The sequence below is a fragment of the Dermacentor variabilis genome, chromosome 8 (genome assembly GCF_050947875.1).
Source record: "Dermacentor variabilis isolate Ectoservices chromosome 8, ASM5094787v1, whole genome shotgun sequence".
NCBI classification, from domain to species: Eukaryota; Metazoa; Arthropoda; class Arachnida; order Ixodida; family Ixodidae; genus Dermacentor; species Dermacentor variabilis.
This window is the reverse complement of record NC_134575.1, coordinates 19,859,695-20,003,873: the sequence shown is the minus strand read 5'-3', so window position 1 is coordinate 20,003,873 and position 144,179 is coordinate 19,859,695. Positions and strand designations below refer to the sequence as shown.

The window sequence follows — 144,179 nt, the reverse complement described above, 5'->3', positions numbered from 1 at the left end:
TCACTGAAAGAAGAAAAAGTGCACTGAGAACAAACAAATTCATAAAAGTGAATTTAGAACCCGGACATACTTGTCTTTTTGACGGCCAGTGCACATGATTTACGTGAACCAAAACGAGAAACATTAGGCAATAGACGTGGACAGCGGCACATAAAGCAGTAATCTAATAATAATATTTGGGGTTTTACGTGCCAAAACCACTTTCTGATTATGAGGCACGCCGTAGTGGAGGACTGCGGAAATTTTTGACCACCTGGGGTTCTTTAACGTGCACCTAAATCTAAGCACACGGGTTTTTTCGCATTTCGCCCCCATCTAAATGCGGCCGCAGTGGCCGGGATTCGATCCCGCGACCTCGTGCTCAGCAGCCCAACACCATAGCCACTGAGCAACCACGGCGGGTAAAGCAGTAATCTACAATGTTTTATTAATCCATTCACAAAATATAACTGATGTGTTTTTCAATATTTCGGAATGTGTGCCAGAAGTTTATATTTCCGCCTGCCAAACTACTAATAAAATGTGATTGTTGATAGTATCACTCATGTTAGATACTACGAGTATACGATTTGTATCCATTTGATTGAGAATGGTGTCCAGCGGATTTTCAATTCCTGTAAGAAGCTGCGCACAATCATGCACGGAGACACTGGGGTGCTTTAAGTCATCAAAGCTGGAATCTTCATACATGCATTGTCTGTAAACTTCTCACTCTGAATACGAGGTTGTAGCTTTGCAAATTTCAATTTCTATGCATACCGGGCGCTATAACGTAAAGCTATGCCAAACTGCTTCGGTTGCATCCGTGCAATCAGCCCACCACAATTGGTCAAGCATTTTTCAGCCACATGTCTGTCGCGTGTACACAGTTATTTTGCATGAATAAATCGAACATTGTGAGAAAAATTCCTTCCGCTGAGATCCTAGACAACACGGCCCACCCATCCACATCATCAGAGGAAACAGGAACCGTACCATCTACATACCACGCTATACTGCAGCAGTGTCGGCTTCGACGCGAGCGACCTCGAGTAACAAGTCACTGTTTCAATAAAGGTTCATTAATTCATTTCTGGTTCTGGACTTTTCGCCATCAGTCCTCCGCTATCCGTAAAGAGCCTGCAGGCTGCGGCCACTTCTATTTTCTGTCATGCTACATCATGAAGCCGCGACAACTCACCACGTCAAAGTGACTTGTATGCCTTAAATGCAATGTTATGCCAGCAAGTCTTAACATTTTTCAGAATAGCGGGCGACAAGAAGTCCGCTTTCTGCATATTATATGCATGATTCCAATTACTGTACCCACTGTACGCCTCACGTTGCTGAGTTCTTGTAGCCTCTCCTTTGCGAGAGGCATGAGCCATTGCATTTCTTGCCTACTTAGGGGGAAGAAGGGTATAAGTCGTTGCTGCTGATGATATTTTGGCAAAATTAGACTGGACGACAAGATTATTTTTTCAGTGCCATGGGCAGTATGAGCCACTTAAGGCTTTCAGTTAAAAGAAATTGGAACACATTTACTCTATAGTGCCGTTATAAACGATATATATTTTTAGTACAATAGTAAGTTCGCATATATCTTGGAGAGTTGTAAACCTTTACAGTTTCATGGCTACAGCTTTTCAACGTTCAAGTATACACCTCTCACTCTTGAGCGTGCGCTTTGTTAGTGAGGAGTTCTTTGTTAGCTGTGTAGTTCCCGAGGATCTTCAGAAGTGCCATTCAGCCGTGGTCGAGTGACTCCCCCTGCAACAGACATGTGTTCAGTTGTAGCGAATTTTCTGCAGCCAACAGGAAACAATAAAAAACACGCTGTTCCAATACGACCAATAAAAAAATGCTGGTCGTATTGGTGATCTATAGTTCATTTGTGAATGTGGTGGCATAGACAGGTACCTAATGTCACGCCTATAATGTTATCATTTGCTCCACACACGTAGACACACACACAAACGAAAATCATTGCAAATAATAACGGTTTCATTAGGTTTTAATAAATCGCGCCGCAGATATCATTCAGTGAGCAACTACACAGCTGTCGAATGAAATTTAGTGCATCATGCACTGGCGAAAAAAGCCTTAAGGCACTGAAGAGCGATATTTTGAAATAGGGGTACGCGAACACTAGAAATAAACTGCAAAATCTGACGGAATTAAAAGCAAAATAACATATAGCATCAAAAGGATCAAAAAGATAAGGCAGGACCATCATGGCGATACTCAGTTCATGCAAAGCCATAGCTGAAAGAGAAATGATTCAGGTCTTATTTGAGCTCGCTGTTCGCAATCACCTTCATTTTTCAGTACGCTTGAAAACAAGTGCGAGAATACAAGTCACGTTATCTGTTTCAAGCATTTTATCCCCGTATGAAAGTTTTCTACCAAAGAATGTGCGATATTACAGGTTGCAGAACTACACATGGCCTATTTTGCTGCGTAATAACTTCTCCTTTCCTTTCAAAAGTGAAATATTTCGCGATGTACATGATATTTCATGAGAACAGAGAACTGCGAGCGGAGCTTTATTTCGATATTAGAGCGTTGCTTTTGACTACTTATAGACATCACTGAGATTCAAAATCATTGTGCAGGTGATGCTTCATTGCCGCCCAACATGCGAGTCATGTCAGAAATTGTTATGAAGGGACATAAACAGAAGCGTAATAGCTCATCGGGAAGTACTTTACGCCTCTAAAGACGTCTTTTCGAAGCTGGTGATTGTAGTGGTAAGAAAGCACGCAGGGCATTCACTAAAGGACGTGTGAACATGAAGTTTATGTTAATAACAGAAACGAACTGCTCCCATGAAGTGGGGCTTAATCACATTGAAATATTACGAGTTGTTTTTAAGTGTAATGTACACGCCATTTTCTGGAGACCTAATACAAGACATTAAACATGGTTTTTCTTTGGGATAAATAATTAGTTCTCGACTGATCCCTTCCGATTAATACAAAAACAACGAATTACAGATATAACACTTTCAAAGATGATTTACTGTCGCGAAGTATTCATTTGAAGTACCTGTACAAGTTATAAGTAAAGGCTTATTATACTAATTACTTGAGAGAAAAGTAATTTGAAGCCATACAGAGGTACCCATTCAACTTTCTGCCAAGCGTGATGATACAAAAAGCGCGCGTCTTTTGTAAATCTTTGCTTTCTCTTGGCAAATAATGCACTCAGCTCAGTTATCTCAACTGCTGCGTCGAAATCACAGAGAGGAACAAGACGAAATAAGTTCTGCTTCCACGTGTAAACATTGTGACTGAATGAGTCAAATTACTTTGATTCGTTGAACGAGAGGCATTAGGTTCCTATGCATTTGATACAATTAGAAAGAAATATGAGGGTATGATCACCTACTACAGCTCATAATATCGAAACGCAAAAATGTGGTAGGTTGCCATGCCAAAACTCCTTTGCGCTACTTGTCAACGTATAGCTCTTTTCATCTATTCTTAATTCGGAAAGCCACATAATATATTATCACTGCACAATGGCGCGGTCTATTTATTTATGTGTTTAAATATTTGCTCTTGGGGCCGGTAGAGGATTGCAGACAAGAGTGGGATTACATGATATGACTGCGGCACATTTTCCCAAAGTTGTCCATGTCGGTGGTAGCAGCGATGGAGCCAGTATGATAGTTTTCTTCTGGGCTGGCGGGTCACTGAATTAGTTAAGCGGCAAATCAGGATTGCAGCATCCAACTGATGGTGAACGGCTAACAAAATATGATACGAAAAATTACAAGTTGTTAGTTAAGATCCGGGTTACTCTGATAAATTTTATTTAAGGAAAGGCAGATGGGCATTCTTGTACCCCAAAGTGAGATCAGGTAAACTAGAGTTAATATCAACGATCAGGCCTCAGCATGAGTAGAATAATTAAACAAAATGAAATGGATGGCACGGTTTTGAGGCGACTCAAGGATGTTCGTTAGCGAAGCATGCCAGGAATCACGTATAGAAAATATATTTTTGAGTTTCGGCCCTATCACCGCTTTGTATAAATATTACCTAACGGGACAGTGACAGATTACAAAATGCGCAGTAGGAGCTCTACCACGAGATCAGCGCTGTTATATATCAACTCCATATGTAAATTACACGAAAGCCTCCTTGGGTTAGCGAATATCAAGGAATTTTTTTGATGCGAAACTTACTAGTGGCGTAGTATACAGAAGTATACTAGATTGAAAAGATAGAAGCATATTGTGGATAGAATTGAGCATGCTCTCAGGAACGGAGGAAGCTTAAAAACAGGGAAGGAACTAGGAATAGGCAAGAATCAGATGTGTATGTTAAGAGACAAAGCCGGCAATACCATTACCAATATGGATAAGAGAGTTCAAGTGGCTGAGGAGTTCTATAGAGATTTACACATTACCAGCAGCACCCACAACGACAATGGAAGAGAGAATAGTCTAGAGTAATTTGACATCCCACAAGTAACACCGGAAGAAGTAAAGAAACCCTTGGGAGCTATACAAAGGGAGAAGGCAGCTGGGGAGGATCAGATAATAGCAGATTTATTGAAGGGTGGTGGGCACATTGTTCTAGAAAAACTGGCCACCCTGTTTACGCAGTGCCTCATCACCTCGAGCATACTGTAATCTTGGAAGGGCACCAACATAATCCATAAGAAAGGGGACGCCAAAAACATGAAAAGTTATAGACCGTTCAGCTTACTGTCCGTTGCCTACAAAGTATTTACTAAGGTAATCGCAAATAGAATAAGGAACACCTTAGACTTCTGTCAACAAAAGGACCAAGCAGGATTTCGTAAACGCTACTCAACCATAGACCATATTCACACTATCAACGAGGTGATAGATACATGTGCGGAATATAACCAACCCTTATATATAGCACTCATTGATTACGAGAAAGCGTTTGATTCAGTCGAAACGTCAGCACTCATGGAGGTATTAAGGAATCAGGGTGTAGACGAGCCGTATGTAAAAATGCTGAAAGATATCTATAGCGGCTCCACAGCCACCGTAGTCCTTCACAAAGAAAGCAAAAATATCCCAATAAAGAAAGGTGTCAGGTAGAGAGATACGATCTCTCCAGTGCTATTCACATCTTGTTTACAGGAGGTATTCAGAGACCTGGATTAGAAGAATTAGGGATGAGAGTTAATGGAGAATATCTTAGTAACTTGCGATTGGCTGATGATATTGCCTTGCTTAGTAACTCAGCGGACCAGTTGCAATGCATACTCACTGACCTGGAGAGCCAAAGCAAAAGGGCGGGTATCAAAATTAATCTGCAGAAAACTAAAGTACTGCTTAACAGTCTCGGAAGAGAAAACAGTTTACGATAGGTAGCGAGGCACTGGAAGTGGTAAGGGAATATATCTACTTAGGGCAGATAGTGACCGCGGATCCGGATCATGAGTCTGAAATAATCAGAAGAATGAGAATGGGCTGGGGTGCGTTTCGCAGGCATTCTCAGATCTTGAACAGCAGGTTGCCATTATCCCTCAAGAGAAAAGTGTATAACTGTTGTGTCTTACTAGTACTCACGTACGGGGCAGAAACCTGGAGGCTCGCGAAGAGTTCTACTTAAATTGAAGATGACGCAACGAACTATGGAAAGAAGACTGATGGGTGTAACGTTAAGGGACAAGAAAAAGAGCCCATTGCGTGAGAAAACAAACGCGAGTTAATGACATTTTAGTTGAAATCAAGAAAAAGAAATGGGCATGAGCAGGACATGTAATGAGGAGGGAAAATAACCGATGGTCATTAAGGGTTACCCACTCAATTCCAAGAGAAGGGAAGTGTAGCAGGGGGCGACAGAAAGTTAGGTGGGCGGATGAGATTACGTTTGCAGGGACCACATGGCCACATTTAGCCCATGACAGGGGTAGTTAGGGAAGTATGGGAAAGGCCTTTGCCCTGCAGGGGGCGTAGCGAGAATGATGATGATGTTGGTGTAGATAATTCAGAAGGAGTACGTCTTGTTTAGGGGTTACTTTTGTGACGCGAGAAACGCAGCTCTTGCATTTAGTCACCTTGAGCTCATGAACCAATCAGAGCACCAAGAAAAATTGTTATTAGGATCATTTCAGTATTATTGATTGTGCGATGAAGAGCACAATTGTCAGCAAACAGTTTGGCATTAGATTGAATTTAATTATGGAGGTTGTTGACATAAATTAGAAACTGCAGAGGTCCCAGAAAAGAACTGTACGCCCCACTACAGGCTGTGGCAGCAACTCTGAAAGTATGGCCATTAGTTCTACTTCATGCGAAGTAGAACTAAACGCCTTAGCAAAATTTAGAAGAATGAAGTGCATCTTATTGTTGATTACCTACATGGCTTTCGTCGTGGTTACTCCTGTGACACACAGTTAGCTGGCTTTTTACATGACTTATATTAGCACCATAGATTAGTACTGAAGCTAATGACCCTTAACATACAGCTAACAGTTATTGGATGGATTAAGGATTTCCTCTCATCCAGAGCACAATACACGTCTGTTAACAACAGCAAATCCTCTTCTACCTAAGTAAAACCCGGTGCTCCGCAGGGCATCGTTCTTGGCCCTTTACTTACCTTAATCTACAATAATGACTTGTCTAACTGTGTGCCTTTCCACATCGGTCTTTCCACCGATGACTGCGTGATGTATCGGTGAATTGCATGTGACAATGACGAAGATATCATTCAAACCGATCTTAACGCTATTAACACATGCTGTTCAACATGGTTGATGATTCTTAATACAGGTAAAACGAAGTTATTATCATTTACTAGGCGCAATCACTATATTCCAACATCGTACGTAATAAATATTAACATAATTAAATTTACAACTTCATGTAAGTACTTTCGTGTTCACTTACAGTCTGATCTAACGTGGCATCATCACATCCACCTGACATTGGCATCAGCTAATCGCTCATTAGGCCTCCTCAAACGCAACCTTAAGCATGCTCCAGCTAAAGTACGCAGAGTAGCATACATCACATTAGTACGCCCCAAAATGGAGTACGCATCAGCTATCTGGAATCCTTGTCAAATATATATATATATATATATATATATATATATATATATATATATATATATATATATATATATATATGACCCAAGAAATCGAATCACTGCTAAACCACGCGGTCCGTTTCATTTTTTCTGATTATTCACCCTATACTAGTATATCAGCACTAAAAGCTCGCGCTCAGCTTGACGACTTAGCTTATCACCGCAGCGTTTCCCGCCTTCCACTGCTGCACAAATTTTATCATTATCGCACCAGCGACAGCCTTTTTTTCACGCACAGACCATATCTTCAAAATAAAACGCATAAGTTGTCGCTTAACGAACTATGCAAACTCCTTCGTACCCCAAACAATCGTTGCATGGAATAACCTGCCATCACACATTGCTACTCAAACCGATTTCACAAACTTTCAGCAGCTTTTACCCAACAGCTACGTGTAAATATTCATCATGTACTATTTTAACGTTTCTTGATATAACGTTTATTTTTAACGTTGAGTGTATATTTTGTTTTGATCATTTGTTTTACCATTTTGCGTGTATATTGCACAAGTGTATTCATGTCTTATTAATTGGTTAAGGAGACAACTGACCCTTATGGCGTCCTCAAATATCGCTCGTTCTTAAATGCTATTCTCGACCAAGGACATAATACTGGGTGGGACAGCAGATCACAACGATAGGCAGCATGCGTGCGTCTTTGTTTTATTATATTTGGGTCTCTTCCCAGATGTGCAGAGCAACATAGCTTCTTTTACTGAAGGGTTCAACTGATGAATGAAGGAATTTCAATTTTTAGCACTAAATGTTTAGCATTAAGGATAAGCTGCGCAAGGTTTATTAGCGGTAACTCTTTTTCGAGATTTACTGCCGACTTAAATAGCTCTCAAGGCGTCGGTGTCGTCGTTCATAGCTGTAGATGAAAATAACAATTAGCTCGTCGTCTCCGTTGCCTGTCTTCCCACTAACGCCTTCACCATCACGGTAATAACCGTGTAACCCTTGACGAAACATTTACGCTATGCTGAGTTTTGATTTCTCAATGTTCTTATTATGCTCTGGAAACCTAACTGTAGTAACATTTCCGATTTCCTGGTGTGTAGTTTCAGTAGTGGACACCTTTAGAAACACATAATAAATGTAGGTAGCTATACATTTGCATTTCCAATGAACTAACAATAATGTTTGTGTACGAATGTACACCCCATGTCAAAGTAAACGTTTGCAATTTCTTTAAGTTTTACGTGTGCTGTAAATGTGTTCGGACATCATGGGCTTAATATACAATCAAGTAACAATTATGTTTGTGTACGAATGTACACCCTATGTGAATGTAAACGTTTGCAATTTGTTCAAGTTTTACATGTGTTGCAAATGTGTTTGGGCATCATGGGTTTAACATACAATAATATTCTCCCAGAGTGAGGATAAAATATTTACTTACCACGTGCTCTACGCGCTCGTCGTAACGATTCAAATCCAGAATTATCAGAAGAATGTTGATTCGGCTGGGTTCGAACACTTCGCCGGGGATGTACGTTCCGATGCTGGTAGTGAGGGGGACCGTTGTAGTGAGACCATTGTGGAGTACATTTGGACATGACTTTTCCTGCAAAAGTTGTCTCTAGCATTTTACATATTAAAAAGGTACATGCGATCAATAGAACCCAATCTTTCGAACCAGTAACTTTTCTCATAGTTTGCAGACTAAGAAATCGCAGTGTTGTGGCAGCCTGATACACTTCTGTGCGAAATCCTGCCCAATGACACACGCAGAAATGTTTTGCTCTTTCTTTCCTGCAGGTGAAACACCTTATTCTCGCGCCGATGTTTTGTCATATATTCTATATTTATTGATTTTTCTTCATGGAACTATCACCGCTTCTTTTGTAAAAAAGAGATTCGGGAACGAGCAATCTTGTTGCAGAAGCAGGAGCCAGAAAAGAAAGAACCTCCGAGGTAAACATGCCAGTAGTGTAAAACAATCGTGCATTGTCACGTCTCGATGTTTATTCGCGGCACAAGATTGTATTCTGGATTATAGCATTGTCTGCCAGCAATGAAGGGTCATCGCTTTTACCCTCATAAAAAGCCAAGGGGCCAACGATGAATACTACCAAACCCAAAGATGTGTGGACCAATGGCTTTCCTGAGGGTTTCCTGCGGTCATGCCGGCGGATTATTACAGAAAACAATAAAAAACACTGCGTTGGTGTGCACGGTCTTAATACCCGCCCTGCTTGCTTAGTCACTTTCGCGTCGCACTGCTAAGTACGAGGTCGCACGTTCCAATCTCGTCTGCGCCGGAGGCATTTTAATGAGGGCGAAATCGAAACAATGCCCGCCTACCGTACATTGGCTGCACCTAAAAAAAAATTCCTACGCCGCGCTAGGAGCGCTTCCCGACAGAGCAGAGCCGGCCATGGCGAACACCTGCTGCGGCAGTAAGTGTCCAGGTGTTGGGTAAGGGGAGAAGGCGTCGACGCCACACCACGTCATATCCGCTCTCGCTCTCGGAAGCCTGTGTTATCCGCTCGTTCCTTGTCCGCGCGAGCTCTCGCCTGTGCTCTGTCTCGGCAATAGGTGTCAGTTCATGCATAAAAACAGAATAAATTCGAAAGGAAAAGCGTCGGCGTTAGTGAGTCTGCAACGTACGACCGCACGTCCGGAAGCCGAGTGTCTTACTCACTGGGTTCAACCTTGGCCAAGCGTCTCGAACCGATCGCTTGCCCGCAAGGAGTCCATAACTCGAAGTGCCGCTTAGCGGCATTCAATTCGACGTTAATGACTTCGCATTCACAACTCATAAGTGCTTAGGCTTGCTCGGATTCTTTGATACACCACTTTGCATCTTCAATTTCAAACTTAACAGCAAATTCCCAGGTACAGGTCAAGGAACCCCGACTCATTTCATCATGCCTTGTCCATCCTTTCATTATTCCTTAACTCCACAGAGCACAACATCGTATAATGTCTACAGTTGCTTCGGTTTTTACATTTAGTATTCCTTCGTGTTTAGCCATGTTAGAAATATGCTGATTCCTTGCCTTGTGAGAATCGGTTTAACGGAAGCATTTTTCGGGTTTGTGAGGAAGACTGCTTTTCTTTAGGACCATTAACAAGTACAAAGCACGCGCGCTTGTTGGAAACCTTTCACTGGGAAACGCCTCACTCATCCCAAGCTGGTAATGCTCGAATGTGCAGATCCACGCCTGACGACGAAGATGATGATACATTTACTACATAGAGGTGTGAAGAGGGTATTACGGCCATGGCATGGCAACAATGGAATGTCAATGCTTTACTGACGGCAACGAAGTGACCCTGCAGCATAACGACGACAATGGTGTGACAACGAGGAAATAACGAAGGTGGCCTAATGACAAAGACATTTAACAATGAAATGACAGCGTTGTATTTAAGGCTATCACATTACCTTGACTGCGTAATGTCGAAGACATGACGACGATGGAATGACGAAGATCGATTGATGCGAGAGGATATTTTAAATATTTCCCCTCCATAAAATGTGCAGTGGGTTTTGGAGAACGCCGTAGGGGGATGTTCTAGAATAAGTTCGACCACCTGTAGTTGTTTTCGCACCTCAAAATTACGCAACATGGTCATTCTTTTTTACATTTCACCCTAAACAAAGTGCGGACACACAGTCAGGAATTGAAATGGCGAGCTCATGCTCAGCAGAGGAACATCAAAGCTACACAGCCGCAAAAGCGGCTTTGGAAAATGACTGCCGACGCCGAAAATTCGCGACAGTGGAATGATGGCGACGGCATTGGAACAAAAAAATGACAACGTCGAAATGAAATCGACGAAAAGATGACAACGGAGTGATGATGGCAGCATAATGACGAATGCATCACGACCCTGGCTAGGCGACGACTGCACGATGAAGACGCAATGACGATGATGGAGTGATCACTCCAGCATGGTTGCGCAGTAATCATGACGATGGGAGTGAAGGACATAAAAATAATGATGGCGAAGGCCTGACGAGGAAAGCGGGTTTTAAAGGGACTGCAACCAATTTTAATGGTACGTGTTTTTGTTTTGATACAATAGAAAGCTTACCAGTCAGATTGTCTAATCGCTAAGGGGTAACACAGAAAACGCCGGGGAACGTTTTTTTATGGTAATTTTTCAATCTGCATTGCGGATCTAGTCGTTCACTGCAAGAATGCTGGAAGCAGTGATAGGTGAGTGCGATAGCGATTATATGCCGGCATTAGTGGAAGGCAGACAAGTGTGGTCATAAATGTGAAGAAGAAAAATGATGATCCGGCAGTTTTGTTGTGGTGGCGTCATGTGATGGCTCGAAGTATATAATGTTGTTTACCAAGCCGTTGTTCCTGCGATTTATCTTTTCCGAATGGTTACGGTAGTAACTGCTTTGGTATTTAACCAGTCAAAACGAAACCAATCGGGTCGAAAACGAAACGATGCTTACACACGTGATGCGCAGTTCAGCGTGTTGCCATAACCGTGCGGGTGCTTTTCATCGCCAAAGCACAGAACAAGGCTTAAGTGTCCGATACTGTAACAACTGCAATATTGAGCAATAATGATCTTGTACTTAATAACAGTAGACTTACGCACAGTAATTTCATAGTCTACATCCAAACTACCAAGATTTCACCGCCAGGCGTTGCCACTTACTGGTTTTGCGACTTTCTTTGCCGATTTAAAGTTACGCTTCCTACTTAAGTAGCGTACTGCGTGCTGAATTATATCGCCATAAATCATGGTCATTTCATTTCCATCAACGTCTCACAACACATTCTGGCCAGTTGTTGGTCTCTTTAAAGCATTAGCTTTTCCCATCTCTTTCTTCAGATTCGCGTCGTCAGCGCCGACTGCAGCGCGGACCTTGGCACCGCACCAGACGGTGATTCCACCAGAGAGGGGAGAGATTGCCTTGATGCAGTGAAGCTCCGTTCCCTGCTACACCAACAGATGCACCACTGGTGGCGGAATTCCCCTATTGCTCCCACAGTATCGCCGTGGTTTTGCCAGTAGGCGATCAGACATCGCTTTGTTTTTTCTTCGTGAGTCGATTTCTGCGAGGCCGTTTGCCCGCGCGTCCTGCTTATCAGGTGGCGTTTACGGGAGCACCGGTGGCCGTGGTTCGCTCGGCGCACTGCTGTGCACCAGTGTTACCTTAGATAGCGGGCGAGAGCTCGAGCTTCGGAGGGGAGCATAGTAGTCTAAACTACAACTCTATAAAACGTGCTTTGCACTGAATCGCCACGCACGAAGACCAACGAGAGATTCGGCGAGCTCGATGGCTGGAACGAAAACGCATAGCCCGCACCCACGCTAACTCTTAAACGTCTCCGTTGGAGGTTGAGCAGTCGTGCGATTTCCTATTGGAGCCCCGGTACAGCTGTTATGCTGCCAGCACTCGACGCCTAGCTTTGCACTACATCATGTGTTGGCTTGCACTATGAGCCACACCAGCCAATCGCGTAAGACGTCAACGAGCAGGGCGCTACCAAAAACTTCGCGTAAGAAACAAAAAAATCGTCGCTTTGATATTTCTTTTCTAAATATACGTAATTATTTACTCGTGCTCTTTATCAATTGCCTAGCTCACGTACTGGGAGGAACCTGAGGTGATCAAATTAATACCAAATTCCACCGCTACGGCGCCCCTCATAATAATGCCACCGCTCGGCAGGTAATGCTGCACTATTTAAATATTCTCTCTGGAGTAATCGCATGATCGCAGGACTGGACAATCACCTTAAAGTGAGTATTTATGCTGAACCGAAATCCTAAAGGCTTACTATTCCCTAATGTTAGTGAAATGCTGAATATTCTGATACCTATTCGCTTGTAAACGATCTGATCTGCGTTCTCTTTCATTTGCTTAAGGCGCAAACTACAAGGTGTACACTGAACCCGTCGCTGTGTTTTTATCAGCGACCATTCACCTCGAAAAGCAAAAAAAGAACACAGCGCCGCCACATGATTTCTCGCCGTCGGGCACCTCACTGCAAAGTTCGCGCCAGAAGGACTGCTCGTCCCACTCATCCTTAATGTAGCACACTCTACTGTAAAGAAACAATTCGGCTAGCATGGCAGCGCTCAGTCAGCGCTCATGTTGCTCAGTCACTTCTCCTCGCATAGTTCCGCCGGGTAGTTCTCCAAGAGCCAAGCCAGCGTAAACATTTCCGACTTGACCCGGTGCTCTGGCTATGTAGCCGTTTCGACACTGCGCATAAAACCACACATGCACGAAGGCGCGCCCACCTTACTTAGATGTAGAATAATAACATTTTGACAGTCTACAGTATAACGTTCTTTTTTTCTACTGAAATTGTCATGTGACGTAAAAAATACAAAAATTATTGTTATTTTCATGTACAGTTCCTAAATGTGAAATGCTGTATATGTTCTTTCACTTGAGACTGCGGCGGAGAGCAAACATTCGCTTCGAGCGAGAAGCCGAAGGAATTCGTCTATCTCGTTCATTTGTGAAAGGCAGCCGATTTTGTAGACTATAAATGCCCCTCTATAGCAGTCTAACAATGCATGCGATGCTTACGTTCTTCTTATTCTAATGACATTAGGCTGTCCATTGTGACAGGAGTATTAAGCAGACCCAACGCAGATGTGGGAATCTGTCTGAAATTAGGCATGTGGTAATGATGATGCCAATTTAATAAATCTAAAACTGGCTTTATCATCATTCAACGTGCTTTTTGTAAAGGTTTTTCGCAGCAATGTATTTATGCTTAATGTCAATTCACGGAAATCTCGAGCCATTTGGGAAGATTGAAGTAGAGGTATAGGTTCAAGTAGCCATGATTTATGTTTAAGGGAAGGGAGTTTATAAGGCGCCAGAAAAGACTAGAGCAATTCAAGCAAGAAATGTTATACTTGTCATGGTATTCTAAGTTCCGGCGTCTTTTTCAGGTAACTTGGGCAATTATTTATGGTACATTTCCTATATTTAAAACTTTTGCACTTGCCTTTCTGTGCGCGTAGATGAAGTGGAAAAGTGTGCTTACGGATTCGGCCACGGCTCTCGAAAAACACATCAGGGCCACAAAATCGAATATAGAACTTCTTTTTTTTTTCAGCGAAGCCAGGTCTTCTGTGAGTGACATCGGGGCGTTTCGAGTTCTCATACGAGAGAAGTCAGCGAGAGGGTACGTATGAAGCACAGGCATTGCGTTCTAACAGGTAAGTGGGATTTTAGCTAATAATATGTTCGAAGAGCGCAGTTCCACTGAAAAGCATTCGCTTCAAGTGCAGAATATTCCCAAAACTTTGTTTAGTGTAATGTGTGACTTGTTCTAATACCACAGTTTTATTCAGCGATTCCTTTAGGACTTTAACTCATACATTGCTGCAGCAGAAGAATGTCACAGATGAACGAACAATCTTCGAAGGAAACAACGTAGTCATCTTTGCCCTACAAGAGTGCACGCACAAACTCCACCGCTCAGAGTCGGTTAGGGTAGCAAAACCAAATCGCCGCTGCCAAGCGGGAATATGGCGTGGAAGTACGCTGGCTAGTGCGTTCCGTTCCTATGCACACAATGCCGCAGACCCTTAATCTCGAATCGCACTGAAGACGCTGGACAAAGCCTTGTTTGAAGCATGTGCGAGTGCCTATTGACCTTCCATTGTCTCCTATGTCAAAACCCCTACTGTTAGTTTAGTGAGTAGAACTAACGAAATCATTGAATATCATGTGGGTTTATGTTAACGAGTCTGCGTAGTTTAGAATTAAACAATGGGTCGCCCGTATCCATACACGTATTGGGCCAATTATTCTTTAGTTACGATGAACACGGATAAGATGGATGCGCTCCCTTGGACTATTCGCTAAATACGGCACGCTGAAAAGCGCAGTTCGCTGATCCTTGAAGTGGCTAAGGCGCGAGCAGCGCGGCAGTAGGTGTGGAGAAATTTTTATTTTCTTTTGTGTCTTTTTGTAATTATGGTCGCAAGCCACCACTTTAGATCAGCGCAACATTAGTCCGCGTACCTTGATGTACCGCTCTGCCCTTGCAATTGCCGCAAAGACGAGTACACAAAAAGGCCAACCCAAAGTTTGGAGCGGAGGTCACGAGTCTTAGAACACAGTGCATGCCGTCATTTTCAAGGGCCGTCTCCTGAGGCGTGCGCTAGATATAGAGGATGCATATTATGGCTCCAAAGAGGAAATCTTCGATTCATTGTGCACATTCGAATCTTCCGCTGGACCCTTTCCCTTTTTTTAAAATTCCGAAGAGATTCAACTGTTTGAAATTTCTTGCTTCCGAGAATTTTGTTCTGTGTAATGACTCATGATGTCCATGCTTTTACTTTAGCATTGAAGTATTATCAGCGTCAGCGGCGAAGCTAAGGAGACAATGGAACCATTTATCTTCGTAGTTCGAGAGAAGGATACAAGGGAATGATCTAATGCGCAAAAACACCCCGTGGCAGTATTTCGCCGAGCTATCTTTGAGAGTTCTTTAAACATTGTGGTGTACAACGAAGCAATTTATGCTTTTGGAAGACTGCTTTATAAAGCTTAACCATAATTTTTTACACAAGGCATGACCTTCTATTTGTAACCGGAACTATTGCTAGCCGTTGCGAGAAAGACGATATGGTATGTTAAGGCAGATTCGTTTTCACTTGCTTTAGATTTTGTTTCTTCAATGCAAATACAATGAAGCGGTTTGTATGAGGCGCACCCGCCACGAGAAGGTTGTTAATAAAGAGCACGACTGTTGTAAGAATTAGGCATAAATTTTTCCTCCTTCATTTGCTCGAGCTCTGTCTTTTTTCCAGCTCCTTAAGTACGTCCTTTCTTTAAGTATGTCTTTACTTTCATGAAGTGATACTTCTCTTCAGCTTGCAACAATACCTGTACATATTTGCTTATACGAAATAAACCACAATAATAATACTTCTTCACACTACAACTCATTCTCTAAAATCATGAGATTATCCATGAATCATGAGCCGGTATGTAACAGCCTTTAGGAGCCATCTTGTAGTCACCATAGCTGCGCAACTCTCTAGTTATCAGGCCAACAGCTATGGCTGGTTGGACAGACCAAAGAAGGGAGAGACAAAAGTATTATTTCTAACCAGAATCCTCACTGTCGGAGTTCAACTGGGCCATGGGTCCTTAAGTGGAGCTCATTTGTCGGGGCTCGTGGACGTGTTATCTGTGGGTCGCCAAAGTGGCAAGTGTGCCGAACTGGCCGAAAGGGTGCCGAAGATGTATACACGTCAAGAATGTTCTTGCTGCAGCGCTTTTTCAAGAATCTTTCTGGAATAACCCATTCTGTCAATATACTTGTCCGTGTGCGCTCTTCTACGAGCATTTAATTGCTGCTACTTCCCCTCCTTATTATGCCAGGATGATTGCAGCATGTCATATGAGGTACTCAGCTGCGCACCTCAAGTAAGCTTGTCGCGTCCCTGCACCTTGTAGAAGACAAGTCCACTTGTCGAAATGTTGGCTCCTGCTTTCACCTTCTTCCCGTTTTGCTCACCGTTTCCATCTCCCGCCTCCCCCCTGTTTTGGCAGTTACAGAACATGAGCATTTATGCAGTGCTGACTTAGCCACTTCAGGAAAGTTAAGCTTCACACACTTTCCACAGCATGCAATGGATCTGTACAACTCTTTTTTTTATTTCTCAAACATATGGCAAGAAAAGAAAACTCACTGAGAATTACAATACTCCCTACAGCTAATTTCAAGCGCCGTTGTTTAGGTATTTTGAATAGGCGATATAATGTGGCAAATAATTTGATTCTGAATGGCAGGGTGCTCTCGGAAGTGGCGCTTAGCCTTTCTGCTCGGGCAGCTCGTTTAGCAGCAGCGGCTGACGAAGTATTTCCGCCGGTTGGTGTCGCTCATTGTTCAGAAATCTCGCGTGGAGCGTGTTCTCCAGGAGTGGCGGCGGCGCAGGCGAAGTAAAGCATGCGCAGCGGGTCTGAAACCTACGCCAGCGCTTTGTTTCTGCGCCCATCGCATGCCTGGTCGCCGCCGGCACTCAGCTTTCTTCCTCTCCCTTTCGGCATACCCTCTTCCGGTTTCTTCCTCAAGGTTCTGCTGCACCCTCCTCTCAACTTTCCTCCTTGCACCTCTTCCCTCTCGCCGCTTTTTATAACCTGCTGTGTACCGCGTTCGCTGTCAACTTTCGCTGTGCTCGTTCGCTCGGTTACAAGTGAGGCCGACGCTCGCGGCAGAATATGCGCCTAGGAGCTGCGCTCTAAAACGCATTTTACTCACGCCAATTTATTCTTGAGGAGTATCTTCTTCGCTGCCATTTTATAAGACGGTAAAATTCCAATTGCTTAAACAGTTACCATTCCATCATGTAGGGATCCAGTAGGAAAACTGTGCATTGTATGGAGGGATGTGCGTTGTTATTTAGCTTAAACAATGATACAGCTCTCTTGCACTTCAGCTGGATTTCAAGAAAACCTGCAGCACTAAAATTAGTAAGGCCAAATGCAAAATAAATACCGGCATGTATTTCTCTATGATCACAGTTTGACCACTTTCAAACGCGCTTACAAGCGGAGCTTCCACGAATTGGCGGTGACTTAGATTTACATATTATTATTTAATTTTAAAACTTGTCTTGAAGTATATAAAGCAAAACAAGGGAGCGAGCAAGCTGGCATCTGCAACTAAGGTAGCAATTTGATGACGATGCCCTTTGCTCGATTCTATGCCATTCTGATCAACGAGCATTCATAGCAGGCTGATCCCGTTGATAACACAGGCGGCGCTTCTCCATCACCCCTGGCAAAGCACGAAATACGCTAAAAGACACGGAATCGAAAAATATATCGCTACGAAATCATGGCCCAGAAGTGGCAAAGCGTTTGCCTACATTTCGGTAAAGCGGGTGTACAAAAATAGAATGAAAGGGAGTAAGATAAACGAAAAAAGGAAGAAACGCCACATCCTAGCGCAAAATAACGATAAGAGATAGAGAAAAACAGTAGCAAGAAATTAAAATACTTGAAGGTTGCTATAAGTAAAAGAAATGAGTAAGCACACAAAATATTAAAAATAATATGAAGTATTGTCCCTAATTGCAGAAGATGAACAAGCACAAAGAAAACCAAAGAAAGCGAACCGCACATTGTTGAAGTCGATTTCTGCTAGAAAGGAAAAGAAGAAGATGGCTGTCACATGCCAAAATATACCGCACCAACTGCCAAGACAGAACCGGAATTACAAAGTCTATCAGGGCGGTGCCTAAAGGCATGTGCTGATAACGCGGTTGATACGGCACAGCGATCCACTAAAGCGGATTTTCTGATGCGTGCCCTCTCTAAAGGTATTTGGCTTGTAGGCAGCTTGCTGTAACCGTCTCAAAAGTAAACAGCAATTTCAGATTGCCGCGACCTCGATGCTTCCGCGATCACTTTTGCCGAGTAAATTATGTACGTGACATTGTCCGCTGGTCAGCAAAAAATTGAAAGCCCTCCTCACCCTGTACCCCAATCCAACACCTCTAGCTGAATAATCAAATACGGCTGCATGGCAGCGCATCTGATAAAGATTACCGCGCATTAAAGTACAATCACTATGCACGCTACCCTTAATCCTATAATAATTTCTTGCTTATGATGTCAGTTCGAATTCAGGTGGAGTAAGATAGTTAGTATAACATCGAATACAAACTGAAAATGCAGCAAATTAACCAGACTGCCGTACAAATTTTTTGCCGTGTCTTTCGAATAAACCGTGGGGTCTACCACTAAAGGGAACAGCGGATGATGCTCACCTGCGATTCTTTTTCTCTGTCAAGTGTTCGATCCTTTATTTGAGCAGCAGAAGACAGTTGGCCTCTTGTGCTGCAACTTTATGCATTTTCCTTTAATGCATTGTTCTATCTACAGCCTGCACTTGCATCTAGAACTATAGAAAAGTGAGAGCTGCCTACTGTGCATTGCATGGCGACGGTCGGACTGCCTGCCTTGCCTTTACTGGTACTATTTAGGAAGGCAGGTGGCTGGGAAAGCACTGGAGGTTTCCGACTGATAGAATACAGTAGCTAGGAATCCGAGCATGGCATGCCCGTGATCTTTCTGTACGCAAGAAAACGTAAGTATGCAGTAAAAGCAATTCTGTTGTTGTCCCTGAAGTAGTATCGCATTTTCTGTATCTCATATGAAGAACTGACATACTGACATATCGACACACACTAACACACACACACGGACAACATGCGCGAATGTGACACGATAAAATTATATTTATTCATAAAGATATAAGTCAGTAAAATTCCACATCCATTATGGGATGGCGATGCCCAATTTTCCCGACATGGGTTTTATTTCTTCACTTTCACAATCCCTAGAAAGTTGTTTTTTTTTCAATTTCGCCGAAGTCATTTGCCACAGAAGTGAGTGACTCTCTGGATGGTGTAAACAGTACGCTTTACTCCCCGAGTTCGGGCGCGTAAAGACTGTACTCTTTGAAGCAGTGGTACCCTAATACACAACGACGGGCCGAATTCCTGAAGTACCCGTGCCGACAAAAACATCCGGCTAAGCAGTCACGTGTGCAGCGTCGGGGCCATCCTCTAAAAAGGTATGAGCATCTCCACTCGGCGCATCTGCTGCTCTCGCACTCACTGTATGCCTCGTACTTCGAGCGGCAGCCTGCATGCGAGAAGGACCAGGTTGAGAGTTTCTAACCGCCCCATTTCTTCCGAATTGCACGATTGAACAACGCTTTCACGTCGTTGCGCAGGGTCAGAAGCTTAACGCAGTGTGATGGTTCAGAAAGATTAACAAACCCTGGGCTATTTAGGGAGAGTGCTGCAGCCTTTCGTTTACCTTTCCGAAGCAGCCGGATAATCCTGACGTGCGGAATAAAACTTCCCTCGTATATTTCATTCCATATTTCAGTTCTTTTACGCGTATGTTAGCAGTTCTTTTACGCGTATGTGTATATTTTTTCGGCAACATCAGTTAGGTATCCTTCACCACAAAGCTCGGAAGAAGGCATCTGGTGGCTTCGTAATTGTATGAAAAGCGTGACAGGCGACGCAATCTCAGGGATGGCGCAGGCGGTGCTAACTTGCAATTCCAAATTGTAGAGGCCTGGCTAAATGTTGAGTTCGTTGTTCAAACAGTGTTTTACCTCCACATGCACTTCTTCCCACCATGTGAAAAAAAAAACTGCCACAAATGCTAAACGATGCCCCCGAGGAATTGCGACCCCTTCACCCCTAGACATGCAGACAACAACCGTATAATGCGCGATAAGACGGGCACACGTCTCTTTGCCACTCTTAACAGCGAAGCTGTTAAGAGTGGAACTCGACAGCATTCAAAGATTGCTGACTGCTCCTCACGCTTCCCGGCCACTGGAGCGTATGTGTCCATAATGTTCACCTGGAAACGTTTGCCGTGAACGCTATGCATGAAGGCGAGCTTTGTGGTGGAACCACGGCCTCTTGCGTGGGCTACGATGCGGCGGAGGCGAGCACCAGCTGGAGTTAATACAAGGAACCGGGCGCGCTGCTCCGTGGCCTTCAAGAAACCGATCGCGCCGACGGGCGGAAAATGGCGGACGCCGCGGCCGGTGTGTGAACGCCGCGGCCGGTTTGTGGGTATGAAGGGGTGCCTTGGAGTTTTCGCGTAGCAGAATTATGTTTTCTCGTATAGTCAAATTACAGTATGAGAGCTATCGTATCTGTAGGTTGTATGCAAGTCCTAATTTATGGTTTTTCTACGCACTTTAGCTTGAAAAATTCAATTCTGTAAATTGCTTGCATCACATGGAAGGCCTGGGTGTGTCGAAAATCCAGTGGGACGCCCGATTTTCTGCGACGCGGGCTCCTTAATGTCATCGCGTTAAAATTGCTGACCACTACTAGAAGATGCCACTACGCTATAGTCAAGTGGGGTTGAGTTGTATTGTTTATTACGTAGATTGAGCTGGGTTTTTTTAACATTTCTAATTGTATCACTGATTTCGCATTTCCTTTGGCACTACCGTGACACTGCATGTTTTTCAATCTAGTTAGAGAAAAATGAGCTTTTTATGCTGTAAAATACCAATAATGAAAATCATGGTCGGACAGTTACCACTAGAGTTTGCAGTCATTAAAAAAATTTAACCATGTGACAGAACAGGCACTTTTATAGAGTATTCATCGGTGATGCAGCTTCATGAACCGAATGGCTTTTCGGAAGGCTGTTGTCAGCGCTTATACTGCTTCATACAGGACGTTCAAAGAGTAAACAGACGATCATTCGTAAAAGGAATACCTGTGCCGATGACATAACGGCATCGATGATTAAACCCAGGGTTTTAGAGCAAGACATGCGCCCGTTCTTATTTTTTTTGTATGCCAAGAAAATTACTGTGGATTTGTGCAGGCTGAATAGAACAAGCAAATGAAGATGACATCCTGAAATGTCCATGATTTGCAATACGGAAAATATTAGCCTGCTCGCGGCATTTCATGAATCTATATACACGTCTAAAAAATAACACAACCTGCATTCTCTTGCAATGCAGTAATAGTTGCTCGTGTTCGGAGGGGATATTTTTCTCGGTTTCAGTAAATGGTGCTTGAGAACCGGAGAAAATTATAATTATGCGGCACTCATCTCGTCTTAACCTCCTCAGAAAAGTGATCGTTTTGCTAAAAAAATGTTCATTACGTACGGTTTTTCGGAAGTTGATTTGTAAGCAAGGAGGGTTCATCAATACTGTTAGATGGGATGGCGTCAGTATCAGCTTCAAGTCCTTCTGCAAGCACTTGCTCTCTACTAAAAAAGAGTAACAGAAGAGTGAGCACAGCTGTTACTTCTCGCATCATGCGCCGATGTAAAAGAAATTCGCAGCTGTATACCGTTTTTGTTACACTGTTCATTGGATATACGAGCTATTCAGACCATGTGCACGGGCAAAAGCTATTTTTGTCGAATTTTTTTTGTTTCCTTTTTTTTCAAATTGGCAGAAGCTATTGTGCCTCAATACCTTCCTAGAATAGTGCCTCGGGATCCGTGGATGTTTTCGGTCTTCTACCATCTTTCTGAAATCGCAAAACCTCGCTGTCGCAACTGACCCTTGGTTTGCGCTTAGCGAGTGTCACCAACCATGGCGAAGTCCTGACAAAAATTGCGCTTTCATATTGGACATTGACAGCTGAAAAAGAAAACAGAAAAATGGCGTACGGCATTATGCTCAATATTGCCCGAACTGTATATATATATATATATATATATAGTACAGAACCGTTCGCAAAACAACGGATGTCCTAAAATGGAACTGGGTCCGTTTCAGCATACTAGCGCTGTTTTGTACTTAGCACCGCGTCTAATTCATGTTTTCACAATTAAAACCGCGTGCAGCACGAAGGACAATTACTAAGGCAGGCGACACGCACTGCGATGTCGCAGACAACAGTTACTACAGCGCCGTCCTTGTCATTCTCGCTTAGTCCTCGCCCTTGGCGCTGTACGTGGTTTTAGTTATGATTAACCGACTAGCACAAGCCTTCACCCATATTTACACAATATGGAACAAAAGGAACTAAATCTAGTTATCTCAATATTTTTATATATCTCTTGACTAGCGACTTTAACTGTCTGCCCAACAAACTTGTAGGTGGTAAGAAATGACCGGGCTTTTCGTTTGTAACTTGCAAATGAGCGCAACTGCACAACTATGTATTGTATATGGAACTCTGAAACGCCTCTATATTTTTCATCATTAGTCACGTGAATGTTCACAACTGCAATATCAAGAAAGATGCACAGGGCTTACTAGAGACAACATTTCCATGTTTAATTGCTTAACATCTGTAAGACTATATCTAGAAACTCATACGGGCATTAAAACGTTCTGTGTTTTTTCCTCCAGCTGACTACTCCAGCAGACCATAAATCTATAGCTCTTAAACATGCGCATGCCTTCAAAACATCAGTACTTTGGTTATATTTCATTTTGTGAGTATAGCCATTAGCATGGTGAAAAATTCACTCCATCCTGTTCCTCCACACGTGTAGGGTAGCAAACTGGAATGAGTCTGGTTAGCCTCCCTGCGTTTCCTTCCTCTCTCCTCTTTCTCTCCCTCTGTACACAACATTGAATAGTCTATAGATTTTTCGACTTTGACTCGGTCAATATATAAGAATGCGTCACAAAACAACCTCTCGACTGGCTCCAAATGCCGGCATTTCTTGTCTTTCAGTTGGTGAATACAACTTGTAGGCACCGGGATGTTGTGACATTCTCTACCACCATGGTCAGTATCCGTAATTAAAAGGCCTTGCGTCCTTCTAATTGTCTTAACATTTAGCATTTTTCACTTGTTCGATGGCTCCAATTACAAGCTAAGGAATTCCAATGCCTCGGTGTATTTATGTATGAATTTGCTTTTTTTTTGCACCAGCTTTAGCCATTTTCCAATATGGTAATTTTGTTATGACTGGTTTTTGGTTCGTGGTTCGAAGTCGCCTCTCATAGAGGTTCGCTTGCTTCGTCACTGCAGCGCCTCAAACTTTGTGGCAAGCCTACGCTAACGGGGCGTCGCACTAAGCTAGCCAAGCCGTCCCGCGCCGTCATCCATCTCTAACGCCGACAATGGCTTGTTGTAAACGAGGTGAGGTCACCAGGTTGCAGTGCAGCAACGAGCTTATTACCACATTTTCAGCTGGCACTACAGCACACAGCTCCGCGGTTATGCGAAAACACTACGTGTTGTTGGAGCACCGAGCACCCTCAAACACACAAAATGGCTGTTTAAGTAACACTCGTGCTCCCCAGATCCGTACGCTAGGAATATAGGTGACGTCATAATCGCCCCACTAGGTGGCTTGAATATGCCGCAACACACCGCCTCCGGCGAGAGGAGATCCCTAGAGAGCACGCGCACCGTCGCTGGTAAAATAATGAAAGGGGGAAGCGAGGGCACAGGTCATATTGTCACAGTGGTGATAGCGCGATAGGTGAATGACGCAAGCTCGCAAGAAGGAACATCGCTACCCGAACTTCCCAATCAGTTCTTGAGAGGTCCGTAGTATGGTGGGCCTGAAGCACAACACTTTGCTTCGATGGTTAGCAGACTCATGGACGTGGCAGGCACGTTCGGCTTGTCCTGACCGAGCACAAATAACTCTTCTCGCTGGAATTCATTAGAGTCCTGGGAAACGTCCCGTAATCTCGTCCTAATTAGGAACCTTGTTGACCTACATCTGAATGACACAGAGGCCTTGTTAGACGAGCGTCACAGTGATGTCGTGGGCGAGTCCCTCGAGAAGACGCTCCTGAGTGCTTCACAATGCTGACGTACCTTCCAGTTGAATTGCTGCAGTTCTCAGCACATGATTCCTCATGCTGACTCGGTAGAATGCTTTTTGTGTAATTATATCAATGACACGGGCATACGGTCATACCACCTCCTCCACGGCCCCGCCGAATCTCGGCTGGCCAATGCTATGAGCCGCGTGGCAGGGAGATATTGGTTGGTGATCACGAATATTAGTGGGCGTCCCGAAGCCAGCTGCAAGCTCGAGGCACTTACGACAGGAAAGATTGATCCCGGCTCCTTTGTGTCGGTAATTCTAACTTCGGCTTCCGCCCGAGGCAAGATTTCTTTTTGTCATTTGCCTTTACTTTATCATTTTCTACACTTCAGTTCAAAACAACACATAACGTTCCTTGTGTTTCCTTGGCTTCATAATATATTGCCTTCTTATGGACGATAAGCGGTAATTGGGCCCCTTGGTTCCTTTTTTATTTTTTATTTTACTTATTTGATAAATACTGCCTGCCTTCAGAGAAGGCCGGGGGCAGTTTATGGATAATAGCATAGCAAGGATCTCAAATCCAGCAAGATCTATGCCTCCAAATTGCATACGAGGCCTCATAAGTCAGCTGCCTGCTCATAAAGATGGCGTGCTAGGTGGAGCCAATGGTCTAAAGGGTGTTCCAGATCCGCCATGATGGCACTACCACACTACCAGGGTTACACGCATAAATACTAAAACTGTGTACGCTCAAACAGCCGCTGATGTAGCACAATCGCACGCGTAGTGTGAACGTTGTGGGTTCGGCTCCCACCGGCGGCAAGTTGTTTTATCTTCCAGTTTCGTTTCACTTATTTCATTTCATTTCATTTATTATCACCTTGAAGGCCCGAACGCATTACACAAGGAGTGACAATACAAACACGCGTGAGAATGGTTACCTACAAAACAACAACGAACGAAACATTGCTGATTTTGTCTGACTTTAAACAATCAAAGAAAAATTAGGAATTTTGAGGAGTAACACGGCAATACATTCGCGAGAAAAAAAAAACTAGGTGGAAGGGTTGACAAGCGTAAACTATTTCGAGTGGTTTATGATGGGTTCATGAACTACGTACACTGGGAAGAGAAGGTATTAAAAGTGATTTCTTAGGTATTCACAAAATTTTTTGTGCTCAGTACCGGTAATGAAGTTGTAAAGGAGGGCATTCCAGTAAACGATTGCATCAGGAAAGAAGGAAGTGGTCATGGCAGATTAGCGGCCGGGTAAACGTGTTATGGCAGAGCTGTGACTTATGCGAGAGGAAGTTCGCAACGGTGGTTTGAGAAGGTGGTGCCTTGAGCGGTTGGCTCGGTTTCGAACAGATTCCAATGATGCGGCTAGGTAATCTTGAGATGAATGCCAGACAGCGGAAGCAAATTCGAGTTGTAAACCGACAAATGTCACGTACGCCAGCTTCTTTGCTTCTGGGGATGCCTTTTTAAAATTTATTTGTAGATAACCGAGTGAGCGCACACCTTTGCGACGTATTGTTTCGATGTGTGTTATCCAAAAGAGTGATGACGTCAAAATAAGACCCAAGTACTTGTAAGATGAAGTAGTTCTGAGGTTGACAGAGCCAATGCGATAAGTGGATCGAAAGGGAGTGTACTTTTGGTTAAAAGACATCGATTTGCGTTTCGATAAGTTGGGAGGCATGTGCCATTCTTTCGCACCATGACGAGATGGCATCGAGGTCACGCTGCAGGCAAATAACATCGTCAGAGGAGTTTGTCAGAGGAGAGTGTCTGCGAAAAGTCGTAGCTTACAATGTATGCTAGTAGGCAAGTCGTTCACATAGATTAGGAATAATAAAGGGGACAGACAGGACCCTGAGGGACGCCTGAAGTCACGTCGGTAAGAGGTGAGCGGTGATTGTTTGTGGAAGTGTATTGGTGTGCGCGCGGATAGCAATTGTTCAATTCATCTCAGTAAGTTATTGTAGATTCCAAGTCCAGATAGTTTTTGCAGTAAGAGCTTGTGAGGCACGCTTTCAAAAGCTTTTGAATAATCTAAGAAAACGGCTTCGATCTGCAGGTTCCTGTTCATAATAAGCAGAATGTCGTGGGTGAATTCAACGAGTTGGGAATCACACGATAAGTGCTTTCGGAAACCATGTTGAAATGGGTAGAAAAAATTAATTGCTTACAGGGGTTTCATTAGGCTTAAGGCTATGATGTGTTCTAATAATTTCTAGGGGATGCTTGTAAGGGAGATTGGGCGGTAATTGGCAAGGTTCGAGCGGTCAACTGACTTAAATATGGGCAAGATATTAGCATTATTTCTAGTCTCCAGCTTCTAGGGATTGTTTGACTAATACGTAGAGTATTTGTGCTGATACATGAGAGGTGTTCTTCAGATGTTTACTACTTATACCATCACAGCCAGCGGAAGAAAATGGTTTAAGACTATTGATTACGTTAAATATGCCCTCCACGTAAATGTCTAGGTTTGTCATAGCTTGCACTGAAGCAGTAAGTGTGGGCAGATCAGATACCTGAATGGGCGCAATAAATACAGAAGAAAAGTAGTTATTTAGGGCGGTTGCGCGTTCATCATTAGGAATAGGTTCACCACCGAGGTAAACGAGTTCGATAGTGTTAGATCTGTCTTTCATGGAGGGCATGCGCCAAGATTTATTTGGATTTGATCGGAGAATGGAGACTAAATCGTGACTGTCAAATTTATCTTTGGCTTGACTGACCTCCTGAATATACAGTTTTACGCACGCGCGATATCTTTTCCACGCTGCAGTGTTATTGCTTTGATTTGCTTTCCTGTAGAGTCGTTTTTTATCTTTCAGAAGAGATTTTACACGTTTAGTGAACCAAGGGTTGTGATAATCTGAATTTGCGTTGATAGTGGGTATGTACATATCTTTTAGGTTTAACATTGTCTTTCTGTATACCTCCCAGCTGGGGTTGACTGAGCGTGACGAGAAAGCGGTCTGAAATTTCTGCCGAAATGACTCTAGTCTACTGGTTATAGCTTCATTGTTACCTCTCCGGTAGTCAGAGATTACTTTTTGGGTAGACGATTTCTTACTCAGTGGGAGACGAATAACAGCGTGCAGGATTCAATGATCGCGGAAGCCAGGTATCGTGGTAATGGCAGAAATCTTTTTCGGGTGACTTGTAAGAAGTAAGTAGAGTATGTTATCGCCTCTGGTGAGACATGCTATCACCTGCTGGAGGTTGAAATCTTCTGTTACTAAAAGAAATTGTTTCGCTTAGGTAGAGAAAATCCCTGTTGATACAGACACCATTGATGCAGACAGTTTCCCTTTAATGTATCGCTTTTTACACTTCAGTTACATTAGATTACAGTTACAATTATAAATTAATTCCCGTAGATATTCCTTGGTTTCTATATCTATTGGACATTAATGGTTGAGAAACTAAAATTATACACTCGGTTCCTCTTCTTCTCGTGAACCCAGAACCAGAGTCATTATAACTAGTGATAACGATGGGATAGACCTGATAGACCTTAGGACGTGGTCTATGAAGTCTAACAACAAAAAATTTCAGGTATCTGCAGATGTAACTCATGGACGGTGTGAAGAAGTCGCAGGTACGGTTTCGCCGGTGGCCGAAAGAGAAGGTAATGCCTGTGATCCTAGCATGCAACATGTTCGTAGGTAATCTCGGATCCACAGTCTATGGCGTAGTGGCTGGAGATGCTGTTAGGTGAGAGCGGATTGAACGCGACGTGTTGCTGTGCCAATAAGGTGCTGGATATGCAGCTCGGTGAGCAGCGGCAAATTTGGCACAGTCATCAAATCAGTGTCGCGAAGGCAGGTTTTGCGGACGAAATCCAAAGTGATAACCACTTGTCCGGCAAGAACGGCAGTGAAAAGTTCAACTGAATAGCAGCAAACTCTGCTGAAGCACTATCTAAAAGGGAAATAGCACTTGTTAACAACTCCCACATGTGATATGTCAGTTCCTCAAAGGAAGTCAGCGGCCTATCTTTCAAGCTTTCCACCACAAGTAGTAACAATGAGATGAATCATTTATTCGTAAATCCTTATACATGTCCGGGATATATAGCGATCGAGGTCAATGATATGAGGGATGCGATTGAATGAGGGAACGAATTAAAACAAGGATTCGAATTGCCTCCGTATTTCCAGCTCAGCTTGTCGCTGTTTTCAACTTTTTCAGCCCCCCATAGAGACCTTGAAAGCTTTCTTGAATTTTGAGGTAGTTATATTGTGTAGGTTTCCCAAACATTGTCCTGGTCCGTAAAAAATTAAATCGCGCGAGTTTACCGTCTCAAACGGGTGAATCGCTAACCTGACGCACAACGCTTCTGCTGGCATCATTGCACCACATAACTAATAGTTCTCTTAGTTCGAAGCTTGAGGACATGAAAAACAGTTTCACTCGCTGTTTGCGCACATGTAAATTTTATTGCAGTCTATTTCACCCGCCGGCTTACGTATCGTAGAGGTAGTCTCTTTTCTTGCATTGCCAATTAAGAACGCATTCGCCCTGCTTGTTTCGGTATAAACGGAAACGACAAACGCATTGGTATTTGCATTCGCTGGCGCACCCTTTTGACGGGACCCACAGGTCCTGGCATTTATTCTCGCCGCAAACTCCGGCTGTGCATCTCTTTAATTTCTCCAACTTTTTGCAACCTGAAAAGTAAGATACGGTTGCATCATTCGGGAAGAAACATTAACACTTAAATTTATTCTTCTTGAATCCCTACGTGACAATATAACATGTTATTATTTACAGTATACTTCAAAGCGCATGCAAAAAACACGTAACAAGCACGACGGTCAGCAGTGGAAAAAAAAATATATTTTCCTGATAAGCAGCACCTGTTCCAGTGTCGGAGTTCAAAGTTTGTCCTGAGAAGGACGTCCCAGGCAGCATTCGTTGCAATCTAGCTCAATATGCATTAGCTTGAAGAAGCTGATGTCATTGTCGTGCAGCCGCATTATGTCGTTTGCCAAAGGGTATCAACACTTTTTTGCAGACAAGAGAAATACCCCAACCCATTTTTGTTACACTCTATCTACCCAGACACGTACACTAGCAATCCCTGCCCTCAGTGCAGCGATTCAGCTAACTTAATTAGGACACACGCTCTGGCGATTCGCCTCGTTAGGAGGCACAGATCAAGCTGACCAGTCAAGGTGGACTACCTCATAGCGAAACCCCGATTACGGGGTCCAAATCTGGCCCGTCCGGAGAGCCCACGATGCGGCGGCCAGGCACGGCTTAACCGTCCCAAAGTGGCAGCGTCCCGCTGCGCGATAATCGCGTATCTCAGGACTCACAACAAAGTTTTTCTATTCATCCATCTATCAACACATTTTTAAATAGGGCATCTGCATGGCAAGTGTTACTCAGTGACGGTGTTCGAGTAACACAGATCATATATAAGGTAATTGAGGTCGCTGATAAAACTTTCACCGCCGCTTAAAATCAGGCGAAAATCAATAGTTTTTTTTTTTTCGGTTCTTCCTATCGCCCGCTGCCTTCGAATAAAAACTGAGTGCTGAAACTTCGTACCATGAACAGTTGCGAGCAGGTGGCTCTTTAAATGTAGACTGCGAAAACTGCAAAAAGAGATCATCAGAGAGTGAGGAGCGCGCGAGACGAAAGAACAAGCAGTGAGGAATGGGGAGCTATTGAAGTACATTGTAACTGGCTATTTCTCCTAGGTTGCTTTTTTTCTTGACTATTACGTGCCATTTCTCACATCTTAAAAGGTACCCAACGATCGCTAAGACGGTAATATAGTACAATAATTTTCTTCTGTAAACGTTAGCGCCGTTTTGTCCCCACCATAACTTTCACAAAACTAGATGGCGCAAATGATTTAGAACACCGCATTGCTACTTCTATATAGGCAGAAAGCCAAACATGCCGACCAAAATCGAATTGAACTGCAACTTTCTTTTTTTTTTTACATCATCAATCCCTACAAGCTCGCTAAGATTTTCCTCGTGCTTTCAATATCGGTTCCAACTGCCAAAGCAAGACAACGGAAGGCTTAAGGCATGCCAATGAACAAAGGTAGAATGCCGGCTTCCGCTACACAGCGTCTGCAACGACCTGTCATCACTAACCTCATCTCCTCGCCATGGAAGAAATTGCCGATGCTGCCCTCAGGCGGCGCCCTCGAGGGCGCGGCCAAGCTTGGTAACTCACAGTCTCGCAGATATGCAACAGTTCAGTCACACTCGTATGAAATGAATCACACTAACAAACACTTGCATGCAGCACACTCGTATGCAAACTGAATCAGCAACACGACCCGCTCGTAGGAACCCAGCTTCAGGAGTGATCACTTGCTGAGCACATCGACAGTTAAACCTGCTTCGAAGCCTTCGTACATAAAGTCGGCTGCAAATTATAAGATTCACCAGTTTCTACCTACGGATTCATGAAATAACAGATCAATGCTACGTGGTAAGCCAATCATTCCACTGCAAAATTTGTGCACATGTAGCTACAAAGCATCTTCCGGACTCAGTAAGCGCTTAGTTCTTTTTTTTTTTTGACAGCTGAACAGATGAAGTACTTCCGAAAATATGACCGTCTTTTAGTCGTCGTGTTGAATGCTTCGCTCCAGCTTCTTGTTAATAGTAACGTTAGATCTGTACACATAAAACAATCACAGAGAGCAGGGCGAGAAAGCTGGGTGACAACTGCCACCAGGAGGGGCACAACGCCTGTCGGCTCAAGAAAAGAAGTAACTTTGAGCTAAAAACATAAGCAGGGGCCTCCTAGCTGTATGATCTGCTATAAAAAAATCACGAATGTCTCATTTATGGAAACCCGTAATTTCGCCACTCTTGTGTCCACAGGAACTGACTCCTTCTCCCTACTACGAAGATAAGGTTCGTTCTCGGAAGATGTAGGCTTGTATTTCTGAATTAAATTTCCCGGTTTTATAGGTGACACGGCTATCGCGAATGATTCCTATACGGAACTTCGAAACCAGACATCCTCACTACGTGTTGGCAAATTACGAGGTTATGTTAAAATGTATTTACATACGTGGCTTGCGCTGCAAAGGCGGTTTTATCGCCGGCGAAGATCCACCACCCACTTCGACAGCATTTGCTGTGTACTGCTGTCTACTTCCAGGCTGCGCATGTGCGGTCAAAGGCTGCAGTGTAGAATACCCAGCGAGAAATACGATAATATTAAGAATCGCCTGTGTCGCCATCTTACAAATGCCTAGGCCGTACACTGTCTGCTCAAGCTTTTACAGAATGTTGATTTTATTCAAGTAGCAGGACAATTGAACAAGTGGCTGCGGATTTCTGTTTCGTGTGCACATGCGTGCATTTCGCCAGAGATGACATAGTTGTTCGTCCTATGCAGGGAAAATACAAAAGCAACTGTTTTTACCGCGAGTATTCTACACACAAAGTTAAAGAAAATTGTCCGAAGGTAATGTAAAATGCAGAGAGATAGTGTTTAATCTGAGGACATATATGGCAGAAATAAAAGCAGGACAGCATGCTTAAATCTATTTTCCTTCGGAGGTGTCTTGCAAAACCTCCAAAAGGTCATAGAAAGCATTGCAGATGCTTTTTATCTCGTATACTTCGCAAACACGGGACAGTGTGGGATACGGCTGAAGACAATATTGATAGCTGATAATGAAGAAGCCACCGATGTCTTATATCTTGGTTGGCAAAGGAAGGTGCTGTGGCAAAATAACACATGCACTGTTAAATCATTCCGCAGTCAACTCGGGAACGCTTATACTGAAACTGTCAAATTTCGAGATGTTCAACTAAGTGCACATGTTTTAAAAAAATCTAAGTGCTCTTCCACTGTGTGAAGAAGGATGACCGGTGAAGCTGTATATGTGGGCCTCTTAATGGCAAACTGCACCTCCGCCGCGGGTCGGCCCGGCATTGCCCTATGTTCGTGATGGGCGCACGTATGGGGAGTGGTTATTGCCTGCTTCACCTCCACCGCGGGTCAGCCCGGAATTGCATTATCTTCCGGGTCGGCCCAACGCCTGCTTCACCTCCGCCGCGATTCGGTCTGGCATTGCACTATCTCCGGGATCGGTCCATGTATGGGAAGTTTTTTGCTTACAACGACACGAAAATTTCCTTGGACGGTAAAGGTATACAGCTTCGCTGTTAAACTGACGACATTGACATTACCTACCACGATGTACCACAAGTACAACTGCTGCTATTACACGTGCTTTCATGTACTTCGCATAAAAATTATTTTGTGTGTTTTAGGCGCCTAAAAAGCTACTCACTAATTCTGGTACTATATTCAGGCCTAATGTTTAACCACTTGGCGCGAATGAATGCCACTGGGTACGCTGCGCTTTCTATTAAACCTCCTTACGCCATCTTGTGTCACTAGTGTATGCCACTGGGTATGTGGCGCTTTTCAGTGGACGTCTTTCACGCCAAATTAAGTCACGGGGTATGCATCACTCTTCAACGAAACTCTTTAGCGCTGACTTCAGTCAATGAGTATTTGCCGTTGGGTATAAGCCGCTCTTAATTTAAAAAAAATTTTGATACAGATTCTGCACAGCTAGGCGGTATGTAATCGGCGTCACATTGTTGCGTGAATGAAGGATTAGGACTGGAGATTATTTACAAATATATCTACACAGGATAACTGCAGCGCTGGCCAGTTCAGCCGACAGCTCGAGAGCCAGAGAGCGTTCGTAGTCTTCGTGAGGGCATCCGCGTGCATCGTCCACAAGAAACACGCAATATGCATGTATCAACATCAATTCCTACAATCGTCGCTGTAGGCTGGTAATTATAAAGTTTTCCACGCTATGCTTGCAATGGGGCTTTTCATTTTGCACTGTTTTGGTAAAATTACTGTTTTACACTCACTTCCAGTAAAAACAGGAAGAACACTGAACAGTTTTTTACGTTGTGTACTGCACGTTCAAGGTAACTTTATGGAAGGCCTAGTCATAAAAGCTTTATCCTTAATCTTCGGACACCGAATTTATTTACTTCTATGCAAGTGTTTGAAATGACCCCGCTTCCCCAAGTACGCCTGCCCCCGTCCGCGTCTGCGCCCGTCACCCCCCTATTTGTTATTCTGGTTTCGGTTCCCCCACCCTTTCCTTGTTTTTTCTGTTTTTTGTTGTATATTTTTTGAAACACCCTCACCAACACATTCCGAAGTCCCAGACGCCAGTATACCTTTTTCGGTTCATCAACCACACAGTGTATCGCCATTTCTGTATACCGCCGTAACGACACCTACGTTGAGCTACTGAGGCAAACGTCTCTTGAATGACCATGCCGCTGCCTCCCAATTATGCCATGCATTGCACCCCGGACTCATTGTCGCCATCTTAACTCTTTCAAAATTGCTCGATGCATTGCTGCTATGCTACTAAAGTCAATCAGTCAACTGATGTCTTTTGGGCCTTTTTTGTTACTCGCGCACTGACCGTGTGACCGGCTCTTCACGACACCCCTGAATGCTTCCTGACCTCTCGCTTCCCGAACACCCTCCTATGCCGCTCCTTTTCTTTCCTTGATCTTTCCTTTCTTTCTTTTCCGTGTCTCCCGCTTTTTCGCTTCTTTTCTTTGTTTTCTTATCTCCCCGCCTTCCCACTCTCCCGCTCTTGTCCCCTCGTCTTGGGGACCATGCTCAAGTACGTCAGGCGACATCGCTCATTCTCTTTGAAGTCTCTCCCTTTTGTTACGCTTGGCGTTTAGAACCCCGTGCAAAAAGGATTCTCGCCCACCAAGCCTCATCGAAACACAGTGTGATTTCCTAATCCGCCATGGTTGTCTCGAGTGTGTGCCTGTCTGGCAGAAGCCCTGCAGTGTTTACAGGCCCCTCTTGTGGGTGTGCGACTTCAGAGGGGCCTTTTCCTCGAACTGTCAAGCTCTGCAGGAGAGCTTCCGCGAACCAGCAGCACGCGAAAGAGAATGGATCAATCGCCCTTCCGCAACTAGACGCCCTTTCCTTGAACCAAAGTCGCCTAGAAGAAAGGAAAAAGCATCTACATTGCCAGAGCTGCGACTTGGTATATCCGGAGGCGGCACGCTCATTCCTTGCTGCAGGCTTGGTATCTACGGTGGCGGGACGCCCTCTCCGCGAACCAACGTAGCCTAGGAGAAAGGAAAAACGTCTACGTACTTGTGGCTTGGTATATACGGAGGTGGGACGGCCATGCACAAACCAGATTCTGTGCCTGTCGCGTGACGTCGGCGGAAGCAAGACCCCTCCCACAATTGTAGAGAGCCTATTTAAGGGGCTCCGAAATGTACTTTTCATCACTTCATTCTCTTATTGTCGTCTTTCACCAACCTTTTAACAAACCGTGCACGTTTCGCACTAGAAATCGTCTCGTCCTTTCCGGGTCGCCATGGTCTATCGGATGCCTGCAGCCCGCCGACAACGCTACGTTACCCAATAGTAACGTCAATCGAGCTTCGATAAACAGGCGCCGCTACAACTCGGCAGCAGTACGATACTCTACCCTGGAGTACGCAACACCTTACAACCAGCCGCCACCGACAACAACCGCACGTGATGTCACTGCACTAACCCGTTAAAACTAACATGTCCAGGATGACGACGCCGCCTTTGACGAAGGTAGGTCCTCCTATCGAAATGTTGGCGAGCATTTCTGAGGCACCTTATCCCTGTGTACAACCTTTATACCACAGTGTGCTATTCCCTCTGTCAGCCCCTTTTTTGATTATAGATCTACATTCCAGCTGACGATGACGGAACAGGATAAGTGCCTCTTGTCATCCTTTGCCCATGTAGCAGTCCTTGGAGATAGCCAGCACAGATACCAGAAGGAAGACTTTCCACCAAGCCCACACACGCCCTTCATATGATACCTTAGTGAGGCGCAGACATGATGTATTCTCCCGCTAGTTTGTGATACACCACTTGACACCACACGCTTCATTTTCAATGCAGGCACAAACAACCTCGGAACACAAAACGCCGCGGAAACGATCGAGTGCGTGGACGTCGTAATGCGAACTATTCAAGCCGCTCGCCCAAACGCACACATAACTGTAACAACTGTCGCTCCCCGCCTACAATACAAACACCTCCCACTAATCCACCAAGCTACCACACTCATGAAGCACAATTAGGATAATAACAAGCTCAGCTCATTATTGTTCAACATAGAACAAATTTAGAACATTGACTCAATGCAACACGCATAAATACACGGAGCACCGCACGAACACCTTGCTTGGGACGGTTTCCACTTAAACCGCAGGGGAATACAGCTAGTTTCTCAACACATCAAATCCTTTATTAAGGACAAATAGAGAAAAAACACTCTTGAAATCCACCTGAAATACCACCCCTACCGACTCTGCCGACCGCGCCACCCCGAACAACACAACTGCAACAGTCACCTCAAAAACACTCAGAACAGACATCGGTATGGTAAACAAGCTACTGCGCAAGTGCAACAGTCACCTCAAGGACACTCGGAACACAAGCAGTGGTATGTGAAACGAGCCACAAGATACACAATACTCCAAAAACGACATCAACGACAGTGCAAATAGACACAAGTGCAACAGACAACAGAAAATCCACTACCGTAGTTTTCACACAGACGCCTACACGCCTGCCTGCGCACGCACAAATTCAAACAGAAACCGAGCTCGAATTAAGCCAGGGATTCGGTAATAAACATGCCAAAGCGAAAGACACCCCACGCATATCTACCCGCAAAAAGGCAAACAAATGACAGCCATCGCAAATCATTACCTCTTCTCCGCCACGAAGCACCGAATTCTTACAGGCTAGAAAACTTGCCAAAAAACATGCGAGCCACACCTCCCATATGAAAAGCTACACAATCTGCACAGAGAAAAATATAATTCCTAAAGGTCTAACACTGAAGGCTGTACAAGCTCTAGGAACGCTCCCACCACACCATCGTGCAAACAGGCAAACAACATTGCACAATGACTCACTTTTACTTTTGAATATCCTCAAGGAACACTGCGAAGAACAAATCGAAAGTTTTAGCCACAAACTTCTGAACATTGCTCTAATACCAGATCAGAAGAAAGAAGATGGTGTGAACGTTGCGGCTTCGGCTCTAACCGGCGGGAAGTTGTTTTATCGTCCAGTTTCGGTTCCCTTTAATGTATCACTTTATGCACTTTAATTACAAATTGCAAACTACAAATTACTTTTCGTACGCTTTCCTTGGCATCTATATCTCTTGGATACTAATGATTGATAAAGAAAAATTATGCACTCGGTTCCCCTTGTTCTCGTGAACCCAGAACGAGAGTCATTAGAACTGATGGTAACGGTGAGGTAGACCTGATAGAACTTGGGACGTGGTCCATGAGGTCTATCAGCAAAAATTTTGGGTGTCCGCAGATGTTACTCATGGACGGTGCGGAGAAGTCGCAGGTACGGTTTCGCTGATGGCCGAAAGAGAGGGTAATGCCTGTGAAGCTAGCAGCATGTTCGCAGGTAATCTCAGATCCAGAGTCTATGGCCGGAGAGGCTGTTAGCTAAGAGCGGATTGAACGCGACGTGTTGCTGTGTCATTAAAACGCTATATTTGCCATTCGAACGCTGAATTTTCCGCTGCTAGTTGAGCAGCGGCAAATTCGGCACAGTCATGAAAAGAGTGTGTCGTGAAGGCAGCTTTTGCGGATGACGCCCGAAGGGATAGCCGCTCGTCCGGCAAGACCATCAGAGTAAAGTTCAACTAAATAGCAGGAAAACGTGTTGAAGCCCTATGTGAAAAATACGTGGCGCTTGTTAACAGCTCCCACGTATGAGAGTTGCGTTCCTCAAAAGAAGTCAACAGCATTTCTCTCATGCGTGCACAGCTTTCCACCAGAGGTAGTAACAATGAGAGGAATGATTTATTTGCAAATCATTATACATGTCCGGAAAATATAGCGATCGAGGTCAATGATATGATGAATGCCGGTCAGCAAGTGATGCTAACGAACTGAAAGAAGGATTTGAAGTGCCTCCATATTTTCAACACAGCTTGTCGCTGTTCTCAACCTTTTCAGCGGCCAATAGAGTCCTCGAAAGCGTTCTCGAATTTTGAGGCTATCATCTATGTGCATGTTTCCCAAACATTGTGTGGTTCCTTACAAAATGAAATTGCGCGAGTTTGTGGAAACATTACTTCTGAAACAGATAAGTCCCTAACATGACGCGCAACGCTTCTGATGGCATCGTTAAATGACATAACCAATAGTTCTCTTAATTCGAAGCTTGAGAGCGTGGAAAACACAGTGCCGCTGGCTTCAAAAAAATTTTATTCAATAAATTTTATTCAAATCTATTTATCCCGGCGGCTTGCGTACCGTAGAGGTAGTCGCTTTTCTTGCATTGCCAACGAGAAACGCATTTGCCTCGCTTGTCTCGGTATAAACCGGAACGACAGACGCACTGATATTCACAATCACTGACACACCCTCTTGACGTGACCCACAGGTCCCAGCACTTCTTCTCGCCGCAAACTCCGCTGATGCATCTCTTTGACTTCTCCCAGATTGGGCAACCTGAAAAGTTAAATACGGTTACATTATTCTGGAAGAAACATTGACCTGCAAATGTACTTTTCTTGTATTCCTGCATGAAAAAATAACCTGTCATTTTTTACAGCATACTTCATAGCGCACGCAAAAGGCGCGTAACAATTACGATGGTCTGCGGTCGAAAAAAAAATGTTTTCCTGATAAGCAGCACCTGTTCCAGTGCCGGAATTCAAAGTTCGTCCTGAGAAAGACGTGCGAGGCCGCATTGGTTGCAATCTAGCTCAATATGCATTAGCTTAGAGAAGCTGATGTCATTGTCGTGTAGCTTTATTATGTCGTTTTCGAAAGCGTGTCAACACAATTTTGCCGACGGGGATATACGCCAACCCATTTTTGTTACCCTCTACCTATCCAGACACGTATAATAGCAATGCCTGTCTTCAGTGCGGCGCTTCAGCTAACTTAATTAGAACACATGCTCTGGCGATGCCCCTCCTTACGAGGCACAGATCAAGCATCCACTCAAGATGGACTATCTCACTGCGAATACCCGACTATGGGGAAAAAAATCTGGCCGTCCAGGGAGCCCACGATGCGGTGCCAGGCTCGGCCATCCCGTCCCAAAGGTGCAGCGTCCCGCTGCGCGATAATCGCATATCTCAGGACTCTCAATATAGATTTTCTATCCATCCATCTATCAACACATTTTTCAATACGGCATCTGGCAAGTGTTATTCAGTGTCGGTGTTCAAGTAACACATATCATATCAGATATTGAAGTCGGTGACAAAACTTGCACCACCGCATTTAAAGCCGGCCACCAGCAATATTTTTTTCGACTCCTCCTAGCACCCGCTCGTGTCAGATAAAAACTGACTGCTGAAACTTCGTATGATGAACAGTTGCGAGCAGGTGGCTCTTTAAGTGTGGACTATGAAAATTGGAAAAAGAGACAATCGGAGAACGAGGAGCGTGCGGGACGAAACAAGGGAAACAAGCGGTGAAGAATTGGAGCGGTTGAAGTGCATTGTAACTGGCTGTTTCTCCCAGGCTGCTTTTTTTTACAATTACGCGCAATTTCACACATCCTAAAAGGTGCGCAAAGATCGCTAACACAGTAATATAGTAACCCAATTGTCTGTCGTAAACATTATCGCCACCCCCCCCCTATAACTTTCACAGGACTTGATAGCGCGAATGGTTTAGAGCACCGAACTGCTACTTTCATATAGGTAGAAAGCCAAACATCAAAAACACGAGCATAACAATGAGAGGGTTAAAACAAACGCCATATCGTTGTTTTTGTATCTGTGTTTGCCACTTGTACCGGTCTAAATGTAATTGAATGGAACCTTTTCTTTTACTTCATCAATCCCTACAAGCTCGCCAAGATTTTCCTAGTGTTAGAAATATCGATTCAAGCTGCCAAAGCAAGACAACGGACTGCTTAAGGCATGACAATGAACAGAGGTAAAATGCCGGCTTCCACTACACAGCGTCTGCCACGACCTGCCATCACTAACCTTATCTCCGTGCCATGGCATAAATTGCCGATGCTGCCCTCAGGCGGCACTCTCGAGTGCGCGGCCAAGCTTGGCAACTCACTGTCTCGCAGAGATGCAACAATTAAGCAGTCACACTCGTATGCAAACTGAATCAGCGACACGACCCGGTCGTAGGAATCCAGATTGAGGAGAGCTCACTTGCTGAGCACTTCGACAGGTAAACCCGCTTCGAAGGTGTCGTACATAAAGTCGGCTGGAAATTATAATTTGTACCAGTGTCTACCGACGTGTTCGTGAAATAACGTAGTTCATTACAATGCCGTAGGCCAATCAATCCACTGCCAAATTTCGGCACATGAAGCCGCTAATGATCTTCAGGACTCAGTACGCGCTTAGCTTTTTTTTTTTTTGGGGGGGGGGGGGGCAGCTCAACAGATGAACTAGTTCGGAAAACATGACGGCCTTTTAGTCATCCTGTTGAATGCGGCACAGAAGCTTTTGTTAATACTAATATTAGGTTTGTACAGATAAAACAATCACAGAGAGCAGACAGAGAAAACTGGTTAACACCTGCTACCAGGAGAGGCACAACGCCTGCGGGTCAAGAAATAAAAGGGTACCACTAAAATTTTGAAGGATGGAAGGAAAAATAAAAGCAGAAGGCAGGGAAGGTTAACCAGAATAACTTCCGTTTGCCTACCCTACAAGGGAAGAATGGGAAAGGGGAAGACAAAGATGACAGGGAAAGAATTTTGTGTTAGGAACATAGGCATGCGGCTCCCAGCTGTATGATGTGCTCTAAAAAAACACCACTGTCTCTTTTGTGGAAAGCCGGTCACTTCGCCACTCTTGTGTCCACAGGACCTGGCTCTTTCTCCCTATTACGAGGTGAAGGTTCGTTCTCGGAATATATAGGCATGCATTTTCTTAATTAAGCTTTCCGGTTTTATAGGTGACATTGCTATCGCAGTGATTTCTATGCGAAATTTCAAAACCAGACATCCCCCCTACGTGTTACAAAATTACGAGGTTATTTATTTACGTACGTGGCTTGTGCTGCGAATGTGGTTTTAACGCCGGTGAAGGTCGACCAGCCGCTCCAACAGCATGTTCTGGGTACTCCTGTCTACTTCCGTGGTGACCATGTGCGCTCAAACTTTGCAGTATAGAATACCCAGCGAGAAATACGATAATATTAAGAGTTGCCTGCGTCGTCATCTTACAAAGGCCCAGACAATGCACTGTGTGCTCCAGCTTTTACAGAATGTTGATTTTATTCAGTAGTATAACAATTGAACAAGTGGCTGTCAACTTTTTTTGTTTCTTCGCGTGTACATGCGTGCATTTCGCCTGAGATGACGTAGTTGTTCGTCCTATGCAATAAAATGACACAAGCAATTGTTTTTACCGCGAGTGTCTTACACGCCACCTTTAATAAAATGGTCCGAAGGTAATGTCCAAGGCATAGAGATAGTGTTTATTCGGAGGACATAAATGGAAGAAACTGAAAACATCTCAATTATGCTTAAATTTATTTTCCTTCGGAGGTGTCTTACAACACCTCCTAAAGGTCATAGTAAGCATTGGAGATATTTTTTGTTGACAGCGCAAACACGGGACAATGTGGGCACGGCTGAAGACAATATCGATAGGTTATGATGAAGAAGCCCCACTGATGTTTTATATTTTGTTTTGCGAAGGAAGGTGCTGTTGCAAAACAACACATGCAGTGTCACTTCATTCCGCAGTCAACTTAGGAACGGTTGTATTGAAACTGTCCAATTTTGAGGTATTCAACTAAGTGCACATGCTTTAAAAACTGACGACATTGAGATCACCTACCACAATGCTAGCCCAACTACTGCTCTTATATGTGTTTTCAGGTATTTCGAAGAAAAATTATTTTGTTTGTTTCAGGCGCCTAGAAAGCTACTCACTAATTGTGGTACTATATTCAGTGGTAATGTTTAACCGCTTGGCGTGAATGTAGGTCACTGGGCAGGCTGCGCTCTTGATTAAACCTCCTTACGTCATGTTGGGTCACCAGTGTACGCTGCTGAGTACGTGGCGCTTTTCAGTGGGCGTCTTTCACGGGAAATTAAGTCACGGGGTATGCATCGCTCTTCAACGAACCTCTTTCGCACTAACTCCAGTCAAATCGGTATTTACCATTGCGTATATGCCGCTCATGAATAAGGGAATGTCCGCGGCCGTACAGTACGAATGTGCTTTACAATGTGCTTAACGAATGCACTATGGATCGTTTGGCCAAAGCCTTGACAGCCGCATTGGGATCGGGTTCGGTGTTAAATTACGCATACTGAAAGATATGAACACAAAGTTCGTATCAGCAGCTAGCGCAGTAGTTGCCTAAGCGCGCTCGTGAATTGCCATGCTCGTGTGCAGTGGATAAGGTGACCAATATATTCTGACGCAGATAGCTTTCTTTTTTGCGTACCTGACGTGCACACCGAATACGTGAAAAAGAATTGTTGAGCAACTGATTTGTCGTTGGACACGAACTGCACACGCAGAGTGTGCAGTTCGTGTTAGATGCAAATTGTAAAATTTTCGGTATAATTATTAGAAATGCTTGTTCATACAGCTAGCATCTCCTTCATTGTGCAAAAAGAAAAAGAAAGTAAGAACTTTGATGGAGAACTCTTAGCTTTGCTGCATTATCTTTAGGAATATATAAGCTTACGAGTGGCATAAGGTAATTCGAAGGCCCACGCGAAAGTTCAAGATGGGACCGTGTCTATTTGGCCTTGTGGTTCTTTCTATATTCTGTCCTTTGATTCCACTTCTGCTGGGTCAAGAGTACGATGCCGAACTGCTATCCGCTGTCTATGCCAACGGGAACATTGGACGCCGATGGCCCCTCCGTCCTGGACGCCCGGGTAGGGTATTCTATTTACATGTCGATGTTTCTAATTTATATTTATAGTGCGCGTTGCATTTCCTAGCGGCACGATATTGGTGTGTCTTCTCAACGAGCAATTGTGGCTTCCAGGAAGGTTGCAAAGTGGAGCACCTAGAAGCATCCTGGAGATTATAAGTTCGTCTTTCTCTCCTTGATCCTGGTAGCAAACACTACTCCTATAGCTTAGGGTAATATCCACATGAAAACGCTGTGATCAACAAAAAGCCACCGTGAGGTACCTGCTTGAAATAAATATGCATAAAAGCAGAGATGGTAGTGTATGAATTTGGGTGGCATTCAATGGGAAAGCGCTTTCTCCTAGTCTTTCCTGTATAGTGTCATTCTAGTGCCCTCCGCGGTTGCATATTATAGTGGTCGAGTACTTCAGTACTTCAAAGAGTGGTAGTAGCTAAGTTTCAGAAACAACGTTTATCACAACAGTGACAGCGGACAAGCTATGCCATCACCAGTGTTGGAACTCTGACACTTATCTTCAAAAAGAAATTATTTAAACCCCTTCATACGAATGTTGTGGACGTCAGCTGTCAGTCACGGATAGGCAGACGGAAAGTTCAAAGGGCACTCAGTGGATAACCCAGCCACCTGGAAGATTCAGTAGCATCTGTACTGTTTTACAATGAAACAATGCTACAGCTTTACGTAGTGGCCACGTAGTCAGTAGTGGCCATAACTGTTAACACAATATTGCATGATATAAAAATGAGCGCTTCGCTCAGTTTATTGTGGGTTGCTAACACGTGAACGACAAGAATGGATATGTTGTAGCAATAAATGGTGGTGGAAAAAAGTAGGATCTATGGTGCATTAGACCAGCAGCTGATCCTTGCAGATGCTAATCGGGATGTTGATAATAATGATGTTGCGGTTACTACTACTGCCAATAAAGTCATATCTTATTCTGTTCTGTGGCTAAACGTGTCTGGAAGTAAAGTTTGAAAACACTCTAAAGAAATTTAACACTCTGCAAAAAAAAGAAAACGCAACATATGAGATGTCATAGCTTGCTCTCTTATTTTTTTCAAGAACGATGCGACAAGTACGAGGAGTACAAGAAGTGTGTGGGCAGCAGCTGCAGAGAGTGGACATGCTCATACCTCTTCCACGGTTGGCCCGTTGGATGTACCAAAGACTGCGTGTCAGGGTGTTTCTGCAAACGTGGTTATTTCCGGAATTCGGCCGGCCGTTGTGGGCTTGGATTCCACTGCTTTAAGGAATACAACCTGCACCTGACCAGTCGGCAAGAATGAAGCTTGGCACGTGGAACAGATAACTCTGTCCTGAAACAGCCTATGTTATATGTAAAAAAACGATGGTGGTGCGAAAATAATAAACTCATACAGGGGGAATAAATGTACTTACACTACTAAAGCGTATCATTTAAATTTATTGAGGCAACATTACTACAAGTAACAAAAATTTTCCCACATTATAATATTGCTCGTTCGTGTAGATGGGCTTGTTGAACACTAATCGCCACATTATATTACGCGTGCATATTTTTTTCAGAGGCCGCACACGTAGTTAGCCTCCGTATGCTTGTTTTGCGCACTCGAGGAACAATACAGTTGTTCATTTAAATCCACCTTTAGGATATAGTATAGACAGTAATCAGGTTGCAGCGTATGCTAGTGTGGCGGAAGACAAACACACACAGAGAGAAGGCGAGGTTGTTCCCAATGATAAACATATTAAAGGGGGTCATATCGTCTCTACTAGTCAAACCCAAATGACAGCTAAGCAGGAACATTGTTTTTAACAATCACCAATGAAAGCATTACTCAAATTGATTCCCACAGCAAATGGGCTCCACAGAGGTTTTGCATTATGTTGTTTTTGCATTGTCCCACCAAAGTAGCGGTCGTCGGGACGGACGATGCCACCACAGTCCTCCGATAAGGTCTTTTCTACCCTGTATCGCAGGTCGTTACGTGAACTAAGTTATTTCCGAAGAGGTAGCCATTGCGTCGGGTGCGAACGTATAAAACGCTGATCAAGACTGTATGCATATTCAGATCCAAAGTACCAGCCCTATATTTGAAACAGCACTTCAATAATTTCTTTTAATCCATGGCGTGGAAAGGACTTGCCTAAACCAAACAACTTGGGGCGGCATTTATTCCACACGGTTTTCCAGCGTCAGTTGTGAGAGATATAGACGGGCAGGTTCTAATAGCCTGTGCCCTGCTCCACCGCACGTTCCTTATGTATTTCTCTGGTTCTCACAAATGTTACTGCACAATAATTTCACATACCGACCTTCTGCTACGTGCCGCTATGCAAGCTGTGTGCCTACGTGGACAGCTCGAACCATAAGGTTTGTGATAAGCGCATGACATCGTACACGGCGTTCAATGCTTCTACGTCACCTGCGAACGCGATCCCTGCGTAGCCATTCCACCTATTCGCCCGTATATCACATTAGAAGCAACAGTTAAGTGCATCAGCTTTCATTCGCCAGTCACTCGCTATCACATAACGAGAACTGTTTGCACACGTAAGGCTGGTTATCAGTTTTTGTTTTTCACGCTCATTGGCACATCAACGTCGTAAGGACTGCCTCCCTCATCTGAAACCGTCCAAGTGGCCGCAGTCACTTTTTTGAAACAAGGATGAAATTAGCTGCCATTCGGGATCCTACACACCGTACTCAGTGTACGGACAAATGCTCTACTGCACACGAGGCCTCTATGCAGTCAAGTTAGATGTCGCTGGATCTTGAAACGAGCACATAACGTTATCGCAGTACGTAGTGTTCTACTTCCTTTACAATGTTTGTGTACTGTACAGGAACTTTTTCGCGAACGCGCTTTTACTAACTGTCAGTTTAACCTATAGATTTAGGTTTACTTGCTCGCTCCAAAGTGCTCGTCGCAGAGTTTATAAAAATACCCTGTAATGTATTCAATGAAAACACCATACTTTCATTTCAGTACATCGGGCATTTCTAGTTTGTTTTACGGTTTTCGAAGCAGACATTCCGAGCAAAATTATCGAATGTACTTGTAATATCTCCACTCCAGTACTTCGTACTGGGACCAGGTCCCATACCACCAGTGGGTGCCCAAATCATATTGTCCTTCCACACACGTAGGAGGCTCACACAGGGTGAGGGCCAAGACGCAAGGCAGCTATTCTTTAATATTGAAATATATATGCTCTAATAAGTCACCTGGAACTTGTGATTTATAGAGCGAATACAGCGAAGGGATGCGAAAAGCACGAGATTGGAAGTCCTTTACAGGAGGAAGAGGAAAAAACACTTGCACATGCTCTTCCGCTTGCATTCAAGCTTTTGAGCTTGCGCTAGTCGCTGTTTGAAGGAGTGAACTTTCTGTAAACTAGGGCGTTGCGGGGAGCTTGTGGTTTTAACACATTTTGAAAATATTACCACCAGAGAAAAAATAGAAGATAAGGAAGTTGATGGAGCAGCGCCGTTGAGACGGATGTCCCATCGGCGCAAGAACAAACCTGGAACGTGCCACTGATCTTTCATCGGGAAACTTCATGTTTGCCTTCAATAGATTTGTTGCAAGACGAGACTTGTTCAAAATCTTCTACTCGGACATTAGAAAAATATTCAGAAGGCTCGAAAAACATAAAAATATAGTGCACAGTTTTGAAGGGAGAAGAAATTTAAGGGTACGTTTCGAAAGAATATGTGATGGAAGTTAATTCCAGAATAAGCTCCCTTGTGGGTTGTATTCTGGGCGAGCGTGATGTGTTCAGCGAAAACTGCGTTGAAGGATGTGGTTGGAGAAAACTGTATAAACTTTGAAGAGTTCACATCAAAACTCACGCAAGTGGAACCAATTATTTTTCGCGACGAGTAACCTACGTCTGCCGTAATCATTTGGAACCTGGCCCGCTGACTTCAGTAAATTTCATAATTGGTAAAAGACCCACCATGCTCCCATCAAACAATTGACATGTACACTTTCAAGACGAACAGTTAGAACCAGCTGCACTTTGACGTAGGCAAAGGTGTGCTGCACAGCTTCCCGAAATGCTTTGCGCCATGTGGCACCGTGAATACTTCCATGAACTTCGTTCAGCCCACATCACAAAGAACACCAAGTATGTGCCCATCAAGGTTGAAGAACTCGTACTTATTAAAGAGAGAAAAGCACGAAGAGGTAGATGGGTCAAGCCGTGGAACTTTCCCCTGCATTTTCACAGAACGGGGTGCTCTTGCAATGATCGTTCACCTTGCGGAGCAGTCTCACGGCGACCAACCCAGCCCCTCTATAGCATGGTGACTCCGGATGCAAACACGAACAGGAGCAGCACTCCCTGAGGCCTCGGGTGTGCACCAGAACTGTCGGGCCAAGAGCCTGTACAAAATACCACCACAAAAAAAAAGCAGGAAGGAAAAAAATTGGAAGAGCAGCGCCGATGGAAAGGGAGCTTGCGGCATGAGCTTCATCGTCTTCAGGTTTTCAACATGTGGAACATCGGATAAACGGCTCCGTTTCTAACCACGTCGCTTTTTGGTTTTCAACAACAAGTTTGACAAGTGATGAAGGCTTAATGATAACAACGGGTATAAACTAAGGTTGCACTTGACTGAACGTGCTATTTTGTGTAGGGTTGCAAAACTTTCAAGATGGACGCCAAAATTAACCCTAGAACTGCGGTTGAACTACCATTCAGCGGCGAAACGGTGGGTGATATTGTTAGCGGTTGCGGTTTATATATTGTTTGCAGCTCGCAAGCCCGCTTTGGGAGGTGTGTGCCCTTGACTCGAATATGAATTCACCACCATGTTCATGCGAGAACGCGACAGATCTTCGTCGCTCATGACCATGACCGTCGCTCATGACCATTTTGCACCTTGTGAATATTATATTGCCAGTGCTGTTTCGTAAATTTCATCTTTGCAGAATAATTTGCACTATATTGCTTACAACAGGTCAAGCAGGAAGCAGATGGACATATATTGAAAGAAACGGGGAATAAGCTCTCGTAGAGGTGAGCTGTGTCATTAGGATTGTTGGTATAATTGAACGTTGGATGAGCCGGCAAGTCGAGACATCTCATCTCGACTGAAGACCCGCAGCACATTTGGTTGTCTAACGGGGCCGGCAACTGTCAGTTGAGGCGGCGGAGAAGCGCGACATGCTATTCCGCCGAGTTTAACTCTTATTTAATCGTATCTGCATGTGATGCATATTGGCTTCTGGAACTAGGCAAGCCACCTAAATATGCTTGACTCCCGATCTTGAAGCCAATTTCAGTACCACAAGGCTTCTTCCAGAAAGCCAATGGTAGTGAAGGAAAATAGGCCTAGCATATGGGACCGGCGGCTATTTACATAAGGCAATTCATAATCTGAAGAAGGTCAGGTGCTTGCATAGAGTTGCAATGATTTCATCGGTGAACAGTAATGTAACTCTCCAAGTAATTCCCTTGAATCTAAAGTAATATGGTCAATCCTAGAAAAGCAGTCACAGGAAGCAAGCAATGCCAAGCGCAAAAGGTTCGACGGGTGCCGAATAGGAAACAGACCTGACTTCTGGCAAGATTTATTTGGGACAGACGGCGTGCTGCGTGAACAATCACACTCGGGATCAAGCGCTTTGGGTGAAAAATAGCAACGGGCCCACTTAAGAGCACGTATGTCTCGTTCCAACTGCCAAAGCAAGGCAATGCACGGCTTAAGGCATCACAATGAACAAAGCTAAAATGCCGGCTGCCGCTACAGAGCTTCCGCAAAGGCCTGCCATCAGTGACCTCACCTCCGCGCTCTCTCGCGGGCGCGGCGAAAGCTTGACGAACTAGCAATCCCGCAGAGTTGCAACAGCTCAACAAAGTCACAATCGTATGCTGAATGAATCAGCGACACGACCCGTTCATAGGAACCAATATCGAGGAGAGTTCATTTGCTGAGAATTTCGACAGTTGAACTCATTTCGAAGCCATCGTACATAAAATCGACTGGAAATTACAATTTCTACCACTTCCTATCCACGCATTCGGGAAGGGACAGATCAATAATGCATCGTAGGCTAAACAGTCCACTGCCACATTTGGGCACATGATGTCCCAAATCATCTTCAAGACGGTGAGTGCACTTAGTTATTTTTCACAGCTCAACAGATGTGCTAGTTCAGAAAATATAACCATCACTTATTCATCATGTTGCATGTTACACGCCACCTTCTTCTGAGTAGTAATATTAGGTGTGCATAGATAAAACAACCACAGAGAGTGTAGAGAGAGCTAGATGGTAGTTGTCACCAGGAGAGGCACAACGCCTGCCGGTTCCAAAAATAATATGTGCCTACTAAAAGAATTGCGAGTTCAGAACATAAGGCTGGTGCTCCCTCTAAGCTGTATGATGTACAACCAGAAAAAGCAGGAAAGCCTGTCATTTCGCCACTCTTGTGTCCACAGGAACTGGCTCTTTCTTCCTATTAAGAGGATTAGGTACGCTGTCTTAATACACGTACCTGTATTCCTGAATGAAGTCTGCGTGTTTTATAGGTGACATGGCTATCGCAATTATTCTGATGCAGAACATCAAAACCAGACATCCCCACTACGTGTTAGCAAAATACGAAGTTATCTTAAAATTCATTTACGTACGTGGCTTGTACTGCAAATGCGGTTTGATCGCTGACGAAGGTCGACCGCCCACTCCAACAGCATGAAGTGGGTACTGCAGCACACTTCCAAGCTACCCACGTGCGCTCAAAGGCTGCAGTATAAAATACCAAGCGAGGCATACCATGATATTAAGAGTAGCCTGTGCCGTCATCTTACAATGGCCTAGGCAGTACGCTGTGTTGCTTAAGCTTTCATATATTGACTATTTTATCCAGTAGTACCACAGTTGAGCAAGTGGCTTGGGATTTTTTTTTTCGGCGTGCATTTCGCCAGGGATGACCTAGTGCTTGTCATATTCAGGGAAATGACATAAGCAATTGTTATTGCAATACGTGTCTTATGCAGCGAATGTATTACATTTTACCCGAAGGTAATGTCCAACGCATAGAGATATTGTTTTATTCGTAGGACATAACTGGAGGAAACTGAAAACATACCAGCATACTTTAATTTCATTCGGAGGTGTCCTACAACACATCCAGAAGGTCATAGTAAGTATACCAGATACTCTTTTTCTTGCGCATTTCCCAAACACGGGACAGCGCGGGATTCAGCTGAAGACAATATTGATAGCTGATGATGAAGAAGCCACTTAGATCTTCCATCTCGGTTTGCACGGAAGGTGCTTTGCAAAATAACTCACGAAAGGTCAATTCATTCTACAGCCAAATTGGGAACGGTTATATTGAAACTGTCAAATTTCGAGGTTTACGACTAAGTGCACATGTTAAAACACTGATGAGATTTAGATCACATATGACGATGTTAATTCAAGTACTACTAGTAGTATAATATGTGTTGTCAGGTATTCCCCATAACAATTATTCAGTTTATTTTAGCCGCCTAAGACGCTACTCGGTGATTCTGGTGCTATACTCGGACATAACCTTTAACCGCTTGGCGCGAACGTATGCCACTTGGTACGCTGTGCTTTTAATTGAGCCTCCTTAAGCCATATATTATCACTAGCATGTGCCGCTGAGTAAGTGGCGCTCTACAGTAGACGCCTTTCGCACCAAAATACGTCACAGGGTACGCATTGCTCTTCAACGAAACTCTTTCGCGCTAACTTCAGTCAATGAGCATTTGCCATTGGGTATATGCGTCCCTTCAATAAAGAAATAATTACACCGTCTGTGAAGATAGGCGGAATGTAATAGGCGTCGTATGAATTCATAGAATCGTGTCTGTGTACATATATTTACGCAAATGCTAAGGGCAGACTTCATGGCGGCACCGCTAGATGGCTCTGTGTGTCCAATGATAAACGCGAGGGCGGAGCCCGGCTGTATCCACGCTTCTTACATGACGCGTCTCTCTGCATTGTTCACAGAGATTGAAATGTGTGCGTTGTATATGGATATTTTTGTTGATTCTTTGTTTGATTTCACTTGCGTTTTGGATTTCACTGTCTGGCCACCACCCGTGGACAAGTTCCGATAGTTTGTATACATATTTGCACTGTATACGAATAAATTGTTGTTGGGACTAAGCGCATGGTCTCGTCTTGGTCATGCTAGTCATTTGTACGCGCTGTTCTGTTCTGCACGAATTATAAACATCCCCTATCGTATATTATGTCAAATGCCATGTAGTTTCCTGAGCTACCGCATTCAGATTTGTTGGAACGGGTCCAATTTACAGCAATATATGCTTGTAGTAGATGGTGGGGACAGTAAACACCCTCATATTGAATCGATAACTAGTCCAAGCTTCCACTGTTACATGCGATAGAATATTCAATGTCTTTTTAGCGTGACTTAACGAGCAGGCAGCCTATGTCTTGTATTTTCATTCAGCGAAGTTAAGGGAAGGCTTGAGATACGCTGTCAATAGTGTGGTGGCCACAGTCAACAGCCCACAGGTAGCAGAGCACAAATGTAGCGCTAAAATCTGTTAGGGGAGATGCTGGATATTTACATATCTTGTGCGGCTGTCAGTCTGTTTAAAGGATCTGTGCAAACAGAAGGAGGGATGAATCTCTAAATGCATCTTGAATATCTTCTAGCCGAAGTTCCTAAGTTTTATTTCAGCGTGCTTTTTGTCATTGTCGTTCGCTCATCTGCCGTGTGTTGCGCTTCGCCTTCATTAAATATCTTGCATCTTCGAGCAGTTTAGCAGGACTTATTCTTGTACCAGCCAATTTTTACTTAAGGCAATCACCGTAACTTCAGTATTGACACATGTACTTGTCTATTTTTGTCCTGTGACCGCTTTTCACCGGCTAACAAATGCTAAACATTATCGCTCGGAGTAGGACCTACCTATATGTATCGGAAGTTTCTCCAATGCTATCGATAGTAATATTCGTTGTATGTTGTCAGGCCAAACTTGTTTAATCTGATTGCATGCGCGGTGGGAGCTGTGTACTACTTCCTCTATTACACGCGGGTACAAGCGATTACGCTGTAATTTTCTACAGGTCACGTAAAAAACCCCACTCGCTTCCTACGGTGATCACATTTTCGACAGTCGCCGTCTGTGCTCGCCACTATTGTTGTGCTTTGCGTGTCACTTGCATTTATGGGCGCAAATTAGCTGAATAAAGAGTTTGTTATGTGATACAGAGTTGTTGCTACTGTGTTCTACACCAACACAACTGCGGGACAATGTAAAGATCGCGCGAATGCTGTCATGGTGAACGCTTCTTTCGCCAGTAGCTAACTTATGCAATGGATACAGAAATGTAAGTGCCTATACGTGGAATCTTGCGCAATTTTGCACGAAAATTAATTAGAGGAATAGCGGACAGCTCGACGTTAACGGTAGGGTTCTTGCAAACAAACTGCCGTTTAGTTGGCGCACAATCCTTTGTATGTTACTCATTGCTGTATTTGGTTTAGCGCCTCGAAAAAATCTACAAATTGTTCAACTACCAGCTCGATAGTACAAGCACATAGATTTTGGCATTGCACATCTGCCGCAGAGGAGCTGCAGAGTCTTCCTTGTGAACCTTTCAGGCAGATAACGGGTGTGGTCCGCGCGGTCGTAGCTGTCAGCGTCCACCAATTCATGGCACAGGCATAGGTCACTGCTTCTTGCCTGTTAGGGAAGAAAATTTGCCGCCAGAAACTTCATGAATGCAGAGCCAGCGAATCGAAGAAGTCGTATAGCCAATATACTGCCTGAAAATACCAGCAACCGGCGGGAAGCAACCGCTATATATAGTTTTGCTTCCGAATACCGCGCCGCCCTCACCGAGAACGGCTGTTTAGAAAAAATATAAATGGTAGGATTGTATAAACCAAATTTGGAGGACGACTGAGCTTCGTCTTTAAGAGTGGAACGCGACAGGCTTCACATATCCCTGACTGCTTCTCAGGCATCATCGGCAACTGCAGCGTATGTAACTGTAGTGTATACAGGGAAACACTGGCGGCGATCGCTATGCACGTAGGCGAACTTTCTAGTAGAACCACGGTTTCTTGCGGAGGCCGATACCGGAGGTGGCGCCCATCCGCGCCAGAATATTACATAATTTTCATGGTCATGTTATTGTTTCGCACTTTAACGTTGCTTAAGTGTGAGAAGATTTAACACAAAAGGCATGCGCTGTCGGTGTTTTGTTTCATGGCGTTTGTTTGTGGGCTCTGATTCTCAAAATTCCGAGGAATAACTTGCATGATAGAATGGTGTGGCAATACAGCCAGTATATACCACGTGTCATATAGCAAGCCGCGGCTTATGCATATACCTAAATATATAAACGGGAATTATCGCACACGGGGACGCCTGACGCCAACAGAGAATTTTATGCTACATGGGGTGCTAACGCTATTGCATTAAGATATGTCAGTTGTTTTCGCTTTTGCAGTGTTTTTTGCACCTAATCATAAAATGAAAACAACTTTTATTGCCTGATAGAAAGGAAGTTTCATGAACCTCATCCCTAAGTTCAATGCATTGCAACCGATAGGCATATACGTTTCAAAGGGAACTCTAGTATCTCTTCGCTATGCTAAATTTCAAGCTATAGACAACAACACTTAGTTATTTCTCATTAGGTTGCTTAGTGCTTTCGCTTTTTGTTTCTTTTCTTTCTTCCCTTTCTTTATTCTTTTATTTATATACTGAATCCACATTACTCTTCCATGAAAATACACGCGGTCGGCTGACACACGGCGCTGCAGCGTATTTCCTCACCGACGTTGAATAGCATCCCTTTCTTTTCACTTCTACAACCTCGCCGCTAACAGACCCTCAGTTGTTGCCAGCCCGCTTTACCCCCTTTCCACTTTAGAACACGCCTGCCTTATATATTGTGCCGAAGAAAGCATATGTCGGCTTGAAAAAGCAAAGTCCACTTGTCGAGACATTGGCTCCCGCTTTTCACTTGTTCTCGTTTTTCTCATTGTTTCGAATTTCAGTCTCCCGACTTCACCGTGGCAAAGTGATGTAAAGGGAAGCTTTGGTGCAGTAGGCTGTTCCAGCATGCCTTCGCAGTTTTGTTTTATTTTCTGGAGTCGAAAGTTACCAGAGGTTTATTCGCTGCAAGGTACGCGGACGCATGCAGTGAATGTTGGTATCTCGCTGCAGCTGTCACTCTCGGCGACTGGACGTGTAGAGCTTTCTGTTGTAGAGGCACCTCAAAGGACCAACGCAGTATCCCCTGTGGTCTCGATAGAATCCCCAACGGCAGAAACATCCACTCTTGCAGGCGACGTGGCATTGTTTGGGCCAACCGGTAAAAAGGTACTCGCATTTCCACTCCGCACAGCTGTTGCTACACAATCCGACTTTCTCGTTCCATCTGCAACCTGTGTATGGAAAAAAGAAGTAGGGAGAAACATGGGCTTCCTGCTCATTTTAGCAATCGTCAGCAGCTTCCTGCACATTATTCCTACTGGTTCGCATTGTAAGGAAAGTTAGAAGCTTTGAGGTATTGAGATAAGTTGAAACAGTTGCCATGGTTCTGTTATTTATTTGACCACATATTTATATTCATTACAGTGAAACGGGGCAGCCAGAGGCGTAAAATTTCCAACCTGCCACTTGAACCCCACTTATCCACTTAACCCTAGACAGATTTTTTGAAGCGTAATCTTATGATTGTATCATGGTCTCTGAAAAAGATGAAAAAATGTTGGTGCTAGTATTCATCAATTGTCCAGTTGATATTGAGGAGCACATACATTACCCGCAATGTCGATCTCATGAAAATTTATAACAGATGCATCAAAAATTGAGCTAGTCGGCGTTAATTTATTATGGATAAATAGAGCAAGGAAGTCACATACACGTGGGAAAAGAGACAGTGCTCTTTCGTGTTTCATGCTTTCCCCGTACTTCCTTCCTGGCGCTGTCAATAAAGTGTTTCTCATTCTTTGCGAACTAATAACCCGCCACGTTTTTTGATTGTTTAAGCGTTTTTTTGTACCTGTTTCCGAGATGTGTAGTCTAAGTGGGCAGTAAAAAGCGAATGCTAATATTGTATAGTACCGACGGCATGGTTTCACCGTCGTTACTTTTGTCTAACTTGTACTGACGGTAGTGTTAGTATGTTTGTACTGGTCGAGAGTTTGAGACGCTGTTGTCTTAAATAACGACAATGATGATAACGATAACCGAAACATTTATTACGATTGGGAGAAAATGTCCGGATATAGGTGGGGCCCTTCATCCCCCGCTTTAGTTCTGTACGCTGCTGCTTTGGCCCGATCAGCCAGGCGATGTTTATTGTCTTGGTGCGAGCTCAGCAGCGCGGCTTCCCAGGTGTCCGGCGAGCGGGATGCAAGAGGAGCGAGGAATGGATTGGATTTGCTGACCCACGAGACGTCGTAGACGGAGGGGTAATGTAGTAAACTGGTTGCGTACATAATAGGATAGAACTTCTGGAGGAGAGCGAGTTGTCTAGATGAGTAGGCCTTGTTAGGAACGCCCTGCAGAGATGCCGACCTGCCATACCCCCGTACCTGGCCAGGTGCAGCTACGGGGGTGGCAAGCTTCGAAGAAGCGACCGTCGAACCTTCCGAGCCTGCTGCAACAACTCGCTTCGTAAGGACTACAATGCGCGAGTCAACAGCCCTTCGACGCCGGCAGGTCTGCGGCGACGACCTGCTTTGTGAAGACAAGAATGCGCCACGTCAACATGGGGACAGCGCCGAGATGGCTAGCCGCAACCGGCGGAGCAAGTATTGTTAGTGCGTACGCCGTCACCGTCAAGGTCTGGTTGGAGCAGGGGGATTCCTGGAAGGCGATGCTGTGCGGTGTCGTCTCATGCAGCTTAGAAGTCGTCGGTCAATGGACAGACGCGGCGGACACTGACTGCAAGGTCAACTCTGGGATAGAGAAGCGCGTGCTCGGGTCAGGCACCGTGTCTGCGAGAACCCTCTCAGCTTGGTGCGGTTAGTGCAACATGTGCGGAAGTGAGTGCGTAAACCCTCCCCCTCAAAGGAGGGTCGGCTACGGTGACTTCCGACGCTCCGTTTTCTCTCCCCTAGCAATCTAGGATGCACGCAGCACAGTTACAGCGTAAGCTGGAGGAGCGGCTGCAAATGAGCTCCATTTGCGGCACCACACAGCACATAGTCTTCGCGGCGAAGTGTCTTCGCGTCATTTTCACGAGAACGATTTGAACAGCCCGCTCGGCGTCGACCGCGAGCTGCGTGTTTTCCTGGCGCTTGTCCTGCCCTCTGCACATCGGCCTGCTGAGCCCGATGTTGCGTGGTTCCAGCTGCGGGCGCAGCCCTACGATTCGCTTCAGCAGCTTGTACCTTGTAAGGAGGTGCCATAACGTGTACCGAAGAGTAAACACAGCTATACCACTGAGTGGCGCACATGTCATATCCCTTGACCCGTGGCACAGTACAATGCTGGTTATTATGATGATGATTGTGGTGATTTATTGGCGTCCTCTTTCAACCGGGATGGTGAAAAATAGTAATCTGCCCTGGTTGAGTTATAACCAGTTCCAGCTGCATGCAGCATGGAACTGCAACATATCGGAACACCTGGTGGAATATAACGGAACTCCAATGCAAAGTTTCTTCGTATCGATGCTACACGGCGTGCATGTCAAATGGCATGACATGTTTGTGATGACGATGACGATAATTTATAGGCATTGCCTTTGAAACGGCACGGTGAAAACCAGTCACCTAGCCGGCTTGAACTAATCAGGCATGCCAGACATGTTTTTCATTTCATCAATAATTATGCCCAATCTTCTTCTTCCTCAAAACTTCTCTTTCTACCTTGTACCGCTACCTATGAAGCTGCTACATGGCGTGCTACCCGGTGTAACAATATGCAACTGCCATGCAAAGGCTGCACGTATTCACGCTACACGGCGTGAATCTCACATCACAAGGCAAGTGGCATGATACGATGCTAATGATACTGATGATGATTTACTGGCCTCCCCTTTGAAATGTGGTGGTGACATAGTCACCTAGCCAGCTTGATTTAACCAGGTGCACAATGTATGCTTCTTGCGTTCTGGTGTACATCACCTTAAACTTCTTTTTCTTCCTGAAACTTTCTTCAACTGTCTCATACCGCTACCTGTGCACCTGCTACATTGCGTTGTACCTCGTGGAATAATAATCAACTGCAATGCGAAACGTGCACCTATCAACGCTACGCGGCGCCCATGTCGCATCTCATTTCTCTTCGCGAGCTAGGACGTGTTTATAGGACATTTTTTCGATGCACGCTCGCAAGCGCTGGCGTGGCTCAGTGATTGAGTAGCTGATTCCACCTAGCGGGCCCGGACCCGGTCCCCGCGTAACTGGGCATTTTTATTCTCATTCTCACCTACAGGTGCCACGGACACCGGACATCGGTGGTGGAGGCGGAGGCAGACACTATCGCCACCCGAAACGGATGTTGGAATGAGCCCATAACAGCTTAAGTTGGAAAACCAATGCCAGCTTGACGCCGTCTACAGGCACCTATCCCGTTATGCCCTTCTCACTTTCCACATACAACGGTGTGCATCACGCAAAACATGTCGATTCTAACGTAAGCATCCGTCACGTTGTTCTGTTGCTTTGCTTACATGGCACTATAACATTCCGTTTTAGTTGATATTGAGTCACAAACAACGAGAAACGTTAATCCGTGTCTCGAAATCATCGTGTGCGCAGTGCCTTCTTTAGAAGGCGGGATTGCGTACGTGTACAGTAGTGGTCTTTTTGTGGTGACATGCCTGGTTCAAAATATCGATACGTACGCTTTTGTAGTGCCTTCATCAGAGCGAGCTGTTGATCGGTAGTAGTAGCTCGCATTGCTGCTGGTTGAACTTCCTGACCTCTTACGGGCAGTACAGAACTAAAAGCGCAGAGTAGCAGGAAGCTCAGCGTAGCTACTGCACGCATCTTTCTGTAGCTCCCGCCAATGCGTTGTCGCGTTTCTTCTCTTCTCGCACCGTGTACCTCAATGCTGCTGGAACAATGTTCAATAGAAAATTGTATTCCCCCAAGCGACACGTTTTAGAACGTTTTAAAACACAATTCACGCCTACACAGCTTTACTGTTTCTATCTCGATATCGAGCGCCGCCTAACTTCTATTTGAGCAGTCACTTTTCAACAGCAACGGTGAAATTCTAATGCTCGGATTCGTTGCCAAGCAGAAGCGCCGAGTCATGACTCTGTTCAGAGGAATTGTGTAGCTTTGTACCTATATATTCTTTGAATGCTTGTGTCTACCTCCTTGTATGTTTTCGCTATGAAGCTCGAAGCGAATGAGCTACTGTGCTGTGTAGGTATTTTCTTTTTCAATGTGAAATTATTAAAGTCAGTAGAATTACGCTAGCCATAACCTACCCGGCCTCGCACTCTATTCGCGCGAATCCGCGGCGGTGGTGGAGCAGAATTGCCACTTTTGTTGCGCTCGAAGACACAAGTGTACGGGGGCATTGTCTTTGCGCATGTTGTTATAATCAACCATGGCCGCTGGATGAAAAGAAAGGTGCGGCTTGCAGTGTCGGGCGGGCTGCAATGGGAGTGAGTGTTACAGCCATGGTGGCATTTGCGGCGGCTTGGCTGCGCCGACTGGCGCTAGCTTTCGGGAACGGGACGTGTCGGGCGAGGGCATTCTAAGCGCGTTGCTGGCGCACTTTCCACGCCGATTCCAGACAACAGTCACCAACTGGTGGCAGCATGGCGGAGGACAGCGCTTCCGATGCACGCGACAGGCCGCACCTCTTTTTTAGTCCAGCTGCCGTGAATAAACTTAAAATGTTACTTCAATATGGGCAACGTTCAGTGCAATACCTGAATGAAGGCAAGAACGGTACCTGCTGTGCAATAATAACAAACGTTTTTTTTAAAGCCTGTACAATAATCTTGTTTTTCATTTTTTTCTGGTGCGAGGGTATATACAACTGTCCCTTTCAAGCTCACAACTTTCCGCAACGCCGAGCTGCCTGAAACGCTTTGTTTTACCATTTGCTTTTTCTTTTATGGCGATTAGCTTTCGTGGAATATTTCACGTACTTTCAGAGGTCCATCTGCCTACCCCTTTGTCGGTGTATGCCTCTAACCATTTTATCGCCAACATTGCTCACTGGGTGGCACACTGTCTAGTGGATAGAGCGTTGGGATGCTGTGTTGAGGGTGCCTGGTTCCAAACCAATCTTCGCACCAAAAAATTTAATTATGGGGTTTCACGTGCCAAGACGACGACCTTCTTATGGGGCATGCCGTAGTGGGTGATTCCGGAAATTTGGACCACCTGGGGTTCCTGAACGTGCAGCTAAATCTATGTGAACGGGTGTTTTCGCGTTTCACCCCCATGGAAATGCGACCACCGTCGCCGGGATAAGATCCCAACTTCAGTCGCTGGGTATGGGACATTAGCTATGCATCGTTCTTCAATAAACCTTTCTTGTGCCATCTTTGGTCACTAGTCAGGTACCACATAGCACGCGCTGCTCTCCAATGAACCTCCTTGACGCCAACTTGGATCACCGGCTGTGTGCAACTGGCTGCGCTCCGTTCTTCGACGAACCTGTTTGATCCTAACTTGTGTTACTGGACATGTGATACTCTTCAATGAACCTCTTTGAGGCGAAATTTCGTTACCGTGTACGCGCCACGGGCTATATGCCAATATTTAAAAACGCCTTTAACGCCTACTGTATTGGTAATGGTACGATTCCGATCACGACAGCCGCATTTCGACGGGTGCGATGCGAGACAATACTCCTGCACTTCAATTTTGAGGCAAGTAAAGAATTACAGACCGTAAAAATGAAATTGGAGTCCCCCATTACCCCGTGCCTTATAATTAGATTCTAGATTTGGCAGGTAAATACCCTTAATTAATATAAAGATGAACGCTTCTGCCCCGATGCGATGTGCTCTATGAAGCAATTGCAGTGCTGATCGTTTTGCAGGTTATAGAGAACGGCGCACAAAAATGTCTTAAGCAAACAAATCTTGTTGTGGGTTATGTGTATGTACCACGTAGACAAACAAATAGTGCAGGCAAGGTAACGTTTAACACCCCGTCGCCACTATCCTACTGCATTAAACTCTGAAGGTATATAATCGTTCGCCGTAAACATCACCGTCATTTATGTTAAATTGACGCAAACAACACAATGTTTCACGTAGATTCGCTAGCACAGTGCATGGGATACCCATAATTTTTAGGGCATTTTCCTAATTTGAATTAGTAGTTCTGTGTGCTGCAGTAAATGTCTTATGGGAATGGCGAACAGCCTGAGAGGAAGCATGTTGCACCTTTTGGTTGTAGCCGTTCACCTACCGCCCGTGTTATGAGAGTAATCATTCGCCCGTCTCGTGTATCATTGTGTGTGTCTTTCTTGCTTCGCGCTAAATTGATAACTAGCAATTACACATCACTTATCAAAAAATGCAATTATACATAATAACAGAGTTTTACAGGTTCTCTCTTGAATCACTCTATAACTATTTTCCGATATGCACGCATATAATCCTGACTACATAAGCTTCCTTGGTCCTATTTCTTAGTGTATTACATTCTCCACATGAGCATTATTTTACATTCTAATTATAACTGCTAAAACGCTGAAACTTTCGCTATAGTGCAATGCGCGCACGGAGACATTTTGTATAAAATGCTTATGCATCTTCTAGGACAAATATTTTGCATGTTATGAATAGTCCGCTCTAAATTATATAGTGTAACCGCAGAGTTGTATGTTTGTGGGTGTTTTAAGCACTGCCTTGGTCCGGCGTGCACACATCGCCGTGAATTCCAAGAACGCTGTCTTGAAATAGTCAGTGAAAATGGTTCAATAATGCATGAGTTTAAACCTGAACTACTGAAAAATATAACACGCAAAGTTCTACACACCAGATGACCTGAAGGATGCTCGATATCGATGAGAAAGACAGAAAAAGGAGGAAGAAAAATTTCAGTACATAAAGAAAGGTTGCACTTTCCTGTTACCACTTCTATTAGATATGTCAGCTTGTACACTTCACTAGCATGCTTAAATTCAAGGCGGTCTTAAGAGGAAGGCTCTTCCACTGGACTGCTCTGGTGCCACCAGAACATGGCGTTGCATAACCTGAAACTTACGCGGAAAATGCAAATAAATATATTTGATTTCATAGCAGTGCTTTTAACAAATACGCAGTCACAATCGGTTAAGACCTAAGGAGGAGTTACGATTGTTGACAAATATTTCGCAAAACTTACTGACTATTATAATACGTTGCGCAGTTTTAGCTGAACACGCATCAATAACGGTAACTCTTAGTTATTACAAGCAATGCAAAGTGCCTAATATCCATAAATAGAAAAAAGGACTTTAGTGGTGCAAAAGAATGAGCAACACAGCAGCAAAGTGCACGAGTTAAATATAGCATTGAGGGCCCCTTCTGTGCTTCTTTCAGACAGCGGTTAATGTCTCACAGCTGCAACATTTCCCTGCTGACAATTTTAAACCAAGATGCTGGTGCATTCAACCTCCCGGCTTGTTAGGATCTTTTATAAAAGCATTCAGTAGTCTATACACTTCCGGTTGTATATTACTCTAAAAAACTAATATACAACCTGGTGACAGTGATTGGTTAGGTCCACGGTACTGCGCATTATTTCCATGTTTTCTATGAACTCGTACAAAAAACCATCCTTCGGGAATCATGGGCGGCGTTATTGCAATTATCAGTGCATGTTATCATAGATGTGTAATCGAATATGTGTCTTATGTTTCACAGCAATTGTTATGAAGAGCTGCACCGACCGAAGTTGGCGTAAAGTATTAATGTTACTTGCAGATATATACAGATACCGAAAAGTGCATGGAGCGTCTTAGGAAACTTGATTGCATTAACCATAATAGATAAAGACTTTAACTTTTCTGCCCAAACAATCTAGCAAGGCCAAATTAACTAAACGTCCGCAAAATGAATTTGACAACACGGGAAGTGGCAGGTATCACAAATGAAGGTATCGCAACACACTAAGTGACAGGAAGCACTAGTCGGAGCACTTCAGTCGAAACATACCTTTCACGGAAAAGACCCCTCTCACTCGCCCTCCTACTCCAGAACCGGGCTACCTTATCGTCATTTCGTACTATTTCTCCGAAGAAAGGACGACGTGACTCCTCCTTGTATTCCTGTTGTTGTCCACACCTCCTAACAAAGAAGCAAACTAAAATTGCAAACTCTCAGGTTACACGTCTGCCATGCATGCCGTTGCCAGCGTGCCTATGTACCCTCAAAGCCAGGCTGTTGAAAACCCTGGATGTTGGCAGCAGTGACCACGCAATTTAGTCATGCATGCTTTTCTTGTATGTACAGTCAACAGCAAAAGTTTACGGGTGCAGTCTCCCCTTCAAATGTGAATTCCTGCACTGTTAAGGCATGACACTTAGTATTTAATGAATCACTGTGTATGTGGCGAAGGCTACTACGTGCCGGAACATCTAATTCGAGGCTGTGCGACCACGCTTCGCGAGAATTCAGCTTCTTGGCACATCCTGCGTCCCGTAAACTTTTGCGGTTGACTGTACGTACATGAAGGCGTTCCTAGGAAGTGTAGCTATGCGAAGCGTTAGTCAGTGAGTGATTTTATTTCATTTTTGTTATTTATTTACAAATACTGCTAGCTGAAATCTGAGACATAACAGGAGTGCTAAGTACATTAACAGAAAATACATTCAACAGGTCGCACGTAAAGAAACTTCCTTTACAAGACGCTAATGTGGCAATTCTCGGAGATAAGTTTCTAGGTTATACCACAGTTCAGTTGTAAATGGTAAGAAAAAGACTTGAAGGCATTTAAATAAGATGGGAAGAGAGCAAGATTCAAAGGATTGGCTCTTCGTGTTCTAAGCGCCGAAGAGCTAACAAATGTCACAGGTACATCAAAGAACACAGAAGCATGTGTAATTCTGTGCATCGCAGGTATCATTTCACAGGTATGTCTCAGAGGTATATATTTGATTTCATAGCAGTGCTTTTTAACAAATACGTAGTCACAATCGGTTAAGACCTAAGGAGGAGTTCAGATTGTTGACAAATATTTCACAAAACTGACTGACTATCATAATACGTTGCGCAGTTTTAGCTAAACACGCATCAATAACGCTAACTCTTAGTTATTACAAGCAATGGAAAGTGCCTAATATCAGGGATAATACCTCTGAAGATAGTCTCAAGTTTTATAAGTAACTTACTTAGTGGGTTCAAGCGATAGCAGGCCAGCATGCAGAGAAGGGGACAATTGCGATCATATCGATTGTGAATAAATGTACCAGCTTTGTTCTGCACAGTCTCAAGCTTTGATACGTAATATGCGCAGTGAGGTGGCCACACCGCAGATCCATATTCTAGAATGGGCTTCACAAGGGCTTTATAAGCTGCAAATCTGCATTCCTTGTCTGCTGTTTCTAATGTTCTTTACAATGTCCCAAGTCGATTTATTGCCCCAGAACAAATGAAATCGACGTATTTGGGTCACTTTAAGTTGTCAGGAAAGCTGTGCCCAAGATGCTCGAACTCGGTGACCTAAGTCAACATTTTTTTAATCCTTAGCGTATGCAAATTTCAGGAGTTGTTTTTTGTTCGAAAAAGACATAGATAGCGTTTTATTGAAGTTAATTTCCAGTTGCCAGATTCTAAACCAGTTGTAGAAAGTATTGAACGTGTTATTCAGCATCTCCTGGTCATTGACACTGGTAATGTTAGTACACGACACAATCCTCTGCATACAAACGGAATTTAGCATCAGTGTTGGTAACAATGTTCACAACACCATTAATGCAAAAAAATTATGAAGAACTGGTCCTAATACAGTGCCCTGTGGTATGCCGGAGGAAATACCGAATGAAGATGGGTGTTCTTTATTCAATTAAACAAATGGGGACCGCTGATGCAAGTAGTCTCGTATCTAGCCAAGCAATCGATCTCCGTGTATAGCTCTAAACATAGTCTCAAGTTTTATAAGTAACTTAGTGCGACATAGCTTGTCGAGCGCTTTGGGCTAGTCCGCAAAAATGGCGTGAATGTGTCCGCGAAGATTGGTGTAGTGCCAACGTCGTGAGTGAAATTAAGTAGGGGCGTAACTGCGGAAAAACCTAACCTAAAATCAGGCTGATGACGTGAAATTATGTTCTCCTTGAGGCATTGTATAATATGCTCATAAATTATGTCTTCTTGTGTTTCACAGCTGGTAAATAACAACAAAATTAGTCTGTATTTTGAGATTGTCCGCCTATTGCCAGATTTGTGTATTGTGCAATCATCCAGACGCGAGAAACAGTCTGTGCATCCATATATTTCTGAAATATATTAGTCAGACGCCGCGAACGACATTATGAGTATCTCTTTAGGAACATGTTTGGAATGCCATCTGGTCGTGCGCTTTTGCTCGTATCAATATTTGACGAGAGGCTGTGAACTCCGTTAAATTTTATCTGAAGTTTTGGAAAACATGTTGAATGACTATCACAATAAAAAGTAGGGATATTGCCGCTATCTTCCACAAAAATAGATTTAAATTAGGTACACAACGTTTCAGAGATCATGGCTGCAGCAGAGCACGATTGTCCATTAACGAGCAATAAAATTAAGTTGGACACAGGAGGAAAAACTGTTTGCCAGAATTTGGATGGGCTTGCTTTTAAGAATATCGTCCCATTGTTGTTATATTAGTAGCCTCAATCCCTCTGCATTTTACTATTAAGAATGTTTCTAAGTGATGCAAGCAGTGAGTTTTTTCGCACTTTTTGAGTGCGAGAGCTACCGCTAAAGCTTTATTCTGCGAACCAACTGTTTGACCGCTCTAGTATACCCTGGGTGCTTCGGGTATCGCTTTACACAGTTTTGGGGTACGAAATTAGCTGTGTCCTTTTTGACAATGTTTACGAAACATTTCAACTAACAAGTTGACACTTAAGGCATTTCGACGCTGCAAATAAACTTTGATGATCGAAGCAAACGGTATTTCTCACTGTACGCTTCTGTTCTTAGCTTGGAGGTTGTTTTTCGTTTTCGTACACGCGTTTTCGTAATTATTTTCGCAGGGAACTTAACACCACACAAAAGAATGTTTTCAATACCAATGCTTTACGAAGTAAAATCGCTGGTGGCTTTATAGAAATGTTTAGATTTGGCAATACGCAGTGAACTTGATACCACACAGAAGAATATTTTCAATCCCAATGCATTACAAAGTAAAATCGCTTGTGACTTTATAGAAATGTGTACATTTGGCAATACTTACTTCGATCTTAATACAGACAACAGCTCTCTACTTCTCACCAAACGAAAAAATTACCGACGATTACGTTACTTCCTAATGCGAAATTTGAGCGCAGCAAATAAGCTGTTTCACCTTTTCGATAGATTGAGGCAAAGAAATCGAGCAACACATGTATGCGCTATCACAGAATTTTTTTTTATTTTTCACACGTATTCCTTTAACGAAGACTCCACTAGGTAAGGTTCTGCTTCGGCGGCACGCACCTCTGGATTCTGACGGCGACGGCGCTGGGCCTCTGCTCTGGCAGCTCGTTTAGCAGCAGCAGCAGCAGCAGCAGACGGAGGACTTCCATCGGTCGTCTCGCTCATGGCTCAGAAAGAACTGGCAGATAATTTCGCAGTGGCGAACGGCAGCGGCAATTTCGGCTCGGGCGGTGCACATATACAGATCCGCCGCCACCGATCTGGCTCTCTGATTGCCACCGCACAGGGGTTGCATTGGAGGAGGAGCGAAGAAAGGAATTAGGTTCGAGCCGGCGCTTTGACAACCGGAGACTCGCAGGAAGAGGGGGGAGGGGGGCGGCGTGTACACCCAGCAGCAAACGATGGGGGCAGAAGCATGCGCAGCAAGCGGACAACACGATAAAGGGAGGAGGGAAGAGATAGCAGCGACTGACTGATGCCGCTGACGCCGATAGTGAGTCAACCCCAGCTGCGGAGTTGGTTTCAGGGACAACGCCGCCGATGCCGACAAAAACAATATGATAACCAGGTCTAGCCGTGGGAACGTGGTCACGTATTCGTCGACGTGCCGGGGCCTACGTGAAATAACCGGCGCGTCGGCAACTGAAGAGCACCCTATCCGCCACACAAGAACAGGGGGGGGGGACCCTTTCCTCCTCTTTCTGCATGGCGGCGACGGTGTTCTATGCAGTCACGTTATCTTGACTCTCTAGCGGCGTCAGCGGCATCCAGCGGTATCAGTCGGTCGCTGCTAGCGCTGGGGGGATGAAAGGGGGGCGGAGCTGGTTACGAGGCCGACGACGACGCGAAACCCAGGAACGGACGCCAAAGAGCTGCGCTCTAAAACTTGCTAAATGTCATTTAGTTAACGGCGCCACCCGCTCCAGGTATGGTAGAAGTACTTATTCAGTCTTCAAATAGGCATTGGCGCACCGGAACTTTCGTCGTGCTTAGCGTCCAAACGAAAAATGTTCTTGCAAACGCACACTTGCCACAAATCCTAATTATCTTTATTCAACAAATATGTAGTTCTTCTTGATATACATTGTTCTTCAGTGCAGAAGGGAACGTTGTTCATTTTCATTTCTATTTCTTCTTCCACTTTTATATCACCCCAATTGATCGCTTATCTGACGTGTATGGACGGAAGGTCTTTGCATGGTATTGAGCATTACTCGGAGGCGTAAGGCTTGTGTGTGGCGTGCTCTCTGAAGCATTTCCACCCTTTGACACATTTCTTTTTGTTATTCCTGAAGTAACCATGCTTACAGAAACATCCGTTTTGGCAGTCCAATGTGCACATAATGGGCCAGCCTTTATACAGGTACCAACACTCCCACTCGCCGCAACTGCCGCTCCGGCACTCCTGGTATTCCTCGTTCTTCCCGCATCCTGCATATAAGAGGGAGCAGAGTATGAACACCAACCCGACGAAAAAATATGTCACTTGTGTCCCAGGGCCTAAGTCAACATTTCAACAGATGTTTTCATTTGAGCCAATGCGCAAGTTCAAGAGCTTCATACACGCTGAAGTCATAGCACATACGGAAAGCCTAATTAAAGCTGGCTCTTTAGGAAATGTACGCCAGTGTATTATTCTTTTTGGCGCAAAGTTTATGATAAGTTACGGGTATTACGTGATAGAATATATATTCCAGTTTCGCCTCATGATGCTGGTTTCTCCTCGCTTTGTCAGCTACGCTTTAAATTTATGTTACAACCTTTCGCGCCCGTCTCGTCTACCTGGCAAAATTGTGATCAACCTTACGCATGCTACCTTTCATTATCAATCTGCACTAGCTAGTTGGCTGGCACTGATACGAGCCCGCAATGTAATGACGATAATGACTGAGAGAAAATATGAGCCACTAAGATAATGAAATTTACTTTCAACGTACAGTTTTGTAATATTTTACCAACTTTGTAAGACTACCACAGCTAGCTTGTCGGTACTGCTCCATGAGTGTGAAAGAGAAGCCGTCATGACGACTGCGTGAAGGAAGTTCATTTCAGTAGCCAGGCTAAACCATACATTCTCACGCGAATTATCACTTTGGCAGGAAAATTTACTTCTTGCTATTTGTGGAAATTTTGGAAGTCCTATTGGTAAAAGAACCGAAAAGATTGCTCGTGGACCCTCGTCGCGAAATTTCATGCGAAGAACGCAAATGAGAAACAGGAAAGGTTCACAGGCAACAAATTAAAATAAGAAACACTCTGGATTAGTGCATTCTAGAGGAAGTGATAAAAAATCGTCATAGATGATATCACGCATTTTTTTGCAACACACCCCTATAACAAAATAAATGACGTTAGGCAAAAATCTCAACGACTAGTTGATAAAACAATAGAGTCATCAACAAGATAAACTAGAAAATGCTTGCGGTCACGTTGACAACCAGTTTAATGACAACAGCGTTTAAAACGTATCTTTTATTGAAATAGTATATTTGCACTGACAGAAAAAATACTGGGTCCCTGCAGTGTAAAATAAAGCACAAAAAAACTGAATGACGGCCGAAATAAGACCTAAAATGAAGTAATAACGGAATATTCTTAGAACCTGGTTTCATTCATCACCTGCATCAGATACACATCTACTGCCTCAAAGATATTAACGGCAATTCGAAAGTGATTACCGTCAATTGGCATACCTGACGGCATGCGAAAGGTGACGATCTCAGCTTCATTTAGTGGGAGAAATACAGCATTAGTACTGATATTCCGAAGTTCACGAGCAAAAGGCGGCAAAATCAAACATCAGTTTGCGGCTTACCGTGTTTGATTAAGCAGCGTGCCGACTAAAATTGACGCACTAGTTGACCGGTCGCAAAATACTTTCGAATAGCTCGCGTTCTTTAAAACACGCTGTTTAATTTATGCACACGAGCTTTCTAGCATTCCTGGCCGCATCTGAATGCGGCCACTGCGCGAGAGAACTGAACAATTCACGTCGTGCTCCAAGGCCGAACGCCATAGCTACGAACTTATACCGCGATGCATGAAGTACAGTTAGTTGCAGCGAAAATTATCTTAACGAACGGTCATTTGGGCCTGTGTGTCCTGTGCGGGAGTCACGAGAAAAATCTTTAATTAACTGTAAGGCAGCGTAAAAAAGAGACTTCACTGAAACTGCACGGCATATGCCTGTACACGGAGCAAACCACTGACCGCACCTTTTACAATGCCTGAGGAATCAAATAGTGCATTCGGGAAGTGAACAACTCACAAAATTCAGATTATAAATGCAACCAGTTTCCCTGCCAGACCTTGTCTTTTTCGCCAGTTTTCACAGACGTATCTAAATCATATCCAGAAAATATCCTGAACTGCAACTTCTATTGAAAAATATAATGCCTCGGTTCAAAATATAGTGCCTTGGTTCAAAATTCGCTAGAATAATTGAACCTGCATGACAACTGTTATGTTTTTATTTCGTGTGCATGGACCCATACTAGCAGAGTGCTAAGGATCCAAGTGCGTGCCGTTTGAAGCAAACGAGTAACACCGCTGGACAACGAGACGTGAATGAGACAGACGAAGTTAATTTCTATTAATCTCACTGGTTTTCCCCATACCTCTGCTAGTAAAACTGAAATTCGAAATTCAAAAGTCTGCCGAGCTTCATCTCTGCAGTGATAGTAGAAGAAGAGGGAGGGGGTGCGTCCTACCTGTGTATTTATGTGATCAGTCGTACTCCTATTACTTTCACACTTACGAAAATCTATTGAGAACAACACTTGTACCTGTAATCAGTGCAGCTGATATTCTTGAATCACACAGAAGTACAACAAGCAGGCAATCGACATTTGAACTTAATCTCTTGCGGCCATCTTCTGGATTTGAAAAAGCTGGTAGAAGATAAAAGTACTGACAAGAACCAGACCGAGACGAGGAACAGCTGACGGACACATACGCAGGCACTTTCCAGCATCCATCAATCACGAAAGTAAATTTTCGCCTCTTTGATAACGCATATTCAGGAAAGTTCAAGCGCTACAGATGTTGCTACCGTGGGAAGCTTGCTTCACCTGTGTTTTTACTAGCGCTTGAAAAACGTTCAGCCAATCATTCGGGCAAAAGTGATAAAATAGGCCCCTGGACACCAAGAAAACGCCACAGCGTCTTACAATCTTTGCGAGGTCATAGCGGAAATAGCTATATCTGCCAGAAAAGGTAAGTTAGGCATGCAGGATAAACGCCGAAATCACCCAAACTAAGCTGCTTTGAAGCACTCTTCGCAATTCCTCAAAAATCAGCCGTCGCTTAGCGTTTTACAATATTTGTCATGTAGGCCCCCTACTATGCAATTAACTCCTGCCCAATATATTTCGGAACGATATATGTGGTACATACGCATCCGTACGGTACGATTCCCGAGCAACGAAGGAAATGCATAAGCAGCCGTCAATCCCTCTTGCCCTTTCATAGGTAGAATTGAAGCACATGTGATCAGCACAAGCAGAGAGTCCAGGATAGACATGGCTGCCATCTTGAAATTTGCTGGTACACCTGGCCAAGTCAGGTATTTTATATCTAACCATGACGATGCTAAATAGTGACACGCTGTTTTCGAATATTTTGTTCTTTGCAGTACGCACATGTTAAATCGAAGGGAAGGGCTTTTCATTTTCATTTACTAGTCTTCTCTGTAGCAGCAACCAGCGAAGAGGCGCCAGCGCTAACTGACACACGCGAGTTTTATTTTCAGGCGTTAGCCTGACTAGCATTGAGTGCCGCACAATGGAGGGCAGACAGCGCAGCGCAGCGCCACAAAACAATAGTCAATAATGACGTGATGAAACATAACGGCTGGAGAGTGTCTTGTATTTGGCTCTTTCGTATATGACATATAGTGACGGCAATATAGACGGGTGGTATTCATACTCCTACATAAAAAAACAAGACTTTGAAACCCCGAACAAATATTACACAACGAGATCTTGGCTGCATAATAACACGAACTTGATTTTATCTCAACCTACTGTGCGTAAATAAAATGGCATCACACTCGATGTCAGCACAGCGCCAGAAATAGGCAATAATGACATCAGCAAACTGAATTGCTGGATAATATCTTGCATTTTGCTGTTTATTATTCACGCTGATGCATTGTGACGCCAAACAAAACTGACAGTATTCTCCGTCCTACTTGTAAAAACAAGACTTCGGAATGAAAAATAAATAATACACAACGACCGCTTGGTTGCACGATAACAGGAACTTGTTTTTAGCTCAAGCTACGGCGCGTGAATACAATACCGTCATACTCAATATCAGTGCAGTGCACACTAAGCAAAAATGATCCGCGATGGGAGTAAATGGCATGTCCTCTAGCGCATTCCCAGATGGGTGGTTAATATACTCTGGTTAGGCAGAGTAAACATTTTACTCCGCAGCTGAATGTAGGTTTTTTATGTACTTATTGGAGTATACGTTACATCCATTGGGGAGTTTTTGCAGGAAGATGTGTGAGTATATATTTACCTCCATCGAGGAGCTTTTGCAGGAAGCTGTGGGAGTATATGTTTACATCCATCGAGGAGCTTTTGTAGGTAACAGTGGGATTATGTGTTTGCATCGATTGAGGAGCATCTGAAGGGAACTATGGCAATACATTTTTACATTCGAGGGAGTTTTTTCAGGGTACCATAGGAGTATTTCTTTACATTGATCACGGCGGTTTTACAGGAAGGTATGGGAGTTCATATGACTCGGCTAGCTTGCCGATTTAAGAATTTTCAATATTGAGTTTCCACACTCAGAAATACACAATATGTGTGCATCGTTCCTCAATAAACCTTTATTTTGCCACCTTGGGTCACTATTTAGGTACCACATGGTATGGGCTGCCCCCCAAAGAACCTCCCTGACGCCAAGTTGGGTCATTGGCTATGTGCAACTGGCTGCGCTCCGTTATTCAATGAACCTCTTTGATCCTAACTTGTGTTACTGGACATCTGGTGCTCTTCAATGAACCTCATTGAGGCGATATTTTGTCACCATGTATGTGCCACAGGGTATATGTCAATATTTCAAAACGCTTCTCACGCCTACTATAATGGTAGCGTGTACGATTCCGAGCATGGCAGCCGCATTTCGACGGTTGGGAAACAAGAAAATACTCCTGCACTTCAAGTTGGAGGCAAGTAAAGAATTAGAGGCCATAAAAATGAAACTGGAGTCCCCCATTACCGCGTGTCTCATAATTAGATTGTAGATTTGGCACGTAAAGCCCCATAATTAAAATAAAGTTTAACGCTTATGCCCTGATACGATGCGCCCTATATATTAGGCAATGACGGTGCTGATCGTTTTGCAGGTTATGGAGAATGTCGCAACACAATCACTGAAGCAAACAAATCTTGGTGTGGGTTATGTGTATGTACCATGTAGACAAACAAGTGGTGCAGGAAGGTAGCGTTTAATACCAACTCGCTGCTCTCGTACTGCATTAAACGCTGAATTTATTTATTCGTTGGCAGTAAACATCGCAGTCATTTATGGTCAATTGATGCAAACAACACACAATATTTGGCGCAGATGTGCTAGCACAGTGCATGGGATACCCATAATTTTTAGGGCATTTTCCTGATATGATTTTGTAGTTATGTGCGCCACAGTAAATGCCTTATGGGAATAGCGAACAGCCTGAAAAAAAGCATGTTGCACCTTTTGCTTGTAACCATACACCTGTAGCTGTAGAGTCGCTATAGATATGTTTCAGTATGTAAAAATACTGAAAGATATCTGAAGCGGCTCCACAACCACCGTAGTCCTCCATAAAGAAAGCAACAAAATCGCAATAAAGAAGGCTATCAGGCAGGGAAATATGATTTCGCCAATGCTATTCACAGCGTGTTTAAAGGAGGTAGTCAGAGACCTGGATTGGGAAGAATTGGGGATAAGTGTTAACGGAGAATGTCACAGTAACTTGGGATTCGCTGATGATATTGCCTTGCTTAGTAACTCAGGGGACCAATTGCAATGCATACTCACTGACCTGCATAGGCGAAGCAGGAGGGTGGGTCTAAAAATTAATCTGCAGAAAACTGAAGTAACGTTTAACAGTCTCGTAAGAGAACAGCAGTTTACGATAGATAGCGAGGCACTGGAATTGGTAAGGGAATACATCTACTTAGGGCAGGTAGTGACTGCGAATCCGGACCATGAGTCTGAAATAATTAGAAGAATAAGAATGGTCTGGGGTGCGTTTAGCAGACATTCTCAGTTCATAAACAGCAGGTCGCCATTATCCCTCAAAAGAAAAGTATATAGCAGCTATGTGTTACCAGTACTCATCTACGGAGCAGAAACCTGGAGGCTTACGAAAAAGGTTCTACTTAAATTGAGGACGACGCAACGGAAAAAAAGAATGATGGGTGTAACGTTAAGGGATAAGAAAAGAGCAGATTGGGTGATGGAACAAACGTGAGTTAGTGACATCTTAGCTGAAATCAAGAAAAAGAAATGGGCATGGGGAGGACATGTAATGAGGAGGGAGGATAACCGATGGTCATTAAGGGTTACGGACTGGATTCCAAGAGAAGGGAAGCGTAGTAGGGGCCGGCAGAAAGTTAGGTGGGTGGATGAGATTAGGAAGTTTGCAGCGACAATATGGCCACAATTAGCACATGACCGGAATAGTTGTAGAAGTATTGGGGAGGCCTTTGCTCTGCAGTGGGCGTAGCTAGGTTGATGATTATGATGATGATGATGATGACGACGACGACGACGATGACGACGACGACGACGACGACGACGACGATGATGATGATGATGATGATGATGATGATGATGATGATGATACACCTACCGTCCTTGTGATGAGAATAAAGATTCGCTCGTCTAGTGTGTGATTGTATGTGTGTTCCTTGCTTCGCATTGTATTGATAACTAGCAATTACACATCAGTTATCCAAAAATGCAATTCTACGTATTAACAGAGTTTCTACAGGTTCTCTCTTGAATCACTCTATAACTATTTTCCGATATGCAAACATAATCTTCCTTGGTCTATTTTCATACTGTATTGCATTCTCCACATGAGCATTCTTTCACATTCAAATTATAACTACTACAACGTTGAAAATTTCGCTATAGCGCAACGACTGATTAAATTGTTTAACAAGGTAAAGCAAAGTACACCGAAGCTGCCCTGTAATCGCTGTTTCATTGTACTTATTCAGGTGCTATAAGTAAATTGAGGATATGGATTAAGCTTATTGGATATGGATATGGGTGTAGCGTCTTATGCGCGCACACACGCATTTTGTATAAATGCTTATGCATCTTTTCGGACAAGTATTTTGCAGTATATGAATAATCCGCTCTAAATTTTATCGTGCAACACAATGACCGCAGAGTTGTATGTTTGCGGGTGTTTTCCGCACCGCCTTGTTCCGGCGTACAGCCATCGTCGTGAAGCCGAAGAACGCTGTCTTGAATTATTGAGTGAAAATTGTTCAATAGTTAATCAGTTCAAAGCTGAACTACATAAAAACAAAACAAAGTTTGGCGCCAGACGACCTAAAGGATGCTCCATATCGATGTGAAAGACAGAAAAACAGTGAAGAAAAAAAATTTCAGTATGTAAAAAAAGGTTGCACTTTCCTGTTACCGCTTCTATTACATGTGTCAGCTTGTATGCTTAATTAGTATGCATAAAATCAAGGCGGTCTTAAAAGGAAGGTTTTCCACTGGGCTGCTCTGGTGCCACGAGAACATGGCGTTGCAAAAGCTGAAACTCGGAAGGGAACAATATTCAAGGAATTGGCTCTTCGTGTTCTAAGCGCCGAAAAGCTAACAAATGTCACAGGTACATCGATAAAAGAATAAGCATGTGTAATTCTGTGCATCGATGGTATCCTTTCGCAGGCACGTCTTTCTGCCAGCGGCTCAAGCGATAGCAGGCCAGCATTCAGAGAAGGGGAGAAATTGCGATCGCATCGACTGTGAATAAATCTAAATGCTTTCTTCTGCACAGCCTCAAGCTTTGATGCGCAATGTGCGCAGTGAGGTGGCCAGACAACAGATCCATATTCTAGAGTGGGCTTCACTAGGTCTTTATAAACTGTTAGTTTGTATTCCTCACTTGCTGTTTCTAGCATCCTTTACAAATGCCACAGACGCCTTATTGCCCCAGAATAAATGAAATCGACGTGTTTGGATCACTTTGTGTTGGCAGAAAAAGTGAGCCCAACATACTTGAACTCGGTGATTTAGGTCAAAATTTTCTCATAATTCGCGTATACGAAATTCAGGAGTTACTTTCTGTTCAAAAAATACATAGGTTGTGTTTTATGGAATTTAATTTCGACTTGCAAGGTCTTACTCCAGTTTTGGAAAGTATTCAACGTGTTATTCATTAACTCCTGGTCATTGACACTGGTAGTGTTAGTACCAGATACAATCCTCTCCATACAAAAGGAAGTTAGCATCAGTGATAGTAGCAACGTTCACTAAATCATTAATGCAAATAATAATGAAGAACTGGACCTAATAGAGTGTCCTGTGGGATCCTGGAGGAAATACCGAATGGAGATGAGTGCCCATTATTGAATTAAACAAAGGTGGCCGCAGATGCAAGTAGTCTCTTATCCAACCAAGCAATTGATGTCCGTGTGTAAATGTTAAAATAGACTCAGGTTTAATAAGTATCTCAGTAGGACATAGCTTGTCGAGCGCTTTCGACTAGTCCACAAAAATAGCCGGAATGTGTCCTCGAAGATTAAGTGTAGTGCCAGCGTAGTGAATGAACTTATTTAGTGGCGTAACCGCGGAAAAACTGGACCTAAAATCATGCTGATGATGTGAAATTATGTTGTTATCATTGAGGTATTGCATAATGTGGTTATACATTATGTCTTCTTGTGTTTTAAAGCTGGTAAATAACAAAAAATGTCTATATTTGTCAATTGTTTGCCTATCGCCAGATTTGTGTATTGTTCAACCTTACAGACAGGAGAAACAGTTTGTGCATGCATTAACTTCTGAAATATAATGGTCAGATGCCGCGAACGACATTACGAGCATCTCGTTAGGAACGTGTTGTTAATGCCATCTGGTACTGCGCTTTTGCTGGTGTCAGTATTTGACAAGAGGCTCTGAACTCCATTGAAGGTTATCTGAAGATATGGAAAACATGCTGAAGGACTATCACAACAAAAAGTAGGGATATTGCCGCCATCTTCAAGAAAAGCAGATTTAAATTCAGTATTCAACGCTTCAGAGATCGTGGGAGCAATACAGCATGATTGTCCATTAAGGACCATAAAAGTTGAGTTGGACACAGGAGGAAAAACTTTTTGCCAGAATTTGGATGTGCTTTCTTTTAGGAATATCGTCAGATTTTTGTTATAGTAATAGCCTCTAGCCCTTTGAATTTGACTCTTAAGAATGTTTGTAAGTGACGCAAGCAGTGAGTTTTGTCGGACTTTTTCAGTGCGAGAGCTACGGGAAAAGCCCTTTATTCGGCGAATCAACTGTTTGACCGCTCTAGTATACCATGAGTGCTTCGGGTATCGCTTTACACCCTTTTATGGTACTAACTTATCTGTGCTCGTTTTGACAATGCTACGAAAAATTTCAACTAACAAGTCGACACTTAAGTCAGTCTGATGCTTGAAATAATTTTTGATGATCGAAGGAAACGGTATTTCTCACTGTGCACTTCTATTCTGAGCTTGGAGGTTCAGTATTTTTCCTTTTCGTACACGCGTTTTTGTAGTTATTTTCGCAGTGAACTTAAAACCACACAAAAGAATATTTTCCATACCAATACTTTACAAAGGAAAATCACTGGTGGCTTTATAGGAATGTTTACATTTGGCAATACGCAGTGAACATGAAACCACACAGAAGGACATTTTCAATTCCAATGCATCACAAACTAAAATCGCTGGTGGCTTTATAGAAATGTTTACATTTGGTGATACTCACTTTGATCTTAGTACAGACAACGGCTCTCTACTTCGCACCAAGAGAAAAACTTGACAAATGTCCTTTAGTTAATGGCACCACCCGCTTCAGCTAGGGCAGAAGTACTTATCCAGTCTTCAAATAGGAATTGGCGTACCGGAGCCTTCAAGGTGATGAGTGTCCAAACGGTAAATTTACTTGCAAACGCACACTTGCCACAAAGCCTAATTATCTTTATTCAACAAATATGTAGTATACATCGTTCTTGAGTGAAGGATGCAATATTGCTCATTTTAATTTCTATTTCTTCCTCCATTTTGAAATCACCTCAATCGATCGCTTCCCTGACGTGCATGGCTTCGGACGGGATGTCTTTGCATGGTGTATTTAGCATCACTCGGAGAGGAAAGGCTTGTACATGGTGTATTCTTTGAAGCATTTCCACCCTTTGACACACTTGTTTTTGCTATTCCTGAAGTAACCATGCTTACAGAAACATCCGGTTTGGCAGTCATACGTGCATCCGATGGGCCAGCCTGTATACAAGAACGAGCATTTCCATTCGCCGCAACTGCCGCTCTGGCACTCCTTGTATTCCTGGTGCTTCCCGCATCCTGCATATAAGAAGGACTAGAGCATGAACACAGACACGTAGCACAAATATGTCACCTGTGTTCCAGGGCCTACGTCAATTTTTGAACGGTTGTTTTCATTTGAGCCAATGCCAAAGTTCAGGAACTTCATACACGCTGAAATCATAATGCATACGGAAAACTTAATTAAGGCTGGCTCTTTAGGAAATGCACTCCAGAGCATTATTCGTTTTGGCACAATGGCAGGATAAATTACGGGTATTACGTGATAGTATATACTTATCCCAGTTTCGCTTCCCCCGCAGGGGCGTCTGCGCAAGCAGGCGTTTGGTGCGTTGCGACACCACGGACCCGAGCACACGAGGGTTGGACCCTCCCGCGTGTAGTCGTGCGCGGCTTAGCCGTGTCTGGGGAAAAGGGGATCCTGGGGGTTGAGCCGATGCTGGGTGCTCGGACCTTTAAGGCCCCCCGGCGGAGGCAACACACCTCTTCGGCCTCGGCTTCACATAGACGGCACCTCCAGACTGACCCACCTGGAGGAAATCGGCAGTCGCCTTTTCCTGTCTTTCTCTTCCTACAACCTTCGTCTTTCCCTTACTTTCCACCTTTCCTGTCTCCTTCTCTCTTCTATTTACTTCCTTCTTCTTGGCGGCAAGGGTTAACCCTGTGTGGCTATCCAACCTTGGGTACACCATATTTGGTTATAGTGGCGGCGTACGACTGGCGTCGTGCAGACTTGCGTGCAAGCTCTGCCGCGTCCCCCCGTTGGGCTCCGTGGTGGGCGGTCGGCGCTGTTGCCGAATTTTTATATATTTCATGGAAACTTCTTTCCCCAAACTTCCTGATCGCCCTCAGAAACGAGGGCGCACCGAAGATATCTTTCAATTTTTCGGACGACAAGTCCACAACTTTCCCCGATTCCACGTGATTCATTCAGAAAAACCAGACAAACTAGTGCGGTCCATTTCACCGTTCCTTGTTTCCAAGACTTTGACCGAAGTTTTCGGTACAGGATATAAGGTGTCCAGAATGGCAAGTGGTGATCTCCTTTTGGAGCTCCAAGATCAGAAACAGTATGAGAAGCTGCCGAAACTTGTGTCATTTGGAGAGACCCAAGTAACAGTAACCCCGCACCGTACCATGAACACAAGCCGCGGTGTTGTCTCGGACGATGACTTGCTGGAGCTCACTGAGGATGAACTCTTGGAGGGCTTCAGTGACCAGAATGTAATCAATGTTAAAAGAATTAAGATCAGGCGTGACAGTAAAGAAATCAAGACCAAACACCTTATATTGACTTTCGGCTCAAGTATTCTGCCCGAGTCTGTAGAGGCCGGGTACATCAAGCTCCGTGTTAGGCCATATGTGCCAAATCCCCTTAGATGTTTCAAATGCCAACGCTTCGGCCACAGTTCGCAGAGCTGCCGAGGCCGTGAAACCTGTGCGAAGTGCAGTGCCCACGAACATAATTCTGAAGCTTGCAAGAACACTCTCCACTGCGTAAACTGTGAAGGCGAGCACGCCGCGTACTCGCGGTCGTGCCCGTCCTGGAAAAAAGAGAAAGACATAGTCACAATCAAAGTTAAAGAAAACATATCGTACAAAGAGGCACGCAGGCGGGTTGCATACCTGCCAAAGAAAAGCTTTGCCGAAGTGGCGCGTCAGGGGGCAGCGTCGCAACGGCCTCCGGCGGCTGTCCGACCCACAGGCAGTGAGTCGGCAGCTACGCCATCTGCCCCCGCGGCGGTTGCAGCTAGCGCTGCTCCGTCAAATGAGGGGTCATCGACCCCGAAGGTTGGCGCAGGCGAGGCTACCCCGGCCTCCCCAGCCCCTTCCTGCGCTGGCAACAGCCGGCGCAGCCAAATCCCTCAGGGAGCCCCATCGACCTCTGGGCTGGTGGGCGCAGGGGTCTTGCCCTCCAAGGCGGGACCCTCTCTAGTAACTTCTCGCTCGCAAGAGCACGTGTCCGGCGCCTCACACGAGGCAATGGACACTACACCTACCCTCAAGGCGCACGAAGCGCCTAAGGAGCGGCGAGGCTCCGTCGAACGCTTCAGAAAGAGCAAAACCCCGATTACAGGGCCTCGAAAGGGCTCTGTAATCTAAGGCATCACTTCCGTTTCCGTACACACAGCACTAATTTACATTAAATATGGATACACAAATCATACAATGGAACGTGAGAGGTCTCCTTAGAAACCTTGATGATGTACAAGAACTGATCCACCAACACAATCCAAAAGTGCTGTGTTTACAGGAAACACACTTAAAACCACAACACACAAACTTTCTACGACCGTATGTCACGTTTCGGAAAGATCGCGATGATGCTATCGCATCATCGGGCGGTGTTGCCATTTCTATCCATAAGAGCATTGCATGTAAACTTCTACAGCTACAAACGCCTCTCGAAGCAGTGGCGGTTCGAGCTGTATTCCTAAACAAACTCATCACCATTAGCTCTCTTTACATACCCCCACATTACAAATTAACGAAGCATGAATTCCAATCCTTTATTGATCAATTGCCAGAACCTTACGCTCTACTTGGCGATCTCAATGCGCACAGCTCCCTGTGGGGCGACTCTCGTATAGATGCGCGAGGTCGACTTGTTGAACAGTTCCTTTTTTCCTCTGGTGCGTGCCTTCTGAATAAGAAGAAACCCACATATTACTGTCTTGCAAACAATACCTTTTCTTCAATTGATCTGAGCATAGTTTCTCCGTCCATACTGCCTGAACTAGAATGGGAAGTTACGAATGATCCTTACGGAAGCGACCACTTTCCGGTACTACTAAGAACACTTAAAGAAAACGAATATCTACCACAGGCTCCTAGGTGGAAGATTGACACAGCAGAGTGGGATAAATTCCGAAACTTAACTAGCATATCATGGGATGACATGTCCTCGTTAGGAATTGATGCTGCCGTGGAATATTTTACAGCCTTCATAATAGATGCCGCAACTAAATGTATATCACAAGTAAATGGCTTGGCATGCAAACGGCGTGTCCCGTGGTGGAACGAGGACTGTAGGATCGCTCGTAAGAAACAGAACAAAGCGTGGGGGTTGCTCCGCGCCTCTCCCACTGCGGAGAATTTGTCTAACTTTAAGAAAGTGAAATCGCAAGGCAGGCGAACACGTCGACAGGCTAGAAGAGAGAGTTGGCAGAAGTTTTTATCCGGTATCAATTCGTACACAGATGAGGCCAAAGTTTGGAACAGGGTTAATAGGATAAAAGGGCGACAAACATATTCCCTTCCTTTGGTAAACACACAAGGTCAAACATTGAAAGATCAGGCAGACTCGCTTGGGGAACACTTTGAGAGCGTGTCGAGTTCAAACCATTATTCGCAATCCTTTTTGAAATACAAACAAATAGAAGAATGTAAGCCAATAATACGAAAATCCAGACAGAATGAACCCTATAACCGGCCTTTCAATATTGCTGAGTTGACAGCTGCCTTGAACACATGCAAAAGCGCTGCACCGGGACCTGATAGAGTCATGTATGACATGATCATAAATTTACATACTGACACCAAACTTACACTACTCACACTTTTCAACGCTATTTGGGCTGCGGGATACCTCCCATCCACATGGAAAGAAGCGATTGTGGTTCCTGTTCTTAAACAGGGCAAGGACCCTTCCTTGGCGGCAAGTTACCGTCCGATAGCCCTTACAAACTGTATTTGTAAGCATTTTGAAAAAATGGTTAACCGCAGACTTGTACATTTCCTTGAACTCAGCAATATGCTCGATCCCCTTCAGTGCGGCTTTAGACAAGGGCGGTCCACAACCGATCACCTTGTGCGCATTGAGGGAAACATTCGCGACGCCTTTCTACATAACCAATATTTCCTATCCGTATTCCTCGATATGGAGAAGGCGTACGACACCGCGTGGCGTTATGGAATCTTGAGAGACTTGTCGGGAATTGGCATCCGTGGCAATATGCTCTTCCTAATAGAAAGCTATTTGTCCAACCGTACATTCCGTGTGAAAGTCGGCAATGTATTGTCCCGACGTTTTATACAGGAAACTGGTGTGCCCCAAGGAGGTGTACTTAGCTGCACGCTCTTCATCTTAAAAATGAACACGCTTCGTGCTTCATTACCGCCAGCCATTTTTTATTCTGTTTACGTAGACGACATACAGATAGGCTTCAAATCCTGCAACCTTACAGTATGCGAGAGGCAAGTACAACAGGGCTTGAACAAAGTATCCAAATGGGCAGATGAAAACGGATTTAAAGTGAACCCCAACAAAAGTTCTTGTGTGCTTTTCACTAGAAAGAGAGGGCTCATTGCAGAACCCAGTATCGAAATGTATGGTCAGCGAATCCCTGTGAACAAAGAACACAAGTTCTTGGGCATCATACTTGATTCAAGATTAACTTTTATTCCACACATAAAGAATCTCAAGGTCAAATGCTTAAAAACAATGAACTTACTGAAAGTGTTATCCCACACAACATGGGGCAGCGACAGAAAATGTTTAATGAATTTATACAAGAGCCTCATTCTATCTCGGTTGGACTACGGTGCCGTGATCTACCATTCTGCAGCCCCGAGCGCGCTAAAGATGCTAGATCCGGTCCACCATCTAGGAATCCGACTGGCCACTGGAGCTTTCAGAACAAGTCCCATTGAAAGTTTATACGTAGACTCAAATGAGTGGTCACTTCAGCTGCAGAGAGCATACATCAGCCAAACATATTTCCTGAAAGCCCAGTCTAATCCCCAACATCCATGTTTTAATACCATCAACGATATGACATATGCTACGCTCTTCCATAATCGTCCTTCCGTAAGACAGCCTTTCTCGATGCGTGTGAGGGAGCTTAGTGATGAAATGCATGTCCCACTACTCGAGCTCCGCCTAATGCATCCAGCCAAGCTGCTACCTCCTTGGGATTGGCAGCTCATAGAATGCGATATATCTTTCGTGCAAGTCACAAAGCATGCTCCAGAGATTGAAATACAAATGCATTTCCGGGAACTCCAGTACAAGTACTCCTGCACGGAGTTCTACACAGATGCATCGAAGTCACACGACGGGGTGTCCTACGCAGCCATCGGTCCATCCTTCTCGGAAACCGATGTACTTCATCCGGAAATTAGTATCTTTACGGCTGAGGCCTACGCACTATTGTCAGCTGTGAAGCATATCAGGAAATCAAAACTCCAGAAATCAGTCATATATACGGACTCCCTTAGTGTTGTGAAGGCCTTGATGTCATTCTCTAACCACAAAAACCCGGTAATTAATGAACTCTATTCCGTTCTGTGTAAAGCGTATATAGGTAACCAGCATGTCATCATATGCTGGGTGCCAGGTCACAGGGGCATCGAAGGTAATGATCTGGCGGACCAGATGGCCAAGTCAGTTGCATCGCATTCTGCTAATTCCACCGCTGCAGTTCCTGTCACAGACCTGAAGCCCTTCTTACGGAGGAAACTACGGAACCACTGGCAGCGCCTATGGGACGCCGAAACAAATAATAAGCTCCACGTGATAAAGCCACAGTTAGGATTCTGGCCCTCTGTAACAAGATCACGCCGAACAGATGTCCTATTCTGTCGTCTCAGAATAGGACACACATTCGGCACCCATAATTTTCTACTCACCGGAAATGACCCGCCCACCTGCGGTAGATGCGAGGAGAGGCTTACCGTCCTCCACGTCCTCCTGGAGTGCCGGAAAGCCGAATCTGAAAGAAAGAAACATTTTCCCTTAGCATACCAGCAGCACATCCCCCTTCACCCATTAATGTTACTCGGCCCAGAACCGCTATTTGATACCAACGCAGTCTTAAGTTATCTCAAAGATGTTGTATTGCATGTTGTTAGTCCCACATGTTCGTAGCGTCTCCTCTCTTCAGAGGATGGCGCTGTGATAATTCTTCTCATATAGCACTTGCCTCTAGGCCCTTGTGTTTCAAGGGCTCCGGCGAGGCAACAGTGCTCCAGCTATTTTTACCATCTCATATATTTTCAATTCTATGTCATTCTTTTACGATGGATTTTAATGTTCATAGTATTCGTCATTAGTCATCGCCATAATTTTATATCACGTAGATTTTATGCACTTTACAGCAACTATTTTTAGGCCACTTTACAGCCAAGTCACATCTCCATAATACATCGTCAACATCACCACTTGTCATGGCGCTCTTTGGCCACACCTGGCTCTTGCGCCATTAAACACCACATATCATCATCAGTTTCGCTTCATATGCTGGTTTCTACTCGCTTCGTCAGCAACGCTTGAAATTTCTCTTACAACCTTTCGTGCCCATCCCGTCCACCAGGCAAAATTGTCATCAATCTTGCGAACACTTTCTTTGATTAACAATCTGTGGTAGCTAGTTTGCTGGTGGAAACGCTATGAAGCACTGATACGAGCCCACATTAATATGACGATAATGACTGAGAGAAAATATAAGCCACCAAGATAGCGAAATTTACTTTCAATGTATATTCCTCTCTTTCTGCATGTCACTTCTGTGATATTTTACCAACTGTGTAAAAATACCACAGCTAGCTTTTCGTAACTGCTCCATCAGTGTGAAGGAGAAGCCCTCATTAAGGTGGCACGCTGGAAGATCATTTCAGTAGCTATGCTAGGCATCATATTGGCAGGATAAATTATTTCTTGCGATATGTGGAAATCTTTCAAGTTCTATTGGCAATAGAATCAAAAAGTTTGGTCGTGGACCCATGTCGGAGAATTTCATGCAAAGAATGCAAATAAGAAACAGGAAAGGTTCACTACCAACAACCTTAAACAGGAAAAGGTTTCGATTAGTGCTTTCTAAAAATAGTGGTAAGAAATTAACATAGAAGATATCACGGATTTTTTTTCAATACGCCCTTATAACAAAATAAATGACGGTGTGTGAAAATCTGAAACGCTAGTTGCTAAAACAATAGAGTCATCAATACGATTAACTACAAAGCAGTTGCGGTCAGGTTGACAACCATTTTAACGACAATAGCGTTTAAAGCGTATCTTTTCTTGAAAGAGCAGATTTACACTGACAGAAATAATCCTGTGTCCCTGCAGTGTAAAATAAAAGAACTGAAACTGAATGACACAGGAAAGAAGACATAAAACGAAGGAATTGCGGAATATTGCTTGTACCTGATTTCCTTCATCACTTTCATACATATCTCTTGCTTCTAACATATTAATGGCGATTTGAAAGTGATTACTCTCAATTGACATAAGTGACAGCATGCGAAAGGTGACGACCTCAGCTTCCTTTAGTGCGACAAAGACAGCAGTAGTACTGATATTCGAATGTTCACGAAGAAAAGCTAACAAAATCAAACATCTGTACATGCGGCTTACCATCGTAAAGCCGCGTGTCGGCTCAGAGAGACGCAGTAGTTGTCTGGTCGCAAAATATTTTCGACCATCTCGCGTTCTTTAAAACATGCTGTTTAATTTATGCAAATCAGTTTTGCTAGCATCGCTGCCGAATCTGAATGCGACGACTGCGAGAGAGAATTGAACAGGTGACGTCGTGCTCCCAGGCCGATCCCCATAGCTCTGAACTTAAACCACGACGCTTGAGGCAAAATTACTCGCAGTGAAAGTTATCTTAACGAATGGTCATTTGGGTGTCTGTGTTCTGTACGGGAGTCGGGAAAAATATCTTGACTGTCAGGCGGGGTATAGTGCACACGAGATTCCATTGAAATTGTACTATATATGCCTGTACACGGAGAAAACCGCTGACCACACCGTGTACAACGTCTGATGAATAAATTGGCCCGTTCGGGAAGTGAACGACTCACGAAATTAAGATTATAAGTGCAACCACTTGTACTGCTAGACCTTGTCCTTTTCGCCAGTAACACAGACATAGCTAAATCGTATCCAGAAAATATTTTGAAGTGCAACTTCTATTGGCGCATATAATGTCTCTTGGAAAGTTCACGATTCGCTAGAATAATCGAACCTGTATGACAACTGTTTTGGTTTTTTAGTATGTCTGTACCCATACGAACAGGGAGCTAACGATCCAGGTGCGTGCCACCTGAAGAAACCGAGTAGCACCGCTGGACAACCAGACGTGACTGAGAGAGACGAAGCTAGTGCCATCTATTTATCGAATTCGTTTTCCCCATACCTCTGCTAGGAAAATTAAAATTCGGAATTCAAAGCTGTACCGAGCTTCATCTCCGCACTGATAGCAAAACGGAGGAGGGGGAGGGGGTGCGTCATACCTGTGTACTGATGCGATCAGCCGTACCGTTATTCTTTTCACACTTACAAGAAACTATTCAGGACAACACTTGTACCTACAAACAGCGAAGCTGATATTCATGAATCACAGACAAGTACAACAAACAGGCAATCGACATTTGAACGTACTCTCTTCCAGCATGTTCTGAATTTGAAACATAGAGTAACATACGCAGTTAGTACAAGATAAAAGTACTGACGTGAACCAGACTGAGACAAGGAACAGTTGACGAACACATACACACGCACGTTCCATGATTCATCAATCACCAAAATAAATTTTCGCCTCGTTGATAGGGAACATTCAGAAAAGTTCAAGAGCTGCAGAGGACTGCTACCATGGGAAGCTTGCTTCGACCATGCTTTCACTTGCGCTTGAACAATATTTAACCAATCATTCACGCACAAGTGATAAAATAGGCCACTATATATATAGATAGAGAGAGAGAGAGAGAGAGAGAGACCAAGAAAACGCCAAAGTGTCTCACAATGTTTGCATTTATGAATCACCAGGTAGTAGTGGTAATAGCTATATCTGCCAGAAAGGATAAGTTAGGCATGCAAGATAAACGCTGAAATTACCCACACTAAGTTTTCTTGGAGCAGTTTTGGCAATTCCTCAAAGAGCAGCCGTAGCTTTGCATTTTACAATATTTGTTATCTAGACCACCATTTATGCAAGTATCTCCTACCCAATGTATTTCGAAACAATATATGTGGTACATACGCATCGGGATGAGACCGCTCCCGACCCACCAAGGATCTCTATAAGCAGTTGGCATTCTCTCTTGTCCTTTCGTAGGTAGAATTAAAGCACATGCGATCAGTGCAAGCAGAGAGCCCAGGGTAGACATGGTTGCCATGTTGAAATTTGCTGGCACGCCCGGCCAAGTCAGGTATTTTATATCTAGCCATGACAATGCTAAAAACTGGCACGCTGTTTTCGAATACTTTGTTCTTTCAACTAAGGACAGGTTAAATTGATGACAAGGGATTTTCATTTTCATTTACTTGTATTTTCTGTAGCAGCAACCTGCGCAGAGGCGCCAGCGCTAAGCAAATCGCGGGATTCTTATTTTTAGGCGTTAGCCTGACTAGCATTGAGCACCGTACAATTGTGAGCCCACATCAGCGCAGCGCCACAAAGCAATAGGCAAATTCACGCCGTGAAACGTAACGGCTGCCGAGTTTCTCGCATTTTGCTGTTTCATACGCGCGTATAACGCGTAGTGACGTCAACCAAGACGGATAGTACTCATTGTCCTACTTGTCAAATTGAGACTTCGAAAGTAAAAAAGAACTAATACGCAACGACCACTTGGCTGCACAGTAACACGAACTTGTTTTTAGCTCAACCTATGGCGCTCGAATACAATACCGTCTCACTCAATTTCAGCGCAACGCTGGAAATCAGCAATAATGACAGCAAAAAAAAAAAAATAGAATGGATGGATAATATCTTGTATGTTCCTGTTTCTTATACGTGTATTATGCATAGTGACGCAAACCAAACCGAATAGTATTCATTGTTCTACTTTTTAAAAAATTACTGCCCAAGCACTGCTTACATATCGTTAACCAGCGAAGCCGAAACGTGCGGCCCCGGTGTTTATCCCTGGTTTAATCCCAAAGTTCCATTAAACAACGGCTCGGTATGCTGTCGTATCCTCCGTATGCAATTGCTGCTTGTGCTCGACTGCACGAGCCTGTTCTTGTACCTGGGCTGCAGTATTCGCATGCGCTCGTAATCGAGCTCGTTCCCGGTCCTGCTCGCGGCGTTACTCATCCAATGCTCCCTGCTCCTAAGGAAAATGTATGACAAGTGGCCTACCCATTTCGGAGCCGAAGAGAAACTGCTTCCGCGCGCGCTCGGCTGCCACGGAGAGCAACGACGTCACTACTGGCGCAGCTAATCCAACGCCACCCAGATAACACAAGGCCTTTTCACTCCGATCCACGACGTCATATTACATTGCCCGACTGCTATAGAGTCTAATGGTGATGCTCCCGAGTAGTCAACAGCGATTTTGACGTTACCGCTTTCATCACGCCAGCCTTGTCAGTGGAAATTTCGGGCCAGTAACTTGAGGTCATGGATCGGAGTAAACAGGTCTTGTGCTATCTAGGTTGCGTAGGTTAACCCCGTGCCTCTATTTCTCTCTTTTTCTTTCGCGCATGCACATGGGGTTGCGCCGGAAAAATTTTTGGCCTACAGGCGACTTCGAGATGAGTGAGAAAAAATACAATATGACCACTTGGCTGCACTGTTATATTGGCGTTATATTGTTCTCTGTCGCAGCATCAATGTAGTGGCGGAGAAATAACATTTCCGACAACAATTCTCTAGGACTGTAGTTTGAATCCACTAGGGGTACTGCGAAAGTGAAAGCGAATAGCTATGATGAAAATGATTACAGTTTATTGGCCAGATGTGGCCAAAGAGAGCCAAGCCCATGGCAATAGGCTGTCATTGGTATAAGAACTATGAATTCGTGGTTTGAATGAAACACGGCTGTATAGAGGCCTAAAAAAACATTCGTTTAAAAGCCTTAAAAAACTCGGAGCCATTTCACCCTGTGAAGGTGGATGATCAGCGAAGCTGTACGTAACTCTAAATAAAATAAAATAACAAAAGAGTATAGCAGAAGTATGTACTTTTTATGTTTATTTGCATTAACATTTATCTCGTGACCATAGTAATTATTCCTTTATGGTCGCTTGATAGGCAACCATGAGCTCTGTGACGACACTAGAGAGCTCTGTGATGACACGAGATGTTCTTGGCGAACGTTAGACCTTTACACTACCGATGACGCGTCCTGGAGACGTTTGTCTTGGTGCAACATTGAAGGGTTAACCTTCCCAAGAGAAACGCCAAGAACCACTTCCCGTCGGGACAAGACACATCGACGTTAAAGTCACCAACAATGGCGATGGAATTGGGATCCACTGGGAGTATCCACCCAAATGTGTCGTTCATAAATTCTTCAAGGTCCGTCTTGGACGTTCCAGTTTGAACGCATTCACTGGCGACAACGAATCCGTCTCCAGTCTGTAAGGTGGCCGCACTAGCTTGCACCAGCGCAAACTGCCTTCGTCGGCAACTCAGTCCTGCCTTTCTATCCAGGGTGAGGGTAAAGATACACAACTCGATGGACACCCAATAGGCCATGATCTTAATCCCTCGTCTCCGAGCAGCTTCTCCGACGGGCTTGGCTTTGATCTGAGCCAGACGGCCAGTATGTGACACATCAACTTTCACCCAAATGCCCACTGCATCGCGCGTGTCGCCTTTCCTGTTCTCGATCTTTCGAAGTGCACCGACGGCACCCATTCACGAGTCCGTTCTTCGTGCCGATATTGAACGTGACCATGCAGGGCTTCTCCTGAGCGAGAAATATTGTTTAGGGTAAATTTCCCATTTCGACCTGCCTTAAACCGGCCACCTTGGTCCGTGCGCGAACAGATTCGTCGTCGGACCTGTATTTGAGGTACACATGAACTGCTCTATCCTCGTATATGACTCCCGCACCCTGCAGGATAACAACGATGTTGAACGCATCGACCTACTTATTGGAGCAGAAGAGTCGCACAGCACAGGGCGCAAAGACCAAGACCAAGACAAAGATCGGCGCTTTCTAACCGACCCTTGACGACGCCACACCTCTTCCGGCCGGAGGGCCCTCCCGTCCCCAATTTTCGTGAGTATTGTCAAGCACACTGCATTCTTTGGACGCACAACCTGCCACAACGTGATGTAGGAGAGGTGATGCCACTTCACCGCCGGGCTGAACACCTTGTTGTGACCGTGTCCGCACCGAAAGGCCTGGTTAGCCCGAACAGGAGGCAGTTTCCTCAGATCGCCGCCCATTATGATGTCCAGACCGCCAAACGGCTTGTCGCACTTGTACGTGATACGTACATTGTTCGTCTGTAGAATCGTACATACAGGTTCATGTCGCCTTAAGGCCACAATACATAGAGCGAATATGCGACGAATAGTCGGCGTTCGACGCCCGGCGGCGTACGCGCGACGCGCGGCGGCGGAGAAAACGTCGTTCGCCGCCTATCCAGCTGGCGCAAAAAAGTTCGTCCGGCGGCGACGATACCGGAAGCGGCAAACGAGCGGCGCCCCAAAGCGAGCCAATCAGGTCTCACTATCCGCCCCGACTTCCGGCTAGGCTTCCCCGCTTGTCCGTGTATCCCGATCCCGCTCTATCGTTCACGCCGGTCTCCTGCTTTTCGTATTCATGGCATCCAAAGCGGCGCGGCTGGAATTCAACAAGTTAATAACAGCCATGGTTAGACAAGCTCACGTGCGCTACTTTCGGGTCTGCTTGCTTCGGCCGCGCGCGCGTTGAGCCACAGAACAGAGCCGCGGAGTTGGAGGAGCCGAAAGTTGTTTACCCGCCCAGTGTTGCCACAACGCATAGCATCGTCGCTTTCTTTAAACTACATCGGCGCATGAATGTCTCAAACACATAAAAAAGACTAGAAATCATTTCTAAACAAAATTTTACGCGTTTTTAGAGTGTTCCGCAATTCAAAAGCGATAATAATAATCGTTAAAGTTTTTTTTTTTGTCAAGTGTTTCACGACAGCTCATTTGCCTCGTCTAGCCACACTGATAACAACGCAGCGACTCGCCGGCGGCGGCCGCCGTGTCTTCGCTCCATGTATCGCAGCCCGACGAACATACGGCGTCGCGCCGCGGCAGATTTTCTGCCGCCCGAACTTCGTCGTGAAAGTTCGCTCCATGTATTCTGGCCTTTAAGCAATGGCTCATACCCCCGCAAATGCGGCCAACATGATCATGATCTTTGCATAAGCATATCACGAAACGCTGGAAACTAGCCTAAGACAGCGCCGCAGTAATATATAGGCTTTAAAGTTAGACAATGATACATGACATGTGCTATGAAAATATGATGTACTATGACGAGGTGAAGTACGAAAAAATAATGAGCCATTGGAATGTGTGAAGGCGGATGACCAACGAAGCTGTTTATCGCACGACACAGAGGTTACCTAGCGTAGTGAACAAAGGTACGGACACATTTGTTGTCCCAATGTCTTGTCATCGTGGCCACATATGTACGCACATATATTCACGTATCACTTCTGTTGCTAAATTTGTCTGCAATGTAAGAAAATGGATGGCTCATGCCCCCTTAAGCAAGGGCTCATACCCCCGTAAACGCGACCTCCGCATCACAACGACAGAAGAGAAGAAGAAACTTTCTTATAAAGAATAGTTCGGCAGTTTTTCTTGTGGTGGCCTCAGGTGGCAGCTTGATGTCCTTGGACGGAAAAGAAGTGCACTTTTACGCAGAGATGATGAGCGACAGCGAAGGCAGCTGAGGAAGACGGCAGCAAACTCGCTAGCAGTGGCACTACGCGTTTTCGTGGTTGGCACCGAGCTTTTTAACGGTGCTTTTTGAAAACGTTGTAAAATACATTTCTTTTTTCAAAAATATATGTTCTTACCCATGTGCCTGTGACCTCGTTGGGTCCAACGTGTCAAAGGGTAGCTCGAGGGCACGTTAGACGTCCCCGGCCCAGAACGGCATGCGCCATTGAGCTTCGACCCTTTCTACACAATCACCGGGAACGGCCTACCTAAGGATTCGTTTTTGTCTAAATTTTGACCACATTTTTTCTAGATCCTAGCTATACATTTCTTCACTGTAAAACACATCGCTACGAATAGCCCTACTGCTTCACCAGGTCCCTTAAGGACAAGGTCCTCAAGGTATGTGCCCCACAATGCCTCCTGTCGCAGCATCAGCCTCAGGTGAGAGCATGTGCTGCGAGTCTCGTGGGCTTATAACGGGCAGTAAATGAACGCCTTGTAAATAATTTAAGTTATTCGACGTCACAAAATGGTTGTGCTCTAAAGGACAATACCGGATGAAAGAGAGTGGGATATCGGTGGGCTAAAAGAAGCTACTTTTTTCGTTCAGCCACTGGTTCCCCGCAATCCACCAAGACGTGGAGGACGGTGGGCATCTCACCACATCTGTCAGAAAGGGGAGGTTCGCCACCCGTCACCCGGTAAGAATGGAAGCCGTATGCGTGACCCATTCTCAGTCTTCAGAACATGACATCTGTTGGTTGTGCTTTGGTATATGAACGCCAATTTAATAGGCGCCGCTTAATTAAACGAAATGTATTGATGATTTCAGCTTCCCAGATGGTCATGACTGTATTGCGCTTAGTGTGTTACGTTTCGCCTACGACGCGCGGTATAGCCGGCGCGGATGCAACGGACGCCGGTGCTTCATTCAAAGCGGCGGACATTTTGGCCCGTTCAGCGCTGCCGTAACGCTTCCTGCCAAGCGCGTCCAGGCATGTTTCAGTGCCACGTGTCTTCGTGTGTGTGTGTGTGCCCACGCTTGTCAAAGCGCGGCAGCCGGGGAGAGGAGCTCCCCAACTGTGAAGCGAGGAGGTCTGACCGACGCCGGCCCGGCGGATGCGTCACTTCTTGTCTCAACGTGTCTCTCAGCGTGTCCGTGCCCCACCATCACGTGCGCCCCATCCAGAGCCGTTCCTTCTTGCCCTCAGCTCCGAGAGTATAACAGCAGCTGCCCCCGGACGCCAAGTGAGTGGCTCCGATTTCTTCCGTCGAGTAACGTGCTCTCCCGTCTCTCCACTTCGGTCGACCTGACCGGCCGCTCTTTTGCGATGCTAGAATAAACAAGTTGCCAGGACCTTCGGATGCTTCCAGTTGTGCCCCAGGCCGCAAGGCCGACGCTACCCTTGGGGCATGCAACCCATTAGCAACAAGTGTTGCACTGACAGAAGTAATGGACGAACATAAGGAACAAGACGCGGAATTCCGCGCTTTGTTCCTTATATTCGTCAATTAGTTCCCGTTAGTGTAACACTAAGCGCAATACAATCACGAACGTCCACCAAATAGCCACGTTGATTGCTTTACTAAATTTCCAGATGAATTACTGAACGTTTTCAGCTTTTCGTGCAAAAATGACTTCAACTCTGTGAGAGGTATCATTATGGCAGAGTTACAGGCTCCTGTTTTTGTGAATGTAGCGAGTTTGTCTTCAAGCATATTGACTGCTAGGCCTCTGTGCCCTGGCACCGAACAAATTACCATATGTTGGTTGGATGCACACATAGTACATAGGAATTGTCTACGGATTTCGTATGTTTTCCTATAGAGACTGAAGCTCTAACTACGCCTAGAGAGTCTGTTATTGTAACAGCTTTTTGTATGTTTAATGTGTTTACTTGTTTTACAGCCGCGAGAAAGGCTTAAGCCTCTGTCGCGAAGATGTTCCTCTCTGCGTCCAAACTTAAGTAATGGGGCGCCGGCAGTTTTTTGAACTGCGGCCAAATCTGTGGCATTTAAAGTATTGGACAGCATCGGGAACGTACGGTCTGACCCGGATCCTTATGCACGCTGCCTGAATAGCCTCAGGCAACGTACATGATCTAGAAGCTATAATTAGGTGCTTAGTGTCGATCTCTTTTCCATCATGCCTCATGTTAATTTCCTTGACATTGATCACTTAGCCGTCTGATAGTTCAGCTTTAGTCAGCTCCGTTAGATCATGTTCCTACGGTTGGGCAGCGCAACCCGGACGAAAGGCGAGAGGAAGTAAACAATACGAGCGCAGTCTAACAACTGCTTCAGTTTTTCAAACACGAGACTATAATATACACAAAATGTAACCACGTGTAAAGTAACGTCTACAAGGGTGTCAGCCTATCTTGCCATTCCAGAAATCAGTTTCTTTATCTTGCAAAGTGATGGAGGTCGGGCTGACACATGCGCCTGAGTTCACATGCACGAAGTAGGCTTCCTTTTTATAAATTGTAAACTACGCCTCGGCACACTCAAAACTAGTGAAAAAAGGAATTTGTATGCCGTGTTTAGGTTCCGCACTTAGAAAGTCATGCCACTACCTCGCCAATCTGAGCTTTTTGCAACAACTCAATCACCTAGAGAAGGCCGGTTTTCCAAAATCTATCATGGTGTCAATATGTGAAGGGCTAGTGTAGAAAATAAAAAAAGAGGAAGCACCCCAAACACGAATCGAAAAAGTTGAAAAGTACGCAGTCATTTCTTATGTACATCAGATGGGGCATGTGTTAAAAAAGACAGCCATACGTCATTCTACGTCATTCCACTTTCTACGTCATTCCACTTTCGTCTACGTCATTCCACTTTCGTGCGGCAAAAAGTACTTTGGGCAGACGGGACGCTGCCTTAACATCCGCCTTATGGAGCACCAAGTTACAGATCAGATCAGATCAAGTTATAGATCAGGAATGAAACAGGTTCTAATCCGGCCGCGCATTGTAGAGTTTGCGTAGGCAAACCTATGTTTGAACAAACGGAAATATTCTATGAATCAAATCAACCGCGAGACTGTGGCAGCCTAGTTCATGCATGTAAACTCAGGCGCCTGCGTCAACCAGACTTCTATCACTCAGCAGGATAAGGAACCGGATTTTTTTAATGGCATGATAGGCTAACACCCTTTTAATCGTCACTTTACATGTGTTTAACTTTTCTGTATATTATAGTCCCTTGTTTCAAAAAATAAACCATTTGTTAGTCTGCACCCGTATTGTGTACTTCCTCGCGTCTTTCATCCGGGTAGCGCTGCCCACGCATAGGAACATGTTCAATCACCAACTCGCCCAGCTTGCCCGGTTAATTTCATTAGATCAGCATTGGAAATGACGCCACGGGTGGTGTTCGTCATACAGGGCTGTTTGGTGTCTCTGTCCATGGGACATCGCTAAATGGAGATAAATTAGCCAGTTTCTCGTGCTGCTTTCATTCGCGGAGTTTCAAAAGTGGATCGCCGCTGTCCATCTTCGTTGCTTTATAACGTGGTCCAAGCGCCTCAGTTGGATATTTTGGAACAACAAACGATGAGATTGTTCGCGCTTGTCCTTGTGCTTTTTCAGAGTGAATGCTATGAAATCGAGGAAGGTGCTCTTCTGGGTGACCAACAAACAGTAAAACTTCATCGGTGCGCCCTCTTTTCTGCGGGCCATCAGGCGTGAGCAGAAGAAACTGTCCATAGGTGAAAGAGTAGTTTTCGGCATCAATGCACGCCGCCAATCCATGATCCCTCCAAGGGGACTCTTCAGGGCCTGTAAAAAACACGCCCTGCAAACGCGAGCTGTACGTTACTACTATCACCGAATATGACATAACCTAGGTTGGCTACTCGCACAGTGTAAACACTAGCTGCCTGGAAAACCTGAAGTCAGACTGAAGTGAATAAAATGCCCGGAAGATGGAAAGTAAGAGAGAAATACAAAGAGTGGAGAAGAAAACAGGAAAAGGCAGCTACCGACAAACAAGACTGACGCTTCCAGTTACCACTTCGCGGTGATAGGTTCGCTTGTACGTTCTATTGGCAATGCATAAAAGCAAAGCTGGGTTAAACCTAGGGAGCCTCCACTGAACGGGTCTCGTGTCGCCGGAAGATAATTATGAACACGCCTATACCTTAGCAGAAAAGATGAATAAGTCTACTTTTCCAGTAGCATAATATATAAATATCTAGGCACAATTGCTTAAGACCGAATCGCGTCTTCCATTCTTTTCAGATATTTCCCAAAAGTGGATCACTCTTTCGTAATAATTCGTCAAGGCGTAGCTGAACAAAAATAAAGCTAGCTGTTCTTTATTACAAGAAACGCAATGTGTCTAATGTCCAAAAATAAAAAGAGGCCTCTAAATGTGCAAAACAATGCCCAACACAGCAACAAGATGTACCGGCTGTAAAACAGCATTCAGGTTCGCGTTTCTGCGCCTTCGTGATAGCGTGCAATGTTTTTTTTAGAGATGCAACATTTCATTGCTGAGAATTTCTAGCACTAGACACCGGAGCATTTTATTTGTGCCGGAATGTAAAGATTTTTTATCGAGGTATTCAACCGCCTATGCGCTTCTTACCTTGTGCAACTGAAAAATCAAATACGAGTGCGAGTCAGAAAGTTTTCGCCCTTTCTTTTCGTAGTTAAACTGCAGTACATACAAGTAATTACAAATGTTTATATACGTGCTATTCTACGTGCCTTAAATTATTTTTCTCACATAGTCCCCACAACGTTGCAGACATTTCTCCTATCGCACCACTAAATTTGAGATGCCCTGTGGTAGAATTAATCCGGCTGGTTAAGGGACCACCGTCGGACTTGTGTCTTGGCTTTATCGTTGCACGTCAATCCCTGTTCTGGCGGAAGCTTTTTCAGTGGGCAGAAAACGTGGAAATCACTAAGTGCGAAGTCTGGACTGTGTCGTTGGTGATGAAGACTCGCCCAGCAAAATAAACGGAGCTTGTCGGTGGTTCTGATTGCCACATGTGGCCTCGCATTGTCGTGGAAGATACCCGCTTTATCCATATCCAGAATCCCTCAGCATCCTTGCCTGATTGCAGCCATCAGGCGAGACAGTGTGCAAGAATAACTGACAGCACTGATGGTTGCATTTGATGGCGTGAAATCCAGCAGGATCGGCTCTCGGCGATCCCAGAAGACCGTTAACATCACACAAAACAGATGGCACTCAATGGAAATTTCTTTGCCACGAGCGAACCACCCCGGTGTTTCCACATCATCCCCTGCTCTTTCGTTTCCAGAGTGAAATGCAGAATTTACGTTTCATCGTCAGTAACATTGCGGTCCAGGAAACTTTCACACTCCTAGGCATGCAACTGCAGATGATTCAGTTAAGAAATCATTCGCTTGCCTTTCATCATGTCATACGAGTGCTTGTCATCCAACGTGACACCTTGCGGTACGCTAATAACCCGTGAACGATGTGGTAGACACACAAAATGCCCAGCTCCTAGGAAATGTTCTTGAGGTGCTCACGCTGATCCGCTTTCACCATTGCATTCACGCGGGAAAGGTCGTCAGTCGGCGACGGACGCGCCTTCCTCGAACGCTCACTGTCATGCAGGTTTTAACGCGATAGCGTTAAGGAGCTCGTGTCGCAGAAAAGCCGGTGTCGTCGGCGTCGGTGTCGGTGTCGGCGTCGGCGTCCGCGGCGTTGGCCGTGAGCGATAAATCACGGCAGGCGCTTCATAAATAAAAAGCAACTTTCAAGATGGGCTGGGTGGGAATCGAACCAGGGTCTCCGGAGTGTGAGACGGAGACGTTACCACTGAGCCACGAGTTCGATGCTTCAAAGCGGTACAAAAGCGCCTCTAGTGAACGCGGTGTTGCCTTAGAAACGAGCTGTTTCTAAGGCTCAGGCGTGCGTCGCTTGCTCAGGCACACATTTCGTTGTCGCGCCGAACGCTGCGTTGCTCGACGCTCACCGCGTCCGATGCGGGGCGCGTAGTCGCTGCGCCGTAGCCCATTGTCTTACACCCCTTGGCGGGTCGACGGGAACGCTGTCGCGTTCCACTCTTGAAGGCGAAGCTTAAGCGTCCTCCAATTTTTAACGGGCTTTTGCCAACTCACAACAGTACCGCCTCGCACTTCTAAAGCGACACACACCTTTCCCCATACGTCGGCTGCCTTTCCTTGTGGATTTCGATGGGCGTTCATCCCTTACTCTATAGAAAATGAGTCATCCTGCACTGTTCGTACGTGGTGAACGTGTGAAGCACAACCGTCATGCTCAACAGCTGACTGAGGCACCATGCTGTGGAGCTACCGGTAGATAAGGTCGGGCCGGTCTAAGAAAGGTCCGCCGCTGGGAACGGATATGTTGACTTCATAATTACCAGCGTAGTTCGGCTAAAAAATATTGGCAAAGACTTTCTGATTCACCCTCGTATTTAAGATGGTCACAGTAACTGGTTAAGTCCACAGTTTATGCAAGTTTTCCACGTATTGTATGAACTCGTGCTAAAGCTGAACTTACGGCACAGGCATCCTTTAGGAATCATTGGCGACGTTATTTCAATTATCAATACACGTTATGATGGCTGTGTAACTAATGATGATATCTTTTATATGTCATAATGATTATTATTATCTTGGTACCGACCCAAGGGCACACATTAAGTGTGCAACCCAAGTTGGCGTGAAAATGTTAGGGTTAGGTCCGGACGTATATAGATAACGGCAAGTGCGCGGAGAGTCTTAAGGAGCTTAATAGCATTAAAACTAACATGATTAAGATTTGAAATTTTTACCTTTACGAAGAAAGGCCAAATTAACAAAATATCCACAAAATGAAGGTATCCCAATTCAGTCAGCGACAGGAAGCACCTGTCGAACACTTCAGTCGAAACATACTTCTCTTTCACTCTTGCTCGCCCACCTTCTCCTTAACGAGGGTATTTTATTTCCGTCCTGCTATTTCTCCGACGTAATGAAGGCGTGATCCTTCACAGTGCTCCCACTGCAGGCCACACTTCCTCACAAAAAAAGTTGACTAAAAGTTCAAGTTCACTATCGGTGCCGTTGCCAGCGTGCGTATGTACCCTCAAAGCGAAGCCGTCGGGAACCATGGCATTGGCAGCGCTGACAACGTTATCTAGCCAAGCATGCTTTTCATACATCTACATACATGAAGGCTCTGCTAGGTAGTGTAGCTATACCTAACGTGAGTAGTGTGTGGTGTTTTAAACAAGGCGTATTTCTCATTGTGGGCTTCTCTTTTGAGCTTGGAGGATTAATAATTTTCGTTTTCTTAGACATATTTTCGTAATTCTTCTCACATTGAACTTGAAGTTACACAAAAGAATTTTTATCAGTCGCAATGCTTTCCACAGTAACATCGCAGGGAGCTTTATAGGAATCTTTACATAAGGAAATACTGTCATTTCAGTACAGCCGACCGCTCCAGTTGTCATAAAAAAATTGACAATTGTCCTGTAGTCAATAGCTAAACCCGCTCCACCTATTGTAGAAGTACTTACGAATTCTTCAAATGGTGATTGGCGTACGATAATTTATACGCCGAAGTGATGATGTGTTGCATTGTGCACGGCTGCGATAGGAAATCTACTGACTGTTCCAAAACATGGAGCGCCAGGGATAACAGCATTTTCCGCTAAACATTGGCTGATCACTCCAATTTATACTGGACGTATGAGTTTCCATTAAGTATAGTTTAAGACCACGTTTTTTTTTTGTTTACTATGAGCTACAATGAAGAGAGCGAAGTAACAGGCCGCTCCTTAAGTGTTCGGTACCGCTTTCCGGAATTTTCACGGTGCAGAGTGTCCAAACAGAATATGCACACATAGCATAATTTGAAGTTATGTTTATTCAACAAATATTCAGTTCTCTTTAATATGCATTTTTCTGTAGGGAAGAATACAATATTGCCCATTTTCGTTTGCATTTCTTGCCTCATTTTTATATCATCAGAATTTATCCTTGCTTTCTGCTCCCTCAAGTGAATGGCTTCGGATGAAAAGTCCTTGCATGGTGTCTTCAGCATTACTCGGAGAGAGAAGGTCGGTACAAGTTGAATTCCCTGAAGCATTTCCACCCTTTTACGCACTTGTTGTTGCTGTTTCTGAAGTAACCATGCTTACAGAAACATCCGGTACTGCAGTCCAATGTGCATCCAATGGGCCAGCCTCTATACAAGAACGAGCATTTCCACTCGCCGCAACTGCCGCTCTGGCACTCCTTGTATTCCTCGTTTTTGCGGCACCCCGCATGCAATGTGGAGTAGAGTATAAACACCGAGACGTCGCATAAATGTTTAATTTATGTTCTGCGGTCCACGTCACTATTTGAATGGATGTGTTCATTTGAGCCAATGTGCAACTTCAATAATTTCATATACGCTTAAGCCATAGCGAATACAGAAAACGGAATTTAGGCTGGCTATTTAGTAAATGTACTTAAGTGCATTATGCTTTTGGGGGTAAAATCTATCATACATTTCGGGTAATAAGTAATAGCATTTTTTCATCTTTAGCTTTATGATGCTGGTTTTTCCTCACTTTGTCACCTAGGCGTGAAATTTCTCTTACAACCTTTCGCGCCTATCTTGTCCATCAGACAAAAATGTCATCAATCTTCCGAACGCATCCTTTCTTTTCCACTATGCGCTAACTAGTTTGCTAGTAGAAACACTTTGTCACACTGATACGTGCCCGGATAGAAGATGACGCAAATTTTTTAGAGAAAACATAAGCCCCTAAAGGGCAAAATTTACTTTCCACGTATATTCCTTTGTTCCTGCATATCACTATTGTTATATCACTGCACATCACTTTTCGATGTTTTCCCCACGTTCTCAAAATACCACAGCTAGCTTATCTTAACTGCTTCATGAGGGAGAAAGAAGAAGCCGTTATCATGACCGCATGATGGAAGTTCGTTTCAGTAGCCATGCAAAACAACAAATTCCGATGCGATTTATCACATTGGCAAGATAAAGTACCTATCTTCTTCTAATATGAGGACATCTTTCAAGTGCTACTGGTAATGGAACCAAAATGCTTTCTCGTGAACAAATGTCGCGAAAATTTGTGCAAGGAACGCAAATAAGTAAAAGGAAAGGTTCACAAACAACAACTCTCAATGAGAAAAACTCTCGATGAGTTCTTTCTAAAGAAAGTGGTGAAGAGTCGTCATGGGAACCTCGCGCACTTCATTTCTTTTGGTACGCAGCCTTATAACAGGCTGCATAATCATCGATACAATTACCCACAAAGTGGTTGCTGTCGACCAGTTTAATGACAATGACTTTGAAAGCACATCTAATATTGAGTGAGTATATTAGCACTGGCACAAAAACCACGTGTCCGTGCACTCAATATTGAAAAAGAAAGAAACTGAATGGCACCGAAAACGAAACATAAAACGGAGAAATAGTGGAACACCGTTTGAACCTGCTTTCCTTCATCACCTGAATCGGATACATCTTTCCTCCCTCGAAGATGAGAGCAGCACTCCGCGCAAGTTGGCAATCCATTGCTTAAATGATATTGCGCGACAAAAAAAACGACACGGACATGACAGAAGACGACGCATAAAGATATTCACGTCACTTCGAAAGCAGTGATTGTGAATTGACATAACAGCCAGCATGCGAGTGGTGCCGTTTTGAGCTACCTTTTAGTACCACAAGAACAGCAGTAGTAATGATATGTGAAAGTTAACACGGAAAATAAGGCGAAATCAAACATCAGTGCGCGGCTTACCATCCTAAAGGAGTGGGCCGGCTCAAAGAGACGCACTAGTTGTCCGGTCACAAAACAGCTCGCGTTCTTTAAAACAAGCTCTCTAATTTATGCACACGAGCTTTCTAGGATTCCTGCTGCATGTGAATGCGGCCACTATGAGGGAAAATTGAGTCGGTGAAGTCGTACTACGAAGCAAAATGCCATCCATGGCTATGAAATTATACCGCGATGCTCAAAGCAAAGTTACGACGGGTCATTTGGGCGTCTGTGTCCGTTATATGGAAGTCACGAGAAATATTTTTGATTGACAGGCAGGGTGCATGCGAGATTCCATTGAAATTGTACAAAATATGCCTGTACACGGACCAAACCGACGACCACGTCTCCTACAACGTCTCGTGAATCAATTGGTCCAGCCGGCAAGCGCAGGACCCACGAAATTCTCGTTGAAAATGCCCTGTCTTTTTCGCCGCTGACACAGGCGTATCTAAATCATTTCACAGGCAATACTTTGAACCACAGCTTCTATTGATGCACGTAATGGCTCGTGAAAGGTTCAAAATTCGCTGGAATAAAAGAACCGGTATAACAACTGTTATATCTTTCTTGTGCGTGTATGGACCCATACTAGAAGTGCGCTAACGATCCAGATGCGTATTATCTATTTATCTATTTGGTTTTTCCCATACCTCGGCTGGTGAAATAAAATTCGAAATTCAAAACTCTACTGATCTTCATCTCTGCACTAATGGTAAAGGGTGTGTGTCATACCTCTGTATTGACGAGATCAGCCGTACGACTATTCGCTTCAGACATACAGATATCCATTCAAGACAACACGTATACGTGCAATCAGCGCTACTGATATTGTTTACTCACAGAGAAGTACAACAAAAAGGGAATTGACATTTGGACGTAATCTCTTCCAGCCACGCTCTCGATTTAAAAAGCCAGAAGCGTACAGAGCTGGTACTAGATAAATGTATTGACGTAAACCGGACCGTAACGAAGAACAGCTCTCTAACACACAAACACACGTTCCGTAATTCATCAATCAGGAAAGTAAAATTTTCGCCTCGTAGATAAGATATGTTGTGGAAAGTTCAAGAAGTAGTGAGGACAGCGACGACAGCAGGCTTGCTTCCACCGTGTTTTCATTTGAGCTTGAACAACAATCAGCTAATCATCCAGACACGAGCGATAAGATAGACCACTGCAGGCCAAGGCAACGTCGCAGTGTCTAACAATCAGTTGCATTTAGGACGTGCGATGCCCTGTCGGGAATAACTTCTATATCTGCAAAAAAGTTAGGCGTGTAGGATACGTGCTCGAATTGCCGACACAAAGATTTTCTGAAGCACTCTAAGCACATAAACATCTGTCGTAGGTATGCATATTATAATGCCCGTTATCTAGGCCAATGACTGTGCAAGTAACTCGCGCCCTATATATTTCGCAATAACAGATGTGGTACATACACTTCCATGGGAAACGACTCCCGGACAACCAAGAAGCTCCAGGAGCAGCTGCTATTGATGCGAATGCTGCTCCTTCTTCTGCTTTCGCAGGTAGAATTGAAGCACATATCATCAATGCTAGCAGAAATCCCAGGATAGACATGGTTGACATATAGAAATTGCTGGGGTGCCCGCAAAATGCAGGTAAGCTAGCACAACATTTATATCTACTCAAGACAATGGTAGAAAGCGGCAGGCTCTTTCGGGATATCTTGTTCTGAGCAGCCAGGACAGGTTAAATTGATCGGAAGGGCTTTTCATTTTTATTTGCAAGTATTTTAGGGGGCAGCAGCCTGCGCTGAGGCGCCGCGATAGTTCATTCGTACTACTTTTATTTTGAGATGCTAGTTAAATTGTATTCAGCGTTGTTAAATCATGCGTTTGAATTCCGTACGGTGGCAGAAAGCGTTGGACAATACTGTCCTCCTAAAACGTAAGGTCTGGATAGTGTCTTGTATTTTGCTCTTTCTTATATAACGCCCAGTGACGCCGATAAAAACGTATAGTATTCATAGCCCTACATAAAAAACAAGACTTCCAAATCACAATGAAATATTACAAAACACGCACTTGGCTGCAAAGTAGCACGAACTTGTCTTTAGCTCAACCTACGGTGCGCGAACAGAATCGCGTCGTACGCGATTTTAGCACAGCGCCAGAAGTAAGCAATAACAATAAAAAATAGAATCGCTGTTTAATAACTTGTATTTCGCTCTCCTGTATGCGGGTATAATGGATAGTGAAGCAAACGAAAACGAATTGTTATATTTGTCCTACTAAAAAAACAAGACTTCAATATGAAAAAGAAATAATACACACCCACCACTTGGCTCCACAGTAACAGCAACTTGTTTTTAGCTCAACCCACGGCGCGCGAATACAGTCGAGGCATACCCACTTTCAGCGAAGTGCCGGAAAGAGGGAATAGTGAGATCAAAGAACGGAATAGTTAGATTACATATTGTATTGTCCTCTTTCATGTACTCGTCTGACTATTCCCTCTTTCCGGCACTGCACTGAAATTGAGTATGCCGCCACTGTATGCCGCTCGTCACTTACAACGATCTCACCCAGCATTATAAGTTACCCAAGAGAACCATGCCGCTACCGCACAAAGCACTCCATAAAGTACAAGAAGTCACGCACAGGTGGCTTCAGACGTGCAGCTACACATGCCCGGCCTTCCTGCACAAAATCTTTCCGGACGCGCACCTCACAATGCGCGTCGCTACTGTCAGGATATAGCTAGCGTTGCTCACATGCTCTGGGGTTGCCCCCTTACGCCGGGGGCCCGAACCACCAAGCAAGAGTGGGACCGAGCTCTACGCAGCTCGGACCTTGAATCACAGCTCTGGGCTGTCCATCGTGCCCGTGACGCGACGGACGGGCATGGCCTCTCTGTCACGACGTGGGAGCGGCCCGCTGCGCACTAATCGCGCGCACCGACGGACCTCAAGAAAGTTATCCATCCATCCATCCATCCATCCACATACTCGTATAAGGCATAGTGACGAAAACCAGTATTCTTTGACCTACTTAAAAAAATATCGCCGCCCAAGCATTCCGTATATATGGTTAACAAGCGAAGCCCAAACGTGCGGACCTGGTTTTCATCACTGGGTTAATCCCGAGCTTTCAGTAAACGACCGCCTGGTAGGCTGTCGTACCCTACGTACACGGTTCCTGCTTGTGCTCGGCTGCACGAGCTTGCTGATGCGCCCGGGCTGCACCATCGGCACGCACTCGTAGACAAACTCGTTCTCGGTTCTACTCGCGGTGTTGCTGGCCGAAAGCGGGGTACGGCGCATTTCGAAGCTAATAGCTTTGGTGCTTAAGATAACAATTCATTGGCACAATGGCCAGATGTGGCCAAACAGCGCCAAGACCAAGGCAATAGGCTGCCATTGGTATACGAACTACGAAAATTCAGGTGTCGGTGAAACACGGCTGTATAGAGGTCGGTAAAAAACAGTCGTTGATAAGTGTGTAAATATGTACGCATTAAAGCCAGGCGACACCCGACATGTCCTATGAAGATGCCATGTATTATGAAAAGGTGATATACAAAAATACATCCCTGCGAGTAGCCCTGCTCCCTCACCGGGTCCCTTGGGGATAAGTTTAGTTACACGTTAAGTCACTAAAGTGTCTGGAATAATTATAAATAATTAGAAATCATTGATTACGTCACTCCAAAGCACAGAATCGTAGACTTCAGAAAGCCGCCACGTGAGCAGAAATCTTGCTAAGTTCCTGGAAACTGGGAAGTGGAAAGCGGAAGCCATGACCTCACTCACTAATGAAATAGATAGATGTATTTCTCTGAAAACAAAGTACAGACTGAGAGAGGATGGAAGGGAAAAAGCTGCCAAATGCAGCTTGAGGACTCCCTACGCCCCACGGAGCAGCATACAAGTGGTATGATATCTGAGGGGGCTAGTTATTGGAAAGTAGTCGCCTGGAACAATCTAAACATCTCCCTAGGAGAGTCGATGGGACGTCACTCCCTCCTCTCTCACTTCTCTCCCGGCACTCACCTGCTCGCTCGCTTACTCGAAACAGCTGCGCGCGATCGTTACATGCTCTGACGTCAGCACCGCAGAGAGCGCGTAAGGCGCTCTTCGTGCGCCGCTCGCTAGAGGGCTACGTCCCGCCAGGTGGCGCGTGCTGAGCTTCCTCGTCAACCTCCCTCGCTATTCGCCCGCATATCATTCCAGGGGAAAGACGTTCGCTCGCTTAACGTAAAGACCACTAACGCCGAGGTGCGCATGCCACTAAGAGACCCCTAAGTCAAAGGTTAGGGTCGCCTACCATTTTAGCCTGGCTTCAACTTTCCAGATGGATTTCCAAAAGTTTCCCAGCTCTCTGTGCAAGAAAGGCTTGAAGTCTCTGAGAGGTATAGTTATGGCAGAGTTACAGGCTCCTATTGTTATGCATGTACCAAGCTTGTCTCAAGTATAATGGCCATTATACCTGTTTGCCCTGGCACCGAACATATTGTTACGTCGATACCAAGAGTGACGCCAATGAGAAGACAATTTGACCTGTAGAAGTGGAATCGGTCTCCACGGCCTGCTTGTTTAGGCATTCTATCGTAAATATTGTAAATACACCTTTATGTGTTAATTTGGCAGCGTAGCAAATTAATGGGAGGTGTGGGGTGCCCACGAGACACAACAGCGGAGCTCAGCAGTGGTTGTCAGCTCGGACAGGACAACATAACAGGCGAAGCAGCAGCCGGCATGTCGCGACCTACATCAACGCCTACGATCCCGACGATTTTGCTGGCCCAGACACGGGATCCAGGAACGATCTTCGGCACTGACCACCTCGGCGTCGAAGACTGGATCACCACGTATGAGCGTGTAAGGACCCACAACAAATGGATCCGAAGATTATTCTGGCTAACTTGGTCTTCTACCTACAAGCCTCAGTGAAAGTGTGCTATGACAACCACGATGAAGAGCTTAACGACTGGGACACGTACATATACAAGCTTATGGACTTATCGGCCGTCCTGACCGGGCGGAAGAGCGCTAAGAAAGAACTAGTGACCCGCGCCCGGAAATCCAGAGAATCACACGTCTCTTACATGGACGACGTGCTGCCTCTGTTCTGTAAGGCCGAGAGCAATATGGCTAAGCTAGACAAGGTTGGGCATGTACAGAAGGGAATCCCCGACGATGCTTTCAGCCAGCTCATGTGGAATGGTTGGTTGATTGAAAACATCTCTATTTGCTGATTATTCGCACAACTCGTGGGTTGGCTGCCTAGTCCGGTAGTTCACTTGTTATTGCTGCAGCGTTAGCCCTCTCCACCAGTGCTGATGGTCAGGATCATCGCTGAGCAGAATAGCCTCCCACTGCTCTTCGGGGGGATTTGGAATGGGCTCAACTAAGGGATTAAATTGGCACGCCCACACCATGTGGTAGAAGTTAGCTGCCCCTCCACAGTGTCGGCATTGCAGAGAGCATATGTGGAGAAATTGTGAAATAATACCGGAGATAACAAAAGAGTGTCACCGCTTTGAGCAGTCTAAAAGCCGCCGCATCGCAACACCGTTCCGACGTCTGCCGAACACAGCTGTGACGTCCTCTTGTGAGAACATGCTAGGAATACAGCGAACCAATGGCGAATATTAAATGACCCAAGTTAGCGTGATAATTTTAGAGTTAGGTGCGGACATACGTGGATCCCGAAAAGTGCGCGTAGCATCTTAGGAAGCTTGATCGCATTAAATTTGATATGATAAAGATTTGAAGTTTTTTGACTAAACTCATTAGCAAAGTCTAAGTAACAAAATATGCACACAATGGAGGTGTCACAACACAGGAAGTGATAGGAAGCACCTCTCGAGCACTTCAATACAAACATATACTTCCCTTTAACTGAAGAGTCCCCTCTTGCTCGCCCACCTTCTCCATTACGGTGTATTTTATTTCCGTCCTGCTATTTCTCCGAAGCAAGGACGGCGCGACCCTTTCTAATGTTCCCGTGGCTGGCCACACTTCCTCAGAAAAAAAGTTTAACTAATACCCCTGACACACGGGCAAATTGAAGTTCGCTTCAGTTAAGCCTTTTTATACTCTGAAGAAGCGTTTGCAGAAAGTAGTTGCGCCGTTGACACACGGCACCGCAATAACTTCTTGATGTGGTTCCTCAGTTCAACGTAGCAAAAAAAAATAAAGAAAGAAAGGAAAAGGTGCACTGCTTGTTGGAGCAGCCAGAGAGAAAACTTTCGATAAACGCTGCCTATGTAGCTTGCATTTGGCGATTGTAGAACCTAAAAAGAATAATTTTGCCCACAGTTTATAGTTTATTATGCGTATATTCGTTTATTGTTTTCATGTTTCTACGTTCTGAGCAACAACTTAAATTGCCCCAACAATTAGGGACACTCGGGGTTGTGCCGTGCACACTACTTATCATGGCACTGTCATGGCACTGCCCACGTTTCTGCCATCCTTCTTTCACGTTTCCGTTGCGATACGAGCGACATGATTAGATCGTTTGAGAGTATAGCTAGAGTAAATGGTTACTGTTCGACAAATCGCATAACGGTTAAAAACTAAAAGATCTTCGCTAGGTCAAAAAATGCTTATAGGGCAGTGTAGTTTTGTGACAGATTTCCTTGTATTGACGAGTTGCGCACGCTGTACGCGATAGTATCCCTCTCTGCTCGAAAACTATACGCGCGATCTGCTTTCCATCAAAGGAACATTGCCGTAAGGGAAATACTCTTTTATCATGTGTCACTGCGCTCGGGCGCCTTTCAGGTAGAGGTTCCCTCATCTAAAGGACATTAGAGTGACCGTTTATAAGAAGTATAAGATTGACAAGCTCCCACCTATCGCGCCTGGGATTGCGCCGTTGCCAGAGTGCATATGTACCCTCAAAGCGAAGCCGTAGAAAACCATGGACATTGGTAGCGGTGACAGCGCAATCTTGGCAAGTATGCTTTAGGCACATGTAGACGAAAGTGCTGCTATTCATTTTAGGTGTGCGTAGCAAAGTAAGCGCGCGCTATGTGGAGCAAAATGCTTTTTCGCATCGTGTGCTTCTGTTCTCAATTTGGAGGTTGAATGAGTTTCGTTTTCTTAGACACGGTTTCATAATTCTTGCCGCACTGAATTTGCAAACACAAAAAAAAGATTCTTTTGATTCCTAATGATTCACATCGTAACATCGCACGGATCATTAAAACGATCTTTAGATTCAAAATTGCTTACTTTGATTTTAGTTCAAACGGTAGCTCTACTTGGATGAAAAAAAGTTTACAAACGCCCTTTTGTGTAATGGCACCACCCACTCTACCTAGGGTAGTAGAAGTTACCGTGTTTTAGAATGGTGTTTGGAACACTGTTATGGTGTCTTGCATCGCGCACTGCTGTTATCTGCGTTGTGATATGTGCACTGTGTTATCTGTGCATTGTGTTATCTCAGAGGTACGCCCAATGTGGAAAAAATCTGAGCGCCCGGGCTAACTGCATTTGCCGCGAAAACACTGGCTGATCTAGACTGCGATTTCTCCTAGGGATATCATTTCGCATGGCTTAGTTTAGTGCCACGTTTCACTGTACTGTCATTTACAATTTAAAGGGCAATGTGCCATACCTCTCCCCATTTGTTGGTCACCGCGTTGTGGGAGTTTTCTGGCTCAAAGTGTCCAAATGGAAAAATATGCATCCACACGCACAGTTGCCACAAATCCAAATTACCTTTATTCAGCAAAATTTGTAGCTAAAGTATTTCGGATGCGCCGTTCTGTATCGCAGAACATGACGTTGGCCGTTTGCGTTTTGTTTTTCTCTTTTGCCCCGTTTGCTCGTCACCTGAATTTACCGCCTACTTTTGTTTCCCGAGACCAATGGCTTCGGACGACAGATAGGTCATCGTACGGCGCCTTGAGGTTTACTCTGCCAGCTCATTTCGGTAGGTGGTGTATTCTCCGAAGCATTTCCATCCCAGTACACACTTGTTTCTCCTGTTTCTGAAGTAACCTTCCCGACAGAAACACCCGCTCGTGTAGTCCCGCGTGCATCCAACGGGCCAGCCTTTATACAGGTACCAGCATTTCCATTCGGCACAACTGCTGCTTATTTGCTCCTTGTATTCCTCGTTCCGTCTGCACCCTGCATATAAGAGTGAGTAGAGCACAAACAGCGATACGTCAGATAAATATGTCACTTGTGTTACACGGTCCACGTCCGATTTTGAACGGATGGGTTCCTAGGAGCCAACGCACAAGCCACAGTCTAGCAAACGCTAAGTTCACAGCTCATGCGGAAAGCCGAATTATAGCTGACTCTTGAGGAAATGTACCCAGTGTATTTTATTATTATTTGGGATAAAGTAAGTGATAAATTGAGGGTAATACGCGATAGCACTTATCCCAGTTTCGCTTCATGATGCTGGTTTGTCCTCGCTTTGTCACCTACGCGTTAAATTTTTGTTACAACTATTCGTGCCTATCTTGTCCACCAGCCAATATTGTCGTCAACCTGTCCGAACACCTACTTTCTTTAACAATCTGCGCTAGCTATCTTGCTAGCAGGAGTGGTATGCCGCACCGATACGAGCCCGCGAGAAAGGCGATTATAATAATTGAGAGAAAACATAAGCCCCAAGGGAGACGAAATTTACTTTCAGGACATATTCGTTTCCTTCTGCATAACGTTTTTGTTATATCGCTACATATCTCTTTTTCAATATTTTACCAACTTTGTCAAAATATCACCGCTAGCTTGTCGTAACTGCTTCATGAAGGTGAACCGAGAAGCCGTCATCATGACGGCGTGATGGAAGTTCATTTCATTAGCCATGTTAAACCATAAATTACTACGCGAATGATCAAATTGGCTGGATAAAGTTTCTATCTAGTTGCGATATGAGGAAATCTCGCAAGTGCTACTGGTAACGGAAGGGTAAGTTCGCTCATGAGTCTTTGTGGTGAAAATTCATGCAAATAATGCAAATGAAAATAGGAACAGATCCCGAAGGGAAACTCAAAATAAGACAAACTCTCGAGCAGCGCTTTCCAAAGGAGGTGCTCGAAAATTGTCATAGAAATTTATAATTATTTTTTTGCAACGCCCCTTTATTACAAAATAAACGACATATTTTGTCGTAATCCCAACCCCTAGCTGCCGCAACTATATATATTCCTTGGTACAATTAACTACGCAGCTGTTGCTGTCAGTGTGATAACCAGTTTAGAGACAATGACCTTTAAAACGCATCTGTTATTGAATGAGCATATCAGCACAAGCAGAGAAAATCACGTGTCCCTGAACTGTAGATTAAAAGATAAAAATACTGAATGTCACTGGGAAAGAGACCTAAAACGGAGAATTAGCGGGACATTGTTTGGACCTGATTTCCTTCAGCACCTGAATCGGATACATCTCTCCTCCCTGGAAGATATTCCCGGCAATTCGAAAGTCATAACTGTCAATTGACGTATCTGACAGCATGCTAAAGCGAGGTTTTGAGCTACCGTTTATTTTTTTTTATCAATACCAAAGAATTAATTTCATATAAACAATTCAAGGAATGCGCACTAAGATAGCTAGACCAATAGCCTATGTGGCTAGTAGCTGGTCCAATAGACGAAAATACATATACAGGTCAACCAAGTACGTATTTGCTCAATGAGTAAGAACAGTATTTACATGAACAAGTACTGTTTTTTCATGGAAGAGTTAAAACGTTTGGCTTGACAAGAAGAAACGTTTACGTACAAGATCAAAATTTCAGGTTAGTTTTATTTCCACAGGCACAGTGTTTTAAGTTATAGCGCCAAAAAACTCTAATTATCGTTCACCGTAGACATTGGTGCAATAAGGAAGGTTTAGATTAAAGTTAGTTGCTTCCCTGGTGTGTGCACGCGGGAAGTTAAATGTGGTGTAGGGTAAGGGAAAGTTGGTGTTGAGCATTTTGTGAACTAAACAAGTGATCTCATAATTTCTTCACGCTGTGAAAGAAAGAATATGAAGATCAGTAAACAGAATGCTACTAGGGTGACGAACTGACAGGTACAGCAGTAGTAATGATGTGTTGAAGACAACAAGAAAAAGGAGGTGAAATAAAACTTCACTGCGTGGTTTACCGTCCTAAAGAACCGTTTCGGCTAAGAGACACCTAGTAGTTGTCGGACTGCAAATTATTTATGACTAGCTCAGGCTCTTTCAGACAGGTTGCTAAATTGATGTTCACGACCTTTCTCACATTCCTTCCGCGTCAGAGTGGGGCCCCTGCGAGAGATAATCCAACAGATGACATCGTGGTCCGAAGCCGAACGCCATCGATAACTATAAACTGATACCGTTATAGATGAAGCAAAATTAATGAATACATTGTTGCGCCAAAGAAAGGAAAACAAAGACTTAAGAGGGAGAGCACGAAACGACAGATTGTCGACAAACTGTCGCTTCGTACTCTCCCTCCCAAGTTTTTATTTTCCTTTTTTTTTTTTTGACGCAACAATGTATTCATTAGACCCCAACCAATTCGCCAAGCCACACGTTCTACTGAAGCAAAATTACTCCCAGCGAAAATCAACTTAACAAACAGTCGTTTGTGTGCCTGTGTCCTTTATAGGCGTCGCGTAGAATATCTTAAACTGTCCGTCAGGAATGGTGCAAATGAGATTCCACTGAAATTGAAGGAAACATACCTGTACACGGAGCAAACAGCTGACCGTGCTTTGCACAACGTCTGATGAATCAGTTAATCTAAATCAGCACTGATAGCAAACTGTGCGGCGGTCATAGTAGCGTCATACATCTGTCTTGATGAGATGAACCATACCATTATTCTCTTCACACATGCAGATGTCCGTTCAGAACAACACGTATATGTGCAATCAGCGCCAGTGATGTGCTTGAATCACATACAAGTACAACGAGCACAGCTATTAACGTTTGAACGTTAGTCTCTTCCAGCAATATTGTGGATTTAAAAATCGACAGACATACAGAGCTGGTGCAAGATAAAAGTATCGACGTTAACCGGAGCGATACCGAGAATACTGGATCAACACATGCGCAGGCGCATCCAATATTTCATCAAGCACGAAAGTGAAAATTTCGCTTCGTTATTAGGGCTCATCGACGAATGTGCAAGCGCTAAGAAGGACAACAACCACGATAAGCTTGCTTCGACCGTCTTTTTCCTTCTGCTTGAACAACATTCAGCTAACCTTTCAGACGCCAGCGATAAAATAGAGCACTGGACACCAAGAACACGCCGCAGCGTCTTACAATCTTTTGCATTGAGGCGCGACGCCGTGGTAGTATTGACTTTTATATCAGCCAAAACAAGTTAGGCGTGTTGGATACGTGCCGAAATTACCCCCAAAGTTTTTCTGCAGCATTCCGCACTATTCTCTAAACAACGGTCGTAGTTATGCATTTTATAATACTTGTTATCTATAGACCACCGACTGTGGAAGTAACTCCTCGCTAATATATTTCGAAACAATATGTGGGGTACATACCTTGATATCCCCTCCACCAAGGAGATGAATAAGCAGCTCTAGTTATTGCAGCTACTGCTGGGTCTTGCCCTTTCGCAGGTAGAATTGAAGCACATACGATTATTGCGAGCAGAATGCCCGGGATCGGCAAGGCTGTCATCTTGAAATTGCTGGCGTGCCAAGCAAATACAGGTAGCTACCACGACATTTATATCTAATCAAGACAATGGTAGAAAGCGGCAAGCTGTTTTCGAATATTTCGTTCTTGGTAACAAGGACAGGTTAAATTGATAGGAAGGTCTTTTAATTTTCATTTACAAGTTCTTTCTTTATTTTTATTTTCCTTTTTTTTCGGCAACCTGCGCTGAGGCGTTGGCGGTTGTCCATTAGTGCGATTTTTATTTTGAGATGCAAGCTTAAACTGTTTTCGGCATCGTACAATCGTAGGCGACTTTCGCGCAGCGCCAGAAAGCATTGGAAAATAATGACCTCCTGAAACATAAGGTCTGAATAGTGTCTTGCATTTTGCTTTTTCATATATAACGTGTAGTGACGCCAATATAAACGGGTGGTATTGTACTCCTATATGAAAAAAACAAGACTACGAAATATGAAAGTAATATTACATGACAAGTAGTTTGCTGCACACTAAAATTAACTTGTTTTTAGCTAAACCGACTGCGCCCGAATACAATAGCGTCATACTCGATTAGAGCACAGCGTCGGAAATAGGCAATAATGACATAAAAAAACAGATTGCTGGGATAATACCTTGTACTTTGCTCTTCGAAGTACGCATATAATGCACAGTGGCGCGAACCAAAGCGGGTAGTATTCTTTGTCCTGTTTAAGAAAACAAGACTTTGAAATGAAAAAGAAATAGCACGCCGCGAACACTTCGCTGCACAGGAACGCGAATTTGTCTTTAGCTCAACCTGCTGCGCCCGAACACAATAGTACCATACTCGAATGAAACGTCTGATCCCTATTGTTTAACAGCGAAGAAACGTTTGCCTGTGGCTTTTAAATCATTTATGTAATTTTCTAAGTGCTACCAAAGCACTATTGAGTGTCACAAGATTGAAATTCGAGTTTACTTGCAGCCCTAGGGTCTATCCTTGTTGTGTCACGGTTAAACAATAACCCACCATTTAAATGTTTTATGCATGCAGGAAGGTAAATTACAGTTTCATCCATAATGCAATGCAGCGTTACCACGACGCGGTATTGTATGCAAGTAGTCTTGTACTGCTGAGAAATCTCGCGTAGAGAATAAATCTCATAGCAATACGGAGGAAGCCTTTCCCAGTGATTGAGTGGATACACACGGGCATTTCTACGTGTTATTTTGTATCCTCCTTTTCGCATTTCGCCTCTTCATTCGTTCGGTTTCTGTTAGCTTGTTGGCGGATTAGAGGTAAGCTGCAAAATTAAAGCAGCTAGCGGCGTGGCCGGGCATTCCAGGCGCTATATTGTTCTATGTTACAGCATCCATAGAGTGGTCGAGAAGACAATGCCGGAAATAAGAGGACTTGTTGAGAAGTAAACCCTCCGACTGTTATTATCTGGGGCTCTAGTTTGATTCCCCTCGGGGCACTACACATATTAAAGCGAATAGTTTTCTGTGAGCCTTTCGGTTGTTGCCTGTCGGTGGTTGGCGGTCGGAGGTTACAGGTCTAAGGTTGCAGTAGGAGGTTGCAGGTCGGAGGCTGCAGGTCAAAGGTTGCATGCCGGAGGTTGGAAGTCGAAGGTTGCACCTAGGAGGTTGCATTTCGGACGCTACAGGTCGGAGGGTGCAGGTAGGAGGTTGTAGGTCGGAGGCTGCAGGTCGGAGGTTGCAGGTCGTACCTCGGGACAAAGGCGTCGACGCGAAAGGCACGCCATCTTGCGTTGCGGGAGGCTTTCATCAAGGAATTCTAACTGTCATATTTATTTGAGAAGGACGTATGCTCCACCTATACTACCACTAGACTCTGCGCTAGACTCACTAACACTAGATCGCTCTATTCGCTACTGAAATGCGCAATGAAAAAGAAACCTGCCATGAGTACCTACTGAAGAGGAAAACACCAAGTCACCAAACAAACAATTTATGATAACTCAAAGAGAAGCTCATTACTTTTTGAAGCGAGATTAGGATGCCTTAGAACATGCACCTATAAAGCGAGACATAAGAAGCAAGAAGAAGCATGTGCCTGCTGCGGTAAAGCTAGGGAAACGATGAAGCATGTTTTATTATAATGTGAAGGCATCTGCTCAGCGGTCGATTTAGGCACCACTGGCCAACGTTACTAGACTAGCTTCAGTATTAAAACTCGGCGCCGTTGCGCGGAACCGCCACCCGCCCGCGCCTTCGTGGCGCTGCAGTCGCGCCCGGCTTCACTTCCTCACTAGCCGGCTACGCAGGCGGGCCGGACTAAGCACGCGGTGCAGCGTTGTTGTATTCTGTGGTTCGTTGTTGACAGCGAATTTCAGCAAGCATGTCATACGTGCAACTGCAGCCTTCACCGAATTACTTAAGAATATCAGCAGACGATGCCGACATGCTGGATACCTGGCTGCATAGGCTGCTATCGGAACGATGTCGACAGTTCGGCGCACCACTTTTTCTGTGCTCCAAGCAATGCGACGCTTCGCTCGGCGTGAAACAGAGCGATTCCTCGTGCCGACTGGGAACTCTCTGCGAAATCAACGGCACGCGCTCGGGCCACTGCTCCCGCGTTCGTCGTCGTCTTCCACAGCCGGCTGCGTAGCCGTTCATCTTTCCAGCGTAGAATTTCACTTCACTTCTGTTGTCGTAATGGGGAGGCCGCGTTTACGGGGGTCTGAGCCATTGCTTGAGGGAGTATGAGCCACTCATGGTCTTACGTAATGGAAAGATTTAATTTTCAAGAAATTTAATTTCGCAGCATCACAAGCGGCAAATCGCAGGCGAAGGCTGCTAACCACGCCGCCATATAACTCGAGACATCGAACGTAAAGGACAACTGCAGTCTGCGGGCATACCGTCTGTGACGTCGTTCTCTTCGTCGCAGCGGATTTTGTGTGTAACCTCATAACTGAGAAATACTTTAACGAACCCTCGGGATTACCCGATTGTGTGTGTAACCTCATAACTGAGAAATACTTTAATGAACCCTCGGGATTAACCCAGTGATAAACACAGGGGCCGCACGTTTCAGCTTCGCTGATTAACCATCTTCACAGAATGAAAAATCCGACTTCTTTTTTTTTGTGGCTTGTGTGTACAAAGACCGACCTCAGCTTTCTTTTTGTAGCGCTTCTTTGGCGTGATGAGAAGCTTCGGTGGGGATGAAGATCATCCTACAATCACGCACTTTGGTCAGATATTCAGGCTCGTGAGCCTAAACTGCGCGAAACATTAAGACGACAGAAAGAAATACACGACATTTAGCAACGCAGCTTCTGAGCTTCGCTGTATAGGTTTCTTCCTTTCATGTAGTTTACCCTGTCTTCCGTATTAACGAACTGGCGCGATAAATCTCATTGCTGTAGGTTGATACCGCTTTCTCGTGGTATCGCCAATTCAGACAAAGGACAACGCCAGCGAGCGTGAAACACGCGCAAACTGCCCGTCCGCACGAGCTCAAGGCTGTGACGAGGCGTCTGCAGTGGAGCCCGATGCAACGGCGTTGCCCTCTGGCGGCTGTGACAGAAGTGGCGACAGCGGCTGTAAGCGCGCGGGCGGGGAGTTTTACAACTGAAGCTAGTCTAGTAACGTTGCCACTGGCCTCCTTGAAGCCCTTGGGTTCAGCAAGAGCCGAGGAAATGTAAACATGTCCGCTGTAGACATTAGTAAGAGGCGATTGGAAGATTGGCGGAAGAAACGTAGGGAAACGGCAAAAAACGGAGTAGTACAAAAGCAAAGTTCACAATAGGGGGTCAGGAAATTTGGATGTGGGAGTTCATCGTGTCGTTTTTTTTTCTCTTTTTAACCTAGGTAAGACATTAGGCAGTAAAATAGCAAAAGCGTCGTGGCGCAACTCATCGCCCCGTTACAAAGCGGATGCCCACAACATCCATCCATCCATCCATGCGCAATCAAACAGCAAATATATCCTGACAGCAATGCATGTCACCAAGCGCGCCATTCCTTTGATCTAGCATAATTGAATCATTTGGGTACGCGCTTACATTGACAGTGATTGTCAGTGGTTTCGTACAACCTTTTTTCGACATTTCTATATGAACTGTAAAATAATTTTGAACGTCTTGCGACGGGTGCCGGCGAAAAACCGCCCCTACGATGGACATGAAAAGGAAAAGAAAAGTGGGTCCATGGCCACTTATTTCTACGCAAGGCTATTAAGGATGCGTCCGGTGACGTGTTCAAAGATTATTCCAATAAAAGATATGGAAAGGGCACATTGACGAAATAGGCCTTCACAAGTGGTATTTTTTGTAGTTGACGAGAGTGCGAGTGCTATCGAGTAAGGCGAAGATTGTTTTAGAAGGTCCAGTCACGAAGGGGGCGTCACTAAAGGACACTGCAAAGGATAACAACGCTTTGAAAGCTACGATCTCAATCAGTTTGGTAAGACCTTTCTCCCAGCACTGCACACTCCTATTGGCCACGAACAAATACGGGGTGGTGCCCTCGAAAGTCCCCTTGCCCTGGAAAGCTCAGCGATGTGAAGCTTTTCTCTAGTATTTCTGCTTCCACCATTATTTTACGTCACACCTACAACAGATGATGATCCCATTATATTGGTGGCCTAAGTGAAGGTCACCGTCATTTATTTATATTTAGGACAGATGAATAACAATCTTCGTTACCCTTGATAGCAATTATTTCGTTGATAAGCATTGCCTAAGCCACGCTTCACGTTTTTATAATATTAAATGTTTTACAGTACAATATTGTTAAACGGAACAGCAAGGGACCGGAGCGAAATGTTCCGATAATCAGGAGTTCCGTTTACTGAGAAAGGGGTCCTGCGTTGCAGCACTACATTTCATGCAGCATCCTAATGCTGTTCTTTGAAACACTGGGTATTAAGCAGGCAAATAATGCAATAGCTAGCAAAAAGCGACGTCATTAGCGTTTCAAACAGTATTTTCAAATCATTGCTGCCACTAAGAACTAGTCAGATGCGCTTGCTAAGTGCCCTTCTCAGACACAGTTGCCTTCGAAGGACAATCAGATTCCTGTGATTCTGCTCAGAAAAACAAGTCTAGGTTCAATTTTCTCCCTGCATATATGGGACTTTTATGTGTTCATAATTTCATTTATCTACAAAGCATCACTAGTTTTCTCTTTACACTGCCCAAGACGGAATCAGGACAATGATAAAAAAACCGATCAGAAGAAGCGAGGAATCTTTGTCCTAAAGCAGCTTTGTCGGCTGCTAGTAATGTTGAAGATTCCCCTTCTAAATACGAGACATCCTTCCCGATCGTCATCTTGCCCTACTATGCTTCGCAAAGATATCGATTGCCTCGGATATACAACTGGCAAACTCTCACTCAGGGGCCCAGGACGCAACTTCATCAAGGCTAGAAATTCTGCCTCAGTCAGCGCTATCTCCGCCGCACACGTAGCGCCACAACGTTCGGCCACTGCGACGTTACCGGTAACGTGGACAGTGTTTTCTCTCGTGGAATTCTTCTTCCGCACATTTGGCTCAGCCAAGGAAGCAGGGGCGCTATAACGTAAAGCTAATCCAAACTTTTTTATTCCAATTCTGCACTCAACCCTCCGCGATAGGTCAAAAACTTTTTATGACCACCCTCACTTCGCCTGTCTCTCACGCGACGTCAAGAAAACCGTGATAGCTCCCCATCTAATATGATGCGTGCACACTGACTATGCCTGATTGGACCGAACAAAAGAAAAATAGTTATTTATGATTCGGCGAATTTCACCCTTAGATCTCGTCTATTGGTCAAGACTCTATCATGAGACTTCTGTCATCCAAACGACCGGGGAGGATTTCGTAAAAGCTACTCAACAATAGACCATGTTCACACTATCGATCAGGTGATAGATGCATGGAGGGATGGAAAATTTTATTTGGTCGTGCAAGTAGTGATAACTAACCACTAAGCGGGCCGCTCCCACGTCGGGACCGGAAGGCCCAGCCTCACGGCCACATCGTGACCCTGCTGGACAGACCAGAATTGCTCATCCAGGTCCGGGCTGTGAAGTGCAGCCTCCCACCTGGAATCAGGTGATAGAGAAATGTGCGGAATATAACCAACCCTTATATTACCTTTCATTGATTACGAGAAAGCGTTTGATTCAGTCGAAACCCCAGCAGTCATGTAGGCATTACAGAATCAGCGTGTGGACAAGCCGTATGTAAAAGTACTGAAAGATATCTATAGCAGCTCCACAGCCACCGTAGTCCTCCATAAAGAAAGCAACAAAATCCCAAAAAAGAAAGGCGTAAGGCACGGAGACACGGTCTCTCCAATGCTATTCGCAGGGTATTTGCAGGAGGTATTCAGAGACCTGGATTGGGAAGAATTGGGGATAAGAGTTAATGGAGAATACCATAGTAACTTGCGATTCGCTTATCATATTGCCTTGCTCAGTAACTGAGGGGACCAATAGCAATGCATGCTCACTGACCTGGAGAGGCAAAGCAGAAGAATGGGTCTAAAAATTATTCTGCAGAAAACTAAAGTAATGTTTAACAGTTTCGGAAGAGAAGAGCAGCTTACGATAGGTAGCGAGGCAGTGGAAGTGGTAAGGGAATACGTCTACTTAGGCAGGTATTGACGGCGGATCCGGATCATGAGACTGAAATAATCACAAGAATAAGAATAGCTGGGGTGCGTTTGGCAGGCATTTTCAGATCGTGAACAGCATATTGCCAGTATCCCTCAAGAGAAAAGTGTATAACAGCTGTGTCTTACCAGTACTTACCTACGGGGAAGAAACCTGGAGATTTACGAAAAGGGTTCTACTTACATTGAGGACGACGCAACTAGCTCTGGAAGGAAGAATGATGGGTGTAACGTTAAGAGACAGGAAAAGAGCGGATTGGGTGAAGGAACAAACGCGAGTTAATGACATCTTAGTTGAAATCAAGAAAATAAATGGCCATGGGTAGGATATGTTATGGGGAGGGCAGATAACCGATGGTCATTAAGGGTAACAGACTGGATTCCAAGAGAAGGGAAGCGTAGCAGGGGTGGCAGGAAGTTAGGTGGGCGGATGAAATTAAGAAGTTTGCAGGGACAATATGTCCACAATTAGCCCATGACTGGGATAGCTGGAGGAGTATGAGAGAGGCCTTTGCCCTGCAGTGGGCGTAGCGTGGGTGATGATGATGATGCTGCTGCTGAGGATGATGATTGGTCAAAAGTTTTAGCACTGCAACCACTTCACGTGCCTGTCACACGACGTCACAAAGCCGCGAGAACTCACTGCGTACAAGTGACGACTACGCGTTAAAGCTGCAATATTATGCCGAACAAAGCTGAATTTATGCCGAACAAAGCTCAACAAAGCCCCTCCGCGACGATACCGAAGCCTACCCCCCTCCTCACCTAACGTGTCATTTCCAGATTTTTCTCACCCACATCATCTAAGGTTCCCTTTGAGTTGCCTCGACCTTTTCACTTGAACTTTTTTGGGAGCTTATAGCTTAGGACACTAGGAGTTACCGTGCCCACACATTATTCTTCAAATTGAGTTCTATTTCAAAATAAGCACTTTGGGTTACTTTTAAAAATCCTTTATTCAATTATGATTAGTTGACTTTAAACCCGTTATTGCATACCAGCAGGACCCGGTTTCCCTCCAATTATATAATTTATTCATAGCACCTGGGGACCAGCGACAATACTGGGGTAATAGCTTACGTCGTCATTGTTGGTGTGAACGTGCACGTCTTTTAATTCATACTTTCGCTTTATTTCTGCATGTCTTGACAATACGAGGAGACGAGCATTAGAAGCACTAGGTGCGGCTACCCAATCCGTATTTTCTCACTTCGACATCTTAAACGACGTTTTCAATTCGACGTTTTAAATTTTCACTATAAACAGCGTGCACACACAATATTTATTAGATATGCACACAGGACAAGGTTTATTACATTCCTGAAAGAGGAGCAGGTAGCCAAATAAAAATTGTTTCTCAAGGTATGTATAGTCTATGCCTATAGAACGAATATGCTGTGTATTTTCTCCACGCGACAATTAGCTTTCCATGCTTTTTTGACCAAGAAAAAAACCCAAAGCTTCAGTGACCCCTTCAGTAGTCTTTTTTTCAATGATGTGTGAAATGCACGTGAATGTTGTGTGTCTCAGTACTGCTTCTCTTTCCAGTAAGCAATGCTAACGACTCATGCAAAAAACCTTCCGAATAATTTACAGCATTTATTAGAGATGGGAACATCGTCAGTGGCATGCAAAGCTCGTAAATATATACCGGGTGTCCCAATTCACGATCATGCACCAAGACTTAAAAAAAAAGAGAAGTGTGTTAGTCAAACATAACCTAGTTCCTATTCTTTACAGTACATTGGAGTAGCGGCCAGTAATATTTTCGTTACTGAGGTTTAGTTAGGTAATTGTAATTAATGATCTAACTCGAGACATACTATCCTAATTATAAAAGTGTCAGTGAGGCATTTGAAGGCACAGTCATGGCACTTCAAACTACGGTATTTTCTGCGACGTACTCATTGCGTACTAATTTTCTTTCCTACTGATAAATAAACCCCTCGAAATGTGGAGAGTACCACGTGACTGCGCTGAAACGTGAAAGCGGTGCCCTCGAACAGGCTCCCTCTGACTTATCCGGAACGAAAGAAAGGAAATACAGGAAGACATCGTGATTGAGCTGGTGCCTTGTCTGCCGTGCCACGACCGAAGTAACCCGTCGCTTTGGGTGTCAGGTCGAAACAAGCTATGATAGCGGTTGTCTTAGCATAGATGAAGTGCATGGATGTTCTTTGTGCCACATAATCTAACGCCACAAAAGCGAATTTTAAAGATGCGTTTTGTTTCGTCCCAGTTGCCATGCGTTCCTCCAATGAGCAGAAAGTAAACATGATCCTTGTCTGGAGATCTGCAAATGGCAACAACAGCAAGGCCGCATATATATACATATATATATATATATATATATATATATATATATATATATCAGTCATGGAAGTCTGGCGGTAGAGCAAACGCATAAATTATCGTCAGAGATTATGAGAACCAGGGACACACCGTCAGTTTCAAGGAACAGCGGTGGAGGACTCCATCTTTGAGTCCTAGCCTACGCACGGGTGTTCTACCCATTATGGCCTCAAACCCTCATGCTAGCGTGCGGGACGGGGCCGCGCAGATACCAATTTCCAGGCCATCAGTTTGGATGATTCTAAATAATGGCCTTTCATCCGTAGCACCTTAACCAGCACCAATGCTTAGAAGTTAGAGACCTGTAGAATCGCCTATATTTCTCGAATGTCGTCCTCACAAAGGCCGATGAGTCACCAGACTTTGTGAGCAACATTATATGCACAGATGAAGGCAATTTTTGCCGAAACGCCCAGGTAAATGCGCACAATGCGCACTATTGGAGGGAAGCTTCAATGTACACTGTGCACATCGGACAGGTACAGGGACCACTGGGTACTCAATCGGCCCCATAACAGCGGTCGCTCAATGTGTGGTTCAGAATTTACGTCGGTGCCATAATCAGTCTCATCTTCGATCACACACTGAATGGACAGCGTCACGTGAACGAAATCCTCGAAGGACTCGTGGTTGACTTGCTCAGCGAAGTCCCGCTGTCACGTTTTCCGCTTCTGTGATATCAGCAAGATGGGGCACCCGCATACAGCAGCACCCGAGCGTAAAACTAGCAGGATGCGACTTTTCATGCTCAGTAGATTGGAAGGCACAGGCCTGTAAATTGGACGGCTTTGTCGCCTGACCTCTCTACTACTTTTTTTTCTTTGGGGTTAAGTGAAAGATCGTGCTTACATGTTTCAGATGGCTGTCAGACTAGTTCAAGGCAAGGATAACAAACGTCTGCTGTAGAATTCCGGGATCGGTCGTCAAGAAAGCCACTCAAGATGTGCTGAAACGGACACAGTACTGTGTAGCTGCGAAAGGAGACCTATTCAAACAAGTCCTCTAGGCAGCAGCAGGGGTTCAACGAAGCTTACGAATTCATAGATAATAAGGGCACACTAATATCTGATGGGCTTTTTTCTTTTGTTGTTTGTTTTTTGCGGAGACGTTCTGATTGCCAATTCGGCTCATTTAGAAGTGGCACATTTACTTTTTTTAAGCATCAGATTTACTTTTTCTCTACACGTGAGTCTATCTTCTTCTCTGTTCATTCCCTCCTCCCGAAAGAGCAGGCAGGCGTTGTGCCGCTCTCGGTGGCAGTTGTCAGCTTTCTCCTTCCCTGTTTCCTCTGTATATTTCCATACCTAATAATAATAATAATAATAATAATAATAATAATAGTAATAATAATAATACACGTGAGTCGCTTCGCGGTCTGTTTATTACGCTTTTATTTTTTGACATGAATCTGTTTTTGCAACACTTATACACTTTCACGGAAAATAATATGGTGACTTTAATTTGGCTTTGGTCCGAAGCAAACTTCTGGCACAAAATATAGCTTCGAGGGCACTCTTTCCATCAGATGCGAACAATGCCCGGATTTTTATACCCTCTATGCCTATACCATTGCTTTTCGCATTCCATGCGTGGTCTCAGCGGCGCTTCGGCCACGTTATCAAGGGGCTTTTGTTATCAATGTGATCAGTCGGCCTTGAGAGACGGATAATAAGTGTGACATAGAAATGAGAGGAAGGAGCGCGAAGCCACGAAACCTGCTGTCGGTGCTCCTTCCGTACCATTAACAAGGTGATGCGCTCTCTCTTTGGGTTTGCGACAGGCAGTTGCTTTCAATCGGCTTATTTGAGGGCGCTGCTTTATGATGCTGGTGGGAGCGCACTTAAGTGGTGTTTTTATTCTTCGTGAGGATTGTTTTCCAGTCGAAAAAACTGTACGCAATTAGTACGTTGCTGAAAACACGACATTAAATGTCATTTTTGGGTGCCTACAATACCTCACTGACACATTGAAAATTAGGACAGTACTTCTCGAGTTAGATACTTCATTGCGATTACTGAATTAAATTTCAATAACGAAAGAATTACCGAGCGGATGCTACACTGTACCAGAAGCAATGTGCACTAGGTTTTCTTCGAGTAACACAACTGCTGTTTTCTTGTCTTGGTGCATGGTCATTGGGGAGCACTGTAGAGTTCACTCAGTAACCGAAATGGGGCCAAGCCAGATTCACTCGAAATCAGAATCAACAGCAGTCATCCGCAGAAGACCTTATACTCGGACTCACAGAAAGAGAGCGAGAGGCTACAGTGTCGCCGGAAAGGAGAAGCAGTATTAGTGGTAGCGACAGTTACGCGAAGGAATATTACACCACCGAGAGGACTCACGCTGTAAAATTAACCTGTCTCCTACTATGAGGTCTTGTATGTACTCATATAACGCCGTCACTTCAGCGCTCAATTCTTCGAGGTCACACGATCGTTCTTCCAGTGATATATATATATATATATATATATATATATATATATATATATATATATATATATATATATATATATATATATATTGTGGGGGGGGGCGGAATTCGGAAAGCTGGTCGGGCCCCAGCCCCATCCCTTCCCCCGACCCCTTCTGGGAAAAATGAAAACTCTCCGCCTATGGCTCAGGCACAGCTAATGAGGCTCGCGTAACCACTAAGTGCCAGGAATTCAATCCCGTAACTTCACGTATCACGTATCATGTACCTTTTTATAAGATTTTTTTTTCGTACCGCTCAGTGATGGTACGCCACCTGGTTCTTGTTTTGTGGTACCCGAAAGCTCCAAAAAGACCAACACATCGCAGAAAGGGATCGCTAAGGCGCTACATCAGGATAACGAAGCGATCACATCATTTGTATAAAAAGGCGACAAATGTGATCTATTTAACGTGTTTCAACGTGAGTGCGGCAATTAAATCGATTCACGTAGCTGTGACGAACGAAGGACACCATGATCGCAAGGTCCGTACGTGCAGTCACTGAATTTGTTATAGAGCGAAAACTGCATCGCAGGTCCAAACGCTTTACTGTGTTATCAAATATTGCAAATCAGCATACATGGCTGCACTACAACCACGGAATCAACACTCTCTAAAGGATATCCGTGCTATACGTGAAAATGTAAAGGTCTAGTCTTTATCTGCCAACGCAACGCACTATTTACGCTTTGCATCGTTCAGCCAGTGTTCACCAGGCAGCGACTCAGCTCGGTCTCGCGGTTAATACACTAACGGACTATTTTATTGCGAAAGCAATACTGCTCGCATTTTCGGCCCATCGGTGGTCGTGGCGCCTCCTTACACAACTGCGCGTCACGTGACCGTGTGACGTCACGCCAGACCGAGAGACGGGGCTCCATCTCACGGCATCGATGGTGGAGGGAAGCCTTGCGCGCTGCTGCTGCGGCGCTACCGAGAGAGGGCGCTCGCTGGTGTCCACATGTCCACATGTCCACACCATCAGCCGAACCAAGGCGCAGCCAAGGGTATTGCTTTCGCAATCTTCCAGGCTTAACCAAGCTCAGCCTTCAGCCAATTTTTTTTTTTTACAACGGCGCTGACAATTAGGACCAGTTCCGCCATCTGTTGTCAGGTTGCGCGAAACCGCCGCGCTGGCATGTGCGGCTGGCTGTATAGCGGCGCTTGGCTGCGCGAAAAGCCATTCGCGGCGCTGCGGTGTTGCTTCTTTGCAACATGTTTAAAAATTGTCTTCTGAGAGAATCTCTATATGCGGTGGCTGTTTGTGAAAACTAATGTTTGTGCTTTATCTGGCTCTTCAGTGCGTCGCGTTGTCTGACGATATCTATGTCGCAGATATTTCGCCTCACCCGCCGTTGCTGCTAAGTGGATTTGGTGTTGCGCTGCTAAGCACGAGGTCGCGCGTTCACATCCCAGCCATCTCGGCCCTATTTCAATAGGAGCGAAATGCAAAAACATCCGTGGCACTTAGATTTAGGCGCACGTTAAAGAAACCCCGGCGCTCAGAATTCATCCGGTGTCCCCGGCTCTGTCGTCCCTCATAACCATATTGTGGTTGTGGCACAGAAAAGTCCTTAATTCAATTTGATACTTCGCCATGCGAAAACTTTATATGACCCTGCTGTACGAGTTGCCGCAAAGAACTGCCGCGCGGTTCATTAGCACTGTACAAGACATGCGGATTGCTGGAAAGCTTCGTCGCATTTACCGCAATAGACATGCTGCATATCAATGTAATATTACAACATGTGTATTACCTGGGTAAAATCTTTGTTATCACGTCAAAGAACAAGGGCACATGGGCGCCATCATAACACAGTGGTTAGTGGCGTGTTATTCAGTGCGCCCATCTACCCGAGCGCTGCATAAGCTATTTGTTGCCAACTAGCCTAAACTACACAGGAACTTCAAGAAAGTGAATGCAGTGGAAATGTGAACTCACGCTGAACGGAATCGTGCACGTCGCCAAATGGGTGATCGTGCTGCCACTCGAAACAGCTAAAACGCGTGCCATGGTTAAAGTGTGAGACGTATTTCACACGGTATGACTGCTAGCGTCTTCAGCTAAGTAAAGCTTATCTTACAGTACGTAGGGCGCACTGAGTATTGAGTCGCTTGAAATCACATCAACTATGCACGAAACGTGGTTTAATAAGTAACTCGAAACGGTGCACCACTAACGCTGCAAGGTGCCGCTGCCAAGCATGACAGTCCGCCCATACCAGGGTTAGTAGGAACGCAGCACGGCGGCGAAACTCTACAGAGTTGGAGGCCACGTTCCTCATCACCGAGAAAATAAATCTATATCAACATTCATGTCTTCACGAATTATTTCCTGCAGTTGTCGATAAAGGAAGCGGTAGACAAGTGCAATGCGTCATGTAGCAACTCGCGCAAGCAGTTTTAACGTTTCCTTTTTTTATCCCTTTGTTCGCATGAAGCTTGTGAATGACGCCTACATGAGGCTTCTTGGACCCAGGTATTTCACGAAACTCAATGTCTCCAGTACAATGTTCTTGACAAGTGGCTCACTTGCAGTAAATCGGGAATTATCGGAGAAATAACAGAACGTGCAATAACCCTTCAGTGAATGACGGGGCTGAGGAATTTGGCTTATTTTGGCAAGAAACAAATAACCATATGCTATTCCCCACCACACACAAAGAAAAGACACGTGTCAGCATAATCGATTTATTGACTCAACATGGTGTGGTGTACTAAGCAGATGTATAGATCAGCCACGTAGTTACTTATCGCAACTATTCCGCTCGATTCGCACTTCTCCGACAACCCCATATTGGTACGCATTTGCCATTGTCATTTCTGAACAGGCCCCAGCGACAAAAGCATCCGGTTCTGCAGTCTTCGGTGCACGCTCTTGCACCTCGCATAAACAGCTGATAGCATTTCCACTCGCCGCAGGTGCTGCTTCGGCATACCTTGTAAACTTCGCCTAAAGGGCACCCTGCATGGGCAATACACACATATACAATGAGAATTGTATGGAAGAGTCTACGTTAAAATTTTTTTGCCGCGCAATTTCCCAACCAGACAGGCAATTCTGTCGAAATGTTTAGCTTCAAGTAAAGTCTGTGGATAAATTGTCACATGTTGCTCTTACATCTTCTGTATCATGTTACAACGGCCCATGGGCAAGAAAACACACATTGAGTGGCAACACAAGGTTCGCAATTAGTATCATTAGCTCTTGTAAAGACGTGTTTGCATGGGTAGTGTAGAATATTGGATTGGATAAACATTATTAAAGGTCCTGCAGGACGTGCCGGTAAGATTCAACTATAAGACATATAATTGGCACGCATCGCCAACGCAGCTCCTACTTGACACACAATTTCAAAGCCTGGCCTGAAGGCGTTACCAGGACCGCATGAATATTTTTACTCGCTTTTTCATGACCACCTTGGCATGATTAGGGCACGTTCCCTCGGCACTGCTAACTCGAGTAAAAGACGTTCTTTTCACCCTAAAAAGGTTAAAGAATATTTCTGCAAGACTAACATTTTTTGAAGAGTCGTTTTTCCCAAGAACCACTCGACAGTGGAACGCCTTCTCTACTCATACCGTACAATGTACAATGTGTCGTTGTTCTCTCACACACTGTCTTGAAATTTTCTCCCCGCATTGCTACTTGCTTTCTCTTTAGTTTTTCTTTTTTTTAGTGAAATTTAGACCATGACATCAAGTTGTATTGTCTTCTTTATCTTGTCTTGTGATGTTTGTTTTTCTTTTTATATGTTCTATTTTTTCTTACGAAATTGGTAGCACGTGCCGGTTTGCCTCATGGTGATTTTATTACAACGATACGTTTGTTACGACCCCATGTAATAAATGCTGTAATCTCACGTTCTCTTTGTGCGCCTTCTCCTGCCTAAAGCCTGGCACTCAGGCTCGCAATATCCGTCTAAATAACAAAAATAATTATTATTCATATCGCAAGTCCTCATACATCTTCCTTTACATGAATGCGCATTTTCCTGTCCTGCAAACTAACGCCACCTACTGACACATGTGAAATTTAGTGCACTCACTTTCAATAAGCCTGATTTTGTGTTCGTGATGTGAAATGCACCGAAAGTACCCCCAGGGTGATGGCTACATCCTTCAGGCTCTCCTACATTTCTCCACCTGAGCAAACTTACGCAAAATTTATGCCCTGGAGAATGCCCAATTTATGCCCTGTACCGTGTTTGACCAGGACAATTAAATTTCCTATCGAGTCCGCAGAGGTCAGATGTCCAGTGGTCGCCGAGTTGCGGCGTCTCTGCTTCTATTACCTCTAAGTTGAATTGGCTACTTTCATGACGCGAATCAAGTATTTCACCGATGCAATGCCATTTATTACTGACAATGATTAAAGGCTTCCAAGGCGCGCAATGTACTTATGAGTGAAAATAAATGTATTGCGGCCTGCTTCTTAAGCTGCCGTTTTTCTTTTGATATCCTTCAGTACGACAACGGCCGCAGTCGCTTGATGGGCCATTTGTCCTCCGACAGCGAATGTTTTCCCGGAATTTCTGATGCGATACGCATTTGTTTAACGGTCCCGGTAACCTGCGCATTCTCTATTTCAAATTACCATTGTTTGGCTCATTTGATGCGATAGGATTTCCTCGCAAATTGCGTCGTTTCCGTTATGTGCAGTCCGCCTGAAAGTTGACAGGAGTCGCTTCTGTCGCATTCATATAAACACAGCTTTTGTAGTCTCTGATGAAGACCACTCCCTGCGATCTCAAGTTTCCTTTGTTCTGCGTCAATGACAAATTCTGTAGCCATAAGATACCTTCACTCAACAAATTTTATTATTCATCGGCGGTTCTAGAAATTGTTCTTCTTTTTGACATGCACTTCCGAGTCTCGGAAGCTTTCCCGAAATTTATGGATTGTGGGCCTTGTTTGGGGAAAATCGAAATTTGTCCAAACTATACAAATTTCGTGCTAACATATTCAAAACCGAAAATAAGTGGAACATGCACTTGAGAAACGCCAGAACTGTGGACTTGTCACCAGTTTTGATTGCAATAACCACAAATAATGTTCAAATTTGCATGACAAGTAGAGCTTTTCATCGTACTGCCGTGTATTGAAAGTAAATGGCCAAGTAAAGAACAGTGTATGGTTGCCCGGGGATTTCAATGAAGTACCGCTACTCCAATTTCGCCGTTCATGCCGCTATCAGTGATGTTGATGTATGCAATCTTACTGTCATGTTTATGTGCAACCCGCAAAACAAACACACGCGGAAAAACCAATAAAGCATGCATCGCGGGCAAATGTGAGCACGAGCGCCGAGTACGACGATGCCAGTCGTGGGCCTACATAGCTTTCTATGCACCACTTATGCCAAAATTTACCGGGAAGCACACATAGGTCGGGTAGCTTTCGACAGAGCCCAGTGCTCATGCGTTTGGGCGAGTTGTACTTGAGAAGAAAGCGAAAAGTTGACCTCGTTTCAGCGTGTTTCTAAGCAAATGCGCTAGCACGTGGCTTTCTTCGAGCTACGTCACTAAACAGCACACTAAAAAGTTACTCATACCTTTTACACTGGTGTCGCGAAAGAACATGCTGTTTTGATGTCATCACATTATATATGAGAGATCCAGCACCCATCTTCCCTGCAGTTCGTATTTGTTTTAATGTAACCTTGGCACTTACTTTATTTCCAAAAAGAAGTTTGGATAGCAACGAAGTTTAAACGGGCTGTAGCTCTCTTTTAAGAATATGACCTCAAGCAGAGGGATGTGCTGTTAGCAGAAGGACTAGCGCTGCAACATAATTTCAGGTTGAGATGGTCAACTTCATTATCTTAAAAGCCGTGTGGAAGCAAACTTAAGCTGTAAATTTTGCAGCGTTTTTTGCCTAACAGAAACAAACATTATCTCTATAGAAGCTAAATTTACAAGCTGAAGTACCACGTTCCTACAAATAAGGGATATCTAAGATGTGTTTTTTTTTTTTGCGGTCAAACTGGCTATGGGCGTTGGCAGCACTTTTTGGAACCGTAGTATTAGTAAATCATTCGCCTTCTGTTATTCATGATCTTCGTTGCGCATCGTTTCGCTTCCTTATTCCTCTGTTTTCTCTTAATCTTGACTAGAGAAATTACAGCAACCCAGTGCTTTTAACCTTAAAATTCCCAAGCCCACTTAGCTGACTCACATGTTTGAGAAACAGTGCGTTAAAAGCGCAGGATGAACCTCGTAGGCAATAAATCATTTCTCACCATGGGCGTCATAAAATTTCCATTAACTATGAATTCGTTCCCTACATAAATGAGCTGCTTAATTTGGTTTTCAATACTTCTATGAGTATAATGTTATTCTGAAAACAAATCTGTTACATAATTTAGGCATCTCTATTGGACAAACAAACAGTGGACTGGCATGGTCATTTGTTTGCAAATCTGTTATGAAAGACACTGCCTAAACGGGCAGCTTTCTCATGCCGCGTATATAACGAGCTAGGCTTAGGGAAAAGTGGATGTCAACGTATTGTTGCCAAGTTTTGTGCAAGAATGTCGCTAAAGTGGTGCCAGCTTAAGCATTCCTATTACTGAACTCCATTTTATTAGGTGCAGGCCAGACCAGCTCGATAGCAGCTTTCGTATTTGCTATGGTGGTACAACGACTGACTTAAATTGCATAGCCGATAAATGCAGCTATCTGCTAACAAGGCGTACATGCCATTTAGGTAAACCATGAACAAGAAGACAGGCGGTTAACCGAGTGTTCCGAATGTTATTAGTCATATCATAAGAAGGCAACAAAGGCACCAAGGACAGCACAGGGGAATCTACTTGTGCTTACTAATTGAAATGAACAAATTATACATTAATCGAATTGAAAGTGGGTGAAAAAAGAACTTGCCGCAGGTGGAGAACGATCCCACGTCTTCGCATTACACGTGCGACGCTCTTTCAAAGACGTGGAATCGTTCCCCACCAGCGGCAAGTTGTTTTCTCATATATTTTAATTTCCATTAATTTGTAATCTCTTCATTTCAATTAGTAATTACAAGTAATTTCCCCTGAGTTGTACTTGGAGTCTTTGTTGGCTTCTTAAGATACGATTAAAAAATTATGCCACTTTTTGAATGCCAGTCAAAGCATTTGTAGTTTATCTTAAAGTGACCTGTCGTAAATTATTGTTCCAACGAAATTTATTTCGTAAAACGTAATATAAAAATTTAAAGTTCGCGCTTCATTTAGACAGTTCGCGCATTACTTCGAGGGTCTCAAATGCGGTATTTCAATTTCATAATTTTCAGGCATGAGGCAGCATGCAGGAGTGAATTCTAACTATTCTCATCCGGAACTGTGCTGCCACACGTGTATTGTACAAAAGCTCTCCATTAGCATTGCTGTTTAGTATAAGGGTCACTTTTGCAAAGCTTCTTTTAGACATCTACATTTTCTATAGTTTATCGCAATTTTTATATTAGTCAGTCTTAATTCAACTCTGTATGAAATTAACATTTTTTTAAATCTCTATAGTTACGGCGTGTTCGGTGTAGGTTCGGAAGCCAGGAGCTCCTATCACGAGAATTAGCAGCCAGGGCCGCTGGGGCATGGTCTTGTGCTCAAACCTGCAGGAGCTGTACAGCCGCGGCCACTGTTAGAGGTAACACCACGTGCGTGGCCGCGCTCCTCGGACCCCCAAGGGAATCGTAGCCGAGGCTACGCTCACAACCGATTAGCTTACAAAGCCCCACGGGATCCTTATCTTCGGTGCATTGTACCTGAGCTTTGAGAACGAAGAGCTGAGGCGAAAGCCTGAAATGGCCCACTGATTATAAAAGCCAGCGTCTGTCATATGTAACCGGGAAATGACACATAAACTCGCATCCCCATTGACTTCGGCGCCACGTCACAAGCTGGCATCTCGTGTTGAGCAGCGCACCACCATAGCCCCTAAGCGACCACGGAGGGTAAATTTGCCAAACGCGTCTCCTGTTTTCAAGCAATTTAATGGGAGCAGCAACAACCTGCGACTGCAAGAACTCACGATGAGTCGTGCAGGTGGGTGGGATAAAGAGCGGCCGAAGAGAAAAAGCAATTAAGATGCTAAATGAGAGATTTTAGCTGAAGTTTGCTACTAAGCTAGTTGGGGATGACGAAGACATATTAGCGCGGTAAAAAAAAAACAAGAAAAATACATGTACGGGTAAATGCCAAGCAATGAAAAACACATGGCAAGAACAACGCAGCAAAAGTATAATTTATTGCAAAAATTTACCAAGACACATTCAAGAGAAAGGCCGGATAACTTTAAGCGGAGTTCCTTAAAATTTCATGTGTGGAGCTGGTTTTGTTGATACCTTTCACCTACGTCTCGCCCGCAATAACTACCACAAGCAAAAGTTACGGGGAAAAAGTAATAAAATCAAAGTAACGTGGTGAACCATAGTTACAGCAGATTTCTTAGATCGTGTGGGAATTGATATACTTTGTGAAATGAGAGGAAGCGCGAAACAGAAGTTTTAGCGAATAAATATCAAACCCCTAAATTTAAGAAGCATGGTCTGTATAGTAGCCGGGCCTATTACTAGACAAGCTTATAAAGTGGGCTGGCAATAAACTTTAGTGTTCTGTGGTTAACTTAGGTATAGGAGCACAAGCCGAACTCAGCTATTTAAGCTTACTGGTTAATTTCATCTTGAATCCTTTTTATCGTAAGGTACGACAAGTGCCCAATATATCCGATATGTCTTCTGCTACATTATTAGGGGGAAAGCAGTTGCCTCATTTTGGGTTGTTCATTTCAGGTGTGTGCCACACGAAGTCGCGATAAGCGATTTGCCACTCTAGTTTGCTGTTCTAGTGCCTCTCGTGCAAGGCGTGTATCTTATACATAACTGAAGACAATTTCGCCAAAATCTGCATTAGGCTCATAAGTGCTTCAAGTGAGGCGATCCAGAGTTCCGCTAGAATCAGCCAATATTTCAGGCTTTGCGAAAGTAAGGGCTTTCGTATGGTTTAAATCGTTCATATCCCACGCATAGTGAAAAAGGTGTGAGGGAAGCCTTCTCATTCACTCCGCCGTCGTGGTTGACCAGGCACCCGTGCATAATGACAGCCACGGAACGCGTCCGGTGCACACTCCCTAGAAGGTGCATGATGATATCGGCGCCTGCACTAAGTAATGGTGCCAGATTAAGTCGTTCCTTCGCCGCATGACGTCATCGTTCGCGCCTGCTAAGCGTTGTACGTCATTACCTCCTTCTGTCTTCCAGCTCTTGGCGTCAACCTGCGTCACCACCTTTTCTCTCCTCTTCACAAAGTACTACTACCCCTACAACAGACCACAGTTTCTAAACAAGTTTGATGCCAAACAAAAATCATTCCTCTAAATGTAGCCGACGCAGTAACTTCAATAACGTAATGTAGAAAAGAAAGCTCACCTGCAAACAAGCACAAAACTTACCCTATCATCAACTCCCTTGTGACCCCAGAATAAACCTTCGCTCTAAAACTATGCTACGGGAAAGCATTACAAACATCCTACTCGAAAAGTGCCCGACGCTAATAGCTGCCAAATTGCAAAAGAGCGATTCATCTAGAGGTATGACCAGACCAGTAATTGTTATTACTAGCGGTATACGTGATTACGGCAGATTTCGACATACAAGGCGTTTAATTTCTCGAGCTGCATTTATGTAACGACTTGAGGAAATATCCACCGTAAGAATTCATCAGCTGTCATTACCATGAAAGTTTTTTGTTGTATAGGCCGAGCGTCTGAATATTACCACACAGCCACGAATTTCGGCTAGGATGGGTATCATGCTAAACGATCAAGACAAAATGTTTCATTCTGATATTGCAAGTAAAGGATCGAAATTTGAGAAGTACGTAATGTTTGCAACCTTTCAGTATCTCTCGTAAATTGAGAACCATATCTGAAGATCTTGACGCCCTTATGGGTTATATATTTTATGTTTTACCACGCATGAAAGGTAAAATTTGCCACTATTGATTTCAAGGAAGAACTGAGGCATTGCCAGTGGATCTATATCTTCTTTGCAGAAAAAGATGAAGCCGCTATCTGCCTTGTATATTTAGAAATGCTTCAAAGATCCTGCAACATATGCAACACCATTTCATGTAAACGAGATTTCTGGCATACCTGCGGCACCAGAATGCGGCCACTGCGAGAGAGAGTCGAACCGGTTACGTCATGGTCCAAAGCCGAACGCTATAGCTATGAACATATACCGCGACACGTGAAGCAAAGTTACTCACAGTGAAAATCATTTTAACGAATGGTCCTTTGGGTGTGCCTGTCCTTTATGGTAGTCACGAGAGATACCTATAATTGACCCTCAGGCAGGGTGCAAACGAGATTGCATTCATAGTATAGGAAATATGCCTGTGCACCGAGTAAACCGCCGACCACGCCTTTTACAACAACTGATAAATCATTAGTCTAGAAAGCGAACGTACCACGACACTCCAATTATAAGTGCGACCAGTTCAGCTGTCAGACCTTGTCTTTATGTCCCTGAAATAGATGTATATAAATAATTTCACAGAAGATTCCTTGAACTGCAACTTCTGTTGATGTATATTGTTTCTCCCGAAAGGCTCGAAATTTGCTGGAATAATTGAACCGGTATACCAACTCTCGTATACCCCTTTGTTATGTACGGACCCATACTAGCAGATTGCTAAGTATCCAGGTTCGTGTCATCTATTTTTCTCATTGGTTTTCCCAATATCGCGGCAACTAAAACTAAAATGAGAAATAAAAATCTCTGCCGAGCGTGATCTTCGCACTGATAGTAAGTAATTTGGGGGGGGGGGGGATCGTGAGTGCGTCATGCATTTGTATGGATGCGGTCAGTCGTGCCATTATTTTCTTCCCACATACAGCTATTCATTCAGAACAACACTTATACGTGCAATCGGCGCAACTGATAGTTTTCAATCACAGAGAAGTGCAGCAAACACGGAATTGACATTTGAATGGAATCTTTTCCACTCGTGTTCTGGATTTGAAAAAATGGAATAACATAAAGCTGGTAAAAGATACGTGAACGTTGGTGCGTGATAGATGCGTTGGTATGTGAACCGGACCGAGACGAAGAACGGTTGACGAACACATACACACGCGAGTTCCATGATGCATCAGTCACGAAAGTGAAATTTTCGCCTCTTTGATAAGGCATATTGAGGAATGTTCAAGCGCTACAGAGGACAGCAACCATGGGAAGCTTGCTTCGTACGTATTTTCACTTACTCTTGAAGGGCATCCAGCTGAATACCCAGACGCGAATGATAAAATACAGCACTAGAAACAAAGAAAACGGCTTAGCGTCTTACAATATTTTGCATTTAGGACGCTAAACACTGTACTAGTACGTGTGTTGAAATTACCCATAGAAAAATTTATTAAGCACTTTTCGCGATTATTGAAAGAGCGGTCGCAGGTGTGCATTTTAAGATATTTGTTATCTAGACCACCGACTATGCAAGTAGGTCCTACCCAATATATTTAGAAACAATATATGTGGTACATACGCCGCCTTGGAAAACCATTGCCGGGCCACCACTGAGCTCTAAAAGCAGCTGGGGTTGATAGGGCTGCTGTTCTCTCTTGCCCTTTAACGGGTAGAATTGAAGCACATACAATCAATGCGAGCAGAAAGCGAAGGATACACATGGTTCTCATTTTAAAGTGGCTTGTACACCCGGCAAATCCAGGTATTTATATCTATCCCTAACAATGCTAGAAAGCGGCAAACTGTCTTCGAACATCTTGTTCCTAGAAGTGCGGACAGGTGAAATTGATAGGAAGGCCCCTTTTCATAATTATATCCAAATATTTTCTATAGCGGCAACCTGTGCTGAGGCGCCAGCGGTAACCGGTTCGCGCCATTTTTTTTTATTTTCAGGTGTTATCTTCAATTGTATTCATGTTCGTACAATATACGGTCGACATCTGCACAGCGCCAGGGAGGAATAGGCAGTAATGACGCCAGGAAGCATGAGGTCTGGATAGTATCTTCTATTTTGCTCTTTTATATATGATGCATAGTGGCGCCAACCAATATGAATGGAATTCTTTGTCGTAAAAAACCATACCGGACTCCGAAACAAAAAAAGATAATACACAACGACCACTTGGCTGCATAGCAGCACATAGTTCTTTCTAGCTCAACCTACTGCTTCAGGGCACAATAACGTCGTACTCAAATAAAACTTTCGATTCTTATCGGTTAACGGACAGGAAAAGTTTAGCTGCAGCATTCTTTAAATCAGTTCTGTCATTTTTGAAGTGTTGCGAAATCACAACTGTGTCACACAAGGCTAAAATGGAAGATTACTTGCAGCCTAAGGATCGATCCTCGTTTTGTTATGGTGAGAACTTATCCCAAGATTTAAATGTTTAGGCATGCAAAACGGTAAATTGTAGTTTCATCCGTAATGCAATGCTGCGTTACCACTGCGCGCTATCGCACACAGGAAGTCCGCTACTGCAGAACAATCTCACCTCGAGAACAAATATCCTCCTTCCACATCGATTGGGTGGAGAGACACGGGGATTTCATGCTCTACATTTGTGTCCAGGTTTTCGCAATTTGCGTTTTGATTCTTTCAGATTCCTTTACCTTGGCAGTGGTTTAGAGGTAAGCTGCAAAACTATAGCAGCTAGCAGCGTGACCATGCTCTCCTGGATTTATATTGTTTTCTGTTTTAGCATCAATGTGATGGTTGACAGAACGTACGATGACGAAAAATACGTGCCCTGGCTGAGAAGGGAAACTTTGATTGCTATTTTCTAGAACAGTAGTTTAAATGGATTCGGGGTAATGCGCATTTTAAAGGATAAAGCTTTCTTTCTGTCCTATCGTTTGTTAGTGGTCGGTGGCTGCTAGTCACAGGTTGGAACAAAGACGTCGACTCAAAACGCCCACAGGCTTTTGTTGCGGGCGCTTTCATTGCGGAACTAGAGCTGTCATAGCTATTTCAGATTGATGTGTCCTCCACGTATACCACTACTTCTAGACTATATCGAACTAGCACTAGACGGCTCTGTTCGCTACAGACATGCGCGATCAAACAGCAAAGGCTCCCTAACTATCTTCGCCGTAATATATGTCAGCAAGAGCATCACTGCTTTGAAAAACCTTTCTTGAAGCATTTAGCTATTCGCGAAGGTTTACAAGCATTGTCGGTGGTTCCTCTAAAACCTTTCTTCTTTATTTTTCTGTGAACTGCCAAACAAATTTGGAATTCCATTCACCGATGTTGGCGGACAACCGCCCTAATATAGGAGATTAAGAGGAAAAGAAGAATGGGCCCATGGTCACTCATATGCATACAAGATTAACAGGGAGTGTCAAATAAGAAATTTAAAACATAGTCAATTAAGGTATAAAGAAAGGGCGCATTGAACAAATAATTAAGCCGTGCCCAGGTGCTGGACAAGAGGTATTTTTTCGTACTTGCCTCAAGTGCGAATAGTATCAAGTAGAGTAGGGCGAAGGTTGGCTTGCGAGTTCCAGTCGTGAAGAGGGCATCACCAAGAGAAGGAATACAGTGCTTTGAAAGGGACGACCTCAACTTGGAAGGACCCTTTTCTCAGCACTACACGCTCCGATTGGCCATGAACAAATAAAGGTGTGGATTCAGACAAAGTATCCTTGACCTGGCCAGTTCAGCAATATGAAGCTGTTCTCTTATCTTTCTCCTTCCACTATTCATTTACGTCATAGCCACAAAAACATTATTTCCTTTGTACTGGTGGCATAAGAGAAGGGTAGCGTCATTTGTTTCTATTTAGAAAACGTGAACCAAATATTCATCTACCAATGCGAGTAATTATTTTGCTCAAAAGCATTACGTGAGAAAGGCTCCACGTTTCCCCACAATAACGTATATTCTGCAATGCACTCTTTCTTCAAGGGAACCTCAAGGGAACGAACAGATAAGTTCCGATGAAGAAGAGTTCCGTTTAAAGAGAAAGATGTCCTGGAGTGCCGCACTATATGTCATACAGCATCCTAATACTGTTTTTTGTAATGCTGAGTATTAAAAAAGGAAATGATGCAGCAAGTAATAAAGAAAGCTACGTCGTTAGCGCTTCATGCAATTCTGAGACCATTACACGAAATAAAACCTAGTGAGTTGCATTTGCTAAGTGCCTTTCATTGGCACAATTGCACAAGAAGGAATAAGTGTTGCAGCCTAAAGCTTGAAATAGTCAACAACACCTCATTTGGTTGCGTAGTGGGGTTTTTTTTTCTCTGCCTTCCTTTCCTGTTCTTATTCTTTTATTCATACATTTATTTCATCTTATTATTTATATTCTATTTTTTTTCTTTTACGAGCACCGTTTTCTGGCACGCCTTTTATTATCTCTTTTGGAGACGATATCCCACGACCGCCAACAAAGCAGGTAATAGACGGGTGCTCTCCACAAGGCCTTTGACATGCCGGCACCGGCCCCGTGCACAGCACTCCTTTATTCTCAATTCTACACTCTCGCCGCTAACGCACCTTCGGCCATTGCCGCGCACACTCACCTTTCCTTCTCCCCTTTAGAAGAACCCTACCTATATGCACTGTGCCGAGGAAAGCATATGTCACCTTTAAAAAGAAAATACCACTTGTCGAAACGTTGGCTCCCACTTCCACTTTGTTCTCGTTTTGCTCATCGTTTTGAACTTCCAACGCTCGCATTCACCGTGTTTTCCTAATTGAAGGTAAGGTCACAGTTGATGCCTTTGCACTACTCTTATTTCTTCTTCTCAAGTGCAGGAGAAACGAAAAGCACCCAAGCAGCAAAACCGACTTGCATAGTAGGATGATTTTGGCGTTGGGATACCACCCATTTAAGTACACTTCCGACACTGCTAAACTAGGTATTGTAACAACTGAGAGCCAGTAATGCAAATATACGATCAATATCATGTGTTACATGCAATCAGGTAACTTCTTATAGGAAATTTTTTTGTACTGCTGAGTGATTACCACGCCATCCTGACCGTCTTTCGTGGTATCCGAAAACTGCGAAAGGATCAACACATCGAAAAAAGGAATCGCCAAAGTGCTACATTCGGATCTCGAAGCGACAACATCATTTGTGATTCGTGATCAATGTGATTTTTTGTGCGTTCTTCAACATGAGTGTGGCAATTAGGTTGATTGAAATAATTGCCACCAACGAAGGGCACGATGGCCCCGTCATCCGCACGTGCAGTCACAGAATTTATTGTAGAGCTAAAACTGCAGCGCAACACCAAAAGCTTTTCTGTGTCATCCAATATTGCAAATGAGTATATTTCACTGCACCACGACCACGGAACAATCTCAAAACGATATCCGCGCTCTACGTGAAGATGTAAACATGTAGCATGTAGCCGCCAATGCAACGCACTATTTACGTTTTGCGTCGTTCAGCCAGTGTTCACTAGATGGCGACTCTCCTCGAGCTCGTGGCGAATCCACTAATGAACCATTTTTTGCAAGGGCGCTAACAAACCCGTGAGGCCGTCTATCAGGCGGGGCAAAACTGGCGGGCAGGCATGTGCCGCTCGCTGTAGGGGTGCTTGGCTGCGCGAAAAGGACCATTCGCCCCCAGCAGAGTTGCTTCTTTTGGAAGAATTTTAAGAGTAGCTTTCTGTGAGTATCGGTATATGTGGTGGTTGTTCGTCACAACCAATATTTGTGCTCTATCTGGTTCTGTGTCACATTTTCGGACGGGATATACATCGGAAATCTATCGTCTTGCTAAATATGATGCAACCCCCTGCCAAGGACGATTCTTCGGCTAGCCCCCCTCCCCAGGCGTGGGAGAGTGCGATCAAGACGGATGACCCAGAATACTAACTCATGTTCGCAAAAGGCGCTAATCCCTTCGCGGCCACATGGCCGCCGCGTTATCTCATCTGACATGGTAACGACTACTAACTTACCTCTCCAATAAAGTTTAATTCTCTCTCTTGTATGAACCTAGGACCAATGTTGCCGCAAATAATTGCCGCATGGTTGGTTAGTGCTATACGAAACATCCGGTTAGAGGCTTCATCACATTTACCACAGTAGACATGTTCCATACGAATGTAATATTACAACGTGAGTATTATCGGGGTAATTACTTTTTACTCTCGTTAAAGAACAAGGACATCCGGGCGCAATAATGACACAGTGGTTTGTGACGTTTTCTTCTGTGCGCACGTCTGCCCTAGCGATGCATAATCTATTTGTTGCTAACAAGCCCAGATGACTGAGGTACTACAAAAAAGTTAATGCAGTGAAACTGTTTACTCGAGCTGAACTGGAAAGTGCACGTCCTCTCAGCTGGATCGTGTATAGATGATCACGCTGCCGATTGAAAGAGCCCACAATGGCGCCATGGCTAAAGAATGAGATACATGTCAAATAGTTTGGTTGCTAGTATTTTAAGCTTACGAAAGGTAATTTTGCATTGCATAGGTAGGTTTCACCCTTGAGTCACTTGAAATCGTACCAATCCGGCACGAAAAGTGTTAAAATCACAGTAACTCACCATATCACAACTAACGTTGCAAGATGCCACTGGAAAGCATGAATGTCATCATATACCACAGCAAATAAGAATGCGGCACGGCGGCAGAATTCTACTGAGTTTGAGGCCACGTTCCTCCTCACCGAGAAATCAGATCTATTCTAGCATCCATCTCTTCACTAATGATTTATTGCAGAAGTGAAAAAATGAAACTCTTGACAAGCGCGATGCGTGATGGCGAATGCAGTTCGAACTTTTTTTTTTTTCGCATGATGCCTGGGAACGACACCCACAAGACAAATCCTGGAGTCCAGTATTTCACCCAACTCATTGTCTCCAGTACAATGTTCCTGACAAATCGCTTTCAGTTAATCAGTAATAATCGCACCACAAAATGCAATAACTCCTCAGTGAGTGATGGGGCTGTTGGAATTCGCCTTGACTTTTCAAGAAACATATCACGATACGCTATTTCGCCCTACAAAAAGAACCCAAGTAGCAGCTTAATCGATTTATTGGCTCGGCATGATGTGGGGTACTAAGCAGATGCATAGATCAGCTACGTGCTCACTTATCCCAACTACTCTGCTCGACCGGCACGTCTCCTACAACCCCATATTGGTACGCATCTGTTTCTGTCATCTCTGAAAAAGCCCCAGCGACAAAAGCATCCGCTTGCGCAGTCAGCAGTGCACGCTCTTGGACCTCGTTGAAACAGCTGGTAGCATTTCCACTCGCCGCAGGAGCTGCTTTCGCATTCCTTGTAAACTTGGCCTGCAGGGCACTCTGCATAGGCAATGCAACAATATACAATGAGAATTGTATGGAAGAGTCTGCATTAAAATTCATTTGGCTGTGCAATAAACTCTGTGGATAAATTGTCGCATGTTGCTCATACACCTATATTATGTTCCAACGGCCCATAGGCTCGAAAACACACATTGTGAGGCAATACAACAAGGTTCGCAATTATTATCATTAGCTTCTCTAAAGACTGTCGCAATAGAATAGTATATTGGATAAATTTTATTAAAGGTCCTGCAGGACGTGTCGGTAAGATTCATCTATAACACATATATCTGGCACGCATCCCCACCGCAGCTCCTACTTTACGCACAGTTGGAAAGCCTGGCCTGAAGGCGTTACCAGGACGGATGAATTTTTTACTCGCTTTTTCATGACCAGCTTGGTATTAAGAAAGCACATTACACTGGCACTGCTCACCCACGCAAAATACGTTTTTTCAACCCTAAAATGGTCAAGGAATATTCTTGCAAGACTAACATTTTTAAGAGTCGTTCTTCCCAAAAACCTCTCGACAGTGGAACGCCTTCTCTACTAATACCGTACAATGCACCAATGTTTCGTTGTTCTCTCACGCGCTGTCTTGAAATTTTCTCTCCTCATTGCTACTTGCTATTTATTTAGTTTTTTTTCTTTTTTTAGTGGTCTTTAGACCATGGCATAAAGTTGCATTGTCTTTATGCTCTTGTCTTGTAATATTTGTTTTTCCTTTTTTATCTATTCTATTTTTTCTCGCAAAACTTGGTAGTATTTGCTAGTTTGGCTTCATGATGAGTTGATTACAGGGATATGCTTGTTACGATCCCATGACGGAAATGCTGTGATGTCGCGTTTGCTTTTTACGCCTACCACTGCCTAAAGCCTGGCGCTCAGGCTCGTAGTATTCTTCTAATTCATAATAACAAGAAGAAACTTTATTAAAAAGAATGGTCTGGCAGTTTTAGTTGTGGAGGCACAGGTTGCGGCTCGAAGTCCTTGGACTCGGGTGGCACCTTTGGCTTGCACGATGACCAGAGCAGGTCTTTCAACTCCGTACTTTTGAGAGCCGCCTCTCAGCGGTGGCGACGCCGATGAAGAAGGTCCCCGGTGGCCGCCCCAGCTGGGGCTGTGTCGGGAATATGCGAGCTCGAGGCTTTCCGTACACTGGTAACGGTCGTGGTTCTTGACGCGTCGCGAACAGAGGTGGTTTCAGTACCGCTGTTGCCGGCACATTTCCTGAGCATATGTCGCAGCGTTGTTCTCATTCATTTGTCCGCGTGAACAAACTTACGCGACATGTCTTTCCTGGTAACGTACTGTATTCGATCAGGATTATTAAATTTCCGATTGTGTCCGCAGAGCTAGGTCAACATATGCAGTGGTCCTCAAGTTTGGGCGTCTCGGCTTCCATTACCTCAAAGTTGAATTCACTACTTTCATGACGCGAATCAAGTAACTCTCCGATGTAATGTCATTTATTAATGACAAGACGAGACTGTTCCAACGCACGTAATGCACTCAAGATTGAAAAAAGTCTCTTGCGGCCTGCTTCTTAAGCCGCCGTTTTCCTTATGGCAGCGGCCGCCACCGATTGGCTGGCTCTTTGTCGTCCAGAAGCGAAGGTGGTGCCGCAAATTCTGATGTGGTACGCATTTCTTTAAATGCCCACAGAACTGTGCTTGCTTGACCTCAAATTACCTTTGTTTGGCGCATTTAACGCGATAACAGGGCCTCGCAAATTACGTCGTTTCCGTGATGTGCGATCGGCATGAAAGGTGACATGGTACGTTTCTGTCGCATTCGTGTAAACACCGCTTCTGTAGTCTCGGATAAAGACCTCTCTCAGCGATCTCAAGTCTCCCTTGTTCTGTGTCAATGACAAATTCTGCGCCTATAAGTTCCTTCAAGTCATCCACTTTCATTGTCATCAGCGGCCATTGAATATGTTCTTCTTGAAACCGGCACTTGCAATTCTAGAACAATTTCTCGATATTTATGGATGTGGGGCCTTGTTTAGGCTTAATATGAAATTATGTCCAAACTATAAAATTTCGCGCTAGGATATTCAAAAATAAAAATAAATTCAAGACGTATATAAGAAACGCGAGAACTGTGGACGTGTCGCCCATTTTGATTTGAATAACCGCAAATTATTTTCGAATTAGCATGACAAGTAGCGCTTTTCATCGTACTGCCACGTATTGAGAGTAAATGGCCAAGTAAAGAACAGTGTATAGATGCCCGGAGCTTTCAGTGAAATATTCCAACTCCAATTTCACCGTTCATCATTCTATCTGAGATGTTGATAAGTGCAATCTCACTAGTACACTTATGTGCAACCTGCAAGACAAACCCATGCTGCACCGCCAACAAAGCAGCACGAAGAAATCTGAGCACGAGTGCTGGGTACGACGGTCCGAGTTGTGAGGCTAAAGCGCTGTCTATGCACTACTTATGCCAAAATTTACCGGGAACCACACATAGGTATGGTAGCTTTCGAGAAAGCGCAGTACTCATCTGTTTGGGCAAGTTGTACTTCAGAAGAAGGTCAGCATTTGACCCCGTGTCAGCATGTTTCTCAGCAAATGCGCTAGCACATGACTTTCTTCGAGCTACGTCTGTAGACAGCATACGAAAAACTTACTCATATCTTTTGCACTGGTGTCTTTAAAGGAAATGCTCTTTTGACACCATCGCATTCACTCACTCGTCGTGAAATGACATGCTGTTTTGAACCCATTACATTATATATAAGAGCCATCCAGCACCCGTCTTCCTTGCAGGTCGTATTAAGTTTCATGTAACCTTGGCACTTGCTTTATTTGCAAAGCAAGTTTGTATAGCAACGGATTTTAAACGTGCTGAAGTTCTCTTTTCAGAATATGGCATCAAGCAGAAGGCTGTGCTGTTAGTATAAGGACTAGTACTGCAACACAATTTCAGGTTGAGATGGGTAACTTTATTGCATTAAAAACCACGTAGAAGCAAATTTAAGCTATGAATTTCGCAGCGTCATTTGCATAACCGAAACAAAATATTATCTTTGCACAAAATAAATTGACAAGCTGAAGTACTACATTCGTACAAATTAAGGGATATCTAGGATCTTTTCTCTTAGGGCTAAACTGGCTATGAAGGTTGTCAGCACTTTTTAGAACCCGTGTCACTGGTAAATCGTTCAAGTGTTATTATTTTAAATTTTCTTTGTGCATCATTTCGCTTCCTTATTCCTCTTTTTCTCCTTACCTTACGTAGAGAAATTCAGCAACCCAGTGCTCTTAATCTTAAAATCATCAAACCCACTAGCTGGCTCACATGTTTGAAAAATATTGGTGTAAAAGCACAGAATCAACGTCGCAGGCATTAAAACTTTTCTCACAATGGGCGTCATAAGATTTCCAATACTAATAATTCATTCCCTACATAACTGAGCTGTTCAGTTTTGTTTTCAATACCTTTAGGGGCATGATGATATTCTGAAGATGATGCTGTTGAGCAATTTAGGCATCTCAATTGGACAAAGAAAAGAAGACTAGCACGATCATTCCTTTCCAAATTTGTGATGACAGACACTGAGTTACCGGGCAGATTTCTCATGCCTCATATATAAGGAGGTAGGCTTAGTGAAAAAGTGGATGTCAACGTATTCCTGTCAAATTTTGTGCAAGCATCTCGCAAAAGCGGTGCCAGCTTAAGCATTCCTACTACCGAACACCATTTTATTAGGTGAAGGCCAGGGCAGCTCGATAGCAGCTTCCATATTTATTTGCTACCTTGGCACAATGACTGACCTAAATAACGTAGCTGATAAATGCATCTTTATACTAATAAGGCAGACGCGCCATATAAAAAACGATCTCACCTTTATAGTACCAGTGCAGGCATTTGGAGTTTATTGTAAGGTGCCCTACCGTAAATTATTCTTCTAAGAAAAGTTATTTCGTAAAACAAAATATAAAGGGTTATAATGCGCTTTCCGTACAGGCATGTCGTACATTACTTTGAGGGTCTGAAATTAGGCGTTCCAACTTCAGAGCTTTCAGCGATTATGCAGCATGCAGCAGTGAATTCTGACTACATCTCATCTGCAACCAGGCTACCACACATGTACTGTGCGAAAGCTATCCATTAGCATTGCTGTTTAGTATAGGTCTCGCTTTCGCAGACCTGC

General features: G+C 44.3%; 1 protein-coding gene and 5 long non-coding RNA genes across 16 annotated transcripts in view; 1 reads left to right on the top strand and 5 right to left on the bottom strand.

Moving 5' to 3' along the window:
- Positions 1 to 37,587: 37,587 nt before the first annotated feature.
- On the bottom strand, positions 37,588 to 40,569 carry LOC142590928 (uncharacterized). Its single transcript, XR_012830265.1, has 2 exons — positions 40,381 to 40,569; positions 37,588 to 37,853 (listed from the first exon to the last, which is right to left on the bottom strand). It is a non-coding gene; the product is annotated as an uncharacterized LOC142590928 (long non-coding RNA).
- A 12,747-nt stretch (positions 40,570 to 53,316) lies between these two features.
- On the bottom strand, positions 53,317 to 59,898 carry LOC142589784 (uncharacterized). Its single transcript, XR_012829932.1, has 2 exons — positions 57,058 to 59,898; positions 53,317 to 53,641 (listed from the first exon to the last, which is right to left on the bottom strand). It is a non-coding gene; the product is annotated as an uncharacterized LOC142589784 (long non-coding RNA).
- On the top strand, positions 56,208 to 136,720 carry LOC142589786 (uncharacterized). Its single transcript, XR_012829933.1, has 3 exons — positions 56,208 to 56,846; positions 134,628 to 134,724; positions 136,642 to 136,720. It is a non-coding gene; the product is annotated as an uncharacterized LOC142589786 (long non-coding RNA).
- Positions 65,765 to 101,345, bottom strand: LOC142589782 (uncharacterized). 11 transcript variants are annotated; one of them, XM_075701372.1, is made up of 3 exons: positions 101,123 to 101,319; positions 81,924 to 82,006; positions 65,765 to 66,168 (listed from the first exon to the last, which is right to left on the bottom strand). In XM_075701372.1, the coding sequence occupies exons 1-3, from the start codon at positions 101,227 to 101,229 to the stop codon at positions 65,948 to 65,950; spliced, it is 411 nt and encodes a 136-aa protein (XP_075557487.1). In that variant the 5' UTR covers positions 101,230 to 101,319; the 3' UTR covers positions 65,765 to 65,947. The 11 variants fall into 11 exon arrangements, 4 of the variants coding, with proteins under 4 accessions (XP_075557487.1, XP_075557489.1, XP_075557488.1 ...); XM_075701374.1 differs by having other exon boundaries at positions 81,969 to 82,006; XR_012829926.1 differs by lacking the exon at positions 101,123 to 101,319 and adding an exon at positions 85,277 to 85,463 and having other exon boundaries at positions 66,112 to 66,168.
- LOC142589781 (uncharacterized) lies at positions 107,360 to 111,342 on the bottom strand. The gene is made up of 2 exons (XR_012829923.1): positions 111,159 to 111,342; positions 107,360 to 107,793 (listed from the first exon to the last, which is right to left on the bottom strand). It is a non-coding gene; the product is annotated as an uncharacterized LOC142589781 (long non-coding RNA).
- A 2,672-nt stretch (positions 136,721 to 139,392) lies between the features above and the next one.
- LOC142589783 (uncharacterized) overlaps positions 139,393 to 144,179 on the bottom strand; it is a 9,622-nt gene continuing 4,835 nt past the window's right edge. Inside the window, exon 2 of the long non-coding RNA XR_012829931.1 lies at positions 139,393 to 140,011. This is a non-coding gene — a long non-coding RNA (uncharacterized LOC142589783). The remainder of the gene's footprint in view (positions 140,012 to 144,179) is intronic.

Excerpts from the sequence above, each read along its gene's own strand:
- LOC142589782 (XM_075701372.1), bottom strand. The coding sequence starts at position 101,229 with ATGTGCTTCAATTCTACCTGCGAAAGCAGAAGAAGGAGCAGCATTCGC. Across the intron at positions 82,007-101,122 it reads GAGTCGTTTCCCATGGAAGT|ATTCGGCTTTCCGGCACTCC; the intron begins GTATGTACCACA and ends TCTTTCTTTCAG. Across the intron at positions 66,169-81,923 it reads AGGTGGGCGGGTCATTTCCG|GATGCGGGAAGAACGAGGAA; the intron begins GTGAGTAGAAAA and ends TCTTATATGCAG.